Genomic DNA, 132,099 nt, shown 5'->3' with positions numbered 1-132,099 from the left:
GCTGCGGCCAGGGACGTGGGTGGTGGTGGTGGTCGGGGGGGGGGGGGGGGGTGCCGGCCAGCACCTCCTCCGTGACCATAGGCAGCACCTGGAAGAGGCTCCAGAAATCCCCACGTGAGGGCAGGAGTGGATGGATCTCCTATTGTGAAGAGTCCGGGTGAGATGGGACTCTGTTGAAAAACATCTAAATTCATATAGAACTCCACTGCAGACCAAAGGGGGGGGGGGCAGCGTTAAGTCGCCTGGCCCACCGTCGGGCTCAGTGGTTGAGGTCAACCTGGGAACCAGGAGGTCAGGGTCTGATTCCCAGTCAGGGCACATGCCCGGGTTGCGGGCTCCATCCCTGATCGTGCGGGAGGAAGCCAATCAGTGATTATCATGGATGGTTCTATTCCTCTCTCCTTCTCCCTTCCTCTCTGAAATCAATAAAAATATATTATTTTAAAAAGTCTCCTGGAAAAAAATAGACCGAACACCTGCCTTCCTGCCTCCCCTCCCCACTAGGCCCCTGTAAGACCTCAGCCCCAGGGAACTGGGGGGAGGGCACTTCCGTTTCCACGGTCCAGCTGTTGCCTGTCTTTTCTCAAGAGGGCCTGGACTTGGTCTGTGTCCTCTGCCCCCCACTCCACTCCCACCCTGGCCTTGCCACAGCCTACCTGTGGCGCCTCCTCATCACCCCATCCTGAGCCCCTGGCCCTTTCTACAAAGTCGGAGCCTCCTTCCAGCTGCCTCCCCAGGGGAGGGAAGCAGAGAGGCGAGCACCTGCCTGCTCCCTCATCCATCACCCTGAGCTGTGTCACCATGACATTACTCACCCTTGGCCAGTGATGAATGAGATCAGTCTAGAGAGGACCACACGCATGGGGGTAGGGGCCCCCCATTCAGCACTTCTGGGCCTGGGTGCCAGAAGCCAGGTGCACTGTGTGTCTGTGTCTTGCACTGATGGGTACTCTTGTTGGTGGAAAGACATGTGTGTGGAATTCTGTGTGAGAGTGACAGCAGTGGGGTGGGGGCCGGCTGGGATTTGGAGTTTGGGCATGGCAGCCAGGGGAGGGCTGGACAAGGCTGCAGAGGGGAATCAGAAAAGTGGGGTGAACCATGGAGAGGGGTAGACAGAAGGAGGGGCTGGGTGTCTAGAAGCCTAGCCTGGTGCCTGGTGCCAAGGGAGGGGAGCAGGCAGCTTGAGGTGTGCAGGCAGGAAGACTGATAATCGCGTGTCCCCAGGTGACCAGCAGAGCCTGCCCCTCCAGCCTGGAGCCTCCAGACCTTAGATATCCAGAGGTCAGGCAACTCTCAGCACCAGCCCAGGCAGCAGGACAGCCACTGGCTCCTGTGACCCTACTGATCCTCTCTCCCTTCTGCTGTCAGCCCAGGAACCCTTGAGAAGTCCTTAGCTGGCCATGGGGGGGTGAGTTAGTCATCACAGCAAAGAACGGAGGAGGAAGCCAGGCCTCAGACCTGCTCTGCCACCTGCCCGTTGTCACCTGTAAAGAAATAAAAAGAGCACCTAGCTCACAGGTTGCTGTAAGATTATGCTAGTGAAATGCTGAGTCACTGTGACACTTATTTCCAAGGCCTCCTGAGGGCAGGCTGGCTCCTGGGGTCTCGGTTCAGGTGGGAATAGTGGGTGCCTGTGTGGGCCAGAGTTTTGGAAATGCAGGGATGTGTGCTCAGAAGCTCGGGGGATAATGTTCTGTCCTGAATGGAGAGATCCAGGACGCTTCATGGAGGAAGCGGCATCTGAAGTCAGCAGTCAAGATGAGTCAGGTTAGATGAGGGGCTGCTGTCAAAGTCTGTTCTGGAAATCGCTTGCCCCCCCCCCCCCCCCCCCCCCCCCGCCCGGGGAGCTCTGAGGAGGCTGTGACAGGTGTGTCACCTGCCCCGCCTGGAGGCTTGGAGGTTCCTGCTCTGACTCCCCCATCAGGAAGGAAGGGCTGTGTGAGTGTTCACCTGTCCCTGCAACACTGCGCCGGTCACAGAGGCAGACTCAGTGTTGGTTGAACAAATCTGAGCGAAATAATAAATGAGTGCTCACCCTGCAGGCAGCGGAGCCGTGGAGTTAATGAGTCGGGAAATGACAGGCTGAACACTCTGGGCAATTGAGGAGAGGCCAGTGGAGACGGTAGGAGCCTGGGAAGGCTGCCCCGCAAGGCCAGGCTCAGACACTGAAGACTCTAACAGGGGAGCAGGGCCGGGGGGGGGGGGGGCGGGGGTGTCTGCGCTATTTGGGCCCAAGCTTCCCAGAGTCACTGCATTTGAGGACAGTGCCTGGTGGGGAGGGAGGCCACCTCCCAGGTGTAACGCTGGCCTCCAAGTCCTCTAAGGGTGGCTGGAGGCAGCATCTTTCCCCCCACTTGGGCCTCCAACTTGGGGTTACCAGAGGATCTACCTTGCTGCTGGCTGTGCTGACATTTTGAACTGGGCCCTACTCCTAGCTTCTCTCTGGGAAAGAGTTTTACCTGCCACTCGAAGAATTCCTGGCCCATTGGAGCCTTTGGGCCCAACCTGCCCCCCAGAAAGAAGAGACAGAGTCCAGTTCAAGACCAAGACTGAGGGGATGGTACCCTCACTTCCCCTCCACACTCCCTGGACAGCCCACACCTGCCGCATCTGCAGAGCTGAGACCAAGGCCCCAGCTGCCTGTAGGCCAGAGGTGCGCCTCCTCCAGGGGCTGTGCCCAGGCTGCTCCTTTGGCCAGGGGGCCAGCCCTGAGAGCTGCCCTGAGCTCTGTGTGACAGGCCACGGTCTGAACCCACCTGTTTTGGACAACGTCCATTCCAAGCCAAAGCCAGACGCTGCCAGTCCTGCCCGTGTCTCCTTTGTGCAAGCTTGTTAGAAAAATCCCCAAAACAGCGTTCATTACAACGGCACCCAGGTGTTCAGCGTGAGGTGCTGAACGGGGACATCTGGGAGCCAAGCGAATGCAGTGAGTTCAGTCGTGGGAAGAGGGTGGAAGCTTGGATGTGGACAGAGCTCTGCGAAAGGCTTGGGCTCAGACCCCACCCCTGAGGAGGCACCCAGCACCAGCTGGGCAAGTGCCACCGAGAGGGAGCCACACCTTCCACACGTGCATTCAGGACGTCTGCGATCTGAAGCCCCCAATCTTGCCTCAGCCTCAGCCTGCCCACTCTGGGGACGGTGACAGGAAGCGCCTGCCTCAGGGTGCTCATTTCTGCAGTTACCATAATTGCTGGGGTCTGTGCCTGTGTTCAGCCCCCACCTCTGCAAACCTCAGCCCCTCCCCCTGGCGGGCAGATGCATACCCAGGGTCACCACCGTCACTGCCCTCCCCTCTGCCAGTGCCTCGTTGGCACTACACTGGTGTCTGGACTGCTTGCTCAATGCCTGTCCACCAGACCAGGAGCCCAGCACCAGACACAGGAAGACAGGGTAAGCCAGGGAGCAAAAGCCGCATCTGCAGATGCTCAGGTCCAGGTGCTGGCTCTGCACCCAGGGAGGCATAGACCCCGACGCAGACTTTTCCTCTCCTCTAGTCAGGGGCTGGGCTGGGCTGTCTGTGGGCCTCTGCTGTGCTGATGACGAGGATGGCTGCCCTTACTGACCAAGTGCCCCAGGACTCCCTGGTTTGGCTTCACTGGCAGAGGAAGGGTCTGAGAGCACACAGGCTAATGCTCAGAGCCCTCAGCTCCAGGGCCAGGGGCTGGGGGTCCTGCCATTGAGGAGGAGGGAGGATAGAGCCCCTCTGGAGTCCCCACAGCCAGCAGCCGCTGACAGCCAGGCCCAGGCAGGCAGGACCCTGGCAGTGTGAGCGATGGTGGGCTGAGCGATAAGAAACTAATAATTTATGTTTCCAGCTCCACGGCCCTGGCGCCGAGGGAAGGCTGGGCCACAGCCGCCTCCTCACTCCAGCAGCCGCAATCCTTTATTGCACAAATTATTAACGACCAGAGAATGAACGACTCCATAATCAGATCAGTGCTGCCAGCACTTTTCATTTCACTTATTTGTATAAATTCTGAAGTTGGGGTCTTGCCTGAGTTCAGAAAGCCAGCATCATGCTGGCTGGGTGCCCAAGGCTGCCTCCCCCACTCCTCCCTGCTGGACAGAGCCTGCCCTCTCTCCCCTCCCCCAGGACTCCAGGGGTGATGAAGACAGAGGGGGTCAGGAAGTCAGAAAGGGGGTCCATCAGGTGGGACTGCGCTGGAACCTGAGTTCACGTGGGCTCCGTCCTTCTCCTGCCCCAGGGCCACTTCCTGCCTGCTCTTAGAGGCAGGGGCTGGTCCCGGGCTGGTCCCGGAGAAAGCCTCCCGTGCTGAGTGAAAACCTGTCCAGGCCAGCATCCCTCCGAGGCCCAGGCCTGGACACACCTGCCCCTCCTGGCCTCCCCTCACCGAGCCTCACAGATGTGTCTTCACCTGCCTTCGCTCCTGTCCTGCTGCGGTTGGGCTGGGCCGTCGGCTTCCTTGGGCCCGGGACTTGGGCTGTGAGGTGTTTGGTGGCAGCACCAAAGAGCGAGCTGCCTGGAGTCCTCCTGAGTCCACTTTTAATCTCATTGACCTCTCGTTAGACTACAGCGCATAAATTCCGATTTGGAGCGCTTATGTTCCATCATAAATTGGGCTGGCAGACTTCCGATCAACAAGATAAAGCTGTCTCCTGTGAGGTGGGTGTTTTATTAGTCTTGGCCTCGGCGCTGCAGGCAGGGGGCGGGGGCCAGGCCTCAGCTCAGCAACCCCCCTGTGCTGCTCAGAGGGGCGGCTAGTGCCTGAGGTCTGATTCCCTCCTGCTGTCATGGGCAAGCACCAGGACCTGAGACCACATCCCCATAGCACCAGCGTGAGCAACTGCCAGATCCCCGGGCTGGGCACTGGAGGGACAAGACAGAGGCCTGTGCACATGCGTGCCCTACCTAGAGGTCATGTCTTCCTTCAAAAGCTCCATCTCTGTCCCCTTGCAGACACTCTGGCCCAGCTTCTAGACCAGCCTGCCAGCACCCTGTTCCTCACCGATTCTAAGTTCAGTTCAGTGGAGTGTCTCTGAGCAACCTGGCCTCCCACAGCCTTGGCAGCACCTCAGAAAGCCTGTGGGACCAGCATATGTGGCCTAACAGGAAAGGAGAGCAATCCTGGGAGGCTTCCAGGAGGAGGGAATGCTGCTGTGAGTCTGGAAAGTACGTAGGTGGGAACAGAGCTGAGATGGCCACAGGCACAGTGGGCATAGCACCTGGACCTGGTATTTTTAGGGACCACAAATGTATTTGAGAAAGAAAAAATCAACACTAATAAAAAAGAAAAATGGTAATTGGCGTATGAGCTACCCTTTCCATTGGCTAATCAGGGCTATATGCAAATTAACTGCCAACTAAGATTGGCAGTTAACTGCCAACAAGATGGCGGTTAATTTGCATATGTAGGCACAATGCAGGGAGGCGAAAGGGAAAGCAGGAAGAAGCCCCCTGCCACTGACAGTGATTGGAAACCCAGGGGGGAGCTAAGAGCTGGGGGGCAGGGCAAAGGCGGCCCTGGGGCCGCCTTTGCCCTGCCCCCCAGCCATGATCGGAGAATCAGGTGCCTTTTCCGCACTGGCCAGTGATAGCAGGAAGTAGGGGTGGAGCCAGCGATGGGAACTGGGCACGGTTGAAGCTGGCAGTCCCAGGAGCTAGGGGTCCCTTGCCTGGGCCTAAAGCGAAACCCACGATCGCGGGGCCGCTGCCACTGCAGGTCCCCGCTGCCCGGGCCGGACGCCTCAGCCAGAGGCGTTAGGCCTGGGCAGGGCCGGAGCCTGCAACCGCGGGGAGCTGGGGGTCCCCTGCCCAGGCCTGACACCTCTGCCGGAGGCCTCAGGCCTGGTCAAGGAGCTGATCCGGTGATTGGTGATTGGAGGGTGATGAGGGTCAACTCCTCTGGCCGAGGCATCAGGCCTGGGCGGGGGGCTGGGGGTCCCCTGCCCAGGCCTGATGCCTGGGCCAGAGGCATCAGGCCTGGGTGGGGGGCGGAGCTGGGGATTGGGGGATATGATGGTCCCCTTGCCCAGGCCTGAAGCCTGGGTCAGAGGCGTCAGGCTTGGGCGGGGGGTGGAGCAAGTGATCAGAGGGAGATGGGGGTCCCCTGCCCAGGCATGATTCCTGGGCCAGAGGCCTCAGGCCTGGGCGGGGGCCAGAGCCAGTGATCGGGGGGAGATGGGGGTCCCCTGTCCAAGCCTGACACCTCTGACGGAGGCGTCAGGCCTGGGCAAGGGGCTGATCAGGCGATCGGAGGGTGATGGGGGTCTACGCCTCTGGCCGAGGCATCAGGCCTGGGCAAGGGGCAGAGCCAGCAATCGGAGGGGTCTGGGGGTCCCCTGCCCAGGTCTGATGCCTGGGCCAGAGGCATCAGACCTGGGCTGGGGGCAGAAACAGTGATGGGGGGAAATGTGGGTCCCCTGCCCAGGCCTGACGCCTCTGTCAGAGGCGTCAGGCCTGGGCAAGGGGCCGATCCTGCGATTGGAGGGTGATGGGGGTCAATGCCTGAGGGCTCCCAGTATGTGAGAGCGGGCAGGCTGGGCTGAGGGACACTCCCCCACACACATACCCAGTGCACGAATTTCGTGCACCGGGCCCCTAGTAATATAATAACAACAAATATCGAATATTGAATCAGCATGGATTATATGCGTCTTCACACCAACACAGCTGTGGAATAGAATTTAAACATTTTCATGGAGGAGGCTCGCAAAAGCAAGGCACTACACTAGTTGTAATGGGGCCCTGAGTGGGTGCAGAATAGTGATGCTGGGGACTGGGCTCCTGGGCCCAGGCAAGGCCTGGAGGGCAGGGAGCCCGGACTGTTCCCGGAGGAGGCCTGGAAAGCAGAGTGGCCGATGTGCCCATCAGTCGCTAGTTGAGTTGGACAGAGTCTGGGGCTATCATGGAAGGAGTGAGGGGTGAGAGGGGCCTGGGAGGGAGCACAGAGGGGAGTCCAAGTGAGTGCAGTTCTCTGGTGACTGGGGGCCCAGTGGTGAGGCGAACTAGTGGAGGGCAAGGGCTGTCGGGACGGTGAGGTGGACGCACATGGCAAGCTGTAGACTCTGGAGTGTCTGGACTGAAGCTGGAGATGCGGAGCCACAATCTATAAAGAAAACCACAGAAGAACGTACACAAGGTAAGAGTGAGCCTTAGCCAATCTGGCTCAGTGGCTAGAGCAGGGGGCCTCACACTTTTTAAACAGGGGGCCAGTTCACTGTCCCTCAGACCGTTGGAGGGCCGGGCTATAGTTTAAAAAGAAACTATGAACAAATTCCTGTGCACACTGCACATATCTTATTTTTTTTTAAATATATTTTATTGATTTTTTACAGAGAGGAAGGGAGAGAGACAGAGAGCTAGAAACATCGGTGAGAGAGAAACATCGATCAGCTGCCTCCTGCACATCTCCCACCGGGGATGTGCCCGCAACCCAGGTACATGCCCTCGACCGGAATCGAACCCGGGACCCTTCAGTCCACAGGCCAACGCTCTATCCACTGAGCCAAACCGGTTTTGGCTGCACATATCTTATTTTGAAGTAAAAAAACAAAACGGGAACAAATACAATATTTGTATTTGCATGTGGCCCGTGGGCCGTAGTTTGAGGACCCCTGGGCTAGAGCGTCGGCCTGCAGACTGGAGGGTCCTGGGTTTGATTCCGGTCAAGGGCACATGCCTGGGCTTTAGGCTCGACCCCCAGTAGGAGGTGTGCAGGAGGCGGCCGTGCACTGATTCTCTCTCACCATTGATGTTCTCTCTCTCTCTCCCTCTCCCTTCCTCTCTGAAATCAATAAAAATGTATTTTTTTTAAAAAAGATAAGAGTGGAACCTAGGGTAGAACTCACCCATCCGTTTACTTATCCATCTACCAACCCTCCACCCATCTACCCACCCACCCATCCTAGGTTGGAAGAGTGGGGAGGCAGCAAAGCACCTGAAAGAGTGAGAAGTGAGAGAACGGGAGGCTGATCTGAGAGGCACCAGCTGGAAGCAGTGTGGGGGCCGGAATAGGGCAAGACGAGAGAGCAGCACATTAGCATCAAGCTGAAGCTGACAAGTTTGCTGAGGGCCATGTTCCTGGCTGGAGGATGGGACGACCCAGCTCAAGTGCGGCTTTGCCCAGACCAGCGATGAATCAACGCATCCTGCCTGGGCGGCCCCAGGCTCAGGAGCACCCACATACCTGCTGCACCTCAGACAGTTACTTAATCGCTGGCTTGGGGCAAACTCTTGTATTTTGGCAAGACTGCCCAGTCCAGAAGGATGGTCTGTCCGTCTCCTGGACGGAGTCTGCGGCACACAGAGCATGAAATCGGTGCCTCTGTGGGCACGGCACGTGGATCCCACATGTGGGGACCCCACACCCCTCTCTACACTCTCAGACCAGCCCCAGCCACCAGCTGCCTCTTCTCCTCCACTTTTCAGGGGTCTCCAAGAGCCTACCCAGTGCCCCAGTCTGCAGGTGGGAACCCCACCCCCACCCCGGGCCAGCCTGGAACTGTGTTAAATGCCCCTGGGACTGTGGTGACCTTGGCTATAGCCCTGAAATTGCTGCCCTTCCCCTGCCCACAGTAGGTTCTGGTCTGGCATGTGCATGTGGGCTCCACTCACGGTCTCAGCCAATACCAGGGGGTGCCCTTCAGCCCACCCACTGGGCCTGCACCTGGGGAGCCGTGCATCAGAGTCACTGCTGTCATGGCACAACATGCAGGGCCACCCCGTTGTGACACACGGACACAGAAGAGAACGTGACCCCTGACGGCGCACCGGCCATAGCAATAAAGAAACCCGCACACGACACCACCCACAAACACATCAGTGCACCCACAAGGATGTCACTGACTCAGCCTGCATTTAGAACAGGTCGTGTAGCTGGGAGTCCAGGGCTTGGCCTCAGGTGGTGTTGGGCTAAATATATGACCTCAGAAAGCCAGCCTGGCCAGAGCTGTGGTGGGAAACACGGTGAAACTCATGTTCACCTTTGCATGTCACTTCTGAAAATCCCTGAGAAATCAGTGGTGACAAAGTGACTGTTGGCCGTCTGGTGAGCCTGGTGGTGGGACTGTGTGGGAGGGAGGAGGCCTCTGGCAGTCAGCTGTACTGGGGGTGTACCTGTTTCTTCATGCAGGAGGGGGCACATCTGTGCCGCCCTACACCGCCAGCATGGACCTTAGGACAGCACCACACCTGTCCTTGGGCCCCACCCTCAGCTCTGAGTCTGGGCAATACCTGCTAAAAATCCAGGGTGCTGACCCTGGGCCCTACGGGAGAGCCTCCTCTCTGTGAAAGACGATGCCTGTGGCCATGGGGGCTGGGAGGCCCAGCTGGGCTGAGAGGGCCACACCAACGGTGTGTGCAACCAAATGCTGGCATGGGGGTAAGTCAGTGAACTACTGCTTGCAAGGCGCTCCTGTACGGCAGGAAGTCCACCATATAAAGTCACTTCTGGACAGTCTGGACTCCCTGCACAGCCTGGCCAGCAACTTCTGCACACCGCCCCCATCAGCCCCTTGGACCCAGCCAGCTTCCCTCTAGGCTTCTGCTCCCAGGGTCCCCACCTAGGTGTCCCCTCTTCAACTTCCACCTGCAGAAAGCCCACTCCTCCTCCAGCACCCACTCCTGCTGTCCCCCGGGGCCTGATCGATGCCCAGTGGCTGAGGATGGCACAGCCGTGTGCCCCTATTGGGTTGGTTCTGAGCCTTGCAGGTCTGCCCAGCCCACAACAGGTAAACATGCAGAGTGGATGCATGACCAGCACAGTCGGGACTGACCCTCCAGGGCATAGCCCCCCACAGTGAGGAACATGGGTCCCCAAGGTCTTCCTGTGGGATCTGTGTTGCACATGAGCTGATGTGCACAGCAGGACTGAGGTCACAGGAGGAGGGAAGTACAGGCCCAGGCTGCAGGGAGAGGAAGGGTGGAACCAGCCTTAGGCCCTTCGTGGGAGACTCTTCTGCTCCCAGCATCCTGGAGGGCTCTATTCCTTCCTCTTGCTTGGCACCACGCTGGGGAGCCCCCAGCTCCTGCACTCCCAGCCCATTCCTGCAGGAGCATGTAGGGTGTTAAGTTAGTTTACACCCTGGGTGCGTGTGTGGCGAAGCTGTCAGCATCTGCGCACCCATCCTGTCCATGCACCCATCCTGTCCATGCACATGGGTGTGAGCACACACACAGGTGGCTGTTTGTGCTTTCAAAGGCACGCATCTATTACTGACTGGGTGTTGTGTGTGCAATGAGTGTGCTTCCTCACAGCTCAGTGTCAGCTCAGTCCACACCTGTGGGGCCGGTGCCACTGTCCTTGCATACCTTCCCCAGTGGGGGCAGGTCTAGGCCTGCCCTCCAACCCCCATCTCCCTGGATGAGCACAGGCCAGGGGGGCCTGCACCTGGGTCTCAGGGACAGTTGCTTCCCTGCAGCCTCCCCTCTGGATCTCTCTTCCTAGGGTGACACCACATCGGCGCTCCGTAAACGATTGGCTGATGAAGCATGGGTGGAAAGAGGGCGCCAAGGGGTGCAGTCTGGAGGGGGCATTGGCAGCACTCCAGGGTGGGAGGGTCCTGGCAGGAGCACCGGTTGGGGACGGGGTCAGGCAGCGCCAGAGGGGGCGGTCAAGCCTGGCTGAGCCCGCGTTGGGGGCAGCGAGGTCGGCGGCCGCCTCCGCGTTCCCCGGGGAGGTCTCGGGTCGCCGTCTGCGCCGCCGCCGGGTTATTTATGATCCCTCCCCTCTCTGGCGGCGGCGGCTCCGGCGGCGGCTCCGGCCTCAGCCCAGCAGCGGAGGGCCCCATCAGGGGGACCGCGACCAGCGACCGACCGCCGGCGCTGCGGAGGCGGGGGCGGGGCCTCGGCCGCTGGAGGTGGGGCTGTGGCCGCGGACCCACCTGCTCCCCGCGCCCCCGCCCCCCGCGTGGCCGGGAGGGGGATGATGCCAGCCTCTGGCCCCGGTCTGAGATCGCAGCGGTTCCTGTGGGGCCGGTGGACAGGTGGGAGGAACTGAACGGATCCTCGCGGGAGGGGATGACCGGGGTGGGAAAGCCTGGTCCCCGCGGGAAGCGGCTCTGACGGTGTGTTTCCCAGGAGGAGGAGGAAACAGGTGGGAGGAACCTCCCTGGTCACCAGGCCCCGGAAGGGGAGCCAGCAGGGGGCTTTGCACTCAGTCACCATCTTTCCAGGAAAGGACCCTGGTCCTTAGAGCAGCGGCCGCCAGCCTTTCGGACCTCACTGACCACCAGTGGGCCACCTGCTCTAGAGAGGAGTGGAGCCAGACGGTGGCATGGAGGTTGGGCTGGCGGAGTGAGCTTAGCCCCACACCTTGCCAGCTGAACCCTTTCTCTGAAAGCCAGAGTTGGGGCCCCCAGAGCCCTCCTTAGCCGCTGCAGGCTGTGATGAAAGTGTGAAAGGTGGTTTTACAGAAGGAAAGGGAGGTCCCCTCTGCAGGCTCAGGGTGTGACCGGACAGTGGGCACACCGGCCTCCCACCAAGCCCTGGCATCCCTGCATTAACATGATGGTTCCTCCATGGGCCTTGGCAGTAGACATGGAGGCAGCACACCTAAGAGCAAGACACAGGCCGCAAGGGTGGCCGTGAGGGGAGCTCCCACTATCAGGCTATGTGAGGGCTCAGGCTGCAGATGGGGCGGAGGGGGCTCAGGTGGTGCAACAAGGAGGGGCCACTCACTCATGTATACCCACTTTCCCATCGGCAGGCAGATGTACCGGGAGTGGAGGAAACAGAAGGGGGTGCAGAAGTTTGGGTGCACTGACCAGTCAGTTCCTGGTCTGACCCCAGACCTCCATCCACACGCTGGTCTTGGTGCCTCAGCTGAGGATGAGTGGGCAGTGGGTCTGTGAGGGAAAGCAAAATGGTTGCCAGTGGTCAGCCGCATGCCCGGTAGGAGGTGAGTGGCGGTGATGTGTCCCCTCACTCTCAGCCCCTCCTTTGCAGAAGGTGCTGGTGCAAGCTGTGACCCAGCTCGCCCTGCAGAGACTGGTCAGGGAGATGCCCTGCCGGTGGCATCTCAGAGGGGCAGGGATTGGGGTCTGGCTGCTGGGTTGGGATCCGAGGCTACCTCCCGCCTGTCCACAATGACACACCAGAGAAGACCAGCCTGGCTCAACAGCTACGACCACAGCCACAGCCTCCAGGTTTCCCAGCTTCCCCTCCTAATTCTCCCGGTGCAAGGATGACATGCTGACCGGCACAGAGGTGTGGGCTGGTCACCAGGGGACAAGCCACCCTCATTCCTGCTCTCCAAGGCACTGAGGTGGCCAGGAGGTAGCAGGTCCTCTCCCCAGACTTGCTCCTCACAGGAAACAGGATGTGCTCAAGGGCCCATCCTTCCCTTCTCCTCCCCACCCCCTCCAATCCATCCCTCACCCAGACTAGGTCCAGCCCACCTTCTTGCCCCACACCTTGGCGCAGATACCGTTTGTACTGGATGTGAAACAGCTGGGTGACATCAGGAGTGTTACTTGGCTTTTCTGTGTCTCACCTTTGTCACCTATAAAATGGGAAAGATAAGGAAATAATACTGAATGGTCAAACGAACTAAGGCGTATAAAGCAGCAATCAGTAATCAATAGAAGTGATTGTTATTCACAGAACACAAACCCTCCCACCTCCGTTACCAACGCCTCACACCACAAACCCAGGCCTCACACCCCGTAGATGCAGAGGAGCCCCCCCCCCCAACACACACTGATGCCCACCACCCGCAGGCACTGGGCAAACCACACACTTGCCGAGGAAGTGGGGGGGGCCCCAATCTCCGATCTCCTCCTCTGCCAGGAGCCCACTCCGGATCTGGGCCGCCACCGCCCCACGTGGAGTCACAGACTCCAGCAGCGGGCCCCAGATAGTAACTCCCTCAACAAAGGCGCTTTTCGTGCGCGCGGCTCTGGCTAGCCCGCCCCCACGATAGGTCTCCCTTCCTCCTACCCTCAACCTCTCAGGGGGTGCAGCCCGGTCCCGCCGCCTCCTTGTGAGCCCGGTCGGCCTTCACGCACCCCCTGTTGGAGCCCGCGCCCGCCCGCCCGCCGCGCCGGGGCCTTTTAAATGGGCCAAGTTGTGGCGGCGGCGGCGGAGGCGGCGGCGGGAGTCTCCCAAGTCCCCGCCAGGCGGGCGCGCGCCAGTCTACGCGGGTGCGCAGCCCGGGCGGCGGAGCCGGGCGGGGCGGGGCGGGGCGGGGCGGGGGCCTGGGACCCCCGGGAGGGGTGGGGCGCGGGGCCCGAGACTTCAGGACTCCTCTCCGCCCCGCTCCGCCCGGAGGGCAGACCGGCGAGCGGCGGTGGGGGCGGGGCCGCCCCAGGGGGCGCGGGCGCAGGTGGCCCGGCGCCCGGTGGAGCCCCAGGGTCCTGGAGCTGCGGCGGTCGGCACGTCGATCCGGGATCGATAGCAGCTCCGGCAGCACCATGTCTCCGTTAGCCGAGGCCCTGCCAGCCAGCTGGGCAGCTGTCCGAGGTGGCCCGGCGGGAGGCGCGGCGGCTGCCGGCGCCGGGGCGCAGTAGCGGGCAGGGCAGGCGCACGCACGGCCAGGCGCCTCCCGGGTCCCCCTCCCGCCAACGAGACCCTACTCCAGGCCGGGAACAAGTTGCGCCGGCGGCGGGAGCCAGGCTGCAGGACCACTGGCCCGCCATGCCGGCGGTCAAAAAGGAGCTCGCGGGTCGCGAAGACCTGGCCCTGGCTCTGGCCAACTTCCACCCGACCCTGGCGGCTCTGCCGCTGCCGCCGCTCCCCGGCTACTTGGCGCCACTGCCCGCCGTGGCCGCCCTGCCCCCAGCCGCCTCGCTACCTGCCACGGCCGCCGGCTACGAGGGTCTGCTGGCTCCGCCGCTCCGCACCCCGCGCGCCTACCTGAGCCTGAACGAGGCCGCCCCACACCTCCACCTGCCCCGGGACCCTCTGGCCCTCGAGCGCTTCTCGGCCACTGCGGCCGCGGCACCGGATTTCCAGCCGCTGCTGGACAACGGCGAGCCGTGCATCGAGGTGGAGTGCGGCGCCAACCGCGCTCTGCTCTACGTGCGCAAACTCTGCCAGGGCAGCAAGGGTCCATCCATCCGCCACCGCGGCGAGTGGCTCACCCCCAACGAATTCCAGTTCGTCAGCGGCCGCGAGACGGCCAAGGACTGGAAGCGCAGCATCCGCCACAAAGGTGCGCCCGCAGCGGGGACCCGGGCCGCCCGGTGCCTGACCTCCGCTCCCCGAGGATCCGTGGGTCCGGACCCCACTCATCCGCCATCTGGGGAAACTCCGTCACCGCCCAGAGAGGGCGCTGTGGCTCCGGGGCTGCCGCAGGGACACTCCTCCCCCCGACCCCCACCCCCCGCTTTGCACCGTCTCCTCCGTGGGCCCGGGCAGGGCGTCCTCGGCCTCCGCCGTCCGCCCGGCTCCCGCTGCGCACTAGCCAGCTGCTCCTGACGCTCCGGGGGTCTTGGCAGGATTGCGGGGCCTCGGGACGCAGGGAAGTTACGGGAGAGCAGGCGGGAGGAGGGCTGGGCAGGATACTCGCCCTCACCCGGACCCCGGGGACCCCGGAGCCACGGGTTCTGGCGGGAGTGGAGGGCACACGTGCGGCCGAGGTGTGGGTGCGAGCGCTGGAGAGAGGGCGAGGCGTGGGGCTGGAGCAGGCAGGTGGGGGCCGCGGGGCCGCGCGTCCGGTCGGGGGCGCGCGCGGAGCCGGAGCGGCGTCGAAGCTGGGAGCAGCCTGTTGGGCTCCGGCAGGATTCAGGCTCTTCGGGCGTGACCGGCGGGCGCCTAAGGGGCAGCCAGGAGAACTGCGGTGAGCTGGGGTGGGGGTAGTTAGAAAGTTAGGGACACAGTAGCGTTCGACTTTGGGGTTCGCGAGTCCACAGTGGCCCCCCTCTTCCCGCTACGGGGTCAGGCGCAGCCCAGGTCCTGACTGTGCCCTCCTGGGGTCCCGCAGCCCGGCTCGGCTCGGAGAGGGTGAAGCTGGAGGAGGGGCGCGGGAGGGAGGAGGCCGCCCTCGGTCGGGGAGGGCGCTCGCCCGGGTCTTCAGTTTCTGAGCCCTGGAAATCCCCGCGGGACCCACGAGGATGGGGTGGGCGGCAGGGCTGGTGGTGGGTTTGGAAGTTGGACTGAGGTGGGTGCGCATATTCGTGCCGGGAGGGGGCCCAGCCCTGCTGCTGACTGCACCCCGGAAGTGCCGCCCACGCCCTCACCGGCCCTGCCTGCCTCTCCTCACAGGGAAGAGTCTGAAGACGCTGATGTCCAAGGGGATTCTGCAGGTGCACCCCCCAATCTGCGACTGCCCGGGCTGTCGGATCTCCTCCCCGGTGGTGAGATGGGGGAGAAAGTGGGGCTACGGGGTCCTTCTTTCTTTCCGGGGGAGCATGTGCTTATTTTGTAGGATCCAGAATCCTAACCTCACTCTGCCAGTGTGCAGGAGGGAGCCCCCGGGCAAATAGGGGCGACATTGCTTGGGGTGGGAATCCTGGGCACCTGGAGCCCCCACCCCTTTGGATCCTGAAGCTTTTCTTTGGGAGTCTTGGAGCTGCTTCTCCCAAGTCCTGAGAACACTCAGGGTGTGAAGTTTCCTCTGGAGAGTCTCTTCCAACTGGCTTGGAGATCGTGCCCTCAGCAGTCTGGGGGTCACCATGTCACCTGGCCAGCTCGGAAGAGGAGCTGGTCCTTGGTAATGCTCGTTCTGGGGTGGCAGTGCCGGCCCCCCGATGTGTGTCTGGGGTGGTTACAGGCTTGGATGTGAATGATGTGCCTCTTTGGGTACCCACAGCTGAGCCCTGCAGGGCAAGACCTTGGGCGTGCAAGACTGCCTAGGGCAGCTCGGTGCCGCGTGGGCCCTTGGTAACCAGAACTGAGGCTGGTGTGGGGCCCCCAGCCAGTGTAGACATGGCCTAGGGGAGCCGAGCAAAGGTGCTGTGCCTGCCCCAGCACATGTCCTCCAGGCAGCAGCGGGTGGAGCGTTGATCTGGAAAGGAAATTGCATCTCAAGAAGGACCAATTTTGAGCCCCTGGGGAGAGCCGATTAGAGCCCTGGCCGCGTGGTGGGTGGTTGTGCTGCTCTTACTGGCACCACCCAGCAGCCCCTCGCGCAGGAAGGGGTGAGAGAGGCAGAGGGTCCCTGGCCTTTACCTTTGGCACAGCTGTCCGTTGGGGGAGGGAGGAGACGTCCTGGGTTCTTCTTGGCCCCTGGCGGCAGGGAATCTGGAGAAACTAGGAAGTCACAGACACAACTGTGAAGGCAGCACCAGGTCAGACGCACGCGCTGGGCAGGGGGGAGGGACTCACTGCATGTCCACCGCACACCTTGTCTGACATGAGCTCATCACCCACAGGCGTGCCCACACCAAAGACAGTGCGTGCACAGGTAGCCCACCTCCTGCCGTGGCCTCCGTACCTTCCTGGGGCCAGAGACCAAGCTCGAGCTCCACTTCTGCACCCTCTCAAGCAGCTGGTGCAGAGGAGGGGTCCTCGCCTCCTCGCCAGCCTTTCTGTTCAGGTGGGAGGAGCCCTGCCTTCCCACAGGAGTGGGGGGCAGGTGGCCTGAGCCCAGGACCAGTTCCTATGGCCGTGGCTTGGACGGTGGTTCGGACAGGGATGGGGACACAGTTTAGGCTGCCTGCCTGTCCAGGGCTCCCAGGCTCCTGCTTTGCATGAGTGATGGCTCAGACCTGGGCTTGCCCCTCCTGAGCCGGGTCCCTCCCAGGCCTGGCACTGTACCCGCCCCTAAGGAGCCCCATGGACTTCCTGTCTTTCCAGCCCCCACTTTTGCACACAGACTGGGTTCCCCCACAGCCAGCTCCACAGGTGTACGTACACCGCAGTCACAGATACTCAAGGGGCAGAATTTGGGTCTGTGGCACAGGGATCATGCAGCCACACCAGCGGCCACACTTGATGCCTGAGGAGCCAGTATTTGGCTAGGGGAGGAGGCTCAGCACCCAGTTTTCAAATCTGTGCTGCTAAGCGGGGATGAGTGGCTGAGGCTTCCAGTGCGTGGAAGGCATGCATGTCCCCTGTACTTGGCCGGGGTCAGGACTGCCCATCCTGTGTCTGTCTCTGAGCCCCCCTCCCATGGGAGCACCCACAGGAGCCACCCTAAGCCAGCATAGCTGGTCTGGCCTCATCGCAGGCAGTCGTCTTCACCCGCCATTTCCCTATCCTACGGGTGAGACGCAGAGGGCACGCCTTTCTTTTCCTTAGATGGGTTTGATTCAGCAGGAAAGGCGGTCCTGGTGCTTGGCCTACAGCAGGCTAGAGAAGGGCAGAGCTGAGCGGGACCTCCCAGCAGAGCTGCACTCCAGACAGGCGGGGAGCTGTTCCAAACTCCCACTCCCACTGACTGGCACGTGCAGGCATGGGGACCAGACAGTGGTCACCTGTGCAGCCTCACTCATGCTCTGCTGTTGCTGGTGACGAGCTGGGCTGGGGTTAGGGTCAGAGAGGGGCCATGGAGCAGGCCCTGTCTTGCAGGCTATTCGCAGACTGACCCCCCACCCCAACCCTGTGCCGGCCCCTGGCTGCCCAGTCTGTCTCACTGAGTGCCGCAGAGGGGACTGGAGGGTAGACTCCTGAGGGCAGGTGTGGAGGAGACCAGGGTGCCTGGGGGTGGGGGTGCTATGTGTCTGGAGGTGATGGTGGACTAAAGAGAACCTTTACTCTGAGGACAGGACTGATGGCTGCAGAGCTGGTCCAGGGAGGGGCCAGGTACCCCTGACACTTTGTTCCTCAAGCTGGGGTGTGCTGGGGGTGCCTTGTCCTGGCAACAGAAGGAACTGGAGGTCAAAGGAGGCCCCTGGGACCGAAAAGATGAGAGAGAATTAGATGACCCCAAGACCCCTGCCACCTCCCTGAGCCAGTAATCTGTTACTAAATAAAAAAAGCTCCCTGCCCACCAGAAAACCATCACTGCCTTTTCTTCCCCTGGAGGGGCGGGACCTGAGCACACTGGACAGTGCCATGTGTGTAGGCAGCTCCCCAGCGTGTGTGCGCCAGCTCTAAGCATGCATGAGTCTGCGTGAGTGCCCTGTGCGTCTGCATTCCGGCTCAGGCACCTCAGCTCTGTGTCATGAGCCCTACCTGGTCATGCTGGGCGCAGGGGTGGGGCTGAGGGGCCTTGTGGAAAACTGGATCTCCCAGGGCTCCTGGGCTCACAGTGCTGGGCTGGCCAAGTGATCTGTGAACCCCAGGCCTGCGATTGGCCAGGGCTTCAGACCCCGTGGGACCTGGGCTCTGCATGGCTTGGTCTCCGTTGGGGGTTCATAGAGTCTGAGTAGGGTTGCCAGGCAGACACGCACGCACACATGGAGGGCACTGCATGTCAAAAGAGCCACAGGACGCAGAGGGGCTGTGGTGCAGACAGATGACCCCTCTGGGCTCGGAGGAACTGGGGAAGCCGGGTCTGCCTTCAGGTGGCATCTCACACTCAGGCTGGAGTGTGCAGTCTGGACAAGGCAGTGCCCAGAGCAGCCTGGCCAGGGCCACCCCTGAGCCTCAGCCCTGGCCAGGGTGGAAGGGTGTCCATGGAAGGGCTCTGCCCGAGGCCTTGTCTCCCTGCTCTTGGCCTCTGGTCAGCTGTGGCTTTTGCCAACCCTGGGGCCCATCCTGGAGGCTGCGGCTCCCTACCCTTGGCCAGGGCAGCGGGGAACACGTGCTGCTGACTGTGAGGCTCTGTCACCCGGGCCTGCCTGGGGGTCGGGCCGTGGTGCAAGCCACCAGAGGGGCGAGGGGCTAACCTTCCTCTGTTCCCTCTCTGCCCAGAACCGGGGGCGATTGGCAGACAAGAGGACAGTCGCTCTGCCTCCTGCCCGGGTCTTGAAGAAAGAACTGACCCCCAGCTTCATAGCCAGTGATGGCGACAGCGACGGGAGCGGGCCAGCCTGCGGGCAGCGGCCTGGCTTGAAGCAGGAGGACGACACACACATCCGGATCATGAAGAGAAGGTCCTTTCCCAGGGCGAGGGCATGGAGGGCATATGGGCTCAGGTGCCAGATGGGACTTCAAGGCAGGTCTGCAGGCAGCTGGAGGCAGGCCCAGGCCTGGAGGGACGGGACCCGGGTTTAGCTTTTGTGCCTCAGCGGAAACATGCCAGTCCCTCCATCTCATGGGACCACAGTGAGAGCCCACCTTGCACCACGTGGCAAAGGGCCACGCCAGGACTGGATCAGCATTGTTGGGGAGCGGGCACAACAATGGGCTGAGGAAGGAAGGGGGGCTCTGCCCAAGGGCTCCGGGGGACAGGGAGACCCGGGCAGGGTTCGGGAAGGGGTGCCTGGCCCCACCACGGCCAGGCAAGGGGTGGGGAGTGGGTGGACCCTCCCTTGGGGCAGCCCCTATATACTTGTGCTCATGTTCCTTGGCAGGTGGTGGCTCTGCTGGGTCCTCACTGTCCCATCCCAGGCTTGGGGCCACTCTTCCTGACTTCCCACCTCTCCCCTCACGGCCGAGGAACCTCCCTCTGGCCACTGACTTCTCTGTCCATCCATCCAGAATTTCTAGGCCTCTTCCCACCTAGTCTTCCAGCACTTTCCAACGTCTCCGACCCTAGTAACCCTCTCGGACCGCAGGACCCCACTGCCAAGCCCACACCCACACCTGGGAAGGTGAAGACCCACAGGCTTCCCCTGCCTCCTCAGCCCGTGGTCTTTCCAGGGGCACTGCTGTGGCGGAGGACCCGGGCACGGGGCAGAGCCGGGTACGGGGCAGAGCCGGGCACGGGGCAGAGCCGGGCACGGGGCAGAGCTGTTTCCTGCCTGACCTCTGGTCCTGGCGTCCCCGCTGCCTCCGTAGTGCAGTGGTCACTTTTGGGAAGGCAGTTGGCAACAGCTGGGACCCCGAGGCTATACCTGGGCTGACATCCAGCCATTGGCACTGGTGGCAGTTGCGGGCTCATTCCTGGCTTGGTTCCAGCCCAGCTGGGGTAGCTCTAGCCACTCGGAGTTTGGTTTGGGCACATGAGTGACATGCAGAGGGAGCTGCAGCCCCCACCCCAGCACAACGTTCAGCTCTCGCGGTCCCAGCAGGGACGGTGCCTCAGCTCTGTGCTTCCCACCTCCTGGGGGCAGCCCTCGCGGTTGAGCTGGTTCCGGGTGGCGTTGGAGACAGGCCTGAGCCGGCGCAGTTCCTCAGGGGGTGCTGGGGGCAGATGAGGGACTTGCCACACCCCCGTCTGCTGTCCAGCTGCCACCCTAGAGGCCACGCTGACTCGCCTTCTTTCCTCCCAGGGTCCACACCCACTGGGATGTGAACATCTCCTTCCGGGAGACGTCCTGCAGGTGAGGTCGGGGCCTGGGCCAGGCTTGCTCCCACACAGTGTGTGTCTGCTTCTAGATCTTTCCGGCCTCCTCCTTCCTCCCCTCCGTCATCGCGGTCTGTCTGTCGCCTTGTCCCTGGGCCTGGCAGCACAACCCTGGAGCCAGAGTCCCCTTCCCCCATGGGACTGGCATCTGAGCCCATTTGCCCAAAGATGAGGCCATAGCCGCCCCCTCCCACCCTCCCAAAGACCCACCAGGAGGTGAGAGTGGTGATGTGTGAGTGGGATCTTGAAGGGAGCATAGGGGTTCCCTAGGGAAAGCGGACGTCTGCAAAGATGTGGAGAAATGAGGGGAGGAGGCTCCCAGTCAGCAAGTCTAGCTCCACCAGATGCTGAAGAGCCTTGGATGCCAGGCCTCTTGGGTGTTGTCCTCCGGGCAGCGGGGAGCCACCGAAAGTTCTTGAGCTGGAAGAGTGACCAGGTGTATGTTTTGAAAGGTCCCCTGGAGGCCCTGCCCAGCAGGTGGCGGGGGGGGGGGGGTTGGCTGAGTCCACAGTGATTCAGGCTGTGGAGGCAGGATGGAGGGAGATAACAGTGAGGGGACCTGAGAGGAGGTTGGGGGCATTAGGGGACCCAAGTTTCTGGTTCCAGGGGGGCAAGGGGAGGTCAGTCTGTGGGTGGAGCCCAGGCCGTACTTTCTGGTCAGTGGGGTCGTCTTATCCTCCTTACGGGGCGGCCGCAGGAAGGGCAGCGGGCAGTGAGCATCAGGTCTGGCCGAGCTGGTCCTGCCCACTCCCAGCCTGGCTCCGAGGTCTAGATCTGGAGCCAAATTACAATGAAAACATCTTCAAACTTATTTCTACCTCATTTTGAAGTTGCCCGCTGAGCTGGTCCTTTTTATAAACCACCGTGAACAGTGGTGACATCTTACGAGGCTTGTACTTGGGAAGCTACAGGGTAAATTGACTCGCAAAGCTGGTAGGAACCCAGGAGCTGCTGCTCCTCTCCAGGGCGACTCTCCCTGCAGGCCCCCCAGCCTCGCCCCCACCTGCCCGGCCGGCCGTGGAAAGTGGGAGCGGGTCCCCCTGCTCAGACAGGCAGCAGAAGCAGCTAGGATCATTTCCTGCCTCTGACCAGAGGAGAGGTGGGGGATGGGGGCCCAGGGGACTTTCAGCCCCTCCACCAGCACCCGGCCCAGCTGCCTCACACTGCCTACGCTCCTGTCTGTCTTTGTGGCCGTGGCTCCTTTTGGCCCTGTCCCTCTGTCCTTCGTCTCTCGTCAACTGTCTGTCAGACTCTGTCCGTCTGTCCAGTCATGCCCGTTTGTCTGCCGTCAGCACCCTCTATCCTTCTCCATCTGTCTCTTCGTCCGACTCCGTCATCCATCTTCATCTGCCTGTCCGCCGTCTGTCTGTTCATCCCGTCCTTCTATCCATCTGACCCTGCAGTGGATGGGTCTGAGCCCTGGGCAGCAGGCAGACGTGGTCCCTGCCCTGTCGGAACCCCTGAGCTGGCCAGGAGGTGGGAAAGGACTGGGCAGTGAGATGGTGGCTGAGGGAACCTTGAAGGCCCCTCTTCCTTCTCCCAGCGCACCCTCCTCCACTCAGCCCCCCAGGGAGCCTCAGAGCCCCCCACAAATTGCAAGTAACAAACAGCAGGTGAGAGGGTGTTTTCATGGCTCAAGAATCTCATGCTGGATGCCTGGGGAGGATTCACCTATCATCAGTCAGTGTGTGCAAAGTTTCTTTGTCGTATAATTTGTTCAGTGAGTGACCAGAACAGATTTCCCAGGGCAGGAACAGGCTATCTTGGGGTGAACGCCCAAGGCAAAGAGCGGGGTGTCCTGGTTCCCACTGGGCATCACCCCCAAGGAGCTGCCCCACCCTTGAGTGCCCGAATGACCTGTGCATGAAAGAGCTGATGGCTGAAGTGGGGGCCTGTTCTCACATGTCAGTCACCTTCTGCAGGAGCCCTGGGACCGGAGGGCAGCATTGGCCCCGCCTCTAGGCCCCACCCCACCCTGGTGCTGAGACAGCAGCTCATCTCCTACCCCCTTGAGTTGATGAGGATGCGTGAGGGGGTGATTAGTTTCTAATTAGTCCCCTAAAGTACCTGCTCTCATCTGCAGGGGAGGCCACCTCCCCTCCTGAGGGTGGGGTGGGAGGGAGCCCAGCCCTGGCGTCTTTGGAGCTGAAACTGATCTACTTAGGGGACAGCCCCGGCTAAGCCGCTCAGCCACCCAGGCCAGGGCGCAGGGCTATTTACTGAGGTTTAGGGTCGGTTCCAGGTCACTCCATGGAGGTGCCCCTGCAGTGGCCCAGCCAGGAGGCTGCTCTGTTACAGGTGGGCCAGGGAGCAAGGGTGCTGGGGGGAGGGGGCAGTCCCTCCCTGCTTCTCCTCTGTCCTGCCCCGACTGTGTCTGCAAGGTGGCAGGTGACCCTTCATCACTAATGGAGTGGGGCGCCCTCTCTACAAGTCGCACTGGGGTTTCTTCACTCCCTCTTCTCTCTGGGGTTCTGTAATGTAGGATTGAGGAACAGAAGTGAGAGAACAAAAGAGTTACCTACATGCTTACCCTAAGCCCACACCCCCCTTCCCAAGGCCTGGCTGAGGTCCTGCTGGGAGCCTTGAGGTGAGCAGGCGCCCACCATGCCTGTGTCCAGGTCCGCAGGTCCGCAGGTCCGCAGGGCTGTGGCTCCCATGAGTGTGCATGTGCCTGGGTGTCATGAATGTTCGTCTCCATTCAGGAGCTGGCCTTTGGTCTGACCCTTGGTTTCCTTATTTGAAGAAATCGGGGGTCCATGGCTGGTTGCAAGTTTTAGTTGAATAGTGTGGGCGGCGTTCTCCCTGAAGCAGCCAAGGCTGCACACACGTGACAGTGTGTGCCCGGGCTCCCCGGGGGCAGGCATACTGCCTGGTGGGTGCCTGGCTGCCTTCCCTGCAGGGGGTATGGACACAGTCCTGGCCACTGGAGAGAGCATGGCAAGGCTGCGCCAGCCTAGCTCTGCACAGACCCTCCCCGGAGCTGCTACGGGGGGTGTGCAAGTTCCCCTGCCCAGCAGACACTTGGCAGGTGCTCGCTGTTTGAAGTTGGTCCTGCTACAGGGATGCTCACACACGTGGGGTCACAGGCCACCCCCGGAGGTGTGCAGAAGGCATGGCCGCACTCAGGTGCTGTCCCCTGGTGCCGTACACGCCCACACGCAAGCGTGGTCTGGCACCCTGCCTCATGGGTCCCACCTTCCCCATCTTGCCTCGCTGCAGCCAGGAGAGCGACCTTCCCACCCTCTTATCCAGCCTGCATCGCAGCAGCCACCTCGTTATGCCTGAGCATCAGAGCCGCTGTGACTTCCAGAGAAGCAGCGTGGAGCGAGGCCTGGGTGGTCCAGGTGAGGAGGCTGGGAGCACCAGGGGCCGGGAGGGGCTGCCAGGGCCACAGCAGCTTAGCCTGAGGACAGCCCTTGCCGCTGCCCTCCCAGTGTCTGCTTAGTGGCCTGGATGCCGCCACCCCCAGCAGCCTTGGCAGGCAGCCAGGGAGGCCAGCGGAGGAGGAGGGAGGTGGTGAGGCTGGCTGTCCCCTGGGGCTGCATGTGATGGTAATTGTGTTAATCCCGGCCAGCAGAGGGGGGGGGCGCGGGGGGCGCGGGGGGCGCGGAGGCAGTGGCTCCATGGGGGCGGCTGCTGCTCACAGGGGCAGACGGAGGCAAGGACGGTCAGGGATGTGCGGGCCTCAGAGGCTCAGAAAGGCACACCTGCAAGTGACATGCACTGAGCACCCTCCAGCCCCACAGCTCACGGGGTCCCAGGAGGGAAGGGTCCCTCACTGAGAGCAGGGAGACTGGGTAGGAAGGTGCTGGCCCAGAAGCTCTGGGGTCACCTCGGAGGGGTGGCTCTTGAGGGGCAGCAGCTCAGAGGGAGGGGCTGCAGAGGGAGGGGCAGAGTGAGCTGCAGCTGACGAGGGCGGGGCTGTGGGCTGGGCAAGGAGCTGGCAGGGTCCCTGGCTGTCCTAGGAGCACTGGGCAGGGAATTTTCCAGCAGTGGCTGCAGTTCTCAGGGATGCCAGCATCCTGGGCCCCTGAGCGTCCCATTGGTGCCCTCCCCCGGGCTCCCCCCACATGCCTGTGCCTGGGAAGGCCCTGGGGTGGGGGCTGCGTCTGGAGCCGCGCTGGAGGCTGCTGAGCAGGCGGCTGATAAAATCTAATTGCCCCATCGATTGGCAGAGCCTCCGGAGCCCGTGATGATTGAGATATTCTGAGCCAGCGGGCCCTCCCTGGACAGCAGGGCGCCTGCACCACACGTGTGCCCAGCCCCAGCCAGGGGTGCTCAGGGCCCTGCGTGCCTGGGTCAGGGTGTCCTGGGTCAGGGTGTCCTCACTCCCACTTTGTGCCGAGGTCACCCCTGCTCTGCAGGAAGTGCCACCTGTGCACTGGGCCCAGGTTTCACCACAGTCTTGACCTCTCCTCGGGGCTGTAGCATCCTTTGCCTCCCTGTGTTCCTGTGGCCCTGCCGTGGGGTCACCTGCCTGTCTTCACCTGCTCTTCCCCAGAAGCCGCCTGCTAATCCTGTCCCCACAGCCCCAGCCCCTCCCCGGCACCTGAGTGGGACGGTCAGGAGGACTGTGGGGGGGGCAGGTGGGGGGGGGCGGCACCTTGTGGTTGGCTGCCTGCTTCTGGATCCAGGCTGTGTCCCTGCGTAAATGTGGCCCTTATCGCGGACTAGTCACCTGACCCCCTGGCAGGACCTTGTGCAGCCACCACACGGGGGACCCCTTCCCCCCATAGAAAGGGGTGGGGTAGGGGGCTCCACTGTGGACAGTGGGAAGCAGGTCACAGGGAGGTGAGAGCCCTGGGTTATGTGCAGGTCGGGGTGTGGACCCAGCCCTGGCATAGTCAGCCATGCAGCCCTCCTGCCTGGGACCCTGAGGCCACCGGGCTGTCCACTGGACTTCTCTAGGGGCCTCATGCTGGCTGTGCCCCCATCCTGCCAGGCCCCTGAGCTAGGGATGGGCAGGGCCTGGGTTGAGCCACGGGACGGGCCAGTGGCAGCAAGGTGGCCAAGATCAATAAGTTATTAGCACCATCCTGTCAGCTGTAAAGTGGAGATTGATCGCGCCGCACTTCCCGGGCTGATAAAAATGACAGATTAAGGGAATAAGGAAAAGGAATTAGGCTCTGGAGCTGATGGCAGTGCCCCTTCGCTGAGGCGTCCTGGTGGCCCTGGGTCACAGAGGGGGCGGCTCCTGCCCCCCACCCCCAGGCCTCCCGAGCAGGAAGAGTGTGGGGCCGTCCTCACCCCCGTCCTGGGCATGGTATCATTAGCCTCTTCTCCCTCTCTGGCAGGGTGCTGAGCAGACCCACACTTGCTCTGGACAACCCTCTGGCTGGGTGGGGGCAGCAGGATGCCTGTGGGGTCCTGAGTTGCCCTGAGGCTGTTACCAGAAATCTGCCATCACATCTACACACACACACACGCACACGCGCGCACACACACACATACACACATGCACACGCACACGCACACGCGCGCGCACACCCAGAGCCCAGGGCCAGCACCCTCCTCTTGCTGGAGGCCTGGGACTCGGCGAGGCAGTGCCTTCATGTGGCCAAGACCCACAGACACCCTGAGCAGGGATGGGTGTGGTTCTGGGTGACCTGGGGCTGGGCAGGGACGGAGGCTGGAGTTAGTGAGCCTGGGTTGTCCCTCTCCCTCCCGGCTCCGCTCAATCTCCATCCCTCCGAACCCTGAGCTACATGGTGGGGCTCACTCTGCCCTCCCCCAGGTGACCTGTTGGGCAAGAGGCTAGGCCGCTCCCCCCACATCAGCACTGACTGCCCTTCGGAGAAGAAGGCTCGAAGCAAGTCCTCCCAAGGTGGGAGCCCTCTGGGGGGGTGGAGGGGGCAGGTCCCAGGACGGGGAAGGTCTAACAGACCTGAGACGCTCTGCGGGGTGGGGTAAGCCCAAGCTCTCCACCTGGGCGGTACCTGAAGGAGACCCCTCCCTCTATGCTCCCCACAAGCAGAGACTCTGTTGCTGTCAGAGCTGGGGCCCAGCATGGCCCCTGAGGATCACTACCGCCGGCTCATGTCCGCACTGAGTGAGGCCAGCACCTTTGAGGACCCGCAGCGTCTCTACCACCTGGGCCTCCCCAGCCATGGTATGTGCCCCTTACCAAGTGTCCACCTCCCGGTGCTGGGCTCTCCCTGCCCCTGGAGGCTGATACTCGCCCTGAAAAGAAACCCTGGGGTCTTTGCTGACAACAAGACTGCGCTGGGTGCAGGGTCAGGCCCTGGACCCCGAGCCCCATAAGCAGGCTCCCTGGAGGTGGGCAGATGCTACAGCCCCTCCCTCTGCCAGAAGGGCCCCACCCCCACCCTACCCCTGCCCCCCACCTGCATGTCCCCTGCGGCCCCACCCCCACCCCTACCCCCCACCTGCATGTCCCCTGCGGCCCCACCCCACTCTCACCCGCAGGGCCACCTCCCCCCACATGCAGACACTGTCATTTCACACTGTGAGCCTGAGTGGGAGTGGGGGCCCATGCCCCTGCCATCCATGCAGGCAGTCCTGTCCCTGTCTACGCTGCAGGCCTCCCCTCCAGCTGGAGGGTGCCACGGTGGGTGTCAGGGCCTCCTCCAGGGAGTGCTAGGCCTGCCTGGGGGAGGCCCCAGACAGGGAGCAGCAGCCTTAAGAACGTCCCTGGTGGATCCAGGAGAACCTCACTGGTACCCCACCCTGTGCATGGCCCTGGCCGTCTGCCCTTCCCAGCTCTCATGGACGCCTGGGAGTCCCACCCAGCACCCTGCCCAGCTGCACCCTGACCCCTGACCCCAGCCCCCAGTCTGCGGAGCGCGGCTGTTGTGGCTGGAAGGTGGGTGGGGGTGCTGGGAGAGGGGGCAGGACTTCCTCTCCTCACACAGGCACTGTCCCCGAGGGCAGTGAGGCACCGAGAGCCTGAATTATTCACCAAATGTTAATAATTTAAAAATCTTCCTTTTTAATTGCTTTCCCTGCCCTGCCTGGGGCCGGCTCGGCTGGCCTGCGCGGGGGAGGGGGCGCCGGCCGCCGGGGAGCAGCGCCGCGAGCTGGGCTGTCAATCACGGCCCGCGCCGCCGCCCCCGCTGCGGAGCCGACAGTAAATAACCCGGCCGCCGGCGCGCGGGGGCGCGGAGGCCCCGCTGGGATCGATGCAGGCGGCCGCGCCGGCTGGGCTCTGCGGGCTGGCACCCGGCCCGGGCAGGGCCCACCTCCGCTTTTCGGGTAATTAATTTATAAACAGGCGGCGGCGGCGGGAGCCTGCACACGCGGGGGGCTGCGGGGGGGGGGGGGGGGGGGGACTCGGAGGCCCGGCCCCGAGCAGGCTGGAGGGATGCGGATGGGTAGCCGAGTGCGTCGGGCGCAGGGTGGAGTGTGCACAGCGTGTACCTAGGAGGGGGCCGCCTGCGCAGCCTCAGTCTCGCGTTGGAGACCACACGGCCCTCGGAGAGCCAGCCCGCGCCCTCGCCTCGGGCATTGCACCCCCCCCCCCAGGCCCCTGCAGCCTTGGTCTCCATGCTCTCGGAACTGTCCATATCAACAACACTCATGCGCCCCCACCCTCCCGTGCCTGCTGGGTTTTCGCCGCCCTCCTCCCATCCCTCCTACTGCAGTTTGGTCACTAACATCCCCATGTCACTTCAAATGCTTTCCTGGCCCCCCTCCCAGGACAGGTGGGTGCCTCCCACTCCCACCCCAGCATCCTCTAGGGTTAGGCTGTTGCGCTGTAATGATCTGTCTCCCTTGCCCTACGGCCTTTGTGGGTCAGTGTGAGGACGAGCTCTCACTGGTTCTGGCCTTGCTGTCCTTGGCCAGTGCCCTGTGCTGGCCGCGGGTAGGAGGGTGAGAGCCCCGGGCCCTCTGGGTCACTGCTGTTGTCACCCCCTCCCCAGACCTCCTGAGGGTCCGGCAGGAGGTGGCCGCAGCAGCAGCAGCTGTGAGGGGCCCCAGTGGCCTGGAAGTCCACCTGCCCACGTCCACAGGTCAACGTCGGAAGCAGGGCCTGGCTCAGCACCGAGAGGGCAGTGCTCCAGCCGGCACCCCATCCTTCTCAGAGAGGTACTGGGTGTCTGCATCTCAGAGACCCCCATATTCACTGTGCTTGCTGCTGGGGCGGAGACTTATCACCTGGTTTCTGCAGGTCAGGGCAGCAGCCTGCACCTTCCTGCTTGTCAGCCACCTTGACTCTCTCGTCCCAGCCTCTTGGCCCTGTGGGGACTGAATGTGCCAGGCACTGGGCTAGCCCTGGGTTCATGGCTTATCGTGCAGAAGGGACCTGATGCCCTCCTGAGCTGGGCAGAGGCCCGAAGAAAAATATCCCTGGGGTAGAATGCGTGGGGGTGACCCGCCCTCTGGTTGGCGTGCTAAGGGCGACTCCCTTTCCATTGAGCAACTATGGGACCTGCTGAATCCAGGTGCCCCTGAGACAGCTGAGGGCCTGCCTCCCCCAACAGGTAGGTGAGGGCGCCAAGACTCCGTGGGGGTGGCCGCGGAGAGGGGGCAGAAGGCAGAACCCGGAAGTCGGAGGCCACTGCCTGCAGCAGCACCGAGTCAGACTCGCGCCTTTGGCGCCACAGATGCTCGTCGCGGCCCGGAGACCCCAGGAAGGGAGGAGGGGAATGGTGGACCTCAAGAGGGGGAGCGAGTGATGGGGCGGGCAGAGCTGCAGCGACCTCTGCCTCTGCGGCCCGTCCCCGCGACCCCCGCCCAGAGCGCCGTCTACAGCCGCCTCCCGAATCGCGGCTAATTGTGCGCCGCCCCCGGCCGCGCAGGGTCCGAGGACGGGGAGGCCAGGGCCGGCGCGCCCGCGGTAATTGCCGCTGCAGCCGCCGCCGCCGGGTCAGCCTCCGCGCCGCCGCCGAGATTAATTGGCGCCGCCAGCGGGGGCCGGGCGGGGGCGGCGCGCGCCCCGAGGCGGAAAGGATTGGTGCTCCGGCCGCCAGCGGGGCCGCAATTAGCAGCGCGGCCGGCGGCGGCGGCGGCGGCGGCGCGGGGGCGGGGGCGGGCCGTTCCGGGAATGGAAGGGGCGCACGGCGTTCACCGCCCTGCCGTCCACAGGGAGCTGTCCCAGCCGGCCCCCCTGCTGTCGCCCCAGAATGCTCCGCACATCGCTCTGGGCCCCCACCTCAGGCCTCCCTTTTTGGGGGTGCCCTCGGCTCTGTGCCAGACCCCAGGTGAGGAGTAGGCGGGGGTTCGAGGCTTGTGTCCTGGGGGACCCGTGCGTTCGGGGCCACCCGGGTTTGCCTGTGCCCCACCAGCGTCCGCGAGTGTTCCTCTAGGACCCAACCCAGCCAGGGACAGACGGGGGCGGGGGTAGGCGGTTGGGGGGCGCTGGACCACTCGCTTCGTGCTGCCCCCTTCCCCAGGCTTCGGCTTCCTGCCCCCGGCCCAGGCGGAGCTGCTCGCCCGGCAGCAGGAGCTCCTGCGGAAGCAGAACCTGGCGCGGTAGGTGGCGGGGCCGGCGGGGCAGAAGGTGGCCCCGTCTCGCTGGATCCTGACCCTGGCCCCCCGCACCCCCTGACCCAGGTTGGAGATGTCGGCCGAGCTGCTGCGGCAGAAGGAGCTGGAGGGCGCGCACCGTCCGCAGCTGCTGACGCCAGAAGCTCCGCTGCCCCCGCCGGACGGCGCGGACGCCCTGCTGGTGCTGAGACCCAGCTCCGCGCCCAGGCTGGCGCTGCCCCCACAGGGACCCCCCGGCTCCCCCACCCGCCGAACCCCTCGGAAGGGGAGCGTCAGCCCGGCCTCGGCCCGGCCCAGTGAGCCCAAGACCACCGGGGCTGAGCTCTGGGTACAGGATGGCTCTGAGGATGAGCCCCCCAAGGACTCAGACGGAGAGGACCCCGAGATGCTGGCTGTTGGGGGCCGGGGCCTCACCCCAGGTGGAGGGGCCAGCTCTGAGCGGAAAGGACTTCTCTCAGGGTCCCTGCCCCCCTCTCTGCCCTTGAGCATGCCCTGCGTCAGCCCCTACTTCCACACAGGTGGGCACTCCAACGCTCTAGACCCCTCAACAGAGGGTGGGGTGGGAGGAGACCCACCCCCCACTTCTCCTTAGGAAGTCCAAGGGGAGAAAAGGCCCTTTTAGTCATGGATCTGGGCAAGGGCAGAGGTCAGCAGATGGGTGGGAACCTGGGAAAGAGGCAGCCACAGTCCTGGTAACAGCCCCTCCCAACCAGGTGCCATGGGGGGACTCTTCAGTGATGGGGAGGTGGCCACCGTCCCCGAGGACATCAGCAAGTGGACGGTGGACGATGTCTGCAGCTTCGTGGGGGGCCTGTCGGGCTGTGGAGAATACACACGGGTGAGGGGGCACCTGCCCAAGATGGTCCTGTTCCCCAGTGCCGCTCCGCACCCCCCTTCTCCTCAAAGGGTGTGGGGGGCACTGCATGCTCCCGTCCCAAACTGCAGTGCGGTGCCCTCCACTCAGGCACGTGTCCAAGTTTTCTTTCACACGAATATTTTCCCTACAAACTGCACCAACAGCTCCTCTTGGCTCCGCTTTCCAAAGCCTTGACCCCTCCACCCCTCCACCCCGACCTGGCAGCCTTGGCCTGGCTGAGGGACCCTGAAGGGTGAGCAGGCAGTTCCCACACTCAGGCCCTGACAGGCTCCCACCCCACCAGGTCTTCAGAGAACAGGGGATAGATGGGGAGACCCTGCCCCTGCTGACGGAGGAGCACCTCCTGACCACCATGGGGCTAAAGCTGGGGCCTGCTCTCAAGATCCGGGCGCAGGTGCGTGCCGGGGGGCGGTGGTCCCCCGTCCTGGAGGGACAGCACCGAGGCTGCAGCCCCCCAACCCAGGCTCTCTCCACAGGTGGCCAAGCGCCTGGGCCGAGTCTTCTACGTGGCCAGCTTTCCGGTGGCATTGCCACTGCAGCCACCAGCACTGCGGGCCCCCGAGCGGGCACTCACCTCAGGGGAGCAGCCCCCGTCCCCAGCAACGGCCCCCTCACCCTTTGTGGGGGGACATCCCACTGCTGGCCAAGCCTCACCCAAGCAAGAGAACGGGACCATGGCTCGGCTCCCAGGGCCTTCAGACCCCTCCCAGCCCCTGTGCCGAGTTGTGGAGCCCACCCTTTAGTGCCAGCCGCTGCGACGCAAAGGCCCCTCCCTACAGCTGCTTTTCCTCCGGTTTTGGGAGCAAAAACACAAAGAACTTTTAAAAAGAAAACGTGACAAGAGGAAAGGAATGTGCTTTAAAAAACTTCTGGGGGTGACGCAGAGCCTGGCGCACACGCCTGGGATCCAGCCCGGTGCTGCAGACAAACCAAAGACGAGCGGTTCACGGGCCAGGCCGGCCCCTGGCTTCCTTGGGAACGGACTGCAGTGAGATTTCAGCGTCCTGACATCAGGTGAGAGCGCAGCTTCCCTCATGGGCGCCCAGCACCCTTGGGTGCAGCAGTGGGCTGGCTCCACAATGCAGGCATCAGTCACCAAGGCTGCCACTCCAGTGATCAGCACAGTGCTTGGTACTTCCTGGTCTTTTATGTTGTAAAAATAAAGCCCTGTCCGCCACCTACTGTCCTTCCTGGGGTATGGGCACTGACCCCAAGGCCTCAGGCCCAAGGCTCAACTGCTGGTGAGATGGGGCACTGCAGGCAGACCAGGATGGTGGCCCTCAGTCCTCCTCAGAGAGTTGTAGGTCCTCCAGTTCATCCGCCGGCCCCTGGGCAAGCAGTCGCCACAGCTCCCGGGGGGCCGGCCCTGACTCTGCATCTGAGCCTCCATCTGCAGGGAGACACCGAGGCTTTATAAATTCTGCTTGATCAGAAGGAAGCCAGCCTGGGGGTTACTCATCACTAATTAATCACAGCACTAATTAATCTATCGGTGCCGCTGCTGCTGGCTGCCAGAGCTAGCAGGAACAGAGCAGCTGCCCCTATAGCCCCAGGGAGGAGCCTTGGGCACGAGCTCAAAGGGCACAGCACCCTGACCCCAGGAACCACTCACCGTCTGAGCTGCTAACGTCTTGGCCACTACTGCTGCCGTCCTTGTCTTCACCCTCGTCGTCGTCGTCGTCGTCCTGGTCCTGGTCCTCTCCCCCCTGCTGAGCTGCAGGAGACCTAGATGTAACTGGGGGCCAAGGCAAAGAGCCCGTGGGAGGGGCCCACTAGCAGATGCACAGGGGTGGGGAGCTAGGCTCACAGCCCTGCACCAACCCTCCCCTTGGGCAAGTGGAAAAGATTCAGAGCTGCCCCGGAGAGTAGTGGGGAGAGGGACGAGGCCTGGGGACACACGTTCCAATTCCAGGAGGCCCACCTCAAACCAAAGAAAGCAAAGTGGCGGGGAAGGGCAGAGTGGCCCCCACAAACAGGAGCTGAGGTGGGAGTAGGCACCCCCCACCAGGTCTGGTCGCCCAACCCCTGGGAGCTCAAGCCGAGCCACACGGGCCCACCTCTCTCTGGGGAGTCTGCAGCAGCGTCGTCGTCACTGTCCAGGTCGAAGAGGTCCTTGAATGCCACCCTGTCCTCATCCTTTCTGTCGCCCAGCTTCCGCCGCTTTATCTCCGGGAAGTTCAGGTCTTCCAGCTGAAAGGCCAAACGAGCAGCAGGTGAGGGTGTGCAGGAGCCCTGGGTGCCAGCCCGGGCACACAGCCACAGCCGTGCCACCAGCAAGAACCCCCATTCCTAGACGGGCTCCCCTGGACCCAGTGCCTGTTTTCTTTCCCCCCACACACCTGCTGGGCCACTTCTCCTCCCGAAGCCCTAGGAGCATCTCCGGGAAGGATTCCTGGGCCGCCACCCGCCAGGTGGAGGAGGCCCCAGCCATCCACTGGCCTTTGAGTGTCATCCAGGTCGCAGTCACATCCCTCAGGGCAGCCCCAGCCCTGCCACCCTTGCAGACATTGTCCCCAACAGGCCCCACCCCCATCCCGTCTTAAAGTCATAGGCAGGGTGCTAGGTCCTCGTCTCCGAACGATCCAGCCGGGCGCGCCCAGGCTCCGACAGCCTCCCAGCCCGTACCCGCTCTTTGCCACTGATTTCCAGCTGGATCTCCCGGTCCCTCAGTTTCCGCCACTGGCTGTAGTACTTGGTGAGCGGAGTCCCCTCCTCTCGGGTCTGCCTCTCCCAGTCATCCTGTGGGGAAAGGTTGGGGTCACGTCCCATCCTGGGCAAAACCCCAAGCCCCAGCCACACACGGGTGCCCTCCCCACTGACCACGGCCTGCCAGTTGGCCACACCGAAGGAGGCCCTCTGGCGGAGGCTGCAGATGTGGTCTGCGTTCTCCTGCACCTTCTCCAGCAGCTGGCGCACCTGCCGGCAGTAGTTGGCTACCTTGCACTCTCGGAGGAAGGACTTCAGCTGCAGAAGGAAGAGGGGCTCAGCCAGCTCACACAGGGCTGCTCTGCATGCACCCAAGGGCCCACTCCCTACATGTGCCCGGAGAGGGGGAGGGGTGGAGGGGTGGAGCTCTGGGGCAGAACCACATGAGAACCAGGACCTGGTCCCTTCATTCACACACTTGCGGGTTTTTCACTTCGAAGGAGGACCAAGCAGTCGTGGAAACCACAGGACTGCGAAGCCGAAGATACCACCTGGCTTCACCCAGAACAACGTGCTGATCTCTGGGCTTGAAGCCCAGAAACAGAGCCTTGCACACCCGAACCCAAGTCCCGATGGGCTCTGAGCCAGTGCACTGGGTGGAGGCACCCCCACCCCGGGGCCATGCAGACAGGCAGCACCACTCCCAGGAGGCACGGGCCTCCCTGAAACGGGACATCTCGGCTGAAAACAAAGGACTCCCATGAGAGCCAGCAGGGGCTTCCGGGAGGGAGGGTCCCCCCCCCCCCGCCGGCCCCCTCTCCTGAAGGATGCTGAGGGAGCCCTACCTCCGCACCACACCCAGGACCACGGGAGAGGCAGGCAGTCAGGAGACCAGCCCACTGTCCCAACTCCCCCAGGGCGGACTCGGGGCCCAGGGGCCCACCACTGGCTCTGTGGCCGAGACAGGCTGCCGTCGTCTGCCCGGGTGTCAACAGGGCTGAGGCGATCAACAGTCTCGTCAGCCTCACAGGAGGTCACGGGGGTCTGGGCAGGGCAGGGGAGCCGGGCAGCGGGCACTCACCTGCAGGATGGCGGGCAGCGCCAGCTCCGGGAAGGCGATGCTATGGGCCTGGCTGTGCAGGTACTCGAGGGTGAGGTCGTACAGCTGCTCCACCAACCCGTCCTGAGGAGCAGAGGGGGGAGAGCTCAGGCACCTCCCTCAGGCTGAACGCCAGCCCCTCTCCAGGCAGGAGGAGGTGGGGACCCCCAGCCCCTCCCGGAGGCCAGCCTCACCCGGTAAGCCTTCTCCTGCAGGTTGGCCTTAGACAGCTTAAGGATCACAGCGAAGCTGATGGGCTTGGAACTCATCCGTCCCGGCTTCCTGTTGAAGTCAACCTGCTGGAAAACCTGCAGGACCGACCGCCTCATCAGACTGCGGTGCAGACTGCACAGCCCACTGCACCCCCGCCCCCGGGCCCTGAAGACGCGCCGTGAGAGTAGGGACGAGTGGCCAGGGGCAGTGCCAGCCCACAGACCCCCTGGCAGAGCCTGTTCGCCTTCCAGAGCTCTGGCGGCCCCCAAGGGAGCCCCGCCACCCAGAGCGGGACCCTGGCCAACGGGCGTGCCCAGGCCCCGCGTCCCGAGACGAGTCCTTCAGTCCAGGACCACAGCAGCCTCACCCACAATCATGTCCCCAAGGGCTGCATCCCCGGGAGCAACACACCGAGGGGCATGAGGTCTCAGACGGGAGCTGGCAGCCCTGCCTCTGCGTCCTCTACAGAGGGCAGGCTGCCCTGTGCGGGCCCTGCCAGGGGAGAAGCCCTCCCGGTCAGGAGGCTAAGGCTGCCCAGGAACAGTGAGGGCCCGGCCTCTCAGCCGTGACGTGCGGACAACAAAGTGGTCCCCGGGAGGGCAGGGTGCCTGCCCCAGCCTGGCTCAGCCTGGGGGGAAGGGCTGGGGCTCCCCGGAAGCAGAGAGCTCGGCTCCCGCCTCTGTGGTCCGCTTTCTCTGGAGAGGAGAGGCCTGCACCCTGGGTGAGGGATGTGCGGGACGGAGCTATGGCGAGCCCAGGCGGGGTCAGTGCAAAAGTGAAGGAGGAAAGAGATCAGCTGAGGGAGATGGTAGGCAGAGGACAGACAGGTGCCCTGAGCTGGCCAGCAGTGGGAGCTTCACCCTGGACACCAGGGCTGTTTTTTTTTGGGGGGGGGGGGGGGGCAGGGTCGGGAGAGATTGTCATTCTATGAGCATGAATCTTGCACTGTCCCTGCCTCAGGGCATTGAGTGAGGAGGTTCCTGAGGTCCCCTCCCTCCCCATCCTGCTCCAGGGCAACCACAAACCTGCCCTCTGTCTCCCTCAGGCACAGCTTCTGAGCTGTCTGGTGGGTGATGGGTGTGAACTCTGAGTATTTCCTGGGTTGGGGCCTGACCACCAGTGGATTTCTGGGCTTTGGACCACAGCCTTTCCCCACTGAGCTTCCGTGAGCTCGCACGCACAGATGCACGCACAGATGCACACACAGATGCACACACAGATGCACACGCTCGTGCACACACTCGGGGACGTGCAGAGGGCAGACGCAGCCTTGGGATCAGACCTGGGTGTCCAGCCTGGATCTCCCGCTCATGCTCATCTCGGGCAAATGCCCGGATCGACCCAGGTCTGTGCCCTAAAACCGGCAACCTCAGGCCCACCCCACGGGGCAGCTTCCTTGTCCTCACTGCTGCTCGTGCCAACGAACACATGCCACCAGCCTGGGCAGGACCAGGGATGCCCTTGCAGCACCTGTGCTCTGCAGGTGAGGGCCCCGCCCGCTCACCTCCCTACTCACCTCGAGGATGAAGGGCAGCACGGGGATGAAGGTGCCGGTGCCCTCGGAGAGCAGCGTCAGGATGCGCACGCAGTGCATGCGCAGCGGGTAGAAGCGTGCGGTCGGAACCAGCCTAGGGGAGGAGGGCGGGAGTGAGACGAGGCCCAGCCCCGGGGATCCCACAAGCCCGCCCCACCCTCCTGGCACTGCCCCGACCCTTCCCATAGCGCCCCCCGCAGCAAGGACCTATCACCCTCTCAGGGTCACTGGCTACACCCGCCCCACCGGATCCCTGACAGAACAGGGCAGGGCACAGGCCCTCAGGACTTGCCTCCTTGCTCAGCTATGGGGCTGCGGGACACCCAACCAGGTTTAACTTTGTTTCATTTTAATGTGTTTGTAGGGATCATTCATTCAAGCCTTTCATCCCAGCTTTCAACTCTCCTTCAGGATAGCGCTGCCCCCTCCTGGCCAACAGCCACCAGGCCATGCACAGCTCCTCCATTCTCTGCTGAGACCCACGCCCAATATTCACACCCAGGATTGCACACACCAGACCCCACTTGCTCTGTCCAAGAACCCCGTGCAAATAAACCCAATCCCCTTCAAACTGCACGTGGCCCTCTCCCAGAATGCACACTGCTGCATCCTCGGACAGATGCTAGGGAGGCACTCACGGCACAAGCCACCCAGAAGCCCAGCTGCCCGAGCCTGGGGGGTCCTCCCACACAGGGTACAGGCGCAGACAGCTCTAGCCCAGCCCCTCCACGGGTGTCGCCGAGTCACAGACCGCAGACCCTCCCTAGAGGCCTGGCCACCTGGAAGAGGACCCTTGCAGGAAGCCTCTGTGCACTGCCCCGGCCCCGCCCCCTAGGCCCCGGGGTCCCCGCACACTCCGACTCACTTGATGCAGCCGAGCACGACCTGGGCGAGGGGGTAGATCAAGGGCTGGAGGGTGTCGCTGGGGCAGATGGTGCTGAGGACGCGGCACCACAGCTGCAGGCAGTGCATGAACTGCCAGTTGTACACGGACTGGTGTGTCTCCTGCAGGGAGCCCCCAAGTCAACAGGGTCCCCAGGGCCCAGCCCCTCCTCCGCACCATGCAGACAGGCCCCCGCAAGCTGTGCCCCTCCCAACCCCACAACCAGGACCCGGCCCCAGCCGGCCACACACCTTCTTGCGCGTGGTCATGGCGTTGCGCAGGTGGATGGCGAGCTGGCGGATGTACAGGAAGGCGTGCTGGTAGGCGACGCTGGTGTCCAGCGCCAGCAGCTCAGTCAGCGTCCGCTGCATGAAGCTGATGAGGGGCAGGGTGCTGGGGGAGGTGAACTTGCAGTTCCTCACGTACGTGATGTACATTTGCTGCCAGAAGACCAGTCACAGCTGCCTGAGCTCCCAGGCCCCGAGGTCTCACCGTGACACCTGGGTCTGACCCTCAGAGCTACTGCACAGCCTGGCTGTGTCTGCTGCAGACCCTCCCCTGGGGCCCCTGCTGCTGCTCAGCTCCCACAGGGGCGCACCCCTAACCTGGGGCCCAGTACCAAGGGAGGGTGAGCTCCAGCAGGAACAAGGCTGGGGGCCAGCAAAGGGGCCATGAGGGCCTGCGAGGGAGGAGCCCTGCTGCCAGGCCGATGCAGGGGGATCTGCAAGGTCCCATGTGAGGCAGGCCACTCTTGGTCTGGAGTCAGGCACCGGGGCCCCTGCCCCTCTCCACACCCGATGCCCTTGTGCACTGAGGGGACAGCTGCGTACTGCAGTCCACAGGAGCGGGGGAGGCAGGGATGCCATCATTGTCACCCCCCTTCTCAGGGAGGAAAGACGACAAGGACCTGGATCTGCCTTGAGCCAGTCCGTGAGAGGCGCTGACCACGAAGGCAGCCTGCCAGCCCCCAGGCTCGGCCTCTCAGCCCTGACCCGATGGGCACAGATGGGCAGCGGGGCGGGGGCCGCTGGCCACACTACCTTCAGGACGGGGCTCAGGAAGGTGTCTTTCTTGTGCCGGCAGACTCTGATGAGGACCAGGAAGGCCAGCACTCGGACTGTCTCCTCGCCCGTGCTCCACAGGACCACCATCCTCTGCAAGGGCGAGACGTCACACCGGCCCCGGCCTCCCCCGGTCCAGCCAGAGGCATCCGTGGACGTGGCCGAGAAGCAGCCCCAGCTTGGAACCTGTTCCCACGTGCCCAGCTGTGCTGCCCGGGGCAGACCCGTGTGGGGGGCATGCTGAGGGTAGCCACACGCCCACCTTGAGCAGCATGCGGCACTGCTTGGGGAAGGTCAGGAAGTAGGGCACGGAGCTGCTGATGTGCTGCAGGAGGGCCGCTGCCACCGTCGCCTCTGCCACGCAGGCCACTAGCTGAGGGAGCAGGAGGTCAGCGCCGCCAAACCCACCACATGGAGACACAGAGAAGGACCAGACCACTGCCCACGGCCAGGCCCTGGTGGCCAGCAGCCCGCCACCCCCCATCCCCGCGGACATCACACCTGCATGACTGAGCTCAGGTAAGCCTTGACGTCCAGCCGGAGCTTCCCCCACAGCGGGCTACTGGATGGCTGCAGCGCCCTGCAGAGACCACCACACCCCAGAGTGAGCCCCAAACCTTAGACCCCCCCCAGCTTACACGTTCTGTCCATGCACAAGACACAGGGCACGGGGCCTGTGGGGCAACCCTCTCAAGAGTGGCCATGACCAATGCCTGAGGGACAGACTGCCACTTCCCCAGGGTTCCCAGAGGCACACACCTGTGACAGGCAGGGAGGGCCCTGGGGTCTAACCCAGGCGCTAACCACCACCACTGCAACCAGGTATTGTGGCCCAAACAAGCTTTAAAAAAAGCAGTCGCCCTGGCGGTCTACTCAGTGGAGAGGGCGTCGGCCTGCGGACTTAAGCGTCCCGGGTTCGATTCCTCTAGTCAAGGGCATGTACCTCAGTTGCAGGCTCAATCCTCTGCCCCGGTCGGGGTGCAGGGTGCCTGCGGGAAGCAACCAATCAATGTGTGTCTCACATCAATGCTTCTCTCTGTCTCTCCCCCTCTTCCACTCCCTCTCAAAACCAACGGAAAAATGCCCTCTGGTGAGGATTAGTGACAACAAAACCCCGAAGCAGCCCAGCCGGTGTGGCTCAGTGGTCGGAATGTCAGCCCACGGACCAGAGCTGAGCAATGGGCTCTGTCCCCAGCAGGGACGTGTGGGAGGCAGCTGATGGCCGAGTCTCTGTCATCAACGTTTCTCTCTCTCTCTCCATCTAAAAATCAATAAAAAGATGTTTAAAAACCACCCGCCGAAGTACACGAAGGGGCAAAGGCCAGGGGCACCATGGCAGCTCGCTCTGCCCAGGAGGCAGTGCTCTCCACTTCCTCCAGCGAGGGGACCGCCAATGCAGCACCTGCTGCCCGCACACTTACCGCTGGCCCCTTCCGCCCTGCCCGGGTCAGACAGGGCGCCTCCACTCGGCCCAACCCTCCTCAACCATCAGTCCAGCCTGATCACCACCACCAGGCCCAGGCGATGCCAGAGGGCCTCTCTGGACACTTCTTTCTTCCTTCGAGATGGCTGTGTGGCCGCCCTGCCCCATCTACCCATCTGCTGCCCTCCTCCCTCCTCTGAACACAGCTCCTCCGCTCGATCTACCTCTGACGCGGAAGGAAAGGTTCTCAAACCCGGCATCGACCAGGCCCCCCCAGGAGACACACCCAGCAACCGCAGGGCAAAGGGCAAGGAGAGAGTGAACAAGACTGTTCATCCGAAGAGGAAAAGAGAAGAACAGAGGAAGAGGAGGGAGGGGGGAGGGGGAGGGGGAGGGGAGGAAGGGGGAGGGAGAGAGGGAAGGGGGGGGAGAGAAAGAATTCTGACGGGGAAAATGGGGAACAAAAGGAAGCAGCTTGTGGTCCCTGAGGAATTCTGGGCAGAGAATTTCCCTTCTCGGGAAGAAAAAAGGCTGGGGCCACTCCAGGGGCCCTGGGAGCTGAGCCTCCCCCCACGGCCCAGAGGGAACGGCCAGGTCCCAGACCTCGGCTCCCCACTGCAGGGCCCTGAGCCCCCCACACCCCTCCCTCACCTGCTGCCGTCCTTTGGGGCTCTTCCAAACAGCAGCTTCTGGAGGCAGCCAAGGAGCTCTCTGATGCAGAAGGTGACCAGAGCGTTGAACACTGCAACGAGGGGCCCAGATGCCACTCACAGGACAGCAGATGGACCCGAGAGCCTATCCCAGGTCCCCTGGCCCCAGCTCACCAGCACTGTCTGTGACCTGGAACTTAATGGCCTCAGCACCCGCTGGGTCCCCTTGGGTGGTAGCCACAGCTGCGCGGAACGCCTGCACCAGTTCGTGGAACAGCCTGGGAGTCAGGTGCTGCTGAAGGGGCAACAGAACCCGGAATGCTGAGAGCCGTCAGCCGTGCCGGACAGAGGGGGGGGCAGCCAGCGGCGCCCAGACCTGCCCTAGGAGAGACGGCACCCCGCGCCCGCATTCTCACACAAGACAAGAGGCGGAGACAGTGTTCCAGGAATAAAGAGAGCCCAGAATCCTCCTGGGCGGCCGGGAGCCGAGCTCAGGGACCGCGGGGGCGGGGCCGAGGGTCCCCGATGCGGACGATGGCCAGCTGCGCACAGCTTCTGGACTGCTCCCTTGCCGTCCCTTCCCTTCCCTGTAAACCTCGGCCAGATCCGCTAGCAAAGGCACAGAGACCATATCCCGCCCCCAAGAGGCTTGAGGGAGCAAGGAGCCCAAGGGAGAGACTGAGAGCAAAGGGGCAGGCTGAGCCCGGGACCCGACTGAAGGAGAACGCGTCCTGGAGCCCCGAGCCTGGGAAGAGCTGTGCGCCTAGCTGGCTGCGAGGAGAAGGGGACCCCCCATCTGCACGGTCTAGCTGGCTGCGAGGCGAAGGGGACCCCCCCATCTGCACGGTAGCTGGCTGCGAGGAGAAGGGGACCCCCCATCTGCACGGTAGCTGGCTGCGAGGCGAAGGGGACCCCCCCATCTGCACGGTAGCTGGCTGCGAGGCGAAGGGGACCCCCCATCTGCACGGTCTAGCTGGCTGCGAGGAGAAGGGGACCCCCCATCTGCACGGTCTAGCTGGCTGCGAGGGGAAGGGGACCCCCATCTGCGCGGTCCCAGGTAACCCAACCGAGTCAGGGCCGCCTCCTAGGGGGATGGGCCCAGCCAGTTCTCACCTTCGCCGCCTGCTTCCACCTCTCGACCATGGCCAGGGTCACCGGGGTAGCGTCCCTCCGCTTCCCCTCCGGGGCTCTGGAGGCCCCGTCCTCGTCCTCCTCACCTTCCTCCTCGCTGGCTTCCTGCACCAGACACAGAGGGCCAGGCTCCAGCAGGGCGCCGAGGCCAGGAGCGCCCCGGCCCCACCCGGCTCCGCGCGGCCCTCGCCTCCAGCACGTCCGGCAGGGAGTGCAGCTGCTCCTCCGCTCCGGCCTCCGAGCCGTCCGAGTCGCTGAAGTTCAGCAGGCTCTGGTCGTTCTCCTGCAGGAACTTGTAGAACTCGGGGTCTTTGTCCTTCAGCCGAGAAAGCTGGTCCTTGTGCTCGGCTGCCCGGCCCTTACGCCGGCTGGGGAGGGGGGTCCGTCATCAATCAGATGGGCGGGCAGAGCCAGCAGGTGGGGGTGAGGCTTCCTGGCCTGCCCTGCGGAGATGGGGGGCTAACCTGCTCCCTCTAACAGCCACCCACAGCTGAGGCGGGGATCTCGGGGGCAGGTTCTCAGATCGCCCCGGGCCCACGGTCCACGCTCACACATCCCTCTCTCTAGGTCTCAGCAGGTGCATTTCAACCCGACAGCACAGCCCTGAGCCCGGGGTCCCCCAAACTTGCTCTGCCCACCCCTGCTTCACCTCCGTGGTCGGCACCTCGGCCTTCCAGGCGCTGGGTGGAAGGTCGCCCTGCCCGGCGGTCGGGCCCAGCTGGCACCGTCCGGAGATCCCGCCAGCAACGCCTCCGAAACCCCTCCGCCTCCGCTCCGACCAGGCCACCCCTCGGTCCGTCAGGGTCCCTCCCGGGCCCACCCTGCGCCCACGGCAGCACCGTGCCTCGCGGTGCCACCGTCACGTGCCATTCCTTCACTCGCAGCGCCACCCCTGCGATGCCCAGCTCCTGGGACACCTAACGACGGCCCTCCGTCACCTCCCAGGTCCACACTCACCTCCGCGGAGGCCCCGCCCAGCTCGGACCGGCTTCCTGCCGCCTGCCCACCGGGACGGGCTCCCTCCGGCGGCGCCGCCCGCGCCCTGGGCCTTTGGCTAATGGCTCTTCCCACGACCTCCTCACGCCGCTCGGCCCAAGACGCCCGCCCGCTCCCGCGTGTCCTCTCCGCCTCACCCTGCGCTTCCTGCTCACCCGGCCCGAGGGGCGTCCCGGCCCGGCCCACGCCCGCCCCAACCCGGCTAGGCAGCGGGCGGCCGCTCGGTCAGCACCCGGCGGAAGAACCAGTCAGCCCGAGGGTGCGGGCGGGGGCCTTCGGTGCCCAGGTCTCCATGCGGAGCCCCGGGAACAGTCCGCACCCCGCGGTGGGCGCGCCGGGACGACGAAGGGATGCTGCCCACCCGCCCGGGGACACGCCCCGCTCACCCGGCCGAGGGGCCCCCGCCTGGCCCATCCGGGTTCCGGGGGGCTCCGCGCGCCGCCCGCGCCCGGGCTTCCTCGGCTCCTTCAGGCTCCGACTCGGACTCGGAATCAAAGCCCGAGGCCAGGAACTCATCCACCGTCAGCTCCGCCAGGCGCCTGCGGGCCCCGACACCGGAGTCACGACCGCCCGCCAGCCCGGCGCCCGCCCCGCCGCCCGGACACGTAGGGGCGCCGCGGGGAAGCCTCGTCGGTCCCCAGACCCTCAACTCACCGCTTGCGGCCCCGCACCCCCGCCATGCCCGCCGGCTGCCACGTGAGCCCCGTTTCCGGTCCCAGAATGCCGCGCGAGCTCCACTTCCTCCGCAGGCCCCACCCCTGGCCCCGCCCCGCACGCTGGCTCTGCGGTTCTCCAGCCGCGGTTCGGGCGGCCTGCGAGCGGGAGGGCGGGCGCACGTCCTCAGTGCCGCGGGCGCCCAGCTCCAGGGAGGCGCGAGGGAGGCGCAGGCCCGGTTCGGGCACGGCGTGGGACGTGCCGCTCACGCGCTGTGTCTGTCTCCTGAGAGGCCCGGATAACCGACCGACCTGGCGGGACCCCGGGCGCCCTCGCCCAGCCGGGTCACAGCCCCCAGGGCCCTGTAAACACGTGCCTGTGGGGACGTCCCTGCCTCTGGCCACGGGCAGAGTGCACCACCGAGGACCCCCGTAGAGAGCGCTCTTACACATCAGCAATAAAAACCCACGTTCTGGTAGGAAAACAGCAAAATAGAAACGGTGATGCTCAGATGGGGAGTTCGCCAGAAAATGCAGGACACCCTGGTGGCCAGACTGGCCTCGCCCGACCAAGGAGGGCCGGAGCCCGGAGAGCAGTGTCCGCCTCACGGGACGGTCCCGGAGTCCCCGTGGTGGGGAAGGGGGCGGGTGGGAGGCGCTCTTATTCGAGGGAGTTGCCCAGATCTCCCCGAAAGGACTGTGCCTGGTCCTTCAGTGAGCGACTCGCCTTCTGCTGGGAATTCACCCGTGAGCACATCTGCCTGAGGCCGCAGCCCCGGGTGGGCAGGGGCTGTTCCCTGATGTGGGAACAGCAGGTGCAAAGGCCCAGAGGCTGGAAGGTTGCCTTAAGACCTGTGCCCTCCTTCCCGCCAGACCCCCCCCCCCCAGTAGATCCCACAGCCCCGGGGCGCGGGGAGGCTCTGGTCAGACCCCTCGACCTCGCGCCCTGCTCCCCCGACCCGGACCCCCGCGCCCGCGCCCAGCTGGAGGTCTGGGGCTTGCAGGGGTGGGTGGGGGGCTTCTTGGAGGGGTTAGCGGGGCCTGCAGGCCGGGAAGCTCCTGGGATAGAAGCGGCAGGCGGGGCCGGGCGGGGGGCGTCCTGGAGGAGCGGGCGGGCGTGGCGCCGGGACGTGGAGAGGATTCGCGTCCCACGTTGCGCGCCCGCCGCTGCGGGAGCGCGGGAGGCGGGGCGGGCGGCGCCGAGAAACGACGGCTGCGGGCAGCGGCGGGAGCCAGGGACGCCGAGCGGCCGCCACCGCCGCGCAGCCCTCCAGCGGCCCCGGCCGTTCGTCTGGCTCCTCCGCGGATCGCGGGTCCGGTGGCCGAGCCCATGCAGCCGCGCAGCGAGCGCCCGGCCGGCAGGACGCAAAGCCCGGAGCACGGCAGCCCGGGGCCCGCGCCCGAGGCGCCGCCGCCCCCGCCGCCGCCGCCGCAGCCGCCCGCGTGAGTTGCGGGCCCGGGGGCCGCGGGCCGGGCCGGCGCTGAGCAGGTCCGGGCGGAGGAGGAGAGGGGCGCGCCGACCTGGCGGGCCACCGGGAGGGGCGGCCTCGGCGCCCACAGGCTCGGGCCGCGGGCGGTGGGTCCAGCTGCCCCTCCGTGTATCGGGGCGGGCGCGGGGCCGGGCGCCCCGAGGTGGCTGCTCCCGGAAGCTCAGCCCCCCGCCCGCTGCCCTTGAGTCCTGGCGGCTGCAGGAGGGGGCGGGCGTAGGCGGGACGGGCGAAGCCGCTCGGAGGGGTCAGTGAGGTCACGCCTGGCCGGCGGGCGCAGGTCCGCTTCACAGCCGCCTGAGCCGCTGACCAGTCTCAGTCCGGGCACTTCGGTGCCGGCGGGGCTGTGGACACCGACTCCGATGGGGCCGGGAAGGCTGGCCATGGACAGAGGAAAGCCTGGTTCTGGCGAGGCCTGGGCACACGGGGTCCTGTGCCCAAGGAGGGGTGGGCAGAGGCTGTACAGGCCCGACCCCCCGACCTCATGCGGGACGTGGGAGGCTCTGAGGGAGCAGATGGGTGAGCCTCGGCCGCAGGGCAGGTCCTTGCAGGTGCCAGGTATGGCCCTGGGGGAGGGGTGGCCTCCGGGTGCCCCGGCCCTGACCGGGCACTGCCCGCCTGCAGCACCGAGGCCGAGCGCGCGCGGACCCGGCAGACCCGGCCCACAGCCCCCATGGAGGGTGCCATGCAGCTGCTGAGCCGGGAGGGCCACACCGTGTCCCACAACTCCAAGCGGCACTACCACGATGCCTTCGTGGCCATGAGCCGCATGCGGCAGCGCGGCCTCCTGTGCGACATCGTTTTGCATGTGGCCGCCAAGGAGATCCGGGCTCACAAGGTGGTGCTGGCCTCTTGCAGCCCTTACTTCCACGCCATGTTCACAAGCAAGTACCACCCCCCGTGGGCACTAGGGGGCTCTTCCGGGCTCCCCAGGCGGCCGGCCTGACCCACCCTCCCCGCAGATGAGATGAGCGAGAGCCGCCAGACCCACGTGACGCTGCATGACATCGACCCTCAGGCCTTGGACCAGCTGGTGCAGTTTGCGTACACGGCTGAGATTGTGGTGGGCGAAGGCAACGTGCAGGTGAGGTGCTCCCCCTCCCACCTGTGTCCCGCCTGGCCTCCTGCCTCAGCTCTCTTCACCTGTCTGTCGCTGCTCCCCTGCCCTCTCTCCCTCCTCACCCGCAGACTCTGCTCCCCGCTGCCAGCCTTCTGCAGCTGAACGGCGTCCGTGACGCCTGCTGCAAGTTCCTGCTGAGCCAGCTGGACCCCTCCAACTGCCTGGGTATCCGGGGCTTTGCCGACACGCACTCGTGCGGCGACCTGCTCAAGGCGGCACACAGGTACGTGCTGCAGCACTTCGTGGACGTGGCCAAGACGGAGGAGTTCATGCTGTTGCCGCTAAAGCAGGTAATGTGCCCGCTGGGGTGCAGCTTGGACCGTGACCCAGTCCCTGGACCCCAGACAGCACCCAGCCCTGGCACTCTTTGGCCCCCATCATTTGGGCCCTTAAGGCCCGGGCCTCTCCCCCTGGCCTTTATTCCCAGCCTCTGACCCAGGTTCCAGCCCCGCCCCCTGCCTCTGACACCTCCCCTGCTCCCATCTTCTGACCCCACCCAAGCCTTCTTCTTTGCTCTGGGCCTGGGCACCGAGGAACGGGGTCTGTGGCTCCTGACCCCACTTGGCCCCTCCTCATAGGAACACTGGGCCCCCCCATTGGACTCTCCGTCCCAGGATCATCAGGGCTCCGTGGGCCCCCGAGACCCCCCCCAGATTTCAGGTCTGAGGGTCCCTACCCCCAGGTGCTGGAACTGGTCTCTAGTGACAGCCTGAACGTGCCTTCAGAGGAGGACGTCTACCGGGCCGTCCTGAGCTGGGTCAAGCACGACGTGGATGCTCGGAGGCAGCACGTCCCACGGGTGAGGCCAGCCCCGGGGGCCGCTGTGTCTAGGAGGGGATGGCGTGTCTGAGGACCCGGGTGCGCCTGGGCTCCTCCGTGTCCAGGGTGTTGCAGGCACGTGTCTCGAGAAGTGTCCAGGGGACAGGTAGACAGGTGTCTGGGGGGTCTCACTGCCAGGAGGAAGTGTGCCCACGGGTCCTACCTGCTGCCTGACCATGGCACTCCTGCACCCCAGCTGATGAAGTGTGTGCGTCTGCCCCTGCTGAGCCGGGACTTCCTGCTGGGCCACGTGGACGCTGAGAGCCTGGTGAGGCACCACCCTGACTGCAAGGACCTGCTCATCGAGGCCCTCAAGTTCCACCTGCTGCCAGAGCAGAGAGGCGTCCTGGGCACGAGCCGCACGCGGCCCCGACGCTGTGAGGGTGCCGGCCCTGTGCTCTTCGCTGTGGGTACGCCCACCTGCTTGGTCCCCCACATCCCTTCCCTCTCCCTTCACCTCTGTCGGGCCTGTCTGTCCACGAGCCCGACACCAGCCCATCCCCCTGTGCTGGTCACATCCTGCGCCCACCCATGCTGCTCCCTCCTCTATCCACCTCTGGGGGGCCCCATGTGGCGTGTCCCACTCAAATCCCTGTCCGCACCCTTGGAGCCCCAACGCCCTCCACCTTGAGCTGCGCCAGAGCCGCCCAGCCCATTACCTCCCTGAGCCCCTCATCTTGTCCCGTCCCCTCCCCCGCTCTAGGTGGCGGGAGCCTGTTCGCCATCCACGGGGACTGTGAAGCCTACGACACACGGACGGACCGTTGGCACGTGGTGGCCTCCATGTCCACTCGCCGAGCCCGGGTGGGCGTGGCGGCCGTCGGGAACCGGCTGTACGCAGTGGGCGGGTAGGTGTGGAGGCTGCTCTCGGTGAGGGGCCTGTGTGTGCCCACCGGGCAGCCCTGACCGGAGGCGGACCCCTCTCCTAGTTACGACGGGACTTCGGACCTGGCCACCGTAGAGTCGTACGACCCCGTGACCAACACCTGGCAGCCCGAGGTGTCCATGGGCACGAGGCGCAGCTGCCTGGGCGTGGCTGCCCTGCACGGGCTCCTGTACGCAGCCGGTGGCTACGATGGGGCCTCCTGCCTCAACAGGTAGTGGCGGGGGCCAGGGCAGGGTGGCCTTTAGGGTTGGGCTCGGCCACGGTGTGCTGCATCAGGACTGCCGAGGTCAGACCTCGAGGGGAGCAGAGCGGATCCCGTCTGTCTCAAGTCCCCGAGGCCTGTTTTCTGTGCCAGCCACCTGTCCCTTCTGCTCCTCTCTGGGGTCCTTCCCGTGGGTCCAGGACTGGGCCCAGGTGGACATTGGCACAGGATCACCCAGGCAGCAGGGGCCCGTGCACACCCAGCAGGCCCGCTTCCTGCTCCAGTGAGACTCTGGGGCCAGTCTCTGACTTCCCATCCTCTGGGGGAGGGCAGCCCTGGTCTGCTGCCACTCAAGGCCAGCAGTGGTCCTGTTGTCCGCAGTGCCGAGCGCTATGACCCCCTGACGGGAACGTGGACGTCCATCGCCGCCATGAGCACCCGCAGGCGATATGTCCGTGTGGCTATGCTTGGTGGGTGACAGGGCTTGCTTGCTGTGGCGCCCACCCCTGCCTGCCCCACCCTGGAGACCCCACACACAGCAGGCAGGCCACGGGCACGTTGATTCCCTGCAGATGGCAACCTGTACGCGGTGGGCGGTTACGACAGCTCCTCACACCTGGCCACTGTGGAGAAGTATGAGCCCCAGGTGCGAAACACCCGTCACAGGTGTTCCCCTCCCCTAGGGCCACCCACACCCCCCCAGAGCCTCAGACCTTTAGATCCCTCCGCCCCTCCCCCCTCGCACCACAGACACCCGGCCTGGAGGGGGCTGTGTGCTGTGGAGGGGGAGGGAGGCTGGTAGTGGGTGTGCCCAGCGGGTTCCCTCACCGCAGGCGAACACGTGGACGCCGGTGGCCTCCATGCTGAGCCGGCGCAGCTCGGCTGGCGTGGCGGTGCTGGAGGGTGCGCTCTACGTGGCTGGCGGCAACGACGGCACCAGCTGTCTCAACTCTGTGGAGAGATACAGCCCCAAGGCCGGGGCCTGGGAGAGTGTGGCACCCATGAACATCCGAAGGTGTGCTGTGCCACCGCCCGGGAGGGCCCCTGTCCCCCCACAGCCTGTGTGTCTCACCCCTGCGTGGTGTGCCCATCCCCCCCTCCCTGTCTGGGCTCAGCTGCAGTACCGCCCCCCACCCGCACCTCCCAGCTCCAGGAGGCTCCTCCCACGGTCTGTGGCCCCATCCCCAGAGGCTCTGCCTGGGCCTGTGGCCCATCGGCGACCTCACACCGCCCGCCCCCCCCCCAGGAGCACCCACGACCTGGTGGCCATGGACGGGTGGCTGTATGCCGTGGGGGGCAACGATGGCAGCTCCAGCCTCAACTCCATCGAGAAGTACAACCCGAGGACCAACAAGTGGGTGTCGGCGTCCTGCATGTTCACCCGGCGCAGCAGCGTGGGCGTGGCCGTGCTGGAGCTGCTCAACTTCCCGCCTCCGTCCTCGCCCACACTGTCCGTGTCCTCCACCAGCCTCTGACCCACGGCGGACCGACAGGCTCGCCCACAGCCTCCCACATGCCTTAAGCCCCACGGGGGGCCAGCGCCTCCCTGCCCTCCACCGCGCATCGGGGTTGGGTTCCCCACCAGGGACGCCCTGGACCGTCTGTCCGCCTGTCCGTGTCCGTTCCGCAGTGTTCACTTCTGTGTGTGCCGTTTATTTATGCGTGTGTTTATTTATTCGGTATTTATTGACGATGAGTAGCCGCAGCTACCAGTCCATACGATTGCTCTGGAAGTTTCTGTGACTCTGGGACCAAGCCGCCATCCGGTGTCCTGCCCTCTCGCGGGGGTAGACACTGAAGGGATGTGGGTCCGGGCCAACTCGGACTCTGCAGATCTGGGGGGACCAAGGGGTAGATGCAGAGCCGTGGGTGGGGGGAGGGGGCCTTCTGAGCAGGTGCAGACCCCCAGCCTCCACTTGGCACAGGCCCTGGCCTCAAGGGCAAGGCGTGCTTCGGGCTGCCCGCGGGGTGGGCCTTCCTGCCTGTGGGCGTGGCGTCTCCTGATCCTGCACTGAGCTGGCACCGCGTGTGCCCCAGGCCCCTCAGCAATATGAGCCGCCTTGGACAATAAACGTGTTCTCGGGCTCTGGGCCTGTGTCCAGCGTCATCTCTGCCTCTTGGGGTTCTGTCTGGGTTGGCCAGGAAGGTCTGGGGGTGGGTATACAGTTGGGCAGAGGTACGGCGTTGGCATCTGGGGCCTTGGAGGGGGCGCCATCGTGTCCAGCTGGGGCAGCACTGCGATGTCCTGGACAAGAGGCGGACCCTGGCCCCTCAGCCTGGTCCTGCCAGGCCCCGTGGCCCAAGGCCACCATGACGGCCCCACCCCCTGGGAAGTCCACGCCTCCTTCCTGGCTTCTGGTTAAGCCTGTGGGACCCTGACCTTGGCGCCCAGTGAGGACTGAGCCGAGGCAAGCGAGGAGGCTGGGCAGGGGGCCTGGCTTTCCCTTCCCTCACGTCGGACTGGCTTCCCCAGCGAGCACCCCCCCTTACAGTCACTGGTGACTCAGATGGGCACTGAGGTGGAAACAGGATGTGTGCTCACGTGGGATGCCTCGAAGGGGTCCCTGTCTCCCGAGCTCCAGCCCCAGACCTCCCAACCCAGGTTCAGGCGGGGCATGCTCTCTGGGGACAGGCCTGGGAGGCCCATCCTTCACAGGTGGGAGGCTGGGTTGGGGGAGCCTCCCCCATACCTCCCAGGGCGGCCTTCTTATGCTGAGGACTGAGAGGCTGGGCCCAGGTAGGAGCCGGTCCGCCCAGAGAGGCTCCACCCTCGCCCGGTGTTTGGGCACCAGGCAGACACCGCCAGCCCCGCCCCGGGAGGTGGGGGCAGGAGGCTCAGGACCCAGGGACCCAGACCTGTCGCCCGCTCTCTCGGCCAGCCGCCGCCGCCCGCGCCCATGGGGAACAGCCACTGCGTGCCCCAGGCTTCCAGGAGGCTGCGGGCCTCCTTCTCCAGGAAGACCTCGCTGAAGGGCAGCAGGTGAGGGGCGGCTCGGGCTGGGTCTCGGGGTCGCCCCCGCCCGCCTGGGGGCCCGCCGTGAGCCGCTCCCTTTGCCCGCAGAGAGGATGGCACCAGGAAGCTGGCCAGCCTGTTTGGCTCCGAGGCCGGCCCCGACGACGGGGACACCACGGACAAGATCTTCTGCTACATCCCGGGCGCGGTGAGCGGTGGGCGTGTCCTGCGCGGTGCGGCCACGGCGGGCGGGTGGGGGGCGCGGGACTGCGTAGCCCCGAGGGGGGCGTCGGTCCCAGGACCAGGTGAGGAAGTAGGAGCAGCCCCGCCCTAGAAGCTGGTCTGGCCGAAAGTCTGAGCTGAGAACGAAACTGGGACCGACTCTGAGTCAGTGGGTGAGCAGCGCCGGCCCCAGCTGGGCGGGGCGGGGCCTCCGAGGCTGCTGGGGGGCCCTGTGGCCGGGCGGGCGGGCGCCCCGGGTCCGCAGCCGGGCGGGGCTGGCCAGCGTGTCCAGGCGCCTTTGGGTTGGATGCTGTGTTCCTGGTGCGATGCGCATCCCACCCCTCTGCTCTTTACTCCAAGTCAGGGGCTTGGTGAGCAGTGAACCCCTCGCACTATTCCAGGCCTCAGTTCCTTCCCAGGTGTCCCCCAGCATCCAGCTCTCACCACTGCCTCCTCCCATAGCAACGCCCGGCGCCCCCACCCCCACCCCCAGGGCCCTACTGCGAGGATTGGCACAGCCATCTGAGCGTCACCCCGCCCCCTGCCCAGCCCCTGTGGGGGAGACACCCAGCGTTCCAGGTGACTGGCATGGGTCCCAGCATGTGAGGGAAGTGACCCCCAAGTTGTCATTCCAGGAGAGGGTGCAGGAGGAACAGGTGTAACTGTGCCAGGGGCTTGGGCCAGGGCTCCGCCCAGCATGCCTCGGTTGGTCCCCTGCGGGTGTGGGCTCCCACCAATGTGTGCCCAGCAGGCCGGCCCCTCCCTGCCCCCCGAGGTCCGGGGCTCCCTGGGGCAAGGACGCTTCAGCAACCTGCTCCCTCAGAGGGGTGGGGTCCCTGTGGCCCGTCTCGGACCTCAGCTCCTGGGGTCCTGCCCTGGTGGCTCTGGGCTGGCTCCTCCCGGGACCCTACGGCTGAGCCTGGGCCACAGGGCAGCTTCCAGCCCTTCCTGCTCCGTGGCCCATTTCTCACCGTCCCATCCCGGCATCATTGCCGAACTGGGTGTGGGTGCAGGAGGCCCCACCCAGAGGCCGGGAAGCTTCGCGTCTGTCTGTGCACATTCCTGGGCTTGCCTAAGGGGCGGCTCGGCTCAGCCAGGGCACGGCAGCCTGGGAGGCAGCCCCTGCCGGCTCCCGGGGGGGAGCATGGCCCTCCACAGCGCCCCTCCCGCCGCAGCCCCATCTGACTCTCTGTGCCCCAGCATTGGCTGTGGGGGCGCCGGCAGGCAGGCAGGCAGGCGCCGAATCCCCAGCACAGCTCAGCCCTGTCCTGGCCCGACGGTGCAGCAGTGGCCCAAACAGACAAAACCCCCGGGCTCAGGGCGGTCCCTTCCCTGTGACACGGCCAGGCGGCCGGACAAATGAGCACGGGTATCGTGAGGAAGACGCGGTTCGCACTGAGGCGTGCAGAGGGGTCGGGGAGGTTGGGAGGTTGGAGGGGCAGACAGGGCGTGAGGAGGCGGCAACGTGAGCCACTCCCTGCAGGAGGTGCGGAGACTGTCCCAGGCAGCGGGACAGCAAACTCGAAGGCCCTGCGCTGGGCACGTGCCCGACGGGAGGGAGGAGCCAGGGTGGGGGCAGGTCCTCAGGACCCCTCAGCCATTGCCAGGCAGGAAGCCGGTGTCCGCCCGCCCGGCCCAGGGCTAGGCAGCGTGTCCAGGCACATTTCGGCCTCCACTGAGTGACGTCAGGAGATCAGGGTCACGGGCTCTCTTCCAAGCTCCACGTTCACAGACATCACAGTGGCTCAGAATGGCCTGTGGAGGGTCTGGCAAATACATCAGACACGCCCCCCGCCCCCTTTCTTAGTACCAGGTTAAACATTTACCAGCCAATAGAAGATTCGGGAGGGGTTTTTAAAATACATGTTTTTATTGATTTCAGAGAAGACAGGAGAGGGAGAGGGAGATAGAAACATCAACGAGAGAGAATCATGGATCAGCTGCCTCCTGCACGCCCCACCCTGGGGATGGAGCCCAGAATCCAGGCACGTTCCCAGGCTGGGAATCGAACTGTGACCTCCTGGTTCATAGGCTGATGCTCAACCCACTGGGCCACACCAGCCGGGCCCGGCGGGTTTTGAGTCTTGTCTCGGTCAGACACCCAGAATGCTGTGACCAACAGGCTTAGGGGCTGAATAGCCAGAATAAGGGCGCACGGCTCCGGAAGCTCCTTTGAGTCCGAACGTCGCTGTCCCCGCCATGGCGGTGAGGCCGTGCGCGGACTGGAGCTCAGGCCGCCCCCTGAGCCGCGCTCCCCGCAGGACCTCCCGGGCCTGGAGAGCCAGCGAGAACCTCTGGACCAGCCGTTCCTGAGCGTCTTCAAGAAGGGGCGGCGCAGGGTGCCTGTGCGGAACCTGGGCAAAGTGGTGCACTACGCCAAGGTCCAGCTGAGATTCCAGCACAGCCAGGTGGGGCCGGCCGGTGGGGGTCTGGGCCCGCCTGCGGCCTGCCCCCCGGTGCTCACACAGCCGCCCTGCTCCCCCAGGATGTCAGCGACTGCTACCTGGAGCTGTTTCCTTCCCACCTCTACTTCCAGGCCCACGGTTCTGAGGGACTCACTTTCCAGGTGAGGGGAGCGGGCAGAGGGAGGAGGCGGGGGGGGGGCGGGCAGGGAGGAGCCCCCGGGGCGGTGGCCACGGCGCCCAGGGGTGCTCAGCCTCCCGCTGGGCCTGGCAGGGGCTGTTACCGCTGGTGGAGCTGAGCATCTGCCCCATGGAGGGCTCCAGGGAGCCTGCCTTCCAGATCACAGGTGTGTGGCACGAGCAGTCCCGCCCAGGAGGGTGAGAGGGCCAGGGCGTGTGGTAAGGGTGCCCCCAGTGCAGATGGGGAGCACCCGGTTCCCTCAGAGCTCCCTCTGGCCAGGCCCAAGGGCATGGCAGGACCCTGAGTGTTGAGAGATCCTCGCTTTTCCTCCAATGGGCACAGGGCCGTGTGCCTGGCTGGGAGGAGGGCAGCAGGTCCTGGTTAGTGCCGTATTCTCCCCCCAACTGCAGCCCTGGGGTCTGCGGGGCGGGGGGGGGGCTGGGGAGGGGCCTCTCCTGGGGGTGCCGGCCCAGCGCCCCTGCTCTCCGCCCACAGGCCCTCTGCCTGCCCCCCTTCTGGTGGTCTGCCCCAGCCAGGCAGAGCTGGGACGCTGGCTCTACCACCTGGAAAAGCAGATGGCCCTCCTGAGAGGGTTGCAACGCTGCCACTCAGCACCCCCGCAGGTCAGTGCCACGCACCCCGAGCCCCTTTCCCAGCCCCCTGCCTGCCTGCCCTGACCCCCGTTTCCCAGGGCCCCCCGGAGGACGAGCTCCCCTGGAGTCTGCAGCACAGGCTGGCCCAGCTGCGGACCACATGGGGGCGCCAAGTGGTGGGCAGCGCCATCTGCGCCTCGAGGGTCAAGCTGCAGCATCTGCCATCACAGGTGGGTGGGGACACGGGCTGAGGGGCGAGGGGTGAGGGAGGGTGGAGGCAGCAGGTGGGGCCAGGCCCTCGCTCCCCTCCACTCTGCCCTCGACCCCGGCAGGAGCGATGGGACCGGATCCTGGTCCTGTACCCGACCTCCCTGGCCATTTTCTCGGAGGAAGCGGACGGGCTTTGCTTTAAGGTAGGTCCTCCCGCCGTGACCCGCCCCAGGGAGGCACCTGTGTGTAGGGGTGGAGGGGGCGGCGGCTCAGGAGGAACCTGTATTTCGGGGTCAGTGGGACAGAGCGTCCTGGCCCCTCCTCCCAGCCTGCTGCCCTGGTCAGTCTGGTCTCAGCTCTGCTGTCCGGCACCTGTGTCGCCGTGGAGGGTCTTTGGCCACATCACCTGGGGCGGCCATGGTCTCCGTCCCGAGAGGCACACCTGGGGGCCTCAGTCCCCCCAGCATCCCTCCCAGCCAGCGGTGATGGAGGGGACCCGTCCCCATGAGCATGCGTCTTGGTCTGCCATGGGTTGATGAGGTCCCCACCCAGAGGCCAGCGGGAGGCGTGGAGATGCCCCTGGGGCAGATGGGGAGCCCCGGCCCACTCAGGGCTGTCGGCTTCGGCCCCGCCTCGCCCAGCCTGGTCTCCCCATCTCTGGAGGGCGAGGGGAGTGATGGGCCCAGGCAGAGCCCCAGGGTTACCCCCAGGCAAAGGCCCCACTTCCGTGGCTGCCCCTCAGGGGGAGCTTCCACTCAGCGCCATCCACATCAACCTGGAGGAGAAGGAGAAGCAGATCCGCTCCTTCCTGATCGAAGGTGGGCTGTGCCCGGGCCTGGGGGGGAGGTGCCGGCGGTGACCGGCTCTGCCCTGGGCCTGGGGACGCTCACGGTGTCTGTGTGCCAGGCCCCCTCATCAATACCATCCGGGTGCTGTGCGCCAGCTACGAGGACTACAGCCACTGGCTGCTCTGCCTGCAGACCGTCTCCCGCCGGGAGGGAGCGCCCCTGCTGCCTGGCCCCGAGGGCTTCCCGGGGCTGCGGGGGCCCCTCCAGGTGAGGTCCGGAAGTCCCTGGGGGGCGGTGACGGGACAGAAGGGCAGACCGTGGGTCGGTGGTGAGAAGGGTCCTGCCACATGGCTCACTACCCCCCACCCACTGCCAGGTCCTGGGCAGTGGCCGCGGCTCACTTTCCTCAGATGGACAGACCAGCTGGGACTCGGGGTACCCAGCACCCCACTCTAACCGCACCAGCCGTTCCCTCCCCGAGTGCTCAGTTCCGTCCGCAGCTGGCTGCCCTGCCCAGCCTGCATCTGTGAGTGTCTGGGGGGAGGGGCAGGGGCCATGAGGTGAGCTTGTGATGAGGAGCCTGGGTCCCCATGGCACTCCATCCCTCCTGGGATGCCAGCTCCTGGGGGAGGGGACTCAGAGGATTGTGGGATAGGGCTCCGGGAACCTTCTGGAAAGTCCTGTTCCCCACAGGACAAGGCCAACCCTGGCTGGACCAGCGTCAGTGGGCAGAAGGCAGAGCTAAGACGGGGCGGCAGCAGTCGGTCACCCAGGAGCAAGGCCCGGGGCGAGGGGCCTGGCCCGGCCACCCCGCTGCACCTGGATCTGACCAAGGTGGGCCCAGACACTGACCCAGCCCTGAGCCTGGCCCTCCTCTGCCCTGCACCTCCCGGGCCTCTGTCTCCCGGGCCCGGAAGGTCCTGGAACCACCTAGGAGCCTCTCTCGAGGAGGGAGGATGCGGGGTGTCCTGCTCCTGGAAACCTGTCTCTTCTGCCTCTTGCCTGCAGCTGACCCGGCCGAGCCTGGAGGGTGGCCCGGAGGTCGAAGACCACTCCCTAGAGACACCTCACTCGCCCCTGTACGCTGACCCCTACACACCGCCTGCCACCTCCCATCACAAAGTCAGAGACGTGCGGGACCTGGGGGAGGTCAGTGCCCTGCTGGGGACAGAAGGGCCAGACGTGCCCACAGCCTGCTGCTTGGAGTCTAGACCAGCGGTCGGTCGCCAACCTTTCGGACTGCACGGACCACCTGGGGGACCCCCTGGGAGCAGGAGAGACAGAGGCGGATGCTGGGGCAGTGGGCACTGCAGGCAGCCGTGGCGACAGCTGGTCTAGACCATGCCCCTCCCCCTGGGTGTGGGGTTCCCACCGCCTGAGGTTTAGAGGAAGCCTGAGGTCTGCTCAGGCACGAGAGGCGAAAGGGGGTTGCGGGCAGGGGTCCCCCAGCTCCACCAGGCCCCGCCCAGGGCCTCAGTCACCCACCGACACTTCCCTGGCAGTTCCTTGCTGCGATGAAGAGCTCGCTTGGACCCGAGCCCTCGAGCCCGTTCCCCGCCGTGCCCGTGTCCGTGCCCCGCTCCGACCCCAGCTCTGGAGTCGCCAGCCCCCACTTGCTCTCCAGGAGGGGAGCCCTGCAGCCCCGAGCCTCTCAGCGGCACCGGGGCTCCGTCAAGGGCCGTGGGCCCCAGCCCCCCGACTCTCCTCGGCTCGTGAGTAGCCTCCTGCACCGGGACAGGGGTTCTGTGGGCCCTGGGGGACCCCCTGGGAGCAGGAGAGACAGAGGCGGATGCTGGGGCAGTGGGCTGGTCTCCAAGCCCCTTCCCCAGGGCGTGGCTCTCACACTTGTGTTTGGGGTCCCCAGGTCTCCCCTCCCAGGGAAGTTTCGCCCGACCCCCCGCTGCCTCCCCCAGGTGAGTGAGAGGCCCTGCCTCCTTCTGGGGGGAGCTCGGGTGGCGCTTCCTGAAGACACACGCTCCTCTGCCCTCCCACCAGACGGCGGACCCCCCAGGAGCTATGACAACATCTGGGACCAGGCTCCGTCTCCCTCCCGCCGACGGTGGCCCCGAGAAGCGCCTGAGGCTGAGGCGGGGCTCACCCAGTGGATCTGAGCGGCTTCTCAGTCCCACCTGCCAGTGTCGACTCTGGGGGGGTCTCCAGCAAGGCCTGGGTCTTTCTTTGTGGGGCCATCGGACAACCACCCCCACCCAATACCCAGTCAGGGTCTGACCCCGGGGGGTGGAGGGGGTCTCCAGAACCCTGAGTTTTCTAGGATCTGGAGGGACCAGGAAGACAGCTTCCCCCCAGGATGCCCTGACCAGCGCCCTGGACCACAGATGAGGGCGCGATGCCCAGAGCGGCTGAGCCTCGGCCCCCAGGGAAAGTGTGAGGGAGGAGCTTGAGGGGGCTTCACCTGGGAGGGGGGAGCGGAGCAGGGTTGAAGGTGAAGGTCAGAGGGCTGAGGAAGTTACAGAGAGTCAGAGTATGTGAGGCCAGAGGTCATGAGGACCCGAGGTCAGCAAGGTCAGAGCTAGGAGGGTGGCCCATGTGGGTGGGTGGCATTGCTCGGGAGAAATGGACAAAAGACTAAAGAAGGAAGAAGAGAAGATTTTATTTGTCTGTGTCCACACGTTCTTCACCCACAGCCAGGAGGCCCTGTGGCCCCGGGACCTGTGCTCGCTGCCTGGCTGGACGCCCTTCCAGCGCCCAGCTGGCCCCCTGCCCACCCTCCTGCCCTCTCTGGCTCCTCTCAGCCCTGGGACAAGCCCAGTGTCCCATCCCTCCGCCTGGCACCATGAAACTCTGCTTGGAACCTCATCCAGGGCTCCCCAAGGAGGGGCCCCAGGCTCTGCCCTGCAGACCCCAACCCCGCAGGGGCCACTGGGGTCACCTTCCTGCAGCCCCTCCAGGTACCTGCTCTGGTCTCGGGCAGCAGCCAGGAGACCTTGGCCACAGGGGTTCAGGGCTCGAACAGGCCAAGGAGGCCCTGCCACCCAGCCCGCCCCTGCCCAGTCTCCAGGTGCTCGGACTCCCTCTGATTTCCTGCTCCATCCCACCACTCACCCTCTAACTCGATTACCTGACAAAATACCAACGCCCGGTTACATTTGATTTTGGAGAAACCACAAGTAATTTCTTAGGATAAGCACTCTCACACACTGCCTGTCTGAACGTCCAGCTTTCCTGGACACCCTGCTCATTTGCTAACCTGGCCACCTTCCTACCCATTCCCTGCTGGGCCCCAGCCACCCACCCTCCCGTCTCCCCTCCCAGGTGTGGGCACAGCCTGGGCTTCGGCCACTGGCCTGAGCCTCGCTCGGGTGGAGTCCGAAAAAGCCAGGACCGAGGACACTGGCTCCTTCTAGATGCTGCCGTGGAACACAAAGGCCAAAGGGCGAGGCCAGAGGGCAGCACCTCGGCCTGAGCGCCTGTGGCCGTTTCCTGGTCCTGCGTCTTCCTGGGCTGAGCCTGGCTCCTAGGGGCTGGGGCTGCGGCGTCCCAGCCTCACCTGCCGGCGGAAGTAGCGGATGGCCGAGATGGTGCCGATGTTGGCCAGCAGGACTGCAAGGGAAGCAGAAGCTGCTTGGGTGCCGGCTCCCGGCCTGGTCACCACTTGACCTGCACGGCCAGCCTCGAAGGGCGAGAGGAAGCCCGCGGGGGGAGCGGTGGGTCAGCAACGAGAGGAGCAAGGTCAGGGAAGAAACGCGTGTCCCCCAAGCACCCTGACCCCTGCTGGCCCCTCCACTTGACTTCTGGGCACCATCCCCACTCCCCCCAGGGCCCCCAAACCTGTTTTCCAGGCGTCTGGGGTGTGCAGATCTGAGGTTCTCACAGCCCAGGTGGCAAAGGCTACAAACACCAGGCACATGTCCTTCTGGCTGAAGGGAAACGAGGTGAGGGGACCCCAGGGCTCCCCTAGGAAAGGAAAGCACATTCTGAGCTCCAGCTGCTCCCCTTAGACACGTCCGTCCTGGACATGTCTGTCTGGAGACACGTCTGTCCTGGACATGTCTGTCTGGAGACACGTCCGTCCTGGACATGTCTGTCTGGAGACACGTCCGTCCGGGACATGTCTGTCTGGAGACACGTCCGTCCTGGACATGTCTGTCTGGAGACACGTCCGTCCTGGGACATGTCTGTCTGGAGACACGTCCGTCCTGGACATGTCTGTCTGGAGACACGTCCGTCCTGGGACATGTCTGTCTGGAGACACGTCCGTCCTGGACATGTCTGTCTGGAGACACGTCCGTCCTGGGACATGTCTGTCTGGAGACACGTCCGTCCTGGACATGTCTGTCTGGAGACACGTCCGTCCTGGGACATGTCTGTCTGGAGACACGTCCGTCCTGGACATGTCTGTCTGGAGACACGTCCGTCCTGGACATGTCTGTCTGGAGACACGTCCGTCCTGGACATGTCTGTCTGGAGACACGTCCGTCCTGGGACATGTCTGTCTGGAGACACGTCCGTCCTGGACACGTCTGTCTGGAGACACGTCCGTCCTGGGACACGTCTGTCTGGAGACACGTCCGTCCTGGACACGTCTGTCTGGAGACACGTCCGTCCTGGACACGTCTGTCTGGAGACACGTCCGTCCTGGACACGTCTGTCTGGAGACACGTCTGTCCTGGACACGTCTGTCTGGAGACACGTCTGTCCTGGGACACGTCTGTCTGGAGACACGTCTGTCCTGGACATGTCTGTCTGGAGACACGTCTGTCCTGGACATGTCTGTCTGGAGACACGTCCGTCCTGGGACATGTCTGTCTGGAGACACGTCCGTCCTGGGACATGTCTGTCTGGAGACACGTCCGTCCTGGACATGTCTGTCTGGAGACACGTCCGTCCTGGGACATGTCTGTCTGGAGACACGTCCGTCCTGGACATGTCTGTCTGGAGACACGTCCGTCCTGGACATGTCTGTCTGGAGACACGTCCGTCCTGGACATGTCTGTCTGGAGACACGTCCGTCCTGGACATGTCTGTCTGGAGACACGTCCGTCCTGGGACATGTCTGTCTGGAGACACGTCCGTCCTGGACATGTCTGTCTGGAGACACGTCCGTCCTGGGACACGTCTGTCTGGAGACACGTCCGTCCTGGACACGTCTGTCTGGAGACACGTCCGTCCTGGACACGTCTGTCTGGAGACACGTCCGTCCTGGACACGTCTGTCTGGAGACACGTCTGTCCTGGACACGTCTGTCTGGAGACACGTCTGTCCTGGGACACGTCTGTCTGGAGACACGTCTGTCCTGGACATGTCTGTCTGGAGACACGTCTGTCCTGGACATGTCTGTCTGGAGACACGTCCGTCCTGGGACATGTCTGTCTGGAGACACGTCCGTCCTGGGACATGTCTGTCTGGAGACACGTCCGTCCTGGACATGTCTGTCTGGAGACACGTCCGTCCTGGGACATGTCTGTCTGGAGACACGTCCGTCCTGGACATGTCTGTCTGGAGACACGTCCGTCCTGGACATGTCTGTCTGGAGACACGTCCGTCCTGGACATGTCTGTCTGGAGACACGTCCGTCCTGGACATGTCTGTCTGGAGACACGTCCGTCCTGGACATGTCTGTCTGGAGACACGTCCGTCCTGGGACATGTCTGTCTGGAGACACGTCCGTCCTGGGACATGTCTGTCTGGAGACACGTCCGTCCTGGGACATGTCTGTCTGGAGACACGTCTGTCCTGGACATGTCTGTCTGGAGACACGTCCGTCCTGGACATGTCTGTCTGGAGACACGTCCGTCCTGGGACATGTCTGTCTGGAGACACGTCTGTCCTGGACATGTCTGTCTGGAGACACGTCTGTCCTGGACATGTCTGTCTGGAGACACGTCTGTCCTGGACATGTCTGTCTGGAGACACGTCTGTCCTGGACATGTCTGTCTGGAGACACGTCTGTCCTGGGACATGTCTGTCTGGAGACACGTCTGTCCTGGACATGTCTGAGTCACATCTTCCCTGTGATGTCTCTGTCCCAAGACACAGGCAGTGCGTGGCACAGTTGAGTCAGGTCGACTTGGGCCAGTTGCCTCTGGGCACCACTTCCTGGTTCCTAAACTACCTTCCCGAAGGAATGTGAGACCAAGTCCACTGAGTGCCCACTGCCCAGTACCTGCCCTGCTGGAGGCCAGGGGCAAGGCTGTCAAGTCATCGGGGCCTGAATTCAGGGTGACAGTCGGTGCACAGCCAAACCCTTGAATGACCTGGGCTGCCCCACCTGGCCTGTGTCCTGGGATGGCCAGGAACTGCTCCTTCCTTCCAAGATCCTCCTTGAGGCCTCCCCCTGGCTCAGACCAGCCTCCTGGCCTGCCCCCTCCCCCCGCCATGGCCCTCTGGCTGACATCTCTGGACAGTGTGTTCCCAGGACCTGGACAGGCCTTGGGGCCCACGAGACACGCACCTGCTTGCCGGAGCACCAGGTCGAGCTGCTCTGTGGCCACTGGGCTGGGCTCCGGCGCAGGGCCAGGCTGCACCCCCTGGGGCCCCGGCGTGGGGGCCTCCCGGGCCTGCAGCGGGAGGGGGGCAGCCGGCCCCAGCCTGCCCTCCAGCCTGTCCGCCCCGAGGAAGTGTTCATAGGCTTCGGGGAAGGAGATGGGCATGGGGTCTCCGGGCAGAGCGGCTGGCACAGGCTTGTCCTCTGGGGCTGGGGCCGGGGAGTGGCCCCCCTGGGGCCCAGACCTCTTGGCCCGGCTGTCCCGGAAGAAGAACTCACACACTTCTGGCCACTGCACTTGGGCCTCGCCAGCCTCTGCCTCCTCAGCCTCTTCGTCCTCCTCCTCGATGGTGTCACAGAAAAAGAACTCGTAGGCCTCGGGGACGGTCACGGCAAAACAGCTCTTATACCCAGGCCCCCCGGCGGCAGAGGCGGCAGGGGGGGGCAGGTGCTTCAGGATCCGAGGCTGGGGGAGCCTGGGCCCAACCGCCACTGCGTCCCAAGCTCCAGGCCCCCCGCGGCCCCCTGTGGCTGTCCTGGGTGCTGAGGGCCAGCCTGTGGCTGGTGAGAGGGGGCGCGTGGCCTCTTCTGACCCTGGCTCCTTGGGGCTGGGCTCAGACACAGAGAACCGCACTTTCTTCTTCTTGGCTGGGACAGGCCCTGGCGGGGGCTCCCCCGAGGGGTGTCCAGGGGCACCTGCAGAGGGCTCCCCTCTGGGCTTCTCTTGGTGTCCCCCTGAAGACACCACAGAGCCCAAATCCAACTTGGCCTGTGGGGCACCCTTGGCCTCGACCGCGTCAGGCCCAGCCTGGGGAACGGGGGCCAGGGTGGGTGCACCCACATCACACTCCGCCTTCAAGGCAGGTGCCGATGAGTCCACCTGCAGCTCGACCTTTCTGCCCGGCGGGGGCAGGGCCACATCCAGTCTAGGCTGGCAGGTGGGTGTACACGGAGTCGTGTCAGGATGAGGCTTAGAGGTGGGTGTAGACGGAGCCGTGTCAGGATGAGGCTCAGAGGCGGATGTAGACGCAGCCGTGTCAGGATGAGGCTTGGAGGTGGGTGTACATGGAGTCGTGTCAGGATGAGGCTCGGAGACAGGTATAGACGGAGCCGTGTCAGGATGAGGCTCGCAGGCAGGTGTAGACGGAGCCATGACAGGATGAGGTTTGGAGGCGGGTGTAGATGGAGCCGTGTCAGGATGAGGCTTGCAGGCAGGTGTAGACGGAGCCGTGTCAGGATGAGGCTTGGCGGTGGGTGTACACGGAGCCGTGTCAGGATGAGGCTTGGAGGTGGGTGTAGACAGAGCCGGGTCTGACTTAGCCATTGAGAAATCTGGACCAGGCTCTGGGGCAGGTGTGGCCACAGCGTGTGGCCCAGCTCTGGGGGTCATGCTGAGTGGGTCCGACCCTTGCTCAGTAGTGAGGACAGGTGTAGACAGATCTAGTCCTGGCCGGGCCACCTGCTCAGGGGCCCCTGCAGACTCCAGGCCCCGCTCATCCTGCCTGGCTCCTGATGTCCGCTCGGCCGACCCAGCTGAGGGGCCCTTCCCCCTGGACCCAGCGGGGCCTCGGACCTCATCGGGCCTGGCCGCAGAGAGCAGCGGGGAGCCCAGTGGGGGGGTGGGAGCAGAGCCCGCGGCACTCGAGCGCCCACCCCCCTTGGCACCGGCAGCGCGCCTCTTCTTTCGGCTGGGGCTTCGGGGCGGGGCTCCAGGGCTGCCCGGGGGCCTCTGGGGCAGAGGGCTGCGGGCCGGGGACTCGGGGCTCGGAGGAGGCTCACCGGGGGGCCGGGGGGCAGGGTCCCGGGGCGCTGGCCCCTGCAGAAGCCTCTGCATCTCGTCTTCGGAAGGCGCTTGGCGGGGGGCGCTCTGGCCGGGAGAGGCGGCGCCGGAGCTGAGGGACGGCCGGGCTTCTGACTGCGCTGACGTGCTGGGCGTCTGCTGACCAGCCCCCAGGGCCAGGGCGGGCTCCTGCCAAGACCTGCTGACCAGCTGCTTCGTGGCCGCCTGGTCCTCCTCCTCAAAGCCAGGCCAGCCACTCCCCCCAAGCAGGGGCCGGGGCCCGGGGGGACTGCTGCCGCTGCTGTCCCCTTGGTCAATGTCACTGGACAGCAGCTCGTCCCCAGAGGCCAGGCTGGCCTGCAGGAGACCACACTCCTCGGCCGTGGCTGAGAACTCAGCCCAGTCCTGGTCACTCAGCTGGACACTGTACTGGAAGTTCTCCATTTCGGTCAGCAGGGCGCGTGAGCAGCAGGGCCGGGGTCTTCACCCCCTGCCCGCCCGCCAGCACCCCTCCGACCTGGCTCAGCACTGGGCCGGCATCTCCGTCCTGAGGCCACTAAGCAGGATGCAGACAGCAGCTGGCTGCTTCCTCCAGGGCCAAATCGTCGCAGCCCCACCGTCCCCGCTTTTAAATTGACGCCCGAGGCACCTCTACGACATGGGGTCACATTCCTTCCGCCCAACGCGCTCTGGATCGGCGAGGGGCACGAAGCAGCAGGATCCCCGTGCGTGGATTTTCAGCCCCAGAAGTGGCTTTCCTTCACGTCTCCAGGCATCTCCTGCTCAGCTGGCTCGGCCTTACCCTCCAACTTTCCTCCGGACAGGCCGACCTGGCTGTGGGGAGCCCTGGCCTGTCCCAGCATGCCCCGGGGGGCATTTGGCCATGGGGGCGGGGCCCCAGTATCCAGCAGGTGACCAGCCTTGGGTGATGACCTTCCACTAGCCTTGCTGGGACAGGCTGCTGGGCTTCCTCTGAGCGCCCGCTGGTCACGCTGGTGCCGGCCAGAGTGTCCGTGGGTCCCCAGGAAGAGCCTAGGGAGGAGGCCCCAGAACAGAAAGGAGCCTCCTGCCCCCCGCGGTCATCCTCAGGGTCTGTGTCCCCGACCCAGACGTGCCCCTTCCCCTGCCCCGTCTCAGTGACCCAAGGTGACCCTGGCTGGACAGTCTCCAATCCCTCAACCCCCGTGGGGCTGCCCTTCTGTCTCTGGGATGGAGGTGCCTGGACCCCAGACACCGAGACGGCTTCCTGACCCTGAACTTCGCCCTCCTCTCTAGCCCTGGGGAAGGTCCCTGGGGGCTGTCTACCTCGGGGACCCCTCCGGGCGGGAATGAGGAGCTGCTGGTGTCGTACCTGGAACCCTGCAGCAGCCGAGCAGCAGCACTGGGCGTCCAAGCTGCCTGCCCACGGCCCAGTGCTGGCTCGCCATGCAGCCCCACCCCCACGGCCAAAAATACCATCCCAGGTCACATGTCTCCTGCCAGCCAGCAGGGTCCAGGCCACAAATAGATGGCATTTGAGGGGCCTCCAGCTACGTGAGGGACACCTTCCTAGTTGGGTCGGACGCTGGCCAGAGAACGCTGACCAGCAGCCAGCACGTGGCTGCCCTTTGCCTGGCCGAGGGCTGCCCCTTCCTTTTAAAGGGACCCCACTACTGGGAGACCTTGCTCCGCCCCCATCCCACCGCCCTCTGCCCCCCGCCCCCCAAGGCCAGTCCAGGATCTCTGGGTCTTAGGGCTTTGTCCTGATGCCTGTGGGGCATGGAGGGATTAGAGTGACACGGTGGGAAATGATGGATTCTCGAATGTTCCTCCAGGTCATTTGGAGGTGATCCACGCAGACCCCTTCCGGGCAGCACTGCCCATCCTGTTGGGAGTGTGTGGGGGATGCGTGGAGTTCTTGAAGGCTTCCAGTGGAGGGCACCCCAAATGGGCATGACCCCTGGGCCCCTGGAGATCGTTGGGAGAGGTCAGGAAGGAAAAGGGGGTCACTCCCGCCAGCATCTCCCCACGTAGGCTCCTGGGGATGGGACCCCAGACGGGTTCCAGGAAAGAGGGTCAGATGCCACCACCCCAGGTGACCCAGTCCTCAGGAGGGGGGCGGGGTGACATGCCTCTGAGACGGGTGGCGAGCAGCAGCCCCTGCCAGGACCCCCCTGAGCACTTTGCCAAACACTGTCCACCCTGAGGGACACCTTCCAGGTCGGGTCGGGGGTGCCAGCAGGACCCTCTTTCACAGCGGAGTTGGGTGCGGCACAGAGAGGGTGAGCCACACAGCCAGCAAGCGGCAGAGCTGGGTCCTGAAGGCCCTGCTGCTGGCCGGCTCCCGGCCATCCTGGGCCTGGGGCTGTGTTGCCTTTCCCTGGCCCGGTCACTGTGATGCATCGGCCCCCACTGGGAACACAGGAGGGAGCAGTGGGGTGGACAGCACAGCGGCACACAGGGAAGTCGGCAGCCCCGCGTCAGGGGCGGAAGCGAGCGCCTGGGACCAAAATCCTGTGAGAGGCTGGGGGACAGGACCCGGGCCGAGCTGCGAGGCTGACAGTGGGGGCATCGCAAGGATGCGCCAGGACGGGCACTGAGTGTCGGCAAACGATTCCGCGTGACAGGTGTTCAGGCAGCGCTCAAGGGAACAGACGGGAGTGCGCGCATGGCGTGGCCACCGCCCGACGCCCCGCGCGAAGGCCGTGTTCGGGGGCGGGCAGCCTGGCCGGGGAAGGTCGCCCTCCGCGCCTCTCCACACCGGCACCCCTGTCTCCTTGGGGCTCCTTCCTGGTCAGGCAAAGCTCTGTGCGGGTCCAGGCGTGGGGACTCCACACCCCACGATGCCGCGCTCCGACTCCAGTCCATCCTGACGCTGTCAGCCTGCGTGGAGCCTCAGATCCCAGGTTAAGGGCTCCGTCCCACAAGGCTGCCCCCGTGGACGCCAGGCCCCCGGACATCTGTCTGACTTGGCACAAACCGGAGGTTCCATGGCTGCTGCCCCTGGATTAGCGGGAGTGGCTCACGAACTCAGGGAAACACCGCATTTGCCAGCTGATTATAAAGAGGTGACAGCGGACACAGGTGATCACAGGACGCGAGGCTCTGGGCGTGGCACGTGGAAGGGGCGGGGCTTCCGCCTCCTGGGCGCCACCAACCGGCGGCTGCCCTTCCCACTCATCCTGAGCCCACCCGGCAGGGTTCTGCGCAGACGGTCATTCACGGTGGGGTCAGCCCTGTCCCCTCTCACGGGAATGCAGGGCTTGGTTTCTCTGGGGACCAGGCCTCACCAGGAGCCCAGCAGAGCTGCTCACGGGACGAGACTGCCGGTGCTCCTGCCATCCAGGACATGACAAGGGTTTCGGGAGCTCGGTGCCAGGAACCGCGGCAGAGACCAATCTGTACAAATTCTGTTATCTCCCGGTCACTTCCTTCCCTCTCCCACGGTCACTGTCACGCTGGAGCCGGGGACTGGGGGCTGTGCCGTCAGCGCCCACCAGGCGCTCACCCCGCAGCGTATCCTGGGCTGGGCCTTGGTTGTTTCCCATTTGCAGCTAATACTCAACAGCCATGTGGCGACCAGTCAGGAACATCCTGTTGGCAAACGTGTGTCCGCGGTTTTGTAAAGTGTGTGGGTCGGAGGGCGAGGTGGGCCTGCCCAGCGGTCCTCCCGGGTGGTGCTGCGCTCACCAGGGCTACACAGCCTGGGACCGTGTGCCCGCGCCCGCCGTCCCCCGGGCTCACACCTCCATAACAGCAAAGCTCCTTGCCATTCAAAGGTCTCCTCGGGGCTTTTGCCACTTTCCTGGGCCTTTCCTTATGCATTTGTGGGAGCTTTCACACACGTGGGATGTGCATCTTAGGGAATGCTTGCCCTGTGATTACCGCTCTGTCTCACTGTTCCAGTCTCTTCACGGTGCCATTGGATGAACAGAAATTTATTTTATTTTATTTTGGATGAACAGCAATTTAAGTGGATAAAATTCAAATTTTAGCACAATCCAAGTTGTCAGCAGTCTCCTTGGTGGTGATCACTTTTCTGTTCCCTCAAGTTCCCTGCCTGCCCCAACGCCTTGCAGGTGCAGTGAAGGTGGCTTGCAGGTGTGAAAATGGCTTGCAGGTGTGAAGGTGTCTTGCAGGTGCAGTGAAGGTGGCTTGCAGGTGCGGTGATGATGGCCTGCAGGTGTGAAGGTGGCTTGCAGGTGTGAAGGTGGCTTGCAGGTGTGAAGGGGCTTGCAGGTGTGGGGAAGGTGGCTTGCAGGTGTGAAGGGGCTTGCAGGTGCGGTGATGATGGCTTGCAGGTGTGAAGGGGGCTTGCAGGTGCGGTGATGATGGCTTGCAGGTGTGAAGGTGGTTTGCAGGTGTGAAGGTGTCTTGCAGGTGCAGTGAAGGTGTCTTGCAGGTGCAGTGAAGGTGGCTTGCAGGTGCGGTGATGATGGCCTGCAGGTGTGAAGGTGGCTTGCAGGTGTGAAGGTGGCTTGCAGGTGTGAAGGGGGCTTGCAGATGTGAAGGGGGCTTGCAGGTGTGGGGAAGGTGGCTTGCAGGTGTGAAGGGGCTTGCAGGTGCGGTGATGATGGCTTGCAGGTGTGAAGGGGGCTTGCAGGTGCGGTGATGATGGCTTGCAGGTGTGGGGAAGGTGGCTTGCAGGTGTGAAGGTGGCTTGCAGGTGTGAAGGGGGCTTGCAGGTGTGAAGGGGGCTTGCAGGTGTGGGGAAGGTGGCTTGCAGGTGTGGGGAAGGTGGCTTGCAGGTGTGAAGGTATCTTGCAGGTGCAGTGAAGGTGGCTTGCAGGTGCGGTGATGATGGCCTGCAGGTGTGAAGATGGCTTGCAGGTGTGAAGGTGTCTTGCAAGTGCAGTGAAGGTGTCTTGCAGGTGCAGTGAAGGTGGCTTGCAGGTGTGGGGAAGGTGGCTTGCAGGTGTGGGGAAGGTGGCTTGTTTGCTTTGTAAAGCCTCACTACCCCACTTCTCCCATCGGACCTGTGACTGAGCTGGTGCTGACATCCCCCCAGGATGGTGGGTGATGGGGTGCCCTGTCACTTTTTGTTTCCTGTGGACTCCCAGGGCGGGTCCCTGCTCTGTGGCACATGTGCGTGGACCTGCATGTCCAGGCAAACACGGGTTCCCACCAGGGGAGGGCTTTGTGACCACCAGCCTGGTGGCCCTGGAAGAAGAGAATACAGGGTCACAGGGGCAGGGAGGCTGGCTGGCTCCGAGGCTGTGGGAGTGCGGTGGGCGAGGTTGGAGGCCAAGCAAGGACGAGAGGCCTTTTGAAAACCAGGCGTTGCTGGAGTTAATTACCACCCCCATCAGGGACCTGCGTGGCCCCGGGGAGGTCTGGCCGCCAAGGAAAACAGCGGGCTCCGCAGCAGGTCACTGGGCACTGACGCAGCTCCTCCGCGGAGGCCTTGTCTCTGCAGAGACCAGCACGTGGGCGGGGGGAGCGGTTCTGTGGATGGAAAGCAGCCCGGCAGTGGGAAGCAGATGGCATCAGAACGAGGCAGTGAGCGGCACGCAGCCTGCGCTACCCCTGGCGGCCACCAGAGGGCACAGGTCCCCCACTGGAAGCCAGCCGAGCGCAGCGGTGTGGGGGGTGGGGGGTGGGGGGAGGGCCTGGACACTTCTTGGGGTGCCACGCCCCCTTCTGAAGGTTTGTAGCCCCTGTGAGACTGTAAATACCCCGAAACAAGAGCCAACTTTCAACGAGCAGCTATTCCATGCCGGGCACTCTTAAATGCTTTCCACAGATTACGGGCTTTTTACTTTAAAAATTGTAGTCGTTTTAATGGGGTATAATACATACACGACAAACTGCACATATTTAAAGTGTAAAATTCGCTGCGTTTTGGCAGGTAAACACCCAGGAGGCCAGCACCTCAACCCAGAGAGTGAAGCGCCCATCATCCCTGAAGGTTCCTCTCCCTTGGCCGCCTCCCGCCCTGCTCCCCTGGGGCGCGGCAGCTTGGAATTTTATCGAAACGGGTCAGACTGTTTGTTCCCTCTTGTAAGGACAAGAAGACGTGTCTGGTGTCTGTCACTCCGCACAAGTACTTTGAGATTCATCCACACCAGTGTGTATATCCATAGGTCTTTTAAAATTGTGAATGTGGAGTGTTCCGTTGTTGGCTACCCAGTTGGTATTTCCGTTCGCCCGCTGATGGACCCCTGGGTTATCTCTGGATGGGACTAGTCTATATAAAGCTGTGTCCGGGTCTTGTGTAGACGTGGGCTCTTTTTCTCTTGGGCAAATACTGAAGGTGGGGTGGCGGGGTCACAAGACAGGAATACCCTTAACTTCCTCAGAAAGTGCCCAACTGTCTCCCAATATAGTTAGTTTTCACTCCCAGCAACAGTGTGTGAGGCACATCCTCGCCGACAGGCGTGGCCAGTCTTCTTCCGTCATCTAATACACGTCTAGGTGACTCACTCTGGCTTTAACCTGAACTTCCTTGATGCCGAGTGATGCCGAGTATCCCTTCGTGTTTGTTTTTTTAAAAATATATTTTATTGACTTTTACAGAGAGGAAGGGAGAGGGATAGAGAGAAACATCGATGAGAGAGAAACATCGATCAGCTGCCTCCTGCACACCCCCCACTGGGGATGTGCCTGCAACCCAGGTACACGCCCTTGACCGGAATCGAACCTGAGACCCTTCAGTCCGCAGGCCGACGCTCTATCCACTGAGCCAAACCGGTCAGGGCTCCCTTCATGTTTTGTTTTGTTTCTGCCATAATCTTCTGTGCGATGACGGGTCGAATCTCTTGCCCGTTTTCTTCATTGGGTTAGTTCTTTTCTTATTGTTGACTCCTGAGAAATCTTTGAATCTTCTTAATCAGATGTGTGATTTGCAAATGTTTTCTGCTACTCTAAGGCTTATCTTTTCATTTTCTTAACAATGTCTCTTGAGGAGCAGAAGTTAAAAAATTTACCAGGGCCCCAGCCAGCATGGCTCAGTGGTTGAGCGTCAACCTATGAACCAGGAGGCCGACCCAGGTTGCGGGCTCAATCCCCAGTATGGAGACAGCTGATAGATGATGCTCTCATCATTGAGGTTTCTAACTCTCTCTCCCTTGCTCTATGAAATCAATAAAAATATATTTTAGGCCTAACTGGTTTGGCTCAGTGGATAGAGCATTGGCCTGCGGACTGAAGGGTCCCAGGTTCGATTGCGGTCAAGGGCATGTACCTTGGTTGTGGGCACATCCCCAGTAGGAGGTGTGCAGGAGGCAGCTGCTTGATGTTTCTCTATCTCTCTCCCTTCCTCTCTGTAAAAAATCAATAAAATGTATTTAAAAAAATATATATATATATTTTAAAAAATGTATCCATTTTTCTTCCATGGATTGTTTTTTTGGTGTCATATCTAGGAAATCATTGCCTAACCAAAGGTCACAAAAATGTTTTAAGTTTTCTCCAGAAAGTTTTATAGTTTCGGGTTTTGCATTCAGAACTATAATTTGTTTTGAGTTGATTTGTGCCTATGGTGTGAGGCATGGTTCCAGGAGATTTCATTTGCATATAGATGTCCAGTTGTTCCTGGTCCAATGATTGAAAACACTCCCCGTTCTCCAGGGAATTACCTTTGCACCTTTGTTGATGATCAACCAACTGCATAGGTAGGGGTGGGTCTGCTTATAGAGTTCTAAGGAATAGTTTTCACTTTTAGCACTTCAAATATGTTCCACCGTCTCCTCACATGCATTTTTCCAACAAGAAATCTGCCGTCATTTCATCTTTGTTCCTCTGTGTATAACGCCTCTTCTTTCTCTAGCAGCTCTTAGAACTTTCTCTCTATGGCTATTTTTTTTTTAATTTTTTAATATATGTTTTATTGATTTTTCACAGAGAGGAAGGGAGAGACACAGAGAGTTAGAAACATCGATGAGAGAGAAACATCGATCAGCTGCCTCCTCACACCTCCTACTGGGGATGTGCCCGAAACCCAGGTACATGCCCTTGACCGGAATAGAACCTGGGACCTTTCAGTCCGCAGGCCGACGCTCTATCCACTGAGCCAAACCGGTTTCGGCTCTCTATGGCTATTTTTGTAGGGAGGAGGTCGTCAGGTTTATCGATACATGATTAACACATCGTTCAATCCATCTATTTAAAGTAAATGGTTTTTAGTTGTGCAGCCATTATTATAATCAAATTTAGAGCATTTCCATTACTCCACAAGGGGCCCCACCCCCATTCCCCTCAACCTCCCCCCAGCTCCAGGAAACCACTCATCTAGTTTCTGTCGATTTTCATGTTCTCAACACGTCAGGTAAACGGGATCACACAATATGTGGTCTTCCGTGACCGTTTCTTTCACTGAGCATAGTATTCTCGAGGTTCATCCGTGTTGTATGTACCGTGTTTCAGTACTTCATACCTTTTTATTGCCAAATAACATTCATTTGCATGGCTACACACACTTATTGACCCATTCAGTTCGTAGTTGACAGGCATTTGGATTATTTCGACTTCTTGGCCATTATGAAGAGTGCTGCACACACTTCTTGGTGGACATTTGTTTTCATTTCTCGTGGGTCCAGGCCCAGGAATGGAATTGCTGAGGCACATGGTAACCCTACAGTTAATCTTCTGAGGAACTTACAGACTTTTTCTAAAGTGGCTGCACCTAACCCCATGGACACAGACAATAGGGTGGTAAAGGCCTGGGGTGGGGTGGGGTGGGGACGGGCTGGAGGAGGTGAGTGGGGGGGGGGGTGACATATGTAATATTTTCAACAAAAAGATTTATTTTAGCCGAAACCAGTTTGGCTCAGTGGATGGAGCGTCGGCCTGTGGACTGAAAGGTCCCAGGTTCGATTCTGGTCAAGGGCATGTCCCTGGGTTGCGGGCACATCCCCAGTAGGGGTGTGCAGGAGGCGGCTGATCGATGTTTCTCTCTCATCGATGTTTCTGACTATCTCTCTCCCTTCCTCTCTGCAAAAAATCAATAAAATATATTAAAAAATATAAAAAATAAAGTGACTGCACCATTTTACTTTAAAATATATATTGATTTCAGAAAGGAAGTGAGAGGGAGAGAAACATCATTGATGGGAGAATCATCGATTGGCTGTCTCCTGCACACCCCACACTGGGGACCAAGCCCACAACCCAGGCATATGCCTGGACCAGGAATCAAACCATGACCTCCTGGGTCATAGTTGATGCTCAACCACTGAGCCACGCTGGTCAGGCCCATTTTACATTCTTACCAAAAATCTATAAATGTTTCAATTTCTCCTCAAGCTCATAACGCTTATTACTGCCTCTGTAATGATAGTGATCTTAGCGTGTGAAGTGGCATCTCATTGTGGTTTTGGTTTAAATTTCCCTTTTCATGTGCTTATTGGCTAATTACCTATCTTTGGAGACCTGTCTATTCAGATTCTTCGCATTTTTTAAGTTGGATTTTTTAATCTTTTTTATGATTGAGTTGAGAGTTATTTATATACTAGAGGCCCGGTGCATGGAAATTCGTGCACTACAGGTGGGGGTCCCTCAGCCTGGCCTGCCCCCTCTCACAGTCCAGAAGCCCTCAGGGGCAGGAGGCGACCCAGCGATCAGGGGAAGGCTATGCCCCCATCACATCTCTGCTGCTGCCACTGCTGGCAGCGCAAGCCTTGGCTGGCCCTGGTTACCTGAGCCTCGGGCGGCCCTGGGCGGCTGGGCAGCCGACATCCAAGGCTTGCGGGCGCCTTGAGCTGGCCCTGAGTGGCTGGGGGGTTGAGGGGACTGGGGGACTCTGGAGGCAGGTGCCCCAGCGGGGCTGAGGTGACTGGGCACCGCCATCTTGTGGCTGGAGGCGCTGCCATCTTTGAGGGCGTGGCAGTCAATTAGCATATTCCCTCTTTTTAAAAAAAATATATTTTATCGATTTTTTACAGAGAGGAAGGGAGAGGGATAGAGAGTTAGAAACATCGATGAGAGAGAGAGACATCGATCAGCTGCCTCTTGCACACCTCCTACTGGGGATGTGCCCGCAACCAAGGTACATGCCCTTGACCTGAATTGAACCTGGGACCCTTGAGTCCGCAGGCCGACACTCTATCCACTGAGCCAAACCGGTTAGTGCAGCATATTCCCTCTTTATTGGCTGCGGACGCCACCATCTTTGTGAGGGCATTGTGGTCAATTAGCATATTCCCTCTTTATTAGATAGGATTCTAAAGACAAGTCCCTTGTCAATATGTTTTGCAAATATTGTCGCCCATTCTGTCTTTTTGCTTGTTTGCTAATGTCCTTCGAAGTACAAAACACTTTAATTTTATTAATTCCACTTTGAATATATATTTTAAGGATAATTTATTGATTTCTACAGGGAAAGGGAGAAGAGAAAAACATCAATATGAGAGCACAACAGTGATCAGCTGCCTCCTGCATGCCCCCTACTTGGGATCCAGCCCACAACCCAGGCATGTGCCCTGACAGGGAATCGAACCAGCAACCTCTCGGTGCCCAGATGACACCCAAGATCATGAAGATTTGCTCCTGGTCCCCACAGAACAGCCTGGCCAAGGCCTGTGCAACACTTCCCTGACCTGGGTTGGCAAGGAGAGCCCACATCCGGGGTGCTGAGGTGCCTGGGGCCTTGAAGGACAGTAAGGGAGGGGGTCAGGAGTTGGGGGTGCTCAGGCTGGAGCCATCCAGGCCCTGGGCAGGGATTTTGGGCTCAGACTGTGGCCAGCACAGAAGTTGGGGGGTGGGCATGGGAGCCTGGAGAAGACAGTGGGCCTCCCCACACTTGGGGCTGCTGGGCCCTTCCCCTCACTGTGCTGGGACAAGGCAAGGAAGGATGCTGGGGGAGCCCCACCCCCAGGGTAAGGATGGGAGGGTTGGAGGCGGGAAGCTATTGCTGCTCAGGTATCTGCACCTCTCTTACTGTGAGGTCAGGGGGTGATGTGGGCCAAGCACAGAGCTTCAAGCTTCCAGCCCTGACTGTCGCTGCAACTGGGGCTTGTCTGAGGGCCGGACGGTGCCGGAGGACCTGCTGCTAAGCTGACTGTCAGGGCGGTGACCACAGGCCTCAAGGCCACTAGGGGTGCCTTCTTCCTAGCAAAGCACAGCTGGTCTCCCCAGAGTAAACACTGTCAGACAGACGAGAGCAGGCAGCACTTGCCACCTCATCTTGAAGAGACAGCCCGTCACGTCTGCGGGATCTGAATGCCAGGAGGGGGTCACTGGGGGCCTTGGGGAGACTGCAAGCCCAGGGCCGATTCATTGCCCAACAAGGGTGCATCCCAGGAGGGGTGTACCCCCAGGGCTCCAGGGAGCAGCGATGGACAGCCCAGCCCAGCTTGCAGGGAGCAGGTGGGGAGCAAGAGGGGAGGAGGTTGCTGGTGCCTGGAGAGAATCGGGCACCACAGTGGGGGCTGCCCCAGCCCGTCCCCCATGGCAAATTTCCTGGGCTGATTATTTCTCCTGAGCTCATACCGATGATTGGCTGTCATTGTCTGGTCCCCAGGCCCTGGCCCTACAGGCAGACAGACACAGGCAAAGGGACCGACAGGCTCCAACACCCAGAGCAGGCGGATAGGCTGACAATGCACATTCACTCAGCAACATTTATTGACCCATGGCCCTTGCAGGAACTAGCTGGAAGGACTGCCTGCCATGAAGGGAAGTGACTAAGATCACATACCACCCCCCTCCCCCCCCCCCCCTGGAAGCTCTGGCCCCTCCCTGCCCCTCCACATGCCAGGCCTGAGAAGGTGTTTCATCACTACTTAGCAGGAAGTGTCTGCAAGACAAAAGCCAAGATAAAAATAGCTGGTGGGTGTTCCAGAGAGCCAGCTGCCCTCAGCTGCCGGAAAGGGACAGCCTGAGGAGGGCCTGGGACAGCCCCTTGGTGCTGCCCTCTGCCCAGGCCCTCACCGTGGGACCGCCTCAGCTCCCTCTGCTTCTCAGACCTCCCTGACCGGACTACATGACGCCCGCCCCAAACCTCCCGGCTCCAGCTTTCATGCAAATCAATCGATTAGGTCAGTGTGGACTGAGCGGTTCCAAGCGTGGGGCTCAGCTCTGAGCAGGCCCTGACTCTTCCCCTACCCACTGGGCTGCACACCCCATCCCCCCAGGCCTTCCCCTCCCTGAGCTCCCCTCCCCCAGTACAGACCCTCTTCGACCCTCCTGCTCAGGAGGGCCTCGCGGGCCTACTGAGCATGTGTGTCCACACCGCTGCCACCATCCTAAGCCACTGGCCCAGACCCTGGCGCTCAGGGACATATGCGCGAGGCGGCCAGAGAGCCGGGAGGACAGGCCAGGAGGCTCAGACGGGGCAGCCTGGAAGGAGGCAGGCCAGCCTCCGGCAGTGACTCACCCTCCTCCTCCTGGATGGGCCCTGGCCGGGCAGGCGGCGGGCAGGCAGGCAACCGTCTGAACTTCGGTTGGGAAATGAATCTGGCTCCGCCTCGTGCGCGTCCAGGCTCGGCTGTGCACCTGGGACCACCCCCTCCTTGCACCTGGGGCGCAGGTCCCCGCAGACTCCTGGCCCAGTCCATCGCCACCTGGCGTCGCAGCCTCCTCTTGCGGCGCTGACACCCGCAGGTTCTCGGGAGGGACGCTCGGGCAGGATGAACCTCCAGTTCTTTCTCTTTGGGGAGGAGGGGGCCTCCCAGGGAAGGCCAGGCGCGCAGCCGGACGGACCCGGATGGGAGCGCACCCCTGAGCCCCGGGCCAAGTGCTTGTGCCAGCCTCACTCCAGTTCCCTGCCCGGGCACACTGATGCCCTCTCCCGCTGGTCCCCAGTCCTGGGGAGACTGGCCTAGGGCACGGTTCACGGAGGAGGGGCAGACGGAAACGTGAGAACAAAGCAGGAGGTGGGCCAGGCGCCTTAAAAACATTGCCCAGGGACGCTGGACTGGGGTGCATTCTGGAAAACGTGGTGGCTGCCGCCTCCTGACCGAGCCTCCTGCAGGCCTCACACCCCCTCCCACTTCGAGGTGGAGCGCTGGCTCCCGCACAAGGGTGCAGGCAAACGCACCGCCGGATGGACCCCGGGGGGGGGGGGGGGGGGCGCGCCTGCCAGGAGGGCGGGGCCTGGGGAAGGGGGCGGGGCCGCCGCACGTGCTACCAGGCTAGATCGTTCCCAGGAGACAGAAAAAACACAAAACTCTGGCTGCAGCCGCTGGAAATGAACATGCCCCGTTACAGTCTCAGCAAAGGCCGCGGCTCTGAACGGGGCGGCCTCACCGCAGCCACGGCCTCCAGGGCGCACCGCGGCCCGTCAGCCCCGCCGAGGGGGCGGCGGGGGGCGCTCCGGTCAGGCCCCGGAGGAGCGGCGGGGCGAAGGCCGTTTCGGGGCGCAGCCGGGGGAAGGGGCCGTCGAAACCCGGCAGCGGCTGGCGGCCCACGGAGACCTCGGGCGTGGGACCCACCGTAGCGGGGGCCGGGGGCGCCAGCTGGCCCAGGCAGGCCGCCAGGTGGCCGACCAGGCGGGAGCGCACGTCGGCCGGGATGTCCTCGCAGGCGGCCAGGAAGCGGTGCACCTCGGCCAGGCACTCGCTGAAGCCGGCGCGGTACTTGCTCAGGACGGCGGGGTCGGCGCCGAGCGCGGCTGGAGGCAGCGGGGAGGTGGTGGGAGCGCCGTGGGGGTCCCGCGCGCCGCCCCCTCCCCCTCCCTCGCGCCGCCGTGTCTCACCTGCCGCTGGCCCGCGCCGCAGGCTCCGCAGGTGCCTCACCGTCATCTCCAGGATGTCCGCCTTCTCCAGCTTCGAGTGGCGGGCGCTCTGGGGGCGGGGCCGGTGTGGGCGGCTGCAGCCAGCAGGGCCCCCGACTCCGGCTCCGCGCCTCGGCCCCTCGGTCGCGCCCCGCCCCGACTTACCTCTTTCCTGAGCGCGTCCAGGAGGAGCGTCTTGAGCTGAGCGAGGCTCTCGTTGATCCGCGCTCGGCGCCGCTTCTCCATGACCGGCTTGGAGGACTGCAGGTCGGGCCGTGGGCCGTGGCTGAGTCCCGGGTCCGTCCGTCCCCCCCTGCGCCTCCCGCCCGGGCCCGACCCGGTCCCACCTTCCGGTGCGCGGCCGCACTCCGGAGTCGGTTTGGGGTTCGGCTGGCGCTGGCGGGCGCGGCTGCCCGCGGCGCGGTTCGCGGCTTCCCCGGCGCGTCCGCGGGCATGGTGAGCCCGGCGCGCGAGTGCGGGTCCGGGTCCCACAGGCTCCAGGCGCGCGGCCGTTTCCCGCGGTTTAAAGCAGCGCCCCCGCGGCTGTGTGAACCCCGCGCCGCGTTCTTTCCCACGCTCGCGCCAGCCAATGAGCGGCCGCCCCGCCCTCCCACCCGCCCCGCCGGCCGCCCGCGGCCACTGTCAGTCACGCGTCCGCTCCCGGCCCGCCGACCCGCGGGGGACAAAGGGGAGCTGGGCCCGGTCCCGCGCCCGCCTCCGGCCCCTCGGGGACCGGGCGGGGAACCGCCGTGCTGCCCGCTGCGAGCGGCGCCCCAGCAGGAGGCCCCCTGGGCGCCCGGCTGCGGACCCGGGCGGAGTCGCGAATCCCACCTTCCCCCGAGCGGGGCGTCCGAAAGGGAAATTCTCGAGGGGAACCGAGTCCGGGGGGCGGGCGAACCTCGACCAGCAGACCCTTCCTTCTCCCCGGTCCGAGTCCCGCCGGGCCTGGAGCCTCCGCACAGCCGGGCCTCGCCCTGCCGCGTCTCAGCCCCCGGGACGCCGCCGCCTGCAGCGCCCACGAAGGACCCGTGACACGTGGGCGTGGGACCCAGCCACTGGGCAGGAGAGAGCGCGCAGGCCAAGGTCATAGCAGTCAGGGTGGCTTTACAGCACCATTAAATGATGGCACAGGACCAGTGAGGGTGGAGCCGCGGGCAGGTAGTGACGTCACCAGTCAGGATGACGTCATCAGACGGTAAACCTGTCCCAGGTGAGGCTGGCGAGGTCACCAGATAATCAGAGATGATTGTCTCAAGGTGAAGGTAGGTGATGACATGAGCCAATGGGGTGACTCATGGGGCTGGTGACGTCACACCCTGGGTTTCAGGGCATCAGGGTCAGCCCCAGCAACGTGGAGGGACAACAGCTGCGGTGTGGTTTATTTTAAAGAGACAAAGTGGGGAAACAGGGCTATGCTTATTTTCTTTTTTAAAAATATTGATTTCCGAGAGGAAGAGAGACAGAAATATCAACGATGAGAGAGAATCCTGCAGGTCCCACACCTGGGATCAAGCCCGCAACCCAGGGCATGATCGGAATTGAACCCCGGCCCCTTCCGCCTGCAGGCCGACGCTCTATCCACCGGCCAGGGCGGGGCGAGGCTTCATTTCGTGTTTGACGTGGTTTTCATTTTGAATTGTGTCGCGGGAGCGCTATTGTGTCCTGGGGTCACCGGCCTGGCCTTGGGACTTCTAACCGGTGGGAGGAGGCGGAGGAACAGAATCACTGCTCGCCGTAAGGGGCAGACGGACTTGGGGGGCGGGGGTTGCTGGGGGGGGGGCAGAAGCCCTTCTTCCGCTGTGTGGTCCGGGGGTCTTCAGGGAAGTAGGCGGCAAGCGAGGCTGCAAGGGGCGCACCCCGGAATCAGAGGGACCGGGAAGGTGCCGAGGGGGCTTCTGGCGCTCAGATCCTCCTTGCCACACACACGTGCCTACACGGAGGTGCGGGCCTCCAGATTGGCCTCAGGCCCAGCTGCCCCCACCCCCTCCTTCTACTGCCCCAGAGGAGCCAGTGGAGCTGGGCAGGGGGTGCTGGGAAGACTTGGGTGACAGACAGACCCACCCAGAACCTCCTGGGAGCGCTGATGGGTCCAGTGCCTCCTCGGCCAGGAGGTCTCCCAGACCTGCAGCCCCCACTCCCCGCCCCAGGGGCCACCTGGACCTTCTCCTCCTTCTAGAGGCTCTTGGGGAGCAGCTGGGGACCCGCACTTCCTGGAGGGGGGCGCTGGGACCAGTCTGGGGGGTTCTGGACCACCCCAGCGGCCCACAGAGACCAGACAGGCAGACAGCTCAGATGGGAAAGACTGGCCTGGGAGCCCTGTTCTTGGCCTTTCTTTCCCTGAGTTGTCAGCTGGACTCACCCGTCCCTGTTTCCTGGCCTGTGCAATAGCTTATCTTTCTCTTTGTCCCGGGTCATTGGGAAGATGACTGAGATCCTACTTTGGAAGCTCCCAGAACATAGAACTGGACACATGTCAGCAACAGCTGTTACTGCCCAGGAGGCAGGCAAGAGAACGGGACGGGGGTGGGGGGGGGGGGGACTAGGCAGGGAGGTGCTGCCGGGACCCCTTTCCAGAGAGGGAGGGATGCCTCCCACCAGAGTCTCCTCAGGCCTGTGACTTGAAGGAGGGGCAGGAAGTGAGCCACCTATATCTTGGGGGGTGGGGTGAGGTGCAGGGGACATTCCGGAAAGAGGAACAGGCAGTGCCAGGAACTGGGGCAAGAGCGAGCCAAGTTCCAGAGGAAAGGAGATGAGAAGGAGCCAGAATGGCCAGTGTCCCTGTGTGTGGCTGGCTTATCACTCTGGGGACCATGGGGAGAGGGTGGCCCAGGCGAGAGGAGATGGTGCCCTGGGCCAAGTGTGCAGGGGTGAGTGGTGAGGACTGAGAGGTACTTGGGAAGGTGTTTGGTCACTGCTGTTGTTATATATGTGAAGGGCTTCAAAATACAATCTCTATATATAAAAGCCTAAGCGACTGAATGACCGGTCAACCAGTCGCTATGAGGTGCACTGACCACCAGGAGGCAGATGCCCAATGCAGGAGCTGCCCCCTGGTGGTCAGTGCGCTCCCACAGCCAACCTCCCGCGGTCCCCGCCCTCGCCCTCACCCCCCAGCCTGACCCAGGCCGAGGGACTCCACCCGTGCACCAATTCATGTACCGGGCCTGTAGTCAAGAATAGTAAGTTACATATGCTGTTTTAAAGGTTTAAGGAAGTTAAAGTTCGTTAATAAATAAGCCCCAATATTAACCAAAGGCCCCTTATGAGGCTGTTGTGATTTCATAAATAGAATATTAAGGTTTGGGACCAGAACTTAACTATTTTGTGTCCATGTTGTTAGGTGCAACCTAATATTTTTTTAAATGTACTTTTACTGATTGCAGAGAGGAAGGGAGAGGGAGAGAGAGAGAAACATCAATGATGAGAGAGAATCACTGATCGGCTGCCTCCTGCACATCCCACACTGGGGATCGAGTTTGCAAACCAGCCATGTGCCCTGACTGACTCGAATGGTGACCTCCTGGTTCGTAGGTTGACGCTCAACCACTGAGCCCTGCCGGCTATGCCACACCTGTGTCCTTTTAGTTAATATTTGTATGACATGTCTCTTTCCATCCCCCTTTAAATTTCCTGTATCTTTATATTTCAGATGATTCTTGTCTCCTGTAAACCACATAAAATCAGACTATTTTTAATCATGGTCCCTCAGTCCCCCTGATTTCAGACCGCTGGTCTGCAGCACTGTGAGGGCGTACATTTCTGTTGTTTCAGGCCACGGGCTTGTGGTTGTTTGAAACATGTACTTCACAGGTTCTGTCGGTTGGCCTCTGTGGTTTTCAGGTCCTCCTGTTGAAAGCAGAAGACATTTGGTCACATGGGACAAAGGAACTAAAAGTACCCGTATGTCAGGTATCAAGAAATCAGCAGGGCATGAGTGGGGGGGGGGGGCAATGGGGCGATAAGGACACATATGTAATACCGTCATCAATAAAGGAAAACAGAGAAAGAAATCGGCAGACATATGAAGCATGTTTAAGAATGGTCATGGGGGAGGTTGGGGCGTTTTAACTTTCTGCGTATTCTTTTTATTGTTTCAAAAAATGTTTGTGGTTTTCTTTTTTGTTTGTTTTTGTTTTTCCCCTTTGTGGTATGTGTGTGTGTATATATATATATCCAATATTATTTATGCAAGGAATGGGACAAGATGTAACTTAAAATAATTTTTAAAAAGTTTTTAAAAATCATTTTTGTGTGTGTTAACAATTTTGGTGCCTTATCAGAGTTTTGGGGGATGGAGGGGAGGAATGGTCAAGGTTTATATTCAGCCCAGACGGTGTGGCTCAGTGGTTGACCGTGAACCCAGGAACCAAGTCACTAGTTCAGTGATGGCGAACTATGACACGCGGGTCAGAGGTGACACGCGAACTCATTTTTTTGGTTGATTTTTCTTTGTTAAATGGCATTTAAATATATAAAATAAATATCAAAAATATAAATCTTTGTTTTACTATGGTTGCAAATATCAAAAAATGTCTACATGTGACACGGCGCCAGAATGAAGTTAGGGTTTTTCAAAATGCTGATACGCCGAGCTCAGAAGGTTCGCCATCGCTGCCAGTTGCTTTTGGTCAGGTTGCAAGCTTGATCCCCAGTAGGGGGGTGTGTGAGAGGCAGCCGATCAATGATGTTCCTCTCTCATCATATAATGTTTCTGTTTATCTATCCCTCTCCCTTCCTCTCTCTCTAAAAATTAATAAAAAACATATTTAAAGATTCATATTCAAAACATTTTGTTTTTGCCACTCTTTGACTTTTTGCTGTTGTTAACCCTCACCAGAGGGTACATTTTTCATTGATTCAAAAGAGAGAAATGGAGAGCAAAAGGGGGAGAGAGAGAGAGAGAAAGGAACATGGATTGGTTGCCTCCAGTACTCACCCTGACCCAGGATCGAACCCAAAACCTGGGTATGTGCCCCATCTGGGAGTTGAACCAGACCCTTCGGGGCACACGATGCCACTCTGACCAACTAGGACACCAGCCAGGGCTGTTTAACTTTTGGAGGAATGTCTCTTCTCCATCGCAGCTGCGCCGTTTCACATTCTCATCAGCAGTGTATGAAAGTTCCAGTTTCTCTACATCCTCGTTAACTTGTTCTATTATTAATTATTAGTAGCCCAGTGCACAAAATTCCTTCCCCCGGCTGCCGGCACCGGCTTCCCTCTGGCACCCGGGACCCAGGCTTCCCTCGCAGCCCTGGCTTCGCCTGGAAGGTCATCTGGTCTAATTAGCATGTTACGCTTTTATTATTATAAATTATTATTATTTATAGTCATGCTAGTGGGTGTGACATATCTCGTTGTGGCTTTAACTAGCATTTCCCTAGTGCCCAATGATATTGAGCATATTTTCATGAGGCCGTGCCCATTTATATATTTTCTATGGAGACGTGCCTGTTCAAGTCCTTTGACCAATTTTTAATTGAGTAATATTTTTGTTGTTGAGTTGTAACATTTCTTTTTATATTATGGATACTAGACCCTTATCTGACATATGATTTGTAAACATTTTCTCCCATTTTTGTGGGTAGCCTTTTCGCTTTCTCAATAATGTCCACGAGTTCTTCATTTTTGTAGAAAATAAAAGACATATCTCTTTCATTAAAAAAAAAAAAAATCTGAACAAATATTGGTGACCATCCCTGGGTAGTTTGGTTGTCACTATTTTATGTCATTTCTGAATGAACCGCGACAAGATTGTCTAAGTGTGTTACTTTCGCACGTTGGTAAATGGAAAGTGAAACTTTCCCATCATCACGTCATGCTATTCGGGCACTTGTTGACGTGCAGTGCAGGCCTTGGGGGTGGAATGCACACCCTGGGCGGAGGCCTGGTGTCCACCCTGGGCCTCTCCTCGCAGGTGGGTGGCAAGTCCCTCGAGGATCCCTGATTGTTCTCCTCCCGCTTGGTTTCTGCCACTGGCTCCCAGGCGAGCCTTTGGGAATCGGAAACTGAAACTGAAGCTGTACCCCCGCTGAGGCTGCTCTGACACGCCCCCTGACGTGTGAGGCTCAGGCTCAGAAAAGGGGTGAGCTGCCAGGGCCTGCCGGAGAGGGAGCTGGAGCTGAGACAGTGCACTCATCGTCATCGTCGTCTCAGGACCTGTGGAGGACCTGGCATCAGAGCGCACAGCCATGGTGAGGCGGGTGACAGGCTGGACAGGTGGGCTGGGCACCAGTCCATTACCCTCTCCCTCCCTGTGTGCCAGGCAAGCGGAGCTGCTAGAGCTCCCAGGTTCCTAAGTCTGACACCAGGGCTCCTGCTGACACCAGGGTCTGGGTCTTGGAAGGTGGGTTCTGCCCAGTGGCTGCTTCTGAGGTCCCTTGGGGGACATCTCAGCTAATGAAGGGGGACCAAGAGATGGTCATGGGAGGCTGGCCATTCCTCTAGAAAGGCCTCCTTGTGCTTCTGTCTCCTGCACTGGAGGTCTGTCCTGGTGGATGGAGAGGACACAGAGGGGGGAGCAGGGTCCAGGGCCTAGGAGCTTGCCCTGCGACCAAGGTCATGCGTGTAGTGGTGCCGGGGTCTCTGAGCTCTGTGTGATGCCCACAGGGCGGGTACCTGAAGGTGAAGATGCTGAGCAAGGAGTTCCAGGTGCCCATGAGGGACTCCATGCTGCTGTCGGAACTGAAGCAGCTGATCACCCAGAAGATCCAAGTGCCTGCCTTCCAGCAGCGCCTGCTGGTCCAGGGGAGCAATGAAGTGCTGCAGGACGGGGTTCCCCTGGCCCACCAGGGCCTGCGCTCGGGCAGCGAGGTCGTGCTGGTGGTGCAGAGCTGCGACCGGCCCCTGAGCATCCTGGTGAGGAACGACAGGGGCCGCAACAGAGCCTACGAGGTCCAGCTGACCCAGAAGGTGGCCCAACTCAAGGAGCAGGTGGCTGGCCGGGAGAGCACGAACGTCGACCAGTTCTGGCTGAGTTTCCAGGGGCAGCCCCTGGATGACGAGAAGCAGCTGGGGGAGTACGACCTCACGCCCCACTGCACCGTGCAGATGAATCTGCGCCTTCGGGGGGGCGAGGAGGGGCCGGGAGGGCAGCGCTAAGAGCCACCGCCGGCGAGTCCCTGGCCAAGGGGGCCCATAATAAACGTTGATGCAAAGCTAACTGGCTGCCTCTGCGTCTTCCCTCGCCCCTGCCCTGGCACTCTCACCTCTGCTGAGGAACCTGGGGGAGAGGTGGAGGAGGAGGAAGGCAAGGGTCCCTGCGTGGTCACAACCCACAGCTAAGAAGGATCAAACTAGTAACAACATCCCCCGAGAGACCGGAGGTGCGTCCCCACACCTTTGGGAAATTAACTTCTAGAGAAAGAAAAAGAGGCCTCGCTGGAGTCCATCCTGGCCCAGGTTGAGCACGGCCAGGCCCTGCACAACTGGCCCCACCCAACGTCCGGGTCAGCAGACAGCACTGAGCGGGGGGGGGGGGGGGGGGCCAGGTCAGGCTCCAAAGGCCACAAGGCGATGTCTCCAGTGGGATCAGCGCCCCTGGAAGCGGTGAGGGAGGGAGTCCCTGGGCCTGCCTGGGTCAGCTGGGAGGTGGGGCTCTGGGCCTCTGCGTCCTCCGGGACCCACTAGCCCACTCCATCCAGTGAGCGTTGGTCTGGGAGGGGTGTGGACAGGGCCTGAACACTCACTGTCACCACCGGTGACCTGCTGAGTGGAGGCTGTGCCTTCGGGTTTCACTTAGTGGAGAGGCTGTGGCCGAGGGAAGGGCGCCCGAAGGGGGGCTCCCCTGGAAGAGCTTTGGGGAGCACCGCCCGGCACAGGCTGCCAGTGCTTCCACACCAGATGCGCCTCCTATCCCAGTTCCCAAACGACCCCACAGGAGCCAGGCTGAGCCAGCCTGGGATGCAGGCAAGATGGGGGTGACAGAACAGACACCTCTCTGGGCGAAAGTCCGAGATTCTGGGGACACGCAGTCCTCAGCTTTCAGACTCTTCGGGGGGATTTATTTGGCTGGAGACCGAGAGCCCCCTTTCTGGTCTGTGGGAGTCCGTATTTGGGCTGGGGCTGGGCAGCCACCTCAGGTCTGCCTCGCCTAGGACGGGTGTGTAGACACACAGGTGTGCCTGTGGGGGGCTCTCCACGTTCCAGCCTCATTTCCGGGGCCCCACTCTCACCTCTTCGCTGCAAGTCAGCAAGCGTAAGCACACACCTTGATGCCACCCCCCTTTCCTGAGCCCCCCCGCCCCCCCGCCAGGGCCTGGAGAAGGAGGGTCCTCCAGAGGGGCCTCTGCATAGCTAGCCCTGCCTAGCTCCTGGCCCTGAGCTCTGTGGTTGGAGCGTGAGGGGGCACCTCGGGTCCAGCCTGGAGGAACGGAAGGGGCCTCTTCCCGCTCCCCCTCGGTCGTCAGCCAGGCCCGCTCCAGTCTGGACGCTCTGGATCGCAGTGCGTCCCTGCACTCAGCCTGGCGGGAGCAGCGCGATTGTGGGCGCCGGGAGGGGGCGTGGCTGGCCCTCCCCCGTCCCCCCGCCACCAGCGGCCTGCAATTGCCACCGCTGGACGGCAGGGAGCGCCCTCCGCCCTGCAGTGAGGCCCGAACTGACCCAGGAACGGAAGGTGGGCGGGTCTGCGCTCAGTTTTGACCAATCGGCGCAGCGCCCGGAACGCATTGGCCCTCGGCCGCGGGGGGCGTGGCCTGTGGAGCGGCCGCCCCTCCCCGACCCGCGGGGGTCCCGGCCCTACCGAGCTTCCGTCCGGGGTCTGCTTGGGGCCGGGGACCCCCCAGGTTCCCTGTTCTGCAGGGGCTCCAGCGGCGGCGGGGCCCCGGGTCTGGGAGCCCCTTCCCGCGGCCGGGGAGCCCCCGCCGCTCCGGCCCCGCGTGGCCTGGAGCCCCTTGGAAGTCCCGTCACGTCGCCTCCCGATTATGCATTAACCCGGCTCCAGCCGCAGTGCCCGGGGCGGGGCGCGCGCCGGGGGAGGGGCGTCCGTCCGCGGGGGGCCGTCCGCGGGGGCCGCGCAGCACACAGCCCCGGCCGCCCGCCCCCCGTCCGGGCCGCCCTCCGCCCTCCGCCCGCCTCGGCCCGGCCCAGCCGCCCCTTCTCCCCGCCCAGCCTCCGCCGGCGCCGCTCTCCCGGCGCTTTGTTCGCGGGGCCGGCGCGGGTCGCGGAGCGCCGGGCGGGCAGGGGCGGCGCGGGCGGCGGCGGTAAGGGGGCGGGAACGGCCGGGGGGCGGTGCTCTCCGGTCCCGCCCCCGCCCCGCCCCCGGGCCGCCCGCGCTCCCACCGCCTCCAGGGAGCTGCGTCCCGTCCTGTCCAGTCCGGTCCCCGGCGCGGCCCGGCCCGCGCGCTCGCTCCGGCCCTTCCGCCGCCCTCGGCCCGCCATGGCCAGCCCGCGGCCGTCCGGCCCGACCCCGCTGCCGCCGCTGCTGCTGCTCCTGGTGGTGGCCGCGTGCCCCCTGCCCGGCGTCGACGGGACGTGCCCGGAGCGCGCGCTGGAGCGGCGGGAGGAGGAGGCGAACGTGGTGCTCACGGGCACCGTGGAGGAGATCCTCAATGTGGACCCGGTGCAGCTCACGTACTCGTGCAAGGTGGGCCCCCCGGACCCGGGCCCTGAGCCCCTCGGGCCCCCCTGGAGCCCGGCCTGGGGGGCTCTTCCCGCGACCCCGAGCCCGAGGCCCTCCCCTCGCGATGCCTGGCCGCCCGCGGAGACCCCGCCCGGCCGTGGGAACCGGCCCCAGACGCCCCGCGGCGCCCGCGCCCGCTTCCTTGGCGACCGCCGAGCGCCCGGTGGGGCGCCGGGTCCCGGAAAACTCGCGAGCGCCGCAGGGAAAGTTCCACCGCAGCCCCGCCGAGCGTCGCCCAGGCCCGGGGCCGGGTCACGGCCGCCCCTCCTCCCGAAGCCCACGTCTGGGAAACGACCCTGTCGCCCCCCGAGGGAGAGCGTGGCCCCCACACCCCTCCCACCTGCCCGCGGGGAGGGAGAGGGGCCGGGGAGATGGCGCTCTCTGCGGGGCGGAGGTGGGGGTTCCGCCGGGTCAGTGCTGCCCCCCAGGCCTTTGTCAGGGCCGGAGGGGGTGGTCGGAGAGGGGGGTGTCCCATCTCACCTCCCAGTCCCGGGGCCCGGGTGGGGTGCTGCCGTGCCGGTGTGGGGGCAGGCGCTGGACGGGGGCGGGGCCGTCGCTGCGCTCCAGTGTGCGTGGGGGCGGCCGGGCCGGGGCAGGTGCCCCCATCCGCTCCTGGAGGAGCCGCATTTCCCCGGCCTCGCGAGGGGGGCCTGCGGGCTCTCTCCCGCAGCGGGACCCGCAGCCCCGGGGCAGGATGGTGGGTTTTCAACCACGGTCCATTCCTAGGGTGTGCTCAGGGCACCCCGGCCCCTCCCCCACTTCTGGCCCCTAAAACTCCCTCCCCGACCAGCGATCGGATCGTTCCTCTCGCTGGGAGATGGGAACGGGCAGCGGCTCCCGTGGGCTTGGCCTGTGAGGGCTACTGCTGGCTCCCCGCCGGGCCCCCTCCCCTCCACCTGGGGCACTTTGCCAAGTCCCTGCAGGATTTTCCCGACTTCCTCCCCGCCGCTCCTGGGTGTGGCTGGGGTGGGGGGGGCGATGGAAGCTGCCCGCCCTCCCCTGCTGGTTTGGTCCTTCTGAGCCTACTGTGTGTCTGGAGGTCCGAGGGAGAGGGCTGGGCCAGGCGCACCCAGACCACTGGAGGGCGGTGGGGGTCCCTGCAGGTGCTGCAGACCGGGGCTCCCAGCAGGGGGGACGTAGGCAGGTGAACTGGCCACGCTGTCTTTCATCCCCCATTCCGGCACCCCAACCCCCCAGAGCTCCTGAAGAAAGGCCTTTCTCAGGGAGCTGGGCTCCTGTCGGGGGACCTGCTCCTTTGAGGGCGGCCTGTTCAGCCTGCGTCTCCTGCGACCCTCCTGCCGCCCCCACTCCCCATCCCTGTGGACTGTGAGCATCCCAGGGCACAGTCTGAGAAGGTGCCCTCAGGGCCCCCAGAGCCGAGCAGGGAGGGTGGGGCTGCCTTGCGCTGCCCAAACTTGATTCTGTGGTTCTCAGGCTGCTTTTACTGGCAGGAGGAGGGGTCTTTTATCTCCTGGGAGGGGGTGTCTTAGCCCACCCACAGGGCTGCAAAGAATGCAGCTGGCCCAGAGCCCTGAGCTCAGAGCTTGTCGCCCTGAAAGTCTGTCGTCCATGTAGTGTCTCCTGGCTCCATCCAGGGCAGGCCCGAGTAGTGCGGGGCGGACAGGGAGAGGAAGGCAGGGAAGGCGGGCAGCCCAGGCCAGGCGGGTCCCCTTCCCATATCCGGCCTGAGCCCACATGGACACCATTGGAATCGGGGTCGGTTGGACCTGGGGGTTGGGAGCTGTTTCCTGGAGGAAAAGGCCCTGGCGCCCCGTCTGCAGTTTGCCTCTGGCCTCTGTGGCCTCCTCTTCCTAGTGGGAATGGATCACTGATACCTGCCCCCCATTCCTCCCCCCCCGCCCCCCAGGTTCGGGTCTGGCGGTACTTGAAGGGCAAAGATGTGGTGACTCAGGAGAGCCTGATGGACGGCGGCAACAAGGTGGTGATTGGCGGCTTTGGAGACCCCCTCATCTGTGACAACCAGGTGTCCACGGGGGACACAAGGATCTTCTTTGTGAACCCTGCACCCCCGTACCTGTGGCCAGCCCACAAGAACGAGCTGATGCTCAACTCCAGCCTCATGCGCATCACCCTGCGGAACCTGGAGGAGGTGGAGCACTGTGTGGAAGGTGCGTGGGGCCAGGGCGCCGAGGGGAGCGTGCTGTAGGCCGGAGCAAACTCTCGGGGTCTGCCCTTGCAGCTCCCCCGCTCCTTGGCTGTGTCTCTGCCGTCTCCAGGTCATTAGCAGTGCCCCCCCCAAACCCCCACAATGCCACCGTCTTTTGTCCTGAGCTGAGCCAGTCCCAGCCCTGCAAAGGGACAAGCCTCCCCCTCTTACCCTCCCCTCCCCCTCCCTGGCTCTGTACCTCGCAGAGGGTCCTTTTCCAGAGGACAGGCGGGGACCAGGTGGATGAACACCAGCTGTTCCTGTTCCTGCAGCGGCCCAAACGTCTGTCTAGACAGGGCCCAGATGTTGAGCAGTCCCTTGGGGGTGGGGCCCATAGATGGGGCACAGCCCCCTTGCGTGTTCCAAGGCCTGTCACTTGTGGGAAGGGGCAGCTCTGTGGGGTGAGGGCTTCTGTGGGCTTGAAGGGGTGTGGGACTCCGTTATCGAGTTTTCTGTCGCCTGTCCCCACACGTCTATTCTGAATGGCCTGAGAGCATCCCTCCCCCACCACAGCCTCTGGGAGGTGAGCAGCGATCACATGACCAGGGCTCTCTCCCCTCGCCCCCCTTCATCCCAGTATAGTCCCAGTTAGGAGGTGAGATCCTTGGCTGAGGAACGCAGGGAGAGTAAGAACTGCCGGTCCACATCCTGCCTGTCCCCTCTCCCCTCTCGGCTGCCTAGAAGGGATTTATGGGGGGGGGGGGGGCATGAGAGAGTGTTTCTCCCAGGGGCGTAGGAGGGGCCTGTTACTTCCTGTCCTGGGAAGGTGACCCTGTCCCTCTGATGTGCTCTTTGGGCCAGTAGGGAAGTCCCCCTTCTATCCAGTTCAGTGCTGTGATGCTGGCTTGGTTTTTGTGGGGTCCTGGATGGTGGATTCATCTGGCCTGGGGAGGACTGTGCTCGGGAGGCAGACCCAAGTGGGCGGGAGCCCCATGACGTCTTGCCCAGACTGTGGCTGGTTGCTTCTGGGCTGCCTCGTGGTCCCCGGCCACAGCGTCACATGGAGGAGCCAGCGGGGCTGGGCGTCCTAGCCCCTTGCCAGCACTGGCTCGACTGAGGGGTCTCAGCCTGCTGTCCTCCTCCCTGGCAAGGACTTGAGACACTGGCCTCACTCTGGAAGCTTGTGGTTGAGGGAAAAGAAGGGAGTGAGACATGGAGACCGGCAGCTGTGTGATGTGATGCCCAGTGTTGGGGGGGGGGGGGGAGTGGGGCTAAGGAGAGGCTGGAGAGAAGGGTCAGGACAGAAAATGCCCTCTCCCTCGACAGGGAATCTTCGAGAGGGTCAACTGTTAAGTGTACTGCTGGGCGGGTCCAGCCCGAGGGTCTGTGATCAGTAACTGAGGCCTTATGTGGGGTCGGAAGGCATGTGGCGTGAGGGCCACCACGGGCACAGCAAGATTGGCCATCCTGCCAGAGCCCCATCCACACCAACCCGGCTCTGGACATGCCAGGCTGGGCAGAGAGACAGCTGGACAGGAGGGTCCACAGGGAGCGCCCCCAGCTAGGACTGAGACTTGACCTACTGGGTGCTGCCTGCCCTGGCAACCAACACTCAGGGGCAGGACCTAGGCTCCGGGCTGGGGCAGGTGCTGGGCTGCACAGGCCTGTGTGCAGCAGAAGGGTGAGTGCCCAGGAGGGCTGAGCACCGGACGTCCTGAGATAGGCCCCCCAGGGGTATGGTCCAGGGAAAGGAGTTCCTGGAGATGAAGGGAAAGGAAATGGCTGGAGCCTTGTGGTTGGAGGCCGGGAGCTGGCGGGGAGGGCCCAGACTGAGGAGCCTCCCTCCCACTGCAAGGCCCTGGGTTGGAGCTGGGCCACATGGATCTGCTTTGGAAGCCACCCAGGGCGCTGAGGGCAGCGGGCTGGGCGCTGAGGGCAGTGGGCTGGGCGCTGAGGGCAGTGGGCTGGGCGCTGGGGCAGTGGGCTGGGCGCTGGGGCAGTGGGCTGGGCGCTGAGGGCAGTGGGCTGGGCGCTGGGGCAGCAGGCTGGGCGCTGAGGGCAGTGGGCTGGGCGCTGGGGCAGCGGGCTGGGCGCTGAGGGCAGTGGGCTGGGTGCTGGGGCAGGGCTGATACATCACAACCCTGGTCTAGATGAGAGGGGGCGTCTCCCCCGAGTGCCCCAAAGCCGGAGGGACGAGGTCCCCGGAGCTAGGGCCAGGCTGGGGGAGAAACAACCTTGTGCAGAGGCCCTCGGGCTGGGTGGGTGGGAGGAGGGCCCGCCTCCTGTTCTGTAGGAGACGAGCACCTCAGACCCCACCCCAGGCTCCAGGAGCCCAGGCCTCAGCCTAGTGAGGAGGAGGCAGGGCTGGGATAAGCTGACCCTCCCCGTCTGACTGACCCCATTTGCTTCCAGGGCCCCCCAGGGCCCAGGGCGAAGTCTGAGCAGCCACTGACCTGTGGAGGTCACCCCCAGACCACCAGGTCTCACTTGTCCCGAGCACGCCTCACCCCCGGCAAGGCCCAGAGCAGCCAAGGTGGGGGGCCTGGTCCTCCCCGGCCCACCTCTTCCTCCTCCTCCTCGCCTGGGTCCCGAGGGGCACCTGCTGCTCTCAGCACACCTGTCCCCAGCTCTGCTGGGACCTGCAGGGTCTTTCTGGCTCTGCTGGTCAGGCCCCGTCCCCAGCCTCTGCCCCGGAAGGCACCTCCTCCCGTTCTGACCTGGGGAACCACATTCCTGGCATAACTGAGACAGGTATGTGTCCCTCCCTCTGCGCCACCTTTGGGTGAGGGAGGCCTGCGGCTCTGGGACAGCCTCTTCCGGAAGGAGGCCCCCCCTGCTGCTTTGTCGGGGGTGTGGCCTGGCCTCCTCCACTGACAGCCACCCCCACGCCGAGCCTGCCCAGGCTGGCAGCTGAGCCAGCATCTCCTCCAGCCCTTGGCCACCTTGTCCCGGTCAGGGCACTGCCCACTTACGCCACCGCATGAGACTGGTCCTGGCCTCCCCTGCAGCCCCCAGGAGGACACAGGCTGGCCGAAGGCCGGCCAGGCAGCCGGTGGCCCTCCCCTCTCCAGTAGGAGCCAGGAGCAGAGAAAGGAAGTGTTGTTTGCCCCCGCCGGGCCTGGCACAGGGACAGGGGCCTGGCACAGGGACAGGTCGAAGTGAGTCTGGCGCTGGCCTTGCCCAGCCCTGAGACCCAGGTCCTGGCAATCACAGTCCCTGGGCAGCGGTGCTGCAGAGGAGTGGGCCCTGCATGCCAGGAACTGACCCTCCATCTGCCGGTCAGGTACCGGGCTGTCCCGGGAAGTTTCTGAGCCCCCCCCCCCCCCCCCCGCCTCCCCCGCCGCCTCCCGCTGCCTGGCACTTAACCTCTGCACCCCTCGCGATTCCTCGGCCTGTCCCACCCCCTCCACATTCTTCCCCGCTGACGGGAGGTGACTTCTTCCTGTTCACGGCTCCCTCTCCTACCCGCTCTGCATGTGGGTGCCCACCCCGCCCCCGCCAGGTCCCACCCAGCGCCCTTCCTGGCCCCTCCCCCCGGCCGGGCCTCGTAGGGGCAGGTCGGGGCTAGAGGCTGCCCGCCCGCCTGCTCCTTTCCTCCGGCGGCTGGGGGAGCTGGGAAGCTGGGGAGCTGGGGGCGTGTCTGCACGGTGGGGCGTGTTCTCCCACCTGGCGTCCCGGTAGGAAGGCACCGTGGGCGCCCCGTGCGCAGGACAGGACGGCGGGCTGGGACTCCACGTGGGTCCAGGTGCTGGCGGGTGGCGTGCGCTCCCGGGGGCAGCGGGGGCCTGTGACCTCGTTGCTTCCCTTTGAGCTGAGTTCGTGGAAACACCTCTTGGCTTTTTCCATACCGACCCCACCCCCTCGCTCTCCACGGAGAAACCAGCCCAGCCTCCATTCTCCCCCCACAGACTGGAAATGGGAAGAAGTTGTTTTGAAACTGCCCTCCCTCCTGCCTCCCTCTGTCACACGGGGTGCTGGACCGAGCATTCTGGGGGGGCCTGCCTGTACCTCGCAGCGCTGGGTGCTGGGACCTGCGCTGCACAGGTGCGGGAGCGGCCGGTTCCCTAGCCGAGGCCTAGAGCTGGCCGGGTCTGGGACTGCCCGTTGGGGCAGGAAGTGCAGGGACTGCCTGGGAAGTCTGGGTGGGGGAAGGGGGAGCGAGCCCAGACCTGGGGCCTCAGGTCGAGCACTGCCCTCCTCACCATCCCCTGTGCAGCCTGTCTGTCTGCTTTGCTTCCTTCCTGGAGGGTGGGCCCCGACCCGCAGGGGGGAGATAAACAGCTGCAGGAACAGGCTCCCACACCGGGTCCATCCATCGCCCCTAGCCTCCACCTGTGGAACCCAGGCCAGCTGCCCCTCTCCCCGCCCCCACGCTCAGCCCTGGCTCAGAGGCCTGGGTGGAGGGCCACGGACTTCCTGTCTGCCCTGCCCTCCTGGCCCCAGCACCCACTCACCACAGGCCACTGGGGCTGCGGCACCATCACCACAGTAGCCCTAGGGGCACTGACACCCCACAGGCCCAGGAAGCGCCCGCCTCTCACTCAGAGAAATGGGACAGCACCCCAGTAACAGCCACCCCAGGACAGTGACCAGGGACGCAGCTCAGCTGAGGCTACTGTGACCCCAGTGGGTTTGCCCTGGGGCCCAGAAGCCGTCATGTTGGAGTCCAGGCTGCGGCTGGGATCTGGAGAGGGGTGATCTAGGCCTGCCCTGCGTGGGAAGCTCCCCTCCAACCCTCCCTCCACCGCCCCCCACACCCCCCCCCCCAGACCCTGAGAACTTCCTCTGAGGAAGGGCCCCTGCCGGGCACTGACAGCTGGGCCTGGGAAGGGGCAGAGGTCCCTCCTAGCCACCCCCTCATTGCCCCCCGTGGAGAGGGCTCTTCAGCTGTGTGGCGTGCACATGTGTGTGTGCACGTGTATGTCTGCACATGCACTCTCTGCCTCAGATGCAGTAATCTGTGCACAGGAGAATTCTGGTCAGAGCCACAGCAGGTGGCCTGTGGTTCCTGCCCTGCTGGTTTCCTGGAACCAAAGCTGGTTTCCCTGTGTTCTGATGAGGGCCAGGGCCCTGCAGGAGCGCTGACAGCAGGCTGGTAAGGGGCGACCTTTGCCAGGCCTTGGGGACAGGGCCCCAGCCTCTGTCCTCTGTGGGTTCCAGCCTCTGCTGGCTGTAGCTGTCCCGTCCGCCCCAGTGTCCAGCTGTGGGTCTGTGTGCATCCCTCCCTCCCCTGTGCCTGACAAAAGGCTGGGCACCACTTCCTCCGCCTCTCAGTGCTGGAGACCAGACTGTGGTGAGGGCATGAGAGTCCCTGGGGCCATTTGCTCCCTCACGTACCTGCCAGACCGAGTCTGACACAGGGCTCCGGTGGGGGTCGCTGGACTGAGGGTGCCTGAGCCTTCCCTGCTCCTCCTCTCAGGGCTGTCAGTCACCGGACACTAGGCCCTGGGCAGAGCAGGCAGCCTGGTTTGGCTGTGGTGGCCCCTGTCCCTCTGCTCACAGATGTGAGGCCCCAGTGCACACCTGGGCCAACTGTGGCCCTACCTGGCTGCCAGGAGCGAGGGGATGTGGGCCCACTTTTCCTGGAGCTGGTGGAGGGAGGCTCAGCATATCTGTTCATTCATCCATTTATGGTTCCTTTCTCATCCACCACCCCCAGCAGATCCTCCAAGGGCCACTGGGAGGGGCGGCTGCTGCCACCTGCACAGGCCCCTGCTGGGTTCCTGATGTGCCTCCCAAGGAGGCCAGGTGTGTGCAGGGGGAAGGCACATTCTGGGCAGAAAGACAGTGGGATGAGGTGAGCAGCGGTGGTCCCCGTAGTGTGGATGAAGGGTAGTGGAGGGCATGGTGCCGGGGAGAAGGCTGGAAACTCACAGCTCACTGCCAAGCCCTGGATGGCAGCTGGCCGACCCTCCTGCTGAGCCCGCCTCCACCTGACAGCTGGCACCTTTGCCCTCCGTCTGCACCCTGGTGGCCCCAGACCTCGCTGTCCGGCCTCTGTCTTTTCACCTCTCCAGCTCTCTCCTCGCTGGGTCTCCTGTCTTTTTGCTCCTTTGTTCCGTGGGTCTGTCTGCCACCCCCCTTCACCCTGAGGCCACGCTGGCTGCCACCTCCAGGAAGTGCGCCCTCACACCCCACTCAGACCGTGGTGCTGGGCTGTGTATCGCCCGTGGCCACACAGCTGGGTCCTTCGCAGAGAAACGCCTCCCCACTCACCACTGACTCACTGACCACACCTGGGCACCTCCCTTGCTCCCCAGCTTTCTCTTTCCTTCTGGGGATGTGCTTGGAGCAGTCCTGGGGGTAAGGGGTGGTGGGGGTCAGCCTCACCCCATCCCTGCCTTTCTCCAATGGCCTCCTGCCCCTCCTCTGTTCCGCTGGCGCCCCCTAGCGGCTCTGTCCAGGCTCCCTCCCCCTGTGCTCCCCGGCCTGAGGACCTGCCCACTGGCGCCTTGTCACCCTGGGTCTTCACCGCACTGGCTCCGCCCAGCCCCCTGCAGCCTCCCGCGCCTGTTCTCACCTGGCACAAGTAGTTGTCTGTCTGAGGGCTCTCCCTCCAGGGCTGTGCACACCCCTCCCCCTGATTCAGGTCTGCAGACATCACCCCGCAGACCCTCCAGCCTAGCGCACCACTGCCACTGGGTAACCTGAGCGCGGAGAACTTGTGTGACTCTGGACACACCTCCTGCATGTAGCCCCTCAGGGAGGAGCTCAGACCTGCTGGGGAGGGAGAGAGAAAGGGAACGAGGGAGGGGTGCCTGCAGCTGCCTTCCTGCTCCCAGCCCTGAGCCGGCCCTGCTGAGCTGCTCCCAGAAACTCATTTCATCCCACCGCCCTGTGGTGCCGGCTGCCTCACAGCCCCTGGAGCCAAACCTCACCTGCGGCTGTGATCTGGGCCTGGGCTGGACGCCACCTCCTTCCCAGAGGCTGGCCTGGGTCCAGCAGCATGTCCTGTTGTGAACCGCCAATTGTCTGCTAAGGCTGGGGGAGGGGACTCTGCAGCCTGAGACCGGACACCGGGAGGCCCTGAGGGGGCAGCTGGGGAGGGGTCTGCTCTGCTCGGTCCTCCCCACCCCCCTTTCGCCGAGGCAGCCAGACACTTGTGACGTGCGAGCGCATTTAGGGGTGCGTGTGCGCCAGTGTGACGTGCCTGCCCCAGGGAGGACAGCTCCCCCATCCCCCACCCCATCCATCCTCTCCCTCTGGATGAAGCCAGGGGTCATCTGCATGAGAAAGGGGCCTGCAGGTTGTCAGGGGCTGGACTCTGTCCTCTCTAGACCCCATCCCCCACCTTCCTTTTCGGGGCCAGAGAAGTACAACCAGACCCTGTGCGTGTGCACACGTGTGTATGTGTGCTGTGTGTGTGAGGACCCAGCTGTGTTGCATGAAGGTGAATGTGTGTGTGAGGTGCCCAGTGTGTATGTGCACGCACACAGCTGACACCAGTGCCCACGCAAACTTGAGTGGGTGTGTGCGTGCCTGTGTGACACCTGGAACACCAGATGTGTGTACATGTGTGTGTAGTTGCATGTTGCTGTGTGTGAGCCCAGAGTCCAGGGGACTGATTCCTGGTTCCAAGCACCCTCTCTATTCCTTTGTGGGGTGTGAGCCGCCTGGGCTGGTCTGGGCTGAAAGATTTTGAGCCTGAAGATCCCAAAATAGCTTTGGTCGCCTGAATTCCCCTCCCCCAGCTGGGTCTGGGGCCTCAATGGCCCTTTGTCTCTGAAGACCGCCAGCCCCTGTGGGGGGCTCGGGCTGGGGCTGGGCTGGGAGGGACCAGGCAGCCCGGCGGTTCCCTTTCCCCCAAGCCCCACCCCAGAGTTGGCTGGTTGGCCAGCCCCTCGTGGGCAGATCCCAGGGTCCCTGCCAGCCCCCGCTGGGTTCCCTCTGATCCCAGGCTTACCCTCCCCACACCCCGGTTTCTTCCCCGCCCTTTTCACGGAGCCCCCCAGTTGCAGTGGCAGCAGCAAACAGGGCCTGTGGGTGTGTTCCCCGTGGGCCCTGGGGGCACCGTGGTGTTGTCTGGGGGGCTACAGAGAGAAGCAGATGGGAAAGTGTGTGACCCTGGGCTCCCGGCCAGTCTGTGCCCTGAGATAAAGTCAGACCCTGCCCTGGGCGCTCCCAGTCCAGGGCGGTGCCGGAGGAGCCACGGGCACTATCAATCGGTGTGGGCAGTGCCAAGGTCCAGCGAGATGAGGGGCGGGGTAGGTGGGAGGACCCCGAGGAGAGGGGGGCAGCTGAGGGCAGGGTCGCCACTGGTATTGGGTGGGGGAACCACTCTGATTGGCGTTTCCTGCAAGGTTTTATTGGAACCTTGGGTTCCAGGGCTCCAAGAGTTTGAAGACCTCCACGGGGGGTGATGGGGACCCTGACGGGGGGGGGGGGGGGGAGGGGGCTGACCCCGTGTGGGGTGTGGCGTTAGTGTGCCTGCTGAAGGACGGAAAGGAGTCGAGATGGACCTGGGCGCGGGCAGCAGGTGGCTGCCCGTGAGGAAGGTTGAGTGTGTGGAGGAGCCCTGACAGGAGGGGGCGATGGGGTGGGACCCCTGGCCTGTTTGTGAGGCAGCTGGCTACCTGCTGGGTGGAAGGCCCTGGGGGAGGGGCCTGGCTGGAGGCACAGAGGTAGGTGGGTGTTGCCCTGTGGTGGTGATGCCAGGAAGGGTCTGGGGAGAGGTCGGGGTGCGGTTAGGACTGAGATGAGATGTAAGAGGACCGAGGTGACACTGGTGGCCATGCCACAGCAGTTTGGCTGGAGGGAGACCTTCGGACAGCAAACACAGACGCCCCTCCCAGGGCCCGCGCTCCGTGTCCGAGCGTGAATGTGACTGTGGGTGTGATGGGATGGCTGTGACTAAGGGTGGGGGTGGAAGGGGATGCAGTTAATGTCTTTCCAGCTGGGTAGGGAGTCAATGGAGGAACCGGCCAGGAGGGACGCTGGGATGGGGCGGGGTGTGGCCTGACACCAAGAAGAGAAGGGACCCTGTGCTGGAGACTGTGCTTTGTCAATGTGAGAAACGTCCAAACCCGTAGCGCGCTTTTGAGTTTATTTGAGCCAAACTGACGTCAGTTGCAGGGGAACAAAATCTCAAAGGGTGGAGGAAACGCTCCGGAGTGAGGTTTACAGCGTGTTTGTACGTTAGAACCACAGAATCACGGGAGGGGACGCGGGGGCTGGGTAACATGAAATCCGGGCGGGAGACAGCCAAGCGGGCAGCCTGTGTGGTTGGAGAGCGTCAGACGGAAAGACAGGAATTGTACGTTGGTGTGCAGGCAGCGGAGTGACATTCACAGCACAGGGGAGGGTGTCCTTGTCCTGCTCTGGGCGTGCCCTGAGGGGGCTATAAAGGATGGTCTCTGGCCTCTCACAGGTCTGTTATCTGAAACGCAGGGTGACCTTTGTCACTGGCAGCTACGGGCGGAAGCAGGCCCAGGCGGTGACGGTGACGGTGACGCCGACGCCGTGACCCGGTTTAGCTGGGAGTCTAGGATCTGACCATCCTGGGCGCCTCTCCTGAGCTTGTCAGGGTTAGTGCGTGGCCTCTTTCCTCCACAGCTTCCTCGCCCCCACCCCGGCCCCCAGAAAGGGCCGTCGGACTCTAGGAGGGGCCAGGGGGCCGGGGCAGGGGCCTGTGGCCAGGTCCAGGATGGAGGGAGCCAACGTGGGTGGGTGTGGCGGGGCACTTAGAAAGTGGAGGGTCGGGGTGCAAGTGAGTGAACTGTGGTCATGGAGATGCTCACCTATGGGATCCTGGCCGCCCAGGGTGGGATGTGAGTGATGAGGACGGTGGGGGCAGGGCACGCGTCCCCCACACCCCAGCCGGCCTGGAGCTGGGGTCCTGACATCTGGGCGGGGCAGGGCAGGGGCTGGGGAAGGTACCTCTGGGGGCGATGCGGAGCCTTCTGACCACGCCCAGCCCTGCGGTGACATCCGGGCCTCGAGTTCCAGGGGCGGCCGCTGGGGGCGCTCCAGGCTCGCGGGCGGACCGCCGTGAGTCCTGAGACTGTGGACTGACCCTCATTTACATGAACTCATTTGCATGCTCCACCGGCCGGAACGGAGCTGGGGGCGCGCGCGTGGTTTGGGGCGCTGCTGGCGATTCCCAGGCGACGTGGGCCCGCCGTGGCCACCTCCACCCTCTGCGTCGGACTCAGGCCCCTTCCCACCTTATGTGTCTGTACTTGAGGGTCCTACACACGGCCAGGGTGGGGCAGCTGGACAGACACGCACAGGCCCACAGTGACCCGACAGCAGCCCAGAATGGGGCCCCTCGTGCAGGCCCGAGCCCCCGAGCCGCCCCCCGCCCCGCGAGGACTCAGACCTCACACTGCACCGCCCAGCCCAGCCCAGCCCAGCTCGTGGGAGCAAAGGGAACCTGCCCCTGACCGGCCGCAGCCCCAGCTCCTACCCCTCCCGCCCCTGATCGCGCCCCACTCACCCTTCACCCGCCCCCTCCCCAGCACCTGCCGCCTACTCCCCTCTCGCCCACCTCTGCCGCAGCCCCCACCCCACCCCCATCTCCTCCCTCCACTACCTCCTGCCCGACCCCGCGCCCCGGCCCCGCCTGCCCCTGATCCCTTTTGTGCCGCCCTCCGCCCTCCCTCCGTAGCCGCCGATCTCGCTGCGCCGTGAGCCGACTCCCCGAGGACGCCGGGGTCCCAGAGGCGCATCTTCCTTTGTCTCTGCTCCGCCCTCCCCAGCGCCCCTCGCCCCACACTCACGGCCTCAGCCCGCCCGGCGCGGACGAGGGCGAGGGGAGCTGGCGCTGCGCGCCTGGAGGCGGGAGCCAGGCGGGCTCTGCCCCTGCCTCTGCCGGGCGGCTCTTTATTCTCTGCCTGTGACGCGCACGCTCCTCCCGCTGCTGCCATCGCGCGCCTCTGCCAGGGACCCGGCAGCCAGGACCCTCCGCGCCCTCGCCCCGCCTCTGCCTCTGCCAGGGGCCCTGCGGGCCTTTGGGGGGACGCCCCGCCCCTCCCCACCCAGGGGCCACCCGCTGGCGGCCCCCTCGGACAGGCCTCTCCAGGGTAAAGCCGCTGGCAGGACAGGACTGAAAAGGATCGGGAAGACAGCCCTGCAGGGAGCTGCTGGCGACTCTGGCCGCCCGCGGGCATGGGTTGTGGACAGCAGGGGTGGCCGCTGGCCCTCAACCCCTCCTCTGCCTCCCTCTGAGCCCCAATTTAGGATTTTACCGCGGTGGAATTCTGCATACTGCCCTCATGAGCCTGGAGGGTGTGGAGGGGGCTGGATGCTCCCAGACTGTGGCTGGAGCTGAACTTTGAGAACACAGCTGCTGTCAGCTGTCCCAGGATTTCCAGGATGGGGGGAGTCGCCCTGTGAGGCCCCCACACCCCAGGAGTAGAGGCTGCGGAGCCAGGCCATGCCTCCGCTGGCGCTGGAGCGGGACCCGCAGCGGCAGCGTCGGGTCTCGCTGCTGGTGCGCTACCTCATGATCCCCTGCAACGCCTGCCTGATCCTGCTGGCCACGGCCACGCTGGGCCTCGCCGTGCTGCTCCTCCTCAACGGCTGTACGTGGCTGCGGGTGGCACTGGCCGCCAGGGGACCCCGCCGTGTGGCTGAGCTCCCCGCCCCAGCTGCCAAGGACTAGGGGGCAGGCAGGGTCACCGAGAGGTTGCCAGCTGGGGTGAAGCTCAGAGGAACCACCTGCATCTTCTGGGACAGGATGGCCATTCTGGATTCCTGGGTCCCTGGACGCCGCTCCTTGGGGTCACGGGGGGCTGACCATCCTCCTGAGTGGCAGGAACAACTTTCTGGGGGGCTGGGGAGGAAGGGGCCAGGCGGCTGTGCTGGGAACGGGGCTGTGGCAGGTTTGGACTGGGCTCACCTGGCCAGTAGGTAGGTGGCTGCCACAGGCCTGCAGCCGGAGGGCCAGAGACGAGCACGGCCTCTGCCTTTGTCCACCCCCAGGCCTCAGGGCTCGGGGTGGGGCCAGGGCAGGGCAGGGCAGCAGGAGTGACCCCACCAGGTAGGGAGGGCACAGGCTTCGGAGGGGCCTGACTTGGAGATTCGTTTTCTTTTTCAGACAAACCTGGGACCCACTTCACACCAGTGCACCTGACCCCTCCAGATGGTGAGTGCAGGCATCCGCTAGTGACAGGCTGAGGTGGGGAGTCCATGCCTAGAGGGTGGTGGAACTTTTGGGGCCAGGGGCCTCTCTTGGGGTATGTCTGGAGCAGGGAGGTGGCTAGACAAGGGACAAGGAACTCCTTTCCAGGGAGTCCGCAAAGCCGGGCCATGGAGGGCGCATGGGCTTGAGTCCCTGGGCCCGGCAGCCCCTGGCCAGCCGTGCATACAAACGTGGCTCTCACTTCTCTGGGAGTAAGGCCTGGTCAGACAGGCGCAGGGGGTGGGAGCTGGGGGCCTTGGCGGGACCGACAACACCTGTCCGGGAAGGGGTTGGGTTGGAGGGTCTGTCCTGGGACTGAGCACGCTGGGGCCTGGCCTCTTGGGGCCTACGGGTGTGAGAGGGGAGAGAGGAGGCTGTTAGGGCGGCAGGAGTGGCCTGCGTTCGGGGAGGAGGCTCCCTGCTGGTCCAGTACCTGCCCAGGCTCACGGACGTCACAATAGGGCCTGTTGGTTGTGGGATGGGCCGTGAGGTCTCTGCTGGGCTGGGGCAGGGGCCCAGGACCGTCTCCCAGAGGCTATGGGCAGGTGCCTAGGGCGGCTTAGACTTAGAGATTGGGCTCCATGGGAGGACACCCTCCCCTCTCTCGATGTCCTCGCCTCCTCTCCTGATGCCTGAGGGCTGGCGTGCCTCCTGCCCTTTACGCACCTTCCCACAGCTGCACACACAGGCCCCAGACCCGCATCCGATCCCGTTGCACACTTGCCATCCCTCCCAGGCACACCAGGCACACACACTGCACATTTGTGTTTGCAGGCGGGATGTGGGGTGTCCTCTCCATCCCCAACCCCCCTAAGACCTGGAGGGGAGTTTCATAGACGCACTCAGCGGGCGGCTGTAAGAAACCACCCCACCTCCAGCATCGCACACTGCGGGGGGCCATGGGCCTGCAGGGAGTGAGACTGTGGTGGGCATGGAGTGGCCAGAGACAGGCTCCTGCAGGAGGCTGGGCTGGGGCAGGCCCGAGGGGACCCGTCAGGGGCACAAGCCCAGGGGTGTCTGGGTGCTCCCCCTGCATTTATGGGCGGCAGTGGGCATGGTGATGAGAGCTAACACAGGGATGCACGCGTGAGCGTGGATGTGTGATTGCACCTGCCTGTGCTCGCGTCTCTGCTTGTGCAGCTCTTATGTCCAAGCAAGAACCTCGTCTTGAGACTCTGTGCTCCCCAGTCCCATGGAGGTGCAGGCGCATAAAAGGACAGTCGGGAAGGGCATCAAGGGGTGCACGGGAGCAACCCTCACCCCGCTGACAGCCTGAGCGTGGCCTCGGGGGACTATTTCGGCCTGGACGGGGGACGAGTCCTTTATGCTCCAAACCTCAGCTTTGCCCGAATCAAATCACCGGATGCCACAGCTGCCCTGGAGACTGGGAGGGCCCCCCCCCGGGGCCCCCCCCCCGGTCCCCCCCCCCCGTCACAGCCGGGAGACCGCCCCTCAGGCTTCCATTCCCTGTGGGAGGTGGAAAGGCTGGGGCCTGGGAGTCCGTGTGGGGCCTCAGCTCGGCCCCCCAGAGGCATCCTGTCCCCCCTCCCCGCCCTCAGTCACCTCCAGTCCATAGCTACTCCCCGGGCACCGGTCTCTGAGGTCTCCGGTTCCTGCCCCAGCCCCTGCCTGCCCTCCGGGGCCCAGCGGCTCATCGCCTTTCCCCCAGGGCTCTGTCGTGAGAGGAAAAGCAGATTCCTGGGCTGTGGAGGAAGGTGCAGGTCTTGGCAGGTCACCCAGACGTAGGTGTCCTTGGCCAAGGGGTTGGGACTTTGGCAGGGGTCTGGCTGGACCCAGGTGACCAGAGGGAGAAAGAGGCCTGAGCCCAAGGGCACCGGCCCGGCAGCTGGCCGAGGAGCCTGGGGTCAGTGAGTGCCCAGGTCCTTGGCCAGGGGTCAGGACCCTGGGAGAGATCGTGATCAGCAGGTCCAGTGGTTTGGCCAGGGGTCCAAGGGGCTTGGGTGAGAGACCGGATATGAGAGGAGTGGTGGGGGTGGTGAGGAAGGTGGACAGCGTGAAGAGGGGTCGTGGGTGGACATGGTGAGGTGTGGGTTGAGCCAGGGCAGGGAGGCCAACATAATGACAGTTCTTGTACCACAGTCGCCGTAGCTGGCAGCCTCACAGCTGGGCGCTGGGGACCCACAGCCTCTGCTCGTGTTGGCCCATTGAACCCACAACCCCAAGGCAGGTCCCACGGGCTCTTTCACAGGAGGCGCTGAGACGCGGCCAGTGAATGTGGATTCGGGGAGAGCCTGGCTCCCGGATATGATGAGGGATCCGAGGTGGCCGGGGGCGGGGGAGCACGGTGTGGCCGCGGGAGGGACGTTAGGCTGCGGTGTCCACGCTGTCCCAGGCTCTGGTTCCGTCAGCCCATGCAGCGTGCCGGGGAGACACCAGGCAGACATGCAGGAGCCGGGGGCAGGCGTTGCTGTGGCAACAGCAGCTCAGCTCCCTGTGCTCCCCGCCCTCCATAGAATTGAGGGTGCTTCCTCCCACCCTACTTCCTGAGTCTGCTGGGCGGTGATGGGGGACCCCCCATCCCCCATAACTTATTCATGCTAATTGGACCCAGTGAAATATTTATTAGGTCCAGACAGCTGTGGCCTTTAATGCCCCCCCCCCCCTCGCTGCCTGTGGGTGTGTAGTCCTGGGCCGGTGCCTGAGGAGTCCGCCTGCCCCCTGCCCTCCGGACCGAGTTGCCTCCCCGGGGGCCTCCTCCCTGGGCTGCTGCAGAGGTTCCGTGACAGGACGTGTGCTGGCACATGCAGCTCCCAACTGCAACGTTAAGAACTTAGATGTTTACAGAAAAAATGACGGGTCTGCAGACCCCCCCCCCCACCCCATGCTGGGCCTTCCTGGGTGTGAGGGGGGAGGACAGTACTGAAGTGGGGCGCAGGGGGACAGGTGGGAGAGGAGGAGGCATGTGGGTGCCCAGGGGAGATGCTCACAGGCTGGGGAGGCCGGGGGTGGGAGGGCAGGAGGGCTAGGCACATGGAGTGAGGGTCTGGGGGCGGCTGGCCTGGGGGTGGAAAGAGGGTGGGCAGAGGCAGGGCCCACGGGGGGATGGTCCTGGGGTTGGGGGAAGCGTCCAGAGAAGCAGGAGGAGAGATGTGGGGAGACGGAGCCAGGGGCAGCGCTGGGCCCTGGCCTAAGCCAGAGAGTGGAGCCGTGACCATCCTCAGGTCTCCCACCCCCTCCCCCAGCTGTGCCCTCAGGTGACCAGGAAAGGCAGGGAGTGGTCTGGGAGGCGGGCGGTAGCACCGTCAGGGGTGCGGGTGGGCGGGGAGGGGGTCCCTCAGGTGAGGGCCTTTGTGCTGCTGGGGGAAGGCTCCTGGGCGGTGAGGGGGGCACTCCACGGGGGCCTGGGCCAGGGCAAGGCTGGGGCTGGTGCGGGCCTGGTGGGTGGGGGTGGAGAGGGCAGGGTCCTGTGAGTGTGCCCACGAGCATGCGTGTGTATGTGGCCATGATGGGCACGTTTTTCTGTGTGCGTATGGACATGGGTGGCACGCATGTCCTTGGAGTTGAATGAATGAACCGTGTGGACGCTGGACCCTGCGCCCAGATGCCTGAGCCGGGAGGGGGCTGGCACGGCGGCCCTGACCCTCCTCGCCCGCCCGCCCGCCAGCCTGCCGCGGGATGCTGTGTGGCTTCGGCGCCGTGTGCGAGCCCAGCGCAGAGGGCCTGGGCCGAGCCTCCTGCGTGTGCAAGAAGCGCGCCTGCCCCGCAGTCGTGGCTCCTGTGTGCGGCTCCGACGCCTCCACCTACAGCAACGAGTGCGAGCTGCAGCGGGCGCAGTGCAGCCAGCAGCGGCGCATCCGACTGCTCTTCCGGGGGCCCTGCGGTGAGTGGGGGCGGTGGGGGGAGGGGGCGGTGGGGGGAGGGGGCGGTGGGGGAGGGGCGGTGGGGGAGGGGCGGTGGGGGAGGGGGCGGGGCGGGCCCTGCGTGAGTGGGGGCTGCGGAGGGGAGCATGGGGGCGGGGCGGTGGGGGGGAGAAGGGGGCGTGCCAGCCAGCGTGACCCACCCGGCCCCACCTACAGGGCTCCGTGACCCCTGCTCCAACGTGACCTGCAGCTTCGGCAGCACCTGCGCACGCTCCGCGGACGGACAGACTGCCACGTGCCTGTGCCCTGCCTCCTGCCGGGGAGCCCCGGAGGGGCCCGTGTGCGGCACCGACGGCGCTGACTATCGGGGAGAATGCCAGCTGCTGCGCCAGGCCTGTGCCCGCCAGGAGAACATCTCCAAGAAGTTCGATGGCCCCTGTGGTGAGCTGCCCGGGCTGCCCGGGTCGTGGCTCAACCTGCCTGTACCCACCGTCCCCTGCACGACCTCCGTGCACCTGCCCCGCACCCTAACTGCGCCCTCCCGCCCCCAGACCCCTGCCAGGGTGCCCTCAGCGACCCGAGCCGCATCTGCCGAGTGAACCCGCGAACCCGGCGCCCCGAGATGCTGCTTTCGCCAGAGAGCTGCCCTTCCCGGCCGGCGCCCGTGTGCGGGGACGATGGCGTCACCTACAACAACGAGTGTGTCATGGGCCGCACCGGGGCCGCCCGGGGCATCCTCCTCCAGAAAGTGCGCTCCGGACAGTGCCATCCTCGAGGTGGGTGGCTCACCCTGCCTGTGCCCGCCTTCCCTTTATGCCTCTCGGGTCCCCACAAACCAGCTCCGGTGCCCATGGGTCCCCTGCGTGTGCCAAGATCAGGGCCGTGGCACTCCTGCCTCTCTGACCTCATCGACCCCCCCACCCCACCCCACCCCAGACCAGTGCCCAGACCCCTGCAGGTTCAGTGCCGTGTGCCTGTCCCGCCGAGGCCGTCCCCGCTGCTCCTGTGACCGGATCGTCTGTGACGGGGCCTACAGACCCGTGTGCGCGCAAGACGGGCACACGTATGACAACGACTGCTGGCGCCAGCAGGCCGAATGCCAGCAGCAGCGTGCCATCCCCCCCAGGCACCAGGGCCCGTGTGGTGAGCACCGTGGGGGGTGTGCCTGGAGCAGGCTGAGCCCGCGTCGGTCCCTGCCGCCATCATCACGCCATCTCCATCCGAGTCACCTTCCTCCCGGGTGGCGGGTGAGGGGGCTCCGGGTCTTGGCAGGGCTCTTCTCCGTCAGTGGCCTCTGCAGCCCCTGGGGCATGAGCAGCCTGCAGCCTCGGGTCCCCCCTGGGCGGAGCTGGGTTTTGCGGGGCCAGCAGAGGTGGCTCTGTCCATGGGTCTGTGCATCTCTGCGTCCGTCTCCTGTCTGTCCTTCCTTCCCTCTCGGCTGCACCTCTTGTGTCTTCCAGCCTGACCCACGGGCAGGAGGACGTGCAGCGCCTGCCGCCAGGAGCCCGCGGTCTGAGGTCTGCCCCAGCGTGCGGGGGGGTGGCTCGCTGCTGCCTGGCCGTGTAGCCCTCAGAGCAAGTGGACAGACACCTCCCCGTGCGCCCTGGGTCTGACTCTGGGCTGCAGACTCTTCCTACCCACAGAGAGGCCCGCACACGTGCATACGTGTCCCAGGGTGGCTGGGGTCAGGGTCACGGCCCCGGGGGTGCTGGGTGAGCCCGGCCCTCGTGTGGCCCTCGTGGGCCGTCAGGAAGCCCCGGTCCTGAGGGCAGCCCCACCCCGCACGCCTGCAGGAGGCTGGGGCGTCTGGGTCTGTGTCCCTGTCCACGTCTGCTACGTGTCTGTCCCTTTCTCTGCTGCGTCTGTGCCTTGGCCCGTCTCCTGGCCCTCTCTTCCCGCGCCATCCCCACCCAGGAGGGCCTGCTGCTCGGAGCTGGGGGCTTGTGCGTCCGTCCGCCCGGGGCTGGCGGGCCCGCTGAGCGCCGTGTCCTCCCCAGATCAGCCCCCGTCCCCGTGCATCGGGGTGCAGTGCCTGTTTGGGGCAGTGTGTGCCGTGAAGAATGGGGGAGCCGAGTGTGTGTGCCAGCACGCGTGTCCGAGGGTCTACAGCCCCGTGTGCGGCAGCGACGGCGTCACCTACGGCAGCGCCTGCGAGCTGGAGTCCGCGGCCTGCGTCCTCGGGCGAGAGATCCTGGTGGCTCACAGAGGACCCTGCGGTCAGTGGCGGGCAAGGGGGTCTTGCTGGGGGCGGGTGTCCCGGTCGCCATGGTGATGGAGCCTCCTCCCCAGACCGCTGTGGGCAGTGCCGCTTTGGAGCCGTGTGCGAGGCTGAGACTGGGCGCTGCGTGTGCCCCTCGGAGTGCGTGGCCCTGGCCCAGCCCGTGTGTGGCTCTGACGGGAACACGTACGCCAGCGAGTGTGAGCTGCATGTCCACGCCTGCACACGCCAGATCAGCCTGCGTGTGGCCTCAGACGGACCTTGCCGTGAGTGGGCGTGGGGGCAGCTGTGGTCCCTGCCTCTCCCAGCTGGGTCTGCTGACCCGCCCGGGTTTCACCCTCTGCAGAGACCTGTGGAGACACCGTGTGCGCCTTCGGTGCCGTGTGCATGGCGGGGCAGTGTGTGTGCCCCCGGTGTGAGCGCCCCCCACCTGGCCCCGTGTGCGGCAGCGACGGCGTCACCTACCCCAGCGCCTGCGAGCTCCGCGAGGCCGCCTGCCGGCAACAGGCTCAGATCGAGGAGGCCCGGGCGGGGCCGTGCGAGCAGGGTAGGCGTGGCGCGGCCCACGTGGTCTGTCCGGCCCCGGCCCCAACCGGCTCCACGAGGTGACCCAGCCCCTCCCCACAGCCGAGTGTGGCTCCGGAGGCTCGGGCTCCGGCGAGGACGGCGAGTGTGAGCGGGACCTCTGCCTGCAGTACGGCGGCGTCTGGGATGAGGACTCGGAGGACGGGCCTTGCGTCTGTGGCTTCAGCTGCCGGGGCGCCCTGAGGAGCCCGGTGAGGCCTCCCCCTCTCGGGCGCTGGGTGGACAATGAGGAGGGGCCGCGCCCCCCACTGACCGCCCCCCCCCAGGTCTGCGGCTCCGATGGCGGCACCTACAGCACGGAGTGTGAGCTGAAGAAGACCCGGTGCGAGTCCCAGCGAGAGCTGTACGTCGTGGCTCGAGGAGCCTGCCCAGGTGCGCGGCCCGCGGGCTCTCGAGATGTTTGCTGCTCCCCGCGTGCTTGTGCACAGATGTGTGTGCACACGGGTGTGAGGCACGTGTGTGTGCGTGTGCGCGTGCCCCTGACCACCAGCAGCCCTGGGACGCCTGCGGGGTGGTCTCCGTGGGAGGAAGAGTGCAGTCCCGGCAGACCCAGGGCTGGGCAGGTTCAGAGACGCACTCGCCCGTGTGTGCCTCCGGGTGTACGGTGTGTCCAGGGCTGCCTGCCCTTGATCTTTGGGTGTCCCGTGTGTTCCTGGTCCTGCGTGAACAGACGTGTTCCTGGATGTGGTGTGGGATCCTCGCCTGTGGCCTGAGCTCCAGGCTCCGGCCCCCGTGGCAGAGGGGGACAGCGGGCCTGGGAGTGGCTGAGGTGGCGTGGCCAGGCCCGGGGGGGTCCGCTCCACCTGGCGTCTGAACTCCCGCCTCCTCTGCAGCCCCCACTGTGGCCCCAGTGCCCCCGGCGGTCCCCCTGCACTGCGCCCAGACCCCCTTCGGCTGCTGCCAGGATAACATCACTGCTGCGCGGGGCGTGGGCCTGGCCGGCTGTCCCAGTGAGTCCCCCACCCCGGCCCTGCCCTCCCGTCCAGCCGCGCCCTGCACGGCATGACTGTCCCGCCCTGGCCTTGCAGGCTTGTGCCAGTGTAACCCCCACGGCTCCTACGGTGGCACCTGCGACCCGGGCACAGGCCAGTGCTCCTGCCGCCCGGGTGTGGGGGGCTTCAAGTGTGACCGCTGTGAGCCCGGCTTCTGGAACTTCCGTGGCATCGTCACCGATGGCCGGAGTGGCTGCACCCGTGAGTGACGAGCCCCACGGTCGGTCCTCAGTGGAGCCCACCTGCCCGTCCCTGACGTTGCTGTGCCCTGGGTCCCCCCCTCGGGCTCTGGCCTGCCCTCACCGGGCAGGGGCTGGGCTCTAGGGCCAGGGGGGCGCCAGGCTCAGGCCTCAGGCCCCGCCCCGTCCCCTCAGCCTGCAGCTGTGACCCCCGGGGTGCCGTGCGGGACGACTGTGAGCAGATGACTGGGCTGTGCTCGTGCAAGCCTGGGGTGGCCGGACCCAAGTGTGGGCAGTGTCCCGACGGCCGTGGCCTGGGCCCTGCTGGCTGTGAAACAGGTGAGGCCTGGCCGGTGGGGGCGGGGGGGAGGACGGGGGGTGACCTGTGCTGGGGGTGTGGCCATCACGGAGGCAGCTCCTGAGCCAGTGGGACCCCTGTGTCTGTGCCAGACTCCTCGGTGCCCAGGACCTGTGCTGAAATGCACTGTGAGTTTGGGGCCTCCTGCGTGGAGGAGGCTGGCTCCGCCCACTGTGTGTGCCCAACACCCACCTGTCCGGAGGCCAATGCTACCAAGGTGAGGGAGGGGGTGTGCGGAGGGGGGCGGTGTAGGGCGGGGAGGGCGCCCCGGCATCCTTGCCCTGTGCCCAGGTGTGTGGGTCGGACGGCGTCACCTACGGTAACGAGTGCCAGCTGAGGACCATCGCCTGCCGCCAGGGCCTGGACATCTCCATCCAGAACCTCGGCCCGTGCCAGGGTGAGGCCGCCCGCGCCCAGCACTGACCAGGAAGGCCCGACCTGCCCGGACGTGGCCCCCACCCAATTCTCCCCTCTCCTCTCCCCACAGAGGCTGTGGCTCCCGGCGCCCTCCCCACACCCGTGCCTGTGGCCACCTCGGTGCGCTACCTGAGTGAGGCCCCCCCGCCCAGCGCCCTCCCCCTGGCTCCCGGCAGTACCCCCCGCAGCCGACCCACCCCTAGACCCTCAGCGCAGCCTCGGACCACGGCCAGCATCCCCAGGGCCACTAGGAGGCCCGAGCTGACCATCCCCCCCACGGTAACCCCCTCGGCAGCCAGCCTCGCCGCAGGGGCCTTCAGCGAATCTGGCAGCGCCGACGGGAGCGGTGACGAGGAGCTGAGCGGGGACCTGGAGGCCAGTGGGGCCGGCTCGGGGGGTGAGTGCGGGCTCCGGGACGTGGGGGGCGGGGCCCAGGGAAGCTGCACCAGCAGCTGGGCTCAGACCCCCCCTCCCCAGGACCTGAGCCCCCCGAGGGTGGCAGCGAGGTGACCCCTGGGCCACCCATCGAGAGGGCTTCCTGCTACAACTCCCCTTTGGGCTGCTGCTCGGATGGCAAGACGCCCTCGCTGGACGCGGAGGGCTCCAACTGTCCCGGTGAGTGGGCGGCCGGGCTGGGGTGCAGCGTGAGGAGTGGCCTGGACCCGCGGGGGTGCCGTCTCCTCTGGAAGCAGGCTGCCCAGGAGGCAGGCACCCGGGCCTTCTGGGGTTCCAACGTGAGCACACACGTGTGTGCGGTCTGGGGGATTCAGCACACTCGCACACATGTGAGGTCTTGGACCCCGCGCACACGTGGGTGCCCAGGACCCCGTGGCAACCTGTCTGTCCTGTTGCACGCCGGCCTGGGTGCTGCCCGCGGAGTTTGCCTGGTAACTGCCAGCCGCCCACCCCGGCTCCCACTAACCTCATGACCATCTGACTAATCGCCGCCTGCCTACACCGCGTGGCTTGCTGCTGGGGCCGTGCCCAGGGCCGGCCCGGAGGCCGGACGGTGCCAGGCAGGGCCTCACTGCGCCCTCCCCCACAGCCACCAGGGCGTTCCAGGGTGTGCTGGAGCTCGAGGGGGTCGAGGGGCAGGAGCTGTTCTACACGCCCGAGATGGCCGACCCCAAGTCCGAGCTGTTTGGGGAGACAGCCAGGAGCATCGAGAGTGCGGTGAGTTCGTGGTGTTGGGTGGGGCGCAGCTCTGTCTCCTCCCAGGCCCGACCCAGAGAAGCGCTGGGGTCGGGGGGCCGATGGCCGCCCTGGGCAGCCCCTGGAGCCTCCCCCCCTCCCCCCCACAGCTGGACGACCTGTTCCGGAACTCAGATGTCAAGAAGGACTTCTGGAGCGTCCGCCTGCGGGACCTGGGGCCTGGCGACTCTGTCCGGGCCATTGTGGACGTGCACTTTGACCCCAGTGAGCCCCCCGCCCGCCTGGTCCCTCCCAGGGGGTGGGGGCTGCACCGGGCTCCTGTGCTCAGTGTCCCTCCTCCCCAGCCACGAGCCTCAGGGCGCCCGACGTGGGCCGCGCCCTCCTGCGCCAGATCCAGGCCTCCCGGCGCCGGCCCCTGGGGGTGCGGCGGCCGCTGCAGGAGCACGTGCGCTTCATGGACTTCGGTGAGCGCCCGCCGTCCTGCACCCAGCTTGCCCCTCCCCTCCCAGCAGCCTCTCCCTGCGCCCTGCGGCCTGGCACCCTGACCGTCCCCCGCCCGCAGACTGGCTTCCTGCCTTCTTCACGGGAGCGACCACGGGAGCCACCCCGGCCACGGCCACGGCCAGGGCCACCGCCGCCGCCTCTACCGCGGCCCCGCGGGCCCTCCGCCCCAGCCACACCAGCCGGCCCGCGAGCAGGACCACAGGCCCCCCCACCACACGCCGGCCCCCCACCACGGGCCCCAGCCGTGTGCCCGGACGCCGGCCCCTGCCCCCAGGCGCCCAGCAGCCCCGGAGGCCCTGTGACTCCCAGCCCTGCCTGTATGGGGGGACCTGCCAGGACCAGGACGCGGGGGGCGCCTTCACCTGCAGCTGCCCAGCCGGCAGGGGGGGCGCTGTCTGTGAGAACGGTAAGGGCCCTCCTGGCTGGGGAGGCACTGGGGGCCAGGGCTGGGGGCTGAGGGGTCAGGTGGGGACCAGGGGTGGGTTTCGGCTGGAGGACAGGGCCGTGGGCTGGCCCTGCCCCCCCACCTGGCGTCCGTCCCGCAGCCCTGCACCCCTCAGTGCCGGCCTTCGGGGGCCGCTCCTTCCTGGCCTTCCCCACGCTCCGCGCCTACCACACGCTGCGCCTGGCGCTGGAGTTCCGGGCGCTGGAGCTCCAGGGGCTGCTGCTCTACAACGGCAATGCCCGCGGCAAGGACTTCCTGGCGCTGGCGCTGCTGGGCGGCCGCGTGCAGCTCAGGTGGGTGTGGCCGTGGCGGGGGGCGGCGGCCCCGGGCCTGGCTCCCTCGGGCTGTCCTGAGCACCCGCCTCCCCTCGGCGCCCCAGGTTCGACACCGGCTCCGGGCCCGCGGTGCTGACCAGCACGGTGCCCGTGGAGCCCGGCCGGTGGCACCGCCTGGAGCTGTCCCGGCACTGGCGCCAGGCGACGCTCTCGGTGGACGGCGAGCCCCCCGTCCTGGGCCAGAGCCCCAGTGGCACTGATGGACTCAACCTGGACACCGACCTCTTCGTGGGGGGCGTCCCTGAGGACCAGGCCGGCGTGTGAGCATCCGGGGGGCCCTGACCCCAGCCTGACCTCTGGCCTTGTTCCTGGTCAGCTTGTTGGCCGAGTCCAGGAGGCCTAATTTACCCGAGTAGCAGAGGGGGTGGGGGGCGGGGGACCACGCTGTGACCCTGACCTCAGCCCCAGCCCTGGCCCTGCTCCCCACTCTGCCCCATCTGGGGGTGGCACCCTGAGGCCTAGTGTGACCCCCAAGGAGGGGCGGGCTGACCTTTAGTCCTGACCCCGCCCCTCCGCCCACCCCGGTGTTGGGGCGCGGGAACTCGCTCTGACCCCGCCCCTCCGCCCACCCCGGTGTTGGGGCGCGGGAACTCGCTCTGACCCCGCCCCTCCGCCCACCCCGGTGTTGGGGCGCGGGAACTCGCTCTGACCCCGCCCCTCCGCCCACCCCGGTGTTGGGGCGCGGGAACTCGCTCTGACCCCGCCCCTCCGCCCACCCCGGTGTTGGGGCGCGGGAACTCGCTCTGACCCCGCCCCTCCGCCCACCCCGGTGTTGGGGCGCGGGAACTCGCTCTGACCCCGCCCGTCCTGGCACAGGGTGCTGGAGCGGACGTCCGTCAGCGTCGGCCTCAGGGGCTGCATCCGCCTGCTGGACGTGAACAACCAGCGCCTGGAGCTCGGCAGCTGGCGGGGGGCCACCGGGGGCGCCCACGTGGGCGAGTGTGCGGCCCACCCCTGCCTGCCCAGCCCCTGCCTCGGGGGCGCCCCGTGCCAGGCCCTGGAGGGCGGCAGGTTCCACTGTCAGTGCCCCCCCGGCCGATTTGGTGAGGACGGGGCCGGGGCCGGGGGCCAGGGAGCACCTGTGTGACTGCGTCCGGGGCTCAGCCTCCTGGGACCCCCCTGTCTCCGTCCAGGCCCCACCTGTGCCGAGGAGAAGGACCCCTGTGACCCCAACCCCTGCCACGGGGCGGCCCCCTGCCGTGTGCTGCCCGGGGGCGAGGCCGCCTGCGAGTGCCCCCTGGGACGAGGGGGTGCTCTCTGCCAAACAGGTGGGGGGGCCTCAGGGCCGGAGGGAGGTCAGGTCGCATGTCTGGGTTTAGGGCGGTGACGGCGAACCTCTGAGCTCGGCGTGTCCAGCATTTTTAAAAACCCTAACTTAGCTCTGGTGCCGTGTCACATATAGAAATTGTTTGATCTTTGCAACCAGAGTGAAACAAAGATTCTATTTTTGATATTTATTTTATATATTTAAACGCCATTTAACAAAGAAAAATCAACCAAAAAAAAGTTCGTGTGTCATCTCTGACACGCGTGTCACAGGTTCGCCATTGCTGGTTTAGGTTCTGCTCCGGGCTGGGGTTGGGCTTGGGCTTGGGGTTGGGGCTCACAGGGCGGTGGGGGTGCAGGCACCCCAGAGCCAGGCCCAGGCCCCGTGTGACCTTCTCTCTCCTCCGCAGAACGGAGCGGCCCCGGGCCCTTCCTGGCTGACTTCCGCGGGGCCTCCTACCTGGAGATGAAAGGCCTGCACACCTTCGAGCGGGACCTCGGGTCAGTGGGGCGGGCGGGTGCGGGCAGCGGTGCCCCAGCCCTCGGCCAGCCCGTGAGGGTCAGCATGCCCTCCCTGACCGCCCCCCCGGCCCCAGGGAGAAGATGGCGCTGGAGGTGGTGTTCTTGGCGCGCGGCCCCAGCGGGCTGCTGCTCTACAACGGGCAGAAGACGGACGGCCGGGGGGACTTCGTGTCGCTGGCCCTGCGTGACGGACACCTGGAGTTCCGCTACGACCTGGGCAAGGGGGCGGCGGCCATCAGGTGTGCGCGGGGGGCGTGGCTGGGCTCGGGTGGCGCCGTCGGCCTGCGTGGCACTCACGGTGCCCTCTCCCCAGGAGCAAGGAGCCCGTGGCCCTGGGCGCCTGGACCAGGGTCTCCCTGGAGCGGAACGGCCGCAAGGGCGCCATGCGTGTGGGCGACGGGCCCCGCGTGCTGGGGGAGTCCCCGGTGAGTGTCCCGGCTGTGGGCCCCCCCCTCCCCCCGCTCCTCCTCCTCCAGGCGGTGTGGCGGCCCCCCACGCGACTCTCACTGAACTGTTTTCTCTCCCGTCTGTCCTGTGCCTCTGTCTGTCCGCTCTCTGCTCTCTGGCCTTGCTCTGCAACCCCCACCCCGCTCTCCGGATGTCAGAAATCCCGAAAGGTACTGGGCTCCCCGCTGGCTCACCTGCTCGTCTCTGCGCCTCCCTCCCTCCCTCCTGCATAGAGTAGCCCCTCCCCCACTAAGCCCCCATCGGCCACGTCTGGGATTAACTGCCTCCTAGCTAGGCCGGAGGGCGAGGGGGGCCTGGCGCCCGGGCGCAGCGCCCAGTCCCTGCCCCGCGGGCGGCCCCACAGCCCCTCACCCAGCGCCTCCCGCAGGTGCCGCACACCGTCCTCAACCTGAAGGAGCCACTGTACCTGGGGGGAGCCCCCGACTTCAGCAAGCTGGCCCGGGCCGCCGCTGTGTCCTCCGGCCTCGATGGTGCCATCCAGCTGGTGTGTGGGGGCCTCTGGGGGGCTGAGGGGCCGAGGCAGTGGGCAGGACAAGGCTCAACTCCCTGTCCCCCTAGGTCGCCCTGAAAGGCCATCAGCTGCTGACCCGGGAGCACGTCGTGCGGGCGGTGGCCGTCTCCTCCTTCGCAGACCACCCCTGCACCCAGGCCTCGGGCCACCCCTGCCTCAACGGGGCCTCCTGCCTCCCCCGGGAGGCCTCCTACACCTGCCTGTGCCCCGGGGGCTTCTCGGGGCTCCACTGCGAGAAGGGTGAGCGCGGCGGCCGGGCCGAACCTGCAGGTGTCGGACCCCGAGGCGCCCCTCACCCTGACTGTCTCCCAGGGCTGATAGAGAAGTCGGCAGGGGACCTGGACGCGCTGGCCTTTGATGGACGGACCTACATCGAGTACCTCAACGCTGTGACCGAGAGGTAACGCCCCCTCTGCTCCGGCTGTCCACCCATCTGTCCTGTCTGCGCCGTGCAGGGCCAGATGCTGGCCATGCCACACCCGCCTCGGCTCCGTGACCAGGAGGGCAGGCCCGCTCGGCCGGCCCACTGCCCCCTCCTCCCTCCTGCCTCTCACCTTCTCTGTCTCTTTGTTTCCAAGCGAACTGACCAATGAGATCCCAGCGTAAGTAGCGCCTGGGCTCCTCCACCTCACTTCACTCGCACATCCTGTGCCCATTCTCTGTTCCTTGCAACTGAGGCAGAGGCGGGACTTCCCTCCCCGGTGGAGGAGGATGGGCGGGGCTGTTTCCCAGCATGGAAGCGGGCGCCACCCCTTCCGGGATGTGTGCTGAGGGCGGCCACCATCCACCCCTCAGCTGCTGCTCTCACTACATGAGCCTCTGTGGGCGTGCGTGTGCGTGTGCGTGTGCGTGTGTGTATGTGTGTGTGTGATGCTTCCACATTTGCGCGGGGACGTCCGGGCCCTCCCAGCAGGAGCCCTCGGTCTCCATTCTCCGCACCCCATTGCCTGCCTCTGACCTCTGCCCCCAGCCTGGGCCATGCCCACCAGCTCTGTCTGCACATGCGTGTTGCACGTGTGTCATTGCCGACTCTCTGAGGGGTGGGGCAGGTGGCTAGGGTCCTCTTCCGAGGGTGCTGGCTCCTCCTGCCTCCACCGTTGGAGAGGGGGCGTGGGGGCCGCCGCGGGTCCCCCCTGCACCACAGCCTTTGTGCCTGCTCACCTGCCTCCCTCTCTTCCTGCTTCTAAGCCCCGAAGCTCCAGACCCCGGGGCCCTTCATAGGTAAGCACGTGGCCTCAGCCCTGCCGCCGCCATCGCTCTGAGCTGTCCCTCTGTCTGTCCACCTCTCGTGTCTGCCGGGCTGGCCCTGCTCCCCACCGTCCGTCCCTCAGCCATCCGCCCACCGTTGGCGTCCGCCCCCTCCTTGCCCACCTGCCCCTGCGGCCCTTGGGGAGGCCTGACCAGCCCTCTGTCCCCAGCGAGAAGGCGCTGCAGAGCGACCACTTCGAGCTGAGCCTGCGCACCGAGGCCACGCAGGGGCTGCTGCTGTGGAGCGGCAAGGCCACGGAGCGGGCCGACTACCTCGCGCTGGCCATCGTGGACGGCCGCCTGCAGCTGACCTACGACCTGGGCTCCCAGCCCGTGGTGCTGCGCTCCACCGTGCCCGTCAACACCAACCGCTGGCTGCGGGTCAGGGCGCACAGGTCAGGGGGGGCCGAGGACCAGGGCGGGAGGGGCCTGGACCTGCCCTCAGGGCACACGGGGTCCCTGGTGGCTGCCTGGCCCGAGGTCAGAGCTGGGGACGGGGAGGGACGGGGTCCCCCAGTCAGAGCTGGTGGGGGGGAGGCAGGGGGACCCGCAGTCAGAGCTGGTGGGGGGGAGGGAGGGGGACCCGAGGTCAGAGCTGGTGGGAGGAGGGACGGGGACCCACAGTCAGAGCTGGTGGGGGGGAGGGAGGGGGACCCCCAGTCAGAGCTGGTGGGGGGGAGGGACAGGGACCCGAGGTCAGAGCTGGTGAGGGGGAGGGAGGGGGGCCCGAGGTCAGAGCTGGTGGGGGGAGGGAGGGGGTCCCCCAGTCAGAGCTGGTGGGGGGGGAGGGGGACCCCCAGTCAGAGCTGGTGGGGGGGAGGGAGGGGGACCCCCAGTCAGAGTTGGTGGGGGGGGAGGGACAGGGACCCGAGGTCAGAGCTGGTGAGGGGGAGGGAGGGGGGCCCGAGGTCAGAGCTGGTGGGGGGGAGGGAGGGGGACCCCCAGTCAGAGCTGGTCAGAGGGAGGGAGGGGGACCCGCAGTCAGAGCTGGTGGGGGGAGGGATGGGGACCCTCAGAGCTGGGGGGGCCGGGATGGGGACCCGCAGGTGCTCGGGGAGCCTGCCCTGAAAGGGGTCTGTGCTGCTGGGACGTGTTCCCCTGGCCTGAGCCTGGCATCCCTCCCAGCACAGCCTGGTCACCCGACCCGACCCGACCCCCAGGCCCTCTCCTGGGGTCAGTGCCACCTTGTCCTGGCCCCTGGGGGTGATGTGATGGGGCTCAGGACCTGGAGGCGGCAGGGTGGGCCTCGAGTCACCTGATGGCTCCCCCCCCCACCCCAGGGAACAGAGGGAAGGCTCCCTGCAGGTGGGCAACGAGGCCCCCGTGACCGGCTCCTCCCCGCTGGGCGCCACGCAGCTGGACACAGACGGAGCCCTGTGGCTGGGTGAGTGAGTGGGGAGGCCGGGGGGGTGTCTCAGGACCTGAGGGACAGACGCCAGGGTGGTGTGGGTCCAGGCGGCCTGAACGTCTCGCTGGTCACCAGGTCCCCCCTGGGCACGCACAGGCCCCAGGTCACTCCCCTGGTCATCGGTGCTGGTGGGTCCCTTGCCCACCTGCCATCCGGGAGTCCCAGCGGTGGCCGCTGTGCTTGCCCTGCAGGAGGCCTGGAGAGACCGCCCGTGGGCGCAGCCCTGCCCAAGGCCTACGGCACCGGCTTCGTGGGCTGCCTGCGGGACGTGGTGGTGGGACGGCGGCCGCTGCACCTGCTAGAAGACGCCGTCAGCAGGCCCGAGCTCCGGCCCTGTCCCGCCCCGTGAGCCCCTGGAGCGCGCCCCGCACCCTGCTGTAATTATTTTATATTTTTGTAAACTTGTTGCTTTTTTTATATGATTTTCTTGCCTGCGTTTTGGCCGGAGGGACTCTCGGCCTGGCCTCCCCCCTGTCCAGGCAGGCGAGCCGCAGAGGCAAACTCGGGCCGCGGGACTCGGGGCCACAGGGCGGGCGTGGCCACAGGGCGGGCGCGGCTCGGACAGCAGCCTCAGGACACCCTCCACCCGGCCACCGTGTCCCAGCCCCTCCCGCTGGGCTTCCCTGCCGGCCAGCCGACCCCCCAGCACATCGAGCTCCACCCGGCCAGTCTGGGTCCCCAGAGCCGGGAGCTGCTGCCGGATGCAGGGGCCTTCCCAGGCCTCCCCTGAGCTGGACCTCGTCCCGCTGGGAGGGGCCAGCCTCACCAGGACTGGCCTCGAGCCTGGCGGCCCCTCCTGGGCTAATACTGTGACTTAGAGATGACGTTCTGCTGGGGCCACCCGCACCCCTGCTCTCGCTGTGTCTGCCAGGCCCAGGTGCTGGAGGCAGAGGCCAGGCCCAGGACTGTCGGGGGCCCTCACCTCCCTGGCCCGCCCACCAGGGACGCGGCTGTGTCCCATCCGACACCTCAGCCCCGTGAGGAACCCTGAGCGGCAGTGGGCCAGTGTGGTGTGTTGGTGTCCGTTGCCTGCTCGCCTGGGCAGCCAGCGTCCAGGCCTGACCACCAACCAGAGTTCTCAGTGCATTGAGTTTACTTGACGTCTGGGGAGGGGGCTCATCGTGCCCGAGGGCAGCTGAGGACACCCCACGGCAAACCCTCTCACGTCCTGTGGGAGTGGGGTGTCCTCGTTCGGGAAGGACGGGGGCCGGCCGGGTGTCTGACCGAGGCCCAGGAGCGGGTGCTGGGACGGCAGAGACGGCTGCGAAGCCAGAAACGCCTTAAATTGCACCATCGCGTCATCCCAACCAGCCTGCCCCCTCCTGTACCTGGTACTGGGGTGTGGCACCCCAGCTCCCACAGCTGGGCTGGGATGTCAGGCCCACAGGCTGAAGGGAGCCCCGTATGTCACACTACTAACACCTCCAGTCTGTCTGTCACCATGAAATAAAGTCTGAACATGTTAAAGGTGCGTCCGTCTGTGTCCCCCCTGTACCCCCTCCCCCCCCGTCACCCCTTCTCCCCCCCCACCCGCTGGCTCCTCTCCTGTGGCTTTTCTTAGGCCTCGGGCGCCCTTATGGCCTCAGAGCTTCAGACGGAGGGGCCCTGCCCTGGGGTGGGGCCCTTTGGCGAGGAGACCCCTGCAGTGAGAGTGTGCACACTGGTGCCTGAGCTGGTGGCCTTGCAGGCAGCACCCCACACACTGCCCTGGTGTGTGTGCATGCGCGCATGGTCAGCCACTTCTGTGTCTGAGCACAGGGTGGGCAGGAGCTGAGGGGAGGGTGGGGGTGGCAGGGGACCCTCTCCACTGGCCCACCCTGTGCTCAGACACCCTCGGCCCGAGGGGCTGGGCCTGTGGAGCGGCTGTGAGCCTCGAACCCGGAGCAGGAAACGGAGGGCTGTGTGGCCTCCTCCCAGGTCACTGTTCTGCCGGCTGGCGTGGCTCGTGTTTCAGCATCAACCTAAGAGCCCGGAGGTCAGGGTTCAGTTCCCGTTCGGGACACGTGCTCGGGCTGTGGGCTCATCCCCAGTGGGGGGCGTGCAGGAGGCAGCCGATCCACGATTCTCATCATGGATGTTTCTTCCTCTCCCTTCCTCTCTCAAATGAATCGATAAAAAAGAACTGGGTGTTTTAATTTCATTTTGTGTCGATAGAAAAAACAAAATGAAAATAAAAGCTCCCATAAGCTCCGCTGACGCACCTGCTGACGGCGTCCACATTCTCATCCCCGAGTCACTAACGGCTTGTTCAGGGGAGCGCGGGGCTGCTGGGTGTGAGCCCCAGGCGGCGGGAGGGGCTGCAGCGGAGGAGCAGCTGTGGGCGGGTGCAAGGTGGACAGGCCACTGGTCAGGGGGTGGGACCCTCCCATCTGCACCCTCCAGGAAGGCGGTGCCCAGAGAGCAGGACCTGTCCCTTACGATCAGGCCGAGGTGTGCGGAAGCACCCTGAGGGGCCCCTGTGAGCCCCGCAGCCTGAAGCTCAGCGCCCTCGAAAGCCTGCTTTTATCTAAACTTCCTGGGTGACGGCCAGACGTGTTGGCGCAGCACCTTTAGGGGAGTGGGGTGGGGTGTAGCAGGGTGGGGCGAGGGGGCAGAGATGACCTGGTGCAGGTGAGCACCCAGCAGCCAACGCCGACACCCCAGGAGTGTGCTTGGGGGACGCAGGCGAGATGCCCCAGACGTCCTGCCCTTCACGCCCCGTGGCCCCCAGGCCTGGCGCCCTGACACCTGGAGGCCAGCCTCAGCGCAGGCGGGTGGGAAGGACGGTTTCTGAGGGAGCTGGGCCTGGGGAGGTCAGAGGTGCTGTGACCCGGGGGCAGCAGGTGCCCTGCAGGCGTGGGCGACAGTGTCTCACCCGGAGGGGCAGCAGGTGTGCGGACAGTAGCAGGCCCTCCCTCTCCCCACACCCAGACCCTCTGCCCCGCCCCAGGCTCCCTCTGGCCACCAGCGATGTGTCCCACCTGGTGGGTACCCCTCCCCGCCCTGGGCCTGACACCAAGGGCCGAGCAGGGGGGTCTCCAGGAGGGTCTGGTCTCCCCTCTAGTCTCCGGCCCTTGACCCTGCGTACCTGAGGCAACAGCCCTCTCTCAACCAGCTCCCCCCCATCCCCGCAAGGCCTCGGGGCTGGGGCCCCAGCAGGGAAGTGTATGAGCTTCCTGCCTCGTGGAGAGTGTGACCGGAACTGCCGATCTGGCTCCCTGGGAGTGCGTGTGTGCGCACACACACGCTCACACACACACACGCTCACACACACACATGCTCACACACACACACGCATACACACACATGCTCACACACACGCATACATACACACAATGCACACACATGCTCACACGCATACATACACACACATGCTCTCTCTCACACACACACACACATGCTCAGACACACGTGAACTCTGATGCTAGCGTGCATGTGCCTGTCAGGGGAGCCACACGGGTGTAGGACACGTGTCACTGCTTCCTGGCGCTTGGCACACCTCCTTAGGCTTGGTGAGGGTGGAGGTCACAGGAAGGGTCACCCTATGACCCGGGACCCCTAGATCACTGAGGGGTGGACAAGGCCTGATCTGCGGGGCACAGGGGCTTCTCTGCCTGAGCAACGTCCTCAGCCACGGCAGACATGGCCGGTGCCCCCTCCCCCAGCAGCGCCTGGGGGGAGGGCCGGGGACCTAGGGGTGCTGTGAGGAGGCGGCTGGCACCGGCTCTGCAGGGTCGGCTCCTCTGAGGCTCAGGAGAGCGGAAAGGAGCCGTGGAGAGACGGTCTGCGGACCCAAGGGCCCGTTCAGGTCCGGTCGAGGGCGCGGACCTCGCGTGCAGGCTCCTCCCGCGCCGGCCCTGGTTGGGGGTGAGCAGGAGGCAACCAGTTGATGTTTCTCTCACATCATGTTTCTGTCTTTCCCTCTTCCACTCTCTGAAAATCAATGGAAAAATGTCCTGGGTGAAGATTAGCAAACGCACACGATAGTGGAAAGGAGGTGGGTCTCTAACAACATCTGATCCGAGGTTTACCATCCAGGAGGAGGGTCCCCGGGGCTCAGGGGAGCTGTCTGGGGGCCCTGCCCCCCCCTTGTCTGCAGCCCCGGCAGGGCGGGCTCGGGGAGGCTGTCTGTCCCGGAGGGCTGGGGGCATCAGGACGGAGGGCTGGTCGTGGGGACGGTGCCTACACCCGGGTGCGCGGGACTGGCAGAGCCGGGACCCACGACCGAGCAGAGAGCAGCGGCCTCTGCGTGTGCGGCCCGGGCGAGCGTGTCCCAGGGCAGGGTCTGTGGGCGCCCTGCACCCCCAGCTCCCACGGCTGCCCAAAGCCGAGGGGCCGTCCGCCCTCCCGCCCTCCCGCCCGGGCCCGGCACCCGATGCAGGGGCGAGCGGCACCGGGCCCGCAGCGGCCTCGCCCCGCCCTTCCGGCTGGAGATGGGGGAGCAGGTTCTCCCAGCCTCGGCTTCCCCACCGGCACTGCGCGGCCTGAGGGTGCAGCCGGGAAGGGGGCGGGGCGGGGAGAGGCGCCTTCCCCTGCTTTGCTGAGGGCCAGGCTGCCACCTGGTGGCCACCCCGGGCCCTGCAGACCGAGCGGGGGAGGGTCAGCCAGGGGCAGGACAGCGGGCCTGGGTGGCTGCCTCTGCCTGTCGCTGTGCCCCTCACCTGGCCAGGTGTGCCCCCCAGTCTCACCTGTGCGCCCAGCCCTGCTCCGGGTCCGAGGGCCCCCGTCTGGCAAGGATGCTGAGAAGCTGCTGATGGAAAAGGAATGTCGGGCCCGAGCTGGTGTGGCTCAGTGGATAGTGCGTCGGCCGGCAGACTGAGGGGTCCCGGGTTCGATTCTAGTCAAGGGCACCTGCCCGCTGCGGGCTCGGTCCCCAGTGGGGGGCGTGCAGGAGGCAGCCCATCAATGACTCTCATCATTGATGTTTCTCTCTCCCTCTCCCTTCCTCTCCGAAATCAATAAAAATATATTAATAATAATAATAAAATGTACAATTCCATTGTTTAAGGAAGAAAAAAAGGGGATGTCAGGATGCCTCCTGGTGCGGGAGAGTCAGAGCCAGAGTCAGAGCCTGGGGTTTGCTGTCGGCGCTCACAGCCGGCCGGGGGACGCGGCCACCTGTTGCCGACACTCCCCTCTGCTCCGGGAGGAGGCACGGCCAGGTGGGTGTGACTCCCGGAAGGCGAGGTGGCCCCACAGCCTCGGGAAGTGGGATGTTGGAGACGGGGAGGCGGATGGAGAGTCACAAGAAGTTGGTGAAGTTGGGGGCCATGGTGCCCCCACCTGCCATGAAGCATGGAATCCAGAGTGGGCTGCTTCTCGGGGGCCCACAGCTCTGCCCAGGAGAAAGGGTGCAGGACAGAGGGGCAGGGGGTAGGGGGCAGCAGGGCAGAGGGGCAGGGGGCAGGGGGCAGGGGGCAGGAGGCAGCAGGGCAGAGGGGCAGCAGGGCAGAGGGGCAGCGGGCAGCAGGGCAGAGGGGCAGTGGGGCGGGGGGCAGGGGGCAGGCGGGAAGGGGGGCAGTGGGGCGGGGGGCAGGGGGGCAGGGTGTGGGCCAGGCAGCTGTCCTTGGGAGGCGCTGGGGACCATGCTAAACTTGGACATGGGTCGCTCCCTGCCAGCCCTCAAGGCCATGAGGGTCCGCTCAGCCAGCACTGACAGTGTGTGCGGGAGCTCAAGGCCATGCACACCGGCGAGAGGGCTTCTGGGAGGAGTTTGAGGTGCGGGTGTTGCAGGGTGCTGTGGTCTGGGGAAAGGGGTCAGGGGGTGGCAGGCTCTGGGGAAGGTCAGCTGTGGCTGAAACCCCCGTCCTGCCTGGTGCTGCGGGGGCAGGGGGGCAGGGGGCAGAGGGGCAGGGGGGCAGGGGGGCAGAGGGGCAGGGGGCAGAGGGGCAGAGGGGCAGGGGAGCAGAGGGGCAGAGGGGCAGGGGGCAGAGGGGCAGGGGGGAAGAGGGGCAGGGGGCAGAGGGGCAGGGGGCAGAGGGGCAGAGGGGCAGGGGGGCAGGGGGGCAGAGGGGCAGGGGGCAGAGGGGCAGGGGGGAAGAGGGGCAGGGGGCAGAGGGGCAGGGGGCAGAGGGGCAGAGGGGCAGGGGAGCAGGGGAGCAGGGAGGCAGAGGGGCAGAGGGGCAGGGGGGCAGGCGGGCAGGCGGGCAGGCGGGCAGGCTCCTGTGTCCGAAGAAGGAGAAGTGGCCAGAGAAAAGCCGGGTTTGACACAGAAACACCCTCCCCGGGAGGGGCCGCGCTGGGCCGTTCCCACCACAGGTGTGGGGCTCCCTCTGCGCTCAGGGCCCTTCCTCACCTGCGACCTGAGTGGCGTCTTCCCTCCCGGTCAGGACCACCTGTGCCTCCTGAGCGTGGCTGACCGTGCGCCTGGGTGTGCAGGAGGCCGTGTGCCTGGCCAGCTGCCTGTCCTGGGAGAGCCAGGGCCCAGGCTGTAGACCTTGGCAGGACAACAGACATTTGGGGGGACAGGTGTGGCAGTCCCCAAGGGGTCCTTAGACAGGTCCTCAGAGAGAGCTGGACTAGACATTGTCCTGAGCCCCGCCCCCGCCGGAGGTGGAAGGGACGCGTGAGCCACCTGGGCTGCTGTGCGTACCTTCGCATAGACCTGCAGGTGTTCTGTCACTGGAAACACCAGCCCACGGGCCCACACTCCCTTCCAGAGGGACCCAGAGAAGCCAGGCCACAGACCGGGCAGGTGTGCACTGCCTCTGGGCCGTCTGCAGCCCCCGGTGCCCGCCTCTGGCCGTCTGCAGCCCCCGGTGCCCGCCTCTGGCCGTCTGCAGCCCCCGGTGCCCACCTCTGGGCCGTCTGCAGACCCCGGTGCCCACCTCTGGGCCGTCTGCAGACCCCGGTGCCCGCCGCTAGGCCAGGTGTGGCAGGAGACAGTCAGTCAGGACCGTGCCCGTGTGCTCACCTGGGCTTGGGCGGGTGGCTGGCCCAGCCTTGCTTCTTCAGGCTTCAGGAAGCTCTGGGGATGGGGGGGACTCGAGAGCCCCGAACCCCATCTTCTCCTCCCGACCCCTCCTGCTCAGCCTCAGCCCTGCTGATCACTCCTTCTGGCCTTGGCTTTCTCCTCCTGTTTATCCCCTGAGCCCCTCCCACCCGCGGGGTCGCGGCCGCACCTGCTCTGACCCTGTGCCTGCCCCGTCCTGCCCTGGAGGACAGTGAAGCTCTGCCAGGTGCACCGGTTAATAACGCGGACTTTTCCCAACAGATGGGGCTACACATACGTTGATATACAAGCGAGTTGATGTGTCTGCTATTTGTATTGACAACAGTTTCAAATGTCGAATTTCGTGTCCAAAAAAAAAAGAGCATTTGCGGGAAATTTTAATTCATTACTTTATTTTGAAGAAACGTGCTGCTGAAAGCTTCGGGAAGCTTATGGTGAACGTGCTCCATCTCAAGATACGTGTGGACGCAGGTTTAAATGCTTTAAAAGTGACGATTTCGATGTGAAAGACAAAGAACGTCCAGGTCAACCGAAAATGTTTGAAGACCAACGATGACAAGCATTATTGGATGAAGGTGCGTGTCAAACTCAGAAACAGCCTGCAGAAACATTAAACGTTGCTCAGCAAACAATTTCCGATCGTTTACAAGCAGTGGGGAAGGTTTTAAAGGGAGGAAGACGGGTGCCACATCAACTGAACGAAAGACAAACGGAAAACCGAAAAGTCATCAGTAAAATGTTGCTTCGATGGCATGAAAGTCTTTTTTGCATCCAATTGTGACTGGCGATGAAGAGTGGATTTATGTTGAGAATCCCAAACGCACAAAATCATGGATGATCCAGGTCAGCCATCAACATCGACTGCAAGGCCAAATCGCTCTGTTTGGTGGGATCAGGAAGGTGTGGTGTCTTACGAGCTTCTAACACCAGGTGAAACGGTTAATACTGATCGCTACCAACAACAAATACTCAATTTGAACCACTCTTTGATGGTGAAACGACCAGAATGGGCCAGAGGACACAGCAAAGTAATGTTGCTTCATGATGACCCACCATCACACACTCCACAACCAGTTAAGACACGTGAAAAGGTCTTGCCTGGGAGGCATGAACCCACCGCCGTGTTCACCAGCCCTCACTCCCTCAGATGACGACTCATTCCGATCGACGGCACACGTGCTTTCTGAGCGGCACTTCAACACGTGCGAAGACGTGGACAATTGGGTCTCTGAATGGTCTGCCTCAAAGCAAGAAAAGTTCTATTGGGACGGTGTCCACAAATCACCTGAAAGACGGGGGAATTGTAGCTAGGGACGGACAGCACTTTGAATAAAGCACTTTAGATGTTTCTCTTGAAATTATCATGTTTTCTTTGATTACAAAATCCGAATTTTTAACCGGTTAATAGTTAATCCGCATTATTAAACTGGTTAATAGTTAATCTGTATCGTTAACCGGTTGATAATTAATCTGCATTATTAACCAGTTGATGGTTAATCCACATTATCAACAGGTTGATCATTAATTCGAATTATTAACTGATAATTAATCTGCATTATTAACCGATTGGTATTAATCCACATTATTAACCGGTTAATAGTCAACCCGCATTTTTAACCGGTTAATGATTCAGATTTTGTAATCAAAGAAAACACGATAATTTCAAGAGAAACATCAAAAATGCCTTATTCAAAGTGATGTCCATCGCTAGCACCACATTCCCCATCTTCCAGGTGATTGGTGGAGATCGTCCCAATAGAACTTTCTTGCTTTGAGGCCGACCGTTCAGAGACCCAATTGTCCACGTCTTCGTGCGTTTTGAAGTGCGGGCAGCGGCACCTGCGGGAGCAGGTGGGCGGGCTGGGCAGGGATGGGGCCTGCGCGGGCATCGCATGGTGAGCAGCGCCCCACCTCCCAGCGCGAGCCTCGGAGGAGCCCGACTGCGTCCCGAGCGCCACGGCATGAGTGGAGCGCCGGGGAGCAGGACCAAACCTGGGCCCCCCCGGGGGGAGGGCGGTGTCCCCGCCCGGAGGCCATGGGCACAGCGAGGGCGCGAAAACCCACAGAACCGGTCTCTGCCCACAGGACCCCGGAGACCTCGGGCAGCGGGTACGAGGGCCGGCGTGCCCGTGTCCCGTGGAGCTGAAGCCCCGTGAGCAGGACTGTCTGCCCCGTGGGTGGGGCAGCCGGTGGATTCCCACTCGGGGCACGGCCTGCGCTGTGGCTCCATCACGGGGCGGGGCGAGCAGGAGGCAGCCGAGGGATGTTGGATGTTTCACTCTCACATCGATGTTTCTCTGTCTCTCCCTCCCCGTTCCTCTCTCTCTCTCTCTCTCTCTCTCTCTCTCTCTCTCTCTCTCTCTTTAAAAAAATTAAAAGAAGGACTGTGTTTAGCCTGGAGCTTGTCCAGGAGCCTGCCCGTCAGACCTGGACACGGGGAGGGTGGTTGGGAGAGCCGGTGTCCTGGTCCCTCCTGGGACTCCCGGGTGGGGGTGGAGGGGCAGGGTCTCAGGGCTGTGGCTTGTCCCTCAGGGTGAGAGGCCACCAGGGACCACCTGCACAACAGGGAGAGACCATGTGCTCCACTGGCTTGAGTGTCAGCCTGCATGTGTGACACACGTGACCAGCGAGCTGGTGGCCAGTTGTGCTTGTGCCGGCTCCCCTGCACCCTCCCTGCTCACGACCCCTGCCTCCTGCACACGACCCCCTGCACCCTCCCTGCACACGACCCCTGCCTCCTGCACACGACCCCCGCCTCCTGCACACTACCCCTGCCTCCTACACACGACCCCCTGCACCCTGCACACTACCCCTGCCTCCTGCACACGACCCCCTGCGTCCTGCACATGACCCCTGCCTCCTGCACACGACCCCTGCCTCCTGCACACGACCCCTGCCTCCTGCACATGACCCCTGCACCCTGCACACTACCCCTGCCTCCTGCACATGACCCCCTGCGTCCTGCACATGACCCCTGCCTCCTGCACACTACCCCTGCCTCCTACACACGACCCCCTGCACCCTGCACACTACCCCTGCCTCCTGCACATGACCCCCTGCGTCCTGCACACGACCCCTGCCTCCTGCACACGACCCCTGCCTCCTGCACACGACCCCTGCCTCCAGAGCCTCCCCTCAGCCCTGCCCGCAGTGGCCTGGTCTGGGATGTGGTCTGGGCAGCAGCTCAGTCCCTGCTGTGTCCAGGCCTGGCCCAGGCCATTACCTTGCAGTCACATGTAGATAAATGCTTGTTGAATGTGTGAGATGCTCACGTGACCACATGTGCAACCTCACATGCCTGGCCCTGCCCGTGAGAGGGCGAGGCTCCGTGTATGTGGCTGACGTGTGTGCATGGCTGACTAGTGTGTGTGCGTGCTGACTGGGTGCAGTGTCACTGTCATGCGGTCCGTGGTCGCAGGCACCACCCCCCCAGGGGTCTGTGGCTCCGTGTGTTCCCAGTAAAACGCCTGTTCCCGTCTGTCATCGCTGGGCCTGGGAAATGTCTTCTGGCCGCCACAAGGCCCATCTTCTCCGGGGTCCCCACCCCCAGAGGCTCAGCTGGGTGCAGCAGAAGCCCAGGCTTCGGGGTGAGGGGTGAGCAGGCTGAGCCAGAACCTGCCGGGCCCCCCTTAGCCACGCCAACCTGGTGGCGCAGGGTTCCTGGGGCTGAGAGCGAACCCGGGGGGAGGGACTGGCAGGGCTTGTCGTTACCGGCCAGGCCCGGGAGGGGCTGCTGGGGGCTGTGGTGTGTGAACGGTTGAACACACGTCAGCAACTCTGCTTCTGTGCCCCCATGACCCTCGGTTCCCAGGTTCAGGGGTTCTGCACACCCCAGCCAGGCTTCCTGCAGGATTGTGGGGCCGTGACTTCTTAGGGGTGCAATCCAGTATGACGATGGCTGAGGATGGGGGGCTCTGGGCCAGGCCAGGCCTCCCCCGTCCCAGGCGCTCTGGGGGCTCCCACCTCCCTAGGGGAGCCTCAGGGTCCTTGGGGGCAGCCAAGTCCCGAACTGCCCAGCCCCTCCGCAGCCTGAGGAGACGGGAGGTGGACTCCGAGGCTGGGCCCGCCTGCCCAGGGGCTGCTGGGAGTTGGATCCAGTGGGTGTCCTCTGGATTGAGGCTCTCTGGGCTTCTCTGGAGGGGGGTCAGTGGTACAGGGAGGAGGGCGCACAGGCAAGGACCCCTTTCCAAACGTGGATACAAAATAATTTATTTAAAAACGTTCAGTTCAGGAAGGTCGGATGGACCCCACGGGAGGGGCCGGCCCTGCCCGGGGAAGGAGCCGGGTGGGTGTGAAATGTGAACGTGAGGGCGGCGCACCCCTCCCTGCTCGGCAAGGGGCTGCCCCTGTGGGCGATTCACAGTGCATACAGGGGGGCCTGCCAGGCGGTCTGCCTGGGCCTCGGTCTCCACAACTGCATCGTGGGAGTTAGGGGTGGTCTCTGGGGCTCCTAGGAGCCTATTATTCTTGGAGGCTTTGGGGAGCCATCAGGACCCAGCCCCAGAGTGGGGTCAGGTGAGCCAAGTGGGGTCCTCAGAGATGCTGGGGCTCTTGTGGGGTCCTGGGACGGATTTCCAACAGCCACTGCACCCCAACCCCGCTGTGGGCGGGGACCCAGCATGGAGCGTGGACAACCTAGTCATCGGCCAGGGGCCCGAGAGGGAAGGTGGCTGGGTAGGTGACGGTGGCCGGCGCGGCACTGGGGGGCGGCCGGGTCAGGCAGTGCAGACTCCCGGTCCTGAGCGCGCACTGCACAGGCCAGAGCACCACGCAGAAGAGCGCCAGCAGCAGCGCCGTGATGAGCGCCAGGCGCTTCCAGTCCCCGCAGCGGGCCCAGCAGCGGGCGAGGCGGCCCCGGCGGCGGCCGGTGGGGCTGGGGCTGGGCATGGGCACCGCGGGCTCAGCGGGCTTGCTCAGGCCCACGTCCACGCACACAAAGCCGGGCGTCGCCGGGCCGGGCGCAGAGGGTGGGAGGCAGCAGCACAGCTTGGTGCCCTCCAGCCACACGGGCTCCTCCCGCCGCAGGTGCGCCGGCATCTTGGCCTGCAGCTGGCGGCTGGTGGGCAGTGCGGGGGCCCCGTCGGCGGGCACGGTGGTGGGCTGCCGGCAGAACGGGCAGGGCACAGCCTCACTGCCGGGCCGGCCAGCTGGCTGGGCAGCCGCCAGCCGTGCCAGGCACTCCAAGCAGAAGACATGGGTGCAGGACAGCTCCTTGGGCGTCTTGAAGATGTTGTCGTAGCCCGAGAAGCAGATGGAGCACTCCAGCGGGGAGGCCACCTTCTCCGAGCAGGGGGTCCCAGGGGACCTGAGGCCGCTGACCGAGCCGGGGGACCTGGGGTTGCTGACCGAGCCGGGGGACCTGGGGTTGCTGACCGAGCCGGGGGACCTGAGGCCGCTGACCGAGCCGGGGGACCTGGGGTTGCTGACCGAGCCGGGGGACCTGGCGCCACTGACTGAGCTGGGGGATCTGGGCACAGGGGACGTGGGGCTGCTCAGGCTGGGGGGCGGCATGGCCGTGTGCCACACCTGCTGGCGTGATGACATGGCTCTGGGCTGTGGGACAAACAGAGATGACTGTGAGTGACCTCAGGCTGCCCCTTCCTGCCTGTCCCTCTCTCCCTTGCACCTGACCCAAAGGTCCCAGGAAGGACACTGCCCACCTGCGGGTGCCACCTGCACCCTGTCCCACCCCCTCCAGCGCCTCACGCTGAGGCTGGGCAGCGTCTGAGTGCTGGGCCCGGGCAGCCGGATGGGTCTGCGGACGGACCATGTGCACAGGTGTCGTGCTGACCGCCAGGGGGACGCCTCAGGCTGGCCCTGCCCTGGCGGTGCCCCCGGCGGAGGTGCAGGTGACCATCAATGGGCCACAACAGTTACTATTCCCATGGCGGGGCCAGGCCACGAGACGTCACGGCCAGGAGTCGAAAAGGCAGCTTGGAGGGTGGGGGACTCAGCCAGGTCCCCCGGCAGCCGGCCTGGGCTCTGGGTCAGGGGAAGTGGGTTTGAACATGGATCCCAGTGTAAGCACCGGGCTGGGTGCCCGGCCTGGCTGGGGAGGTCAGGACTGGGTCTGGGGCTGAGTCAGGCGGGTCTAGGGGGGACGGAGAGGCCTGAGTAGGGCGGAGGCTGGTGGTCTGAGGAAGGTTTGTGTCCCAGCCGTGCCCCGAGCCTGAAGGGGCAGCCTGTCTGCTGGTGGCAAGGGCCTGAGTCAGCCCTCTGCCCGGGGGGGGGGGGGGGGGTACACGGGCCTCTGTCCTGCGCCCGGCACACAGCTGCCCCCTCCTGGCCCATCCTGCTCCCAGGGGGACCCTGTCTCCGCCTCCTTGGCCGGGCTCAGGTGACCAGCCTGCTGACCAGGGCTCTGCCCAGCGCTGCCCCTGCCCCTCCACTGGGCCCTGGCCTCCACCACCGGCAGCCACCTGGTGGGCAGAGGAGGCCAGGGCTTTGGGAAGACCCTGGCCCTGGCCCCGTGGAGCTCAGGAGGCCCCCGAGGCGGCCCCGACCCTGACTTGCTGGTCAGCCGGGGGATGACTCCAGGATGACAGGCCATGGACGCTCCCCATCGCTGCCCCGTGACTGAAGGCCTGAGTCGCGGTGACATCACGGTGATGTCACGAGTGCCCCCACATCCCAACATGGGATGTCACCGTTGCCTGGGGCAGGGTGGCTGCGGGTCAGGCCGCGGCCGTGGCCGGGTTTGGGGGACTGGCTGCCCTCCCCCGGCCGGTGTGCCCACGTAACCGGTTCCTTGGCACTGAGGCCCCACCCTGAGGAGCTGCCCCACCCTGAGCCGGTCCAGGTGAGAGGTGAGAGCCGGCTGAGCGGGCCTTACCTGGCGGCCGGGGGTCAGCGGGGCCGGGGCATGGTGCTCCTGGCCGGCCGGGGCCAGGCTCTGAGACTCCTCGCTCTCCACCACTGCTCTCCTCCGGGCCAGGCCAGCCTGCGCTCCACGGACAGGTGTGCCTCCTGGGCTGGTGGCCAGCTGTCTCGGTGGCCCTGGCTGGCAGGTGCGCCTCTGCGTGTTCCTGGCGGGTGGAGGGCAGGGGTTGCGTGTCTCCCAGGTGTGCGTGCTGAGGCAGGTGTGAGTCCTCTGGCTGGGTCCCGGCTGGTGTATTTATGGACTCAGGTCACGCTGGCCGGGGGCGTGGCCTCGGCCTCAGGATTGGCTGGCCTCCCGTCCTCTCCCTGGCGAGCTGGGAGCAGAGGGTGGGGTGGGGCGGAGGTCAGTGAGGCCTCCGCAGCCGGGGCAGGTCTGGGGTGGCGCCTGGAGCAGCCGCTGAGCTCCTGGGGCCTCCCAGCCCCCCACTCTGCACCTCAGCCCAGGTCCTCACACCCTGTGATCTCACCGATGTCCCCTCCACAGCCCTCGCTCCTGCCCGCCCACCTCATGTACACGACCCGTTGACATGTGTGTCCACACGTGTCACCCCATGTTCACACACATGGCTCTCCAGACCTGGGATTCTGCTGCCCCTGGTCCCGCCCCACAGCCTCTGGGTCCAGGGATGGGTGAGAGGTCAGGGCTGGGAGCACCCCCCAAGGAGCAGGGTCAAAGGAAAGGATGCCTCAGGGACCAGGAGGGTCACAGGACTCGTTTGGGGTGACTGCTGGGGGCACCCTGGTCACACGCGAGGGACCCTGGAGCCCAAGGGAGCCCTCGGCCGCCGAGGGGGCTGGAAATCTTCCCGGGGGTGGGAGCGGTTTCAGCCGGTCAGCGTGGGTCCTGCAGGCCTCGGGGCCGGTGGGGGCCTGGGCCGGGCTGAGGGGCCGGGGTTTACCCAGTGGCACAGACTGCACCCCTCACCCACCCACTGCCCGGACGTCCCCACACCTGACGCCGCCCCCCAGCCCTGCAGTCATGGCAGGTGGCCCCTCCCCTCTGAACGGTGCACACCTGGGAGACTCAGGGCGTGGGCCCCGCTGCTGACACGTGACCCGACCTTGCACCTGGTGGGGGTGCTGAGCATGGGAGGCTCAGAGTGGCGTCCATCCTGGCGGAGGGCCTGCCTCACACCCGCTCAGCGGGTGGCCTGGGACCCCGAGACTGCCCAGCTCCAAGCACTAGAGAGCTGAGACCACAGGGGTCAGAGGTCAGCATGAGGACCACCAGCCCGAGGAGGTGGGTGCACAGAGCAGGCTGCCTGGGTAGGGACCCCAGGAGGGGCAGCCACGGGGCAGGGGAGATGGGTGCTGAGGCTCCGTCCGGAGGCTGAGGGTGGGTGACTGGAGTGGGGGGAGGGGGGGGGCAGCGCCTGTCCCTGGAGAAGGGAGACCTGGCCTCCGAGAGCGACCAGGGTGCCTGAGGGGGGAGTCCCAGTGAGATGCCT

The 132,099-nt window shown here is 64.5% G+C and overlaps 9 protein-coding genes and 1 long non-coding RNA gene across 26 annotated transcripts; 5 read left to right on the top strand and 5 right to left on the bottom strand.

The window, feature by feature from the left end:
• Positions 1-13,129: 13,129 nt before the first annotated feature.
• Positions 13,130-31,735, top strand: SAMD11 (sterile alpha motif domain containing 11). Of its 2 annotated transcripts, none has more exons than XM_059691645.1 (14): positions 13,130-14,111; positions 15,164-15,255; positions 18,698-18,879; positions 20,161-20,211; positions 23,454-23,578; positions 25,969-26,058; positions 26,206-26,343; positions 28,115-28,280; positions 29,280-29,395; positions 29,588-29,666; positions 29,748-30,199; positions 30,395-30,519; positions 30,842-30,952; positions 31,035-31,735. In XM_059691645.1, exons 1-14 carry the CDS (start codon positions 13,595-13,597, stop codon positions 31,299-31,301), a joined length of 2,511 nt encoding a protein of 836 aa, XP_059547628.1. In that variant the 5' UTR covers positions 13,130-13,594; the 3' UTR covers positions 31,302-31,735. The 2 variants fall into 2 exon arrangements, with proteins under 2 accessions (XP_059547628.1, XP_059547629.1); XM_059691646.1 differs by having other exon boundaries at positions 13,132-14,111; positions 26,209-26,343.
• NOC2L (NOC2 like nucleolar associated transcriptional repressor) lies at positions 31,398-43,001 on the bottom strand. 2 transcript variants are annotated; one of them, XM_059691647.1, is made up of 19 exons: positions 42,849-43,001; positions 42,581-42,733; positions 41,389-41,566; positions 41,181-41,303; positions 40,242-40,362; positions 40,069-40,159; positions 38,496-38,574; positions 38,257-38,367; positions 37,974-38,087; positions 37,185-37,373; positions 36,916-37,055; positions 36,033-36,144; positions 34,498-34,611; positions 34,286-34,387; positions 33,379-33,522; positions 33,184-33,297; positions 32,616-32,748; positions 32,171-32,293; positions 31,398-31,948 (listed from the first exon to the last, which is right to left on the bottom strand). In XM_059691647.1, the coding sequence occupies exons 1-19, from the start codon at positions 42,872-42,874 to the stop codon at positions 31,839-31,841; spliced, it is 2,277 nt and encodes a 758-aa protein (XP_059547630.1). In that variant the 5' UTR covers positions 42,875-43,001; the 3' UTR covers positions 31,398-31,838. The 2 variants fall into 2 exon arrangements, with proteins under 2 accessions (XP_059547630.1, XP_059547631.1); XM_059691648.1 differs by having other exon boundaries at positions 40,242-40,359.
• An 854-nt stretch (positions 43,002-43,855) lies between these two features.
• On the top strand, positions 43,856-49,456 carry KLHL17 (kelch like family member 17). Of its 4 annotated transcripts, none has more exons than XM_059691636.1 (12): positions 43,856-44,290; positions 44,959-45,218; positions 45,297-45,418; positions 45,523-45,744; positions 46,137-46,253; positions 46,470-46,683; positions 46,977-47,121; positions 47,203-47,370; positions 47,725-47,831; positions 47,934-48,007; positions 48,195-48,376; positions 48,608-49,456. In XM_059691636.1, the coding sequence occupies exons 1-12, from the start codon at positions 44,178-44,180 to the stop codon at positions 48,834-48,836; spliced, it is 1,953 nt and encodes a 650-aa protein (XP_059547619.1). In that variant the 5' UTR covers positions 43,856-44,177; the 3' UTR covers positions 48,837-49,456. The 4 variants fall into 4 exon arrangements, with proteins under 4 accessions (XP_059547619.1, XP_059547621.1, XP_059547622.1 ...); XM_059691638.1 differs by having other exon boundaries at positions 43,858-44,290; positions 47,743-47,831; XM_059691639.1 differs by having other exon boundaries at positions 44,166-44,294; positions 44,966-45,218.
• Positions 49,457-50,093: 637 nt separating this feature from the next.
• Positions 50,094-57,323, top strand: PLEKHN1 (pleckstrin homology domain containing N1). 4 transcript variants are annotated; one of them, XM_059691641.1, is made up of 16 exons: positions 50,094-50,341; positions 50,423-50,522; positions 52,798-52,944; positions 53,073-53,102; positions 53,213-53,285; positions 53,615-53,742; positions 53,811-53,942; positions 54,045-54,125; positions 54,665-54,740; positions 54,829-54,977; positions 55,087-55,236; positions 55,404-55,544; positions 55,719-55,859; positions 56,213-56,422; positions 56,575-56,623; positions 56,706-57,323. In XM_059691641.1, exons 1-16 carry the CDS (start codon positions 50,259-50,261, stop codon positions 56,819-56,821), a joined length of 1,806 nt encoding a protein of 601 aa, XP_059547624.1. In that variant the 5' UTR covers positions 50,094-50,258; the 3' UTR covers positions 56,822-57,323. The 4 variants fall into 4 exon arrangements, with proteins under 4 accessions (XP_059547624.1, XP_059547627.1, XP_059547626.1 ...); XM_059691640.1 differs by having other exon boundaries at positions 50,096-50,341; positions 53,022-53,102; XM_059691644.1 differs by lacking the exon at positions 52,798-52,944.
• On the bottom strand, positions 57,303-64,271 carry PERM1 (PPARGC1 and ESRR induced regulator, muscle 1). Of its 2 annotated transcripts, XM_059691634.1 has the most exons (3): positions 61,123-64,268; positions 58,500-58,625; positions 57,303-58,271 (listed from the first exon to the last, which is right to left on the bottom strand). In XM_059691634.1, the coding sequence occupies exons 1-3, from the start codon at positions 63,377-63,379 to the stop codon at positions 58,186-58,188; spliced, it is 2,469 nt and encodes an 822-aa protein (XP_059547617.1). In that variant the 5' UTR covers positions 63,380-64,268; the 3' UTR covers positions 57,303-58,185. The 2 variants fall into 2 exon arrangements, with proteins under 2 accessions (XP_059547617.1, XP_059547618.1); XM_059691635.1 differs by lacking the exon at positions 58,500-58,625 and having other exon boundaries at positions 61,123-64,271.
• Positions 64,272-72,769: 8,498 nt separating this feature from the next.
• LOC132231817 (uncharacterized) lies at positions 72,770-75,917 on the bottom strand. Of its 2 annotated transcripts, none has more exons than XR_009452144.1 (2): positions 75,228-75,917; positions 72,770-74,711 (listed from the first exon to the last, which is right to left on the bottom strand). It is a non-coding gene; the product is annotated as an uncharacterized LOC132231817 (long non-coding RNA). The 2 variants fall into 2 exon arrangements; XR_009452143.1 differs by having other exon boundaries at positions 72,770-74,648.
• Positions 75,918-76,020: 103 nt separating this feature from the next.
• Positions 76,021-77,964, bottom strand: HES4 (hes family bHLH transcription factor 4). Of its 3 annotated transcripts, XM_059691630.1 has the most exons (4): positions 76,913-77,444; positions 76,731-76,826; positions 76,548-76,635; positions 76,021-76,463 (listed from the first exon to the last, which is right to left on the bottom strand). In XM_059691630.1, the coding sequence occupies exons 1-4, from the start codon at positions 77,018-77,020 to the stop codon at positions 76,096-76,098; spliced, it is 660 nt and encodes a 219-aa protein (XP_059547613.1). In that variant the 5' UTR covers positions 77,021-77,444; the 3' UTR covers positions 76,021-76,095. The 3 variants fall into 3 exon arrangements, with proteins under 3 accessions (XP_059547613.1, XP_059547614.1, XP_059547612.1); XM_059691631.1 differs by lacking the exons at positions 76,548-76,635; positions 76,913-77,444 and adding an exon at positions 77,464-77,964; XM_059691629.1 differs by lacking the exon at positions 76,913-77,444 and adding an exon at positions 77,464-77,954 and having other exon boundaries at positions 76,548-76,826.
• Positions 77,965-82,585: 4,621 nt separating this feature from the next.
• ISG15 (ISG15 ubiquitin like modifier) lies at positions 82,586-83,727 on the top strand. The gene is made up of 2 exons (XM_059691632.1): positions 82,586-82,759; positions 83,175-83,727. Exons 1-2 carry the CDS (start codon positions 82,757-82,759, stop codon positions 83,664-83,666), a joined length of 495 nt encoding a protein of 164 aa, XP_059547615.1. The 5' UTR covers positions 82,586-82,756; the 3' UTR covers positions 83,667-83,727.
• Positions 83,728-85,836: 2,109 nt separating this feature from the next.
• AGRN (agrin) lies at positions 85,837-118,308 on the top strand. 5 transcript variants are annotated; one of them, XM_059691622.1, is made up of 38 exons: positions 85,839-86,148; positions 88,052-88,313; positions 100,329-100,376; positions 104,038-104,253; positions 104,450-104,674; positions 104,785-105,009; positions 105,170-105,376; positions 106,231-106,449; positions 106,523-106,717; positions 106,798-106,998; positions 107,079-107,227; positions 107,303-107,408; positions 107,870-107,986; positions 108,065-108,229; positions 108,403-108,546; positions 108,658-108,782; positions 108,857-108,962; positions 109,053-109,379; positions 109,460-109,597; positions 110,028-110,155; positions 110,284-110,398; positions 110,479-110,598; positions 110,697-111,044; positions 111,184-111,376; positions 111,463-111,678; positions 112,235-112,461; positions 112,552-112,686; positions 113,095-113,185; positions 113,281-113,445; positions 113,520-113,631; positions 114,042-114,158; positions 114,233-114,425; positions 114,498-114,585; positions 114,764-114,787; positions 115,374-115,406; positions 115,604-115,828; positions 116,714-116,817; positions 117,033-118,308. In XM_059691622.1, exons 1-38 carry the CDS (start codon positions 85,942-85,944, stop codon positions 117,188-117,190), a joined length of 6,174 nt encoding a protein of 2,057 aa, XP_059547605.1. In that variant the 5' UTR covers positions 85,839-85,941; the 3' UTR covers positions 117,191-118,308. The 5 variants fall into 5 exon arrangements, with proteins under 5 accessions (XP_059547610.1, XP_059547609.1, XP_059547605.1 ...); XM_059691626.1 differs by lacking the exon at positions 106,523-106,717 and having other exon boundaries at positions 85,838-86,148; XM_059691623.1 differs by lacking the exon at positions 114,764-114,787.
• A 9,653-nt stretch (positions 118,309-127,961) lies between these two features.
• On the bottom strand, positions 127,962-131,138 carry RNF223 (ring finger protein 223). The gene is made up of 2 exons (XM_059691628.1): positions 130,605-131,138; positions 127,962-129,325 (listed from the first exon to the last, which is right to left on the bottom strand). The coding sequence occupies exon 2, from the start codon at positions 129,314-129,316 to the stop codon at positions 128,408-128,410; it is 909 nt and encodes a 302-aa protein (XP_059547611.1). The 5' UTR covers positions 129,317-129,325; positions 130,605-131,138; the 3' UTR covers positions 127,962-128,407.
• Positions 131,139-132,099: the final 961 nt, after the last annotated feature.

This window comes from Myotis daubentonii, chromosome 3 (genome assembly GCF_963259705.1).
Source record: "Myotis daubentonii chromosome 3, mMyoDau2.1, whole genome shotgun sequence".
NCBI lineage: Eukaryota > Metazoa > Chordata > Mammalia > Chiroptera > Vespertilionidae > Myotis > Myotis daubentonii.
This window is presented reverse-complemented; position numbering and strand designations above follow the sequence as displayed.

Excerpts from the sequence above, each read along its gene's own strand:
- SAMD11 (XM_059691645.1), top strand. The coding sequence starts at position 13,595 with ATGCCGGCGGTCAAAAAGGAGCTCGCGGGTCGCGAAGACCTGGCCCTG. Across the intron at positions 20,212-23,453 it reads TTCCGGGAGACGTCCTGCAG|CCAGGAGAGCGACCTTCCCA; the intron begins GTGAGGTCGGGG and ends GCCTCGCTGCAG. Across the intron at positions 28,281-29,279 it reads ACCCCATCCTTCTCAGAGAG|GGAGCTGTCCCAGCCGGCCC; the intron begins GTACTGGGTGTC and ends TGCCGTCCACAG.
- NOC2L (XM_059691647.1), bottom strand. The coding sequence starts at position 42,874 with ATGGCGGGGGTGCGGGGCCGCAAGCG. Across the intron at positions 37,056-37,184 it reads CCATGACCACGCGCAAGAAG|GAGACACACCAGTCCGTGTA; the intron begins GTGTGTGGCCGG and ends GGCTCCCTGCAG. Across the intron at positions 32,294-32,615 it reads TGCAGACTCCCCAGAGAGAG|TTACATCTAGGTCTCCTGCA; the intron begins GTGGGCCCGTGT and ends CTTGGCCCCCAG.
- KLHL17 (XM_059691636.1), top strand. The coding sequence starts at position 44,178 with ATGCAGCCGCGCAGCGAGCGCCCGGCCGGCAGGACGCAAAGCCCGGAG. Across the intron at positions 44,291-44,958 it reads CCGCCGCCGCAGCCGCCCGC|CACCGAGGCCGAGCGCGCGC; the intron begins GTGAGTTGCGGG and ends GCCCGCCTGCAG. Across the intron at positions 46,684-46,976 it reads CCCTGTGCTCTTCGCTGTGG|GTGGCGGGAGCCTGTTCGCC; the intron begins GTACGCCCACCT and ends CCCCCGCTCTAG.
- PLEKHN1 (XM_059691640.1), top strand. The coding sequence starts at position 50,259 with ATGGGGAACAGCCACTGCGTGCCCCAGGCTTCCAGGAGGCTGCGGGCC. Across the intron at positions 53,286-53,614 it reads GCCTGCCTTCCAGATCACAG|GCCCTCTGCCTGCCCCCCTT; the intron begins GTGTGTGGCACG and ends CTCCGCCCACAG. Across the intron at positions 54,978-55,086 it reads GGCTGCGGGGGCCCCTCCAG|GTCCTGGGCAGTGGCCGCGG; the intron begins GTGAGGTCCGGA and ends ACCCACTGCCAG.
- PERM1 (XM_059691634.1), bottom strand. The coding sequence starts at position 63,379 with ATGGAGAACTTCCAGTACAGTGTCCAGCTGAGTGACCAGGACTGGGCT. Across the intron at positions 58,626-61,122 it reads CCTGGTGCTCCGGCAAGCAG|GGGAGCCCTGGGGTCCCCTC; the intron begins GTGCGTGTCTCG and ends TTCCTTTCCTAG. Across the intron at positions 58,272-58,499 it reads CCCAGACGCCTGGAAAACAG|TCCTGCTGGCCAACATCGGC; the intron begins GTTTGGGGGCCC and ends CTTCCCTTGCAG.
- HES4 (XM_059691629.1), bottom strand. The coding sequence starts at position 77,653 with ATGACCTTGGCCTGCGCGCTCTCTCCTGCCCAGTGGCTGGGTCCCACG. Across the intron at positions 76,827-77,463 it reads GGAAGGGTCTGCTGGTCGAG|TCCTCCAAGCCGGTCATGGA; the intron begins GTTCGCCCGCCC and ends CCCGACCTGCAG. Across the intron at positions 76,464-76,547 it reads GCGGCGCGGGCCAGCGGCAG|CCGCGCTCGGCGCCGACCCC; the intron begins GTGAGACACGGC and ends CGCTGCCTCCAG.
- AGRN (XM_059691622.1), top strand. The coding sequence starts at position 85,942 with ATGGCCAGCCCGCGGCCGTCCGGCCCGACCCCGCTGCCGCCGCTGCTG. Across the intron at positions 86,149-88,051 it reads AGCTCACGTACTCGTGCAAG|GTTCGGGTCTGGCGGTACTT; the intron begins GTGGGCCCCCCG and ends CCCGCCCCCCAG. Across the intron at positions 106,718-106,797 it reads GGCCTCAGACGGACCTTGCC|AGACCTGTGGAGACACCGTG; the intron begins GTGAGTGGGCGT and ends CACCCTCTGCAG.
- RNF223 (XM_059691628.1), bottom strand. The coding sequence starts at position 129,316 with ATGTCATCACGCCAGCAGGTGTGGCACACGGCCATGCCGCCCCCCAGC.